The sequence below is a fragment of the Phyllopteryx taeniolatus genome, chromosome 6 (genome assembly GCF_024500385.1).
Source record: "Phyllopteryx taeniolatus isolate TA_2022b chromosome 6, UOR_Ptae_1.2, whole genome shotgun sequence".
NCBI lineage: Eukaryota > Metazoa > Chordata > Actinopteri > Syngnathiformes > Syngnathidae > Phyllopteryx > Phyllopteryx taeniolatus.
This window is the reverse complement of record NC_084507.1, coordinates 2224344-2368522: the sequence shown is the minus strand read 5'-3', so window position 1 is coordinate 2368522 and position 144179 is coordinate 2224344. Positions and strand designations below refer to the sequence as shown.

The window sequence follows — 144179 nt, the reverse complement described above, 5'->3', positions numbered from 1 at the left end:
GTTCGTCGTGTTCAAACCTTCGCAGGTTCACCTCCCAACTGGACAACAGATGGACTGTACCAAAGTCCAATAACACCTCCTGCTATCGTGTGTTTGTGTGTGCATGCTCGCTTGTTGTGTGTTGTTAGGTCAGCATGTGCGGAGATTGGAGTGTCATCCATAATATCTCGTGTTGACACGAATATTAGTCATTGTCCAAACATAGAAGGTCCAGTTGTAGTTGGTAGATGTTGCAAGTAGAATAAGCCCCAAACCTAACTACTCATCACCTTAATAATTTGTTGGAATGCTGAATCATGTAGCAAAGGAAGTCTTTTCAATACGCCTGTTGACCATATCCCATATGGTCTTGCAGTTAGGAATCTTGGTTTTCACCCAGGGGTTCAACTCTAAGCAGTTTTACAAATAACACTTATTTTATGTCATTCAAAAAAAAAAAGAAAAAGAAAAACAGTAAATTTGATGGTAACTGAGGGTGCCTTCTTGTGCTGTGTGACAGCCTACCAGTATTTCTTACACGGTTCACAACCTTGAAATGTCGTGGGTCATAATAAACTGAGGGTCCTTTCGAATTTGCATTATTACTGGAACCAGCATGTGGTAAACAATTTCTGGTTACTAGACTTAAGGGATTCTAGAGGGGTTCAAACTATTAGAACCCATACAGACAATAGACCGATCAGAGTAAGACGGCATACACATTGTACTTGTATTAATCATTGACAGCTTCCATGTGTATTGTTGACACACCTAATGGATGCTTTATTTTAACCAATGTGCAGAACTTAATAAGACAGCTTCTTATATGTAAACCATCCATCATGGTCACCTTCTGTTTACCGGCTTATTAAAATGTATAGGGCCTGATTTACTAAGATCACAAACAGCGGGCGCTAAATTGCATGTTCACTCGGCTAGACTGCGTGTTGGCGGGCGTGTTACAAGTGCTTTACTAAAATTGCGATATTTTACTGAGATCCCAAATAGCAAGCCCAAAATTGCGTTCACACACTCGAACAACCTGTTTCTTAACCTGGGTTTGATCAAACCCCAGGGATTCTGTGAGTCAGTGTCAGTGTTTCGGCAGAGGACAAGACACATCCAGTGTGTGAGTGCGTGCGTGCCACAGTATGTAAAAGCCTTTAGCAGGGTGCAGCGCTCCATTGACGAACCCATGAATTGTGTATGTGCTGCGAAGACGTGACGACGCAACATCGTGCTATGTAGCGATGTTCAAGGTGGGTGTTTGGAGTCGCAGCCCCGTACCTCAAGACACCGGGGTGTGGTTACTCTAAGGACTACCGGAAGTGACGTTGCAATTGCCAAACACAGCGCGCTACACTCTATACGCAATGGCGAGCAACGTGTTGCAACATGAGGAGGAGGAGGATTTTGACGTACAGGAGCACCCAACTGAACTTGGCAGGTCGGAACCTGACAGTGACGACGACGAGCAGCCAAGTAGCAGTTGTACAACAGAAAAAGAGAGTGGCCACTGGGTCGATGTGACGGTATGCCAAAAGCATGTCTTTTTCTATACAGTCATAGCTACAAATCATGGCACCCCAGGGCTGATAATATTTTTTTGCACGACTATGCGTATTATATATTCACATATGTTTCAGTGACACGGCACAAGGTTTTACATAGTATGCAGTATTCCTATATATTGTGTGCCCCTCGCTCGAGTAGTGTTATCACATGCCGCACAGAAAGTCTTTGCAGTGTCTGTTGGCTTGTCATATAGGCAAAAGTATTGACGACAGTACTGAAAAGTACTGCGTGGGTCTTTTTTTTCTACTGCCCAGTGCATAGTAACCATAATAGAGTCGTAGGTATATACAAGGAAATCCTCACCTTTTGTCTGCACCGCTTCACCGCTGCACCATGGCGGCTTTGAGATTTAGTTCTCTTGCTGGTGGTTGAGGTCCCGATGGCCGTAGAAAAAATGGCACCGCAGCTGGTTTCAGCCTCTGCCTAACTACTCCAATGTAGTATCCAATGCTTTCTGCTAAGTCTTTCTCAAAACACATTGGTTCGAAGTGATCAGCACAGAGCTTGGAATGCTTGCTAGGCACCCACACGTGACCACGTTTCTTCCCCTGTCGATTGACTTTCCCGATCCACTGGTCATGTATTCCTTTTTCACTTGGAAAGCCAAAAAAAACTCTTGCCACTGCCTGAACCATTTGTACAACCAAATGCCTCACAATAAACCATCGTGAAATTGCTAAATCATACGACAACAAATATACAAGGACGGGAACAACAGCATGGAACAATAGCACACAATGCCGAATGAACACGCTGCTCGGCTCGTGTGACGTCACAGCGCCGAAGACCGGAAGGCGCTAGATGCAAAATGCAGAAGGCGCATTCTGACATTACATCATCACAATCTCATCTAAAGGATGAATTGCCCTGTTGGCCAATTTGCTGCACACTGCTTTTGATTATTTTCATCATTTGATTCATTTGATCATTTTTGGTTCCTCTTAGGAGCCATTCTAATTTCGGAATGTTTAGCCCTTTGTTTCATTTTTTAGAAAAAGTTCCGTGCCTCGATATCGCACCTACTTTCATGATCATTCATAAAGAAGGCAGCGCTGCTGGTCGTATCTGGATTGGCTGAACGTGCGTAGGCGGAACTTCTGCTGAGCTAATGCATACTGGAGAGCTATTTTGATGTGATTACGCCAACATGAACTGTTCGTTTTAATTAAAGCCGCTACAATTCACAAACAAACACAAACGCTATTTGATTTGCGATTGGATGATCGAGCATGCAAAAGTGTAACAGATTTCCACCTACGCGCAGCGCAGACTAGTTTTCAGTTTATAGCATTGCATTATGTCATATTTCAACTAATAAGACTAATACCTGGGCATTTTTATACAAAAGAGTCAAGGTTTAGGTCACAAATTGCCCAATGATTTACACTGATAGCTGAGCAAGAAAATTTGGGTCGATGTGCAACATAAAAAGTAGCATAAAATGCTTAATCCTTATCTGATTCTTACAACTAGGGCTCATTTTATTTGTGTATCACTCCTCTATCCAACAGCACTAAGTTGATATGCAAATATTTTTTACATTTTGGTAACACCCATACAAACATCATGATGTCAATAAAGCACAGCCCGGTGTATGACTGGTTAGCACATCTGCTTCACAGTCCTGAGGACCCAGGTTCAAATCCAGCATCTGCGTGGAGTTTGCATGTTCTACCTGTGCCTGCGTGGGTTTTCTCCGGCTACTCCGGTTTCCTCCCACATCCAAAAACATACATGCCAAGTTTTTTGAAGACTCTACATTGCCCGTAGGTGTGAATGATCGTTTGTCTATATGTGCCCTGCAATTGGCCGGTGAGCGGTTCAGCGTGTACACCGCCTCTCCCCGAGAGTTAGCTGAGATAGGCGCCAGCACGCCTGCAACCTTAGTGCGGATAAGCAGTATGGAAAATGGATGAATGGCAATTTTTTTTAAAAATAAAATTTTTAGGGAGGGCCCTGGGCAGCCACCCATATGCGTATACCAGAAATTCCCACTGCGCATTTAAGGAATGTTCTGATTGATTTAACTTGTCCCGCGTGCACATCCTGTGTAACATTGTGTTTGAAACTACAGCACACGAGAAACATTTCTCTGGGAGAGGGCAGCACCATTTGTCACAGTGCCCTGAAATGACCCAGATGCAAGGAAATGCAGAGTTGAAAGCAGTTTTGTCAGAGGTGACAGGCTCCAAGTCAACCCTTAAATAATTCAGAAGCTCCAAAATCACATTGCTGAACAGACCTGTCACAATAAATTTGGTTTGGAGCATTTAAAAAATGTTTAAAAAATCTTTTCTCCCCGTCAGTTCTCATTTTTTCCTGTGCCTCCTCGTCAACTGGAATTTTCTGTCAAGATAAGACAGCTGCATAGAAGCCATGTTTTGCTTGATTTAACTTGTACCAAGTGCATGGCCACTATCCTGCATAAAATCGCGTTTCAAATTAAATTTTAAAATTAAATTCCAGGAGAGGCCATCACCAATTAACGCAGTGTGCTGTAATGACACCAACGGATTGAAATGCAGAGTTGAAAGTCGTTCTGTCATGGGCGGTATTGCATGACTCCTTCTTGTGACTGTCAGCCCTTGGATCTTGCAGAAGCTGTAAAATTCCATTGATGCACAGACAATATGTCACAATATTTCTTGCATTTCAAAAATGTTCACACAAGTGAAAAATTTCTCCATGGTGCCTATTATTTTCCCTTCACTTGAACCACTTTGCGTGCTAGTTTGCACCTACCTTTCAGACACGGTGGTATGCAAAATGAGCCATCACAATTTGTCTCAGGTTTGATGAATCACACATGCTAAATTCATCTATTTGTATATACTCCTCCCAGGACACGAAAAATGAACTGATCAGCAATTTTGCACGTTTGAAAGATGCAATCCTGGGTGTCGATCAGCTTCCACATCTGTTGATGTGAGTGATCCATTCTGCACCCGTTTTTTAGTAAATCAGGACCATAGTGATTACTGTATTACGAATGACCAAGGAAACCCCCTTTTCAACCTCTCAGTGCAAATAATAACTCAGGGGTCTTGTGGAATCTGCACAAATCACTCAATCGTGGAGATTTGTTGATTTTGCAAAATGTTTCGGATAGTTGTTACTGAAGATTTGTGTTCATAATCATCACTCAGCTGACGAAGACATGCATATGTTTATGGCAACAAATTAGGCAGTCCAAAAAACAACAAACGTTTAGCACCTCATCAGACAAAGCAACACCGTCTGCTTCAACTCCTGCTGTGAGGCTCTACTGTGCACAAGCTGCTCCAAGACTGCTTATGTGCGAGACATACAACCTGCAGACACACACTTAAGCAGACAATTATGTACTACATTCACAGTCATGCAAACACTCACACACTTACTGTTTTCCAACAAACGTGTTACTCTATCAACACTCCCTGACATCTGGCAGGGATGCTGTGACTTGAAGACAGGCCTGACTTTACCTGCTTAGTGTGTATAACCTGTGTGTGCGTTCGGGTGTGTGTGTGTTTAGGTGGATGTGTGTCTGTGTGGGTGGTAGAGTGGGTGTATGTGTGCTGGGTTATGTTCTCCCAACATTTGGAGTCAAGACTGAATGACTCTGAGCATGTGGGCAATTTCCCATTTAAATATCACACTTTGCTGACCGAAGTACTTAATTTTTTTTCTTACTTTCAAATGTATTTTAGCACAATATAAACAGAAAAACATACAACCCCAATTTCAATGAAGTTGGGACATTGTGTTAATCACAAATAAAAACAGAATACAATGATTTGCAAATCATGTTCAACCTATATATAATTGAATACACTACAAAGACAAATTGATAAACTTTATTGTTTTTAGCAAATAATCATTAACTTGGAATTTTATGGCTGCAACACGTTCCAAAAAAGCTGGGACAGGTGGCAAAAAAGACTGAGAAAGTTGAGGAATGCTCATCAAACACCTGTTTGGAACATCCCACAGGTGAACAGACTAATTGGGAACAGGTGGGTGCCATGATTGGGTATAAAAGGAGCTTCCCTGAATTGCTCAGTCATTCACAAGCAAAGATGGGGCGAACTTCACCTCTTTGTGAACAAGTGCGTGAGAAAATAGTTGAACAGCTTAAGGACAATCTTCCTCAATGTACAATTGCAAGGAATTTAGGGATTTCATCATCTACGTTCCATAGTATCACCAAAAGTTTAAGAGAATCTGGATAAATTACTGCATGTAAGCGGCATGGCCGAAAACCAACATTGAATGCCCGTGACCTTCGATCCCTCAGGCGGCACTGCATCAAAAGCCGACATCAATGTGTAAAGGATATCACCACATGGGATCAGGATCATTTCAGAAAACCAATGTCAGTAAATACAATTCATCGCTACATCTGTAAGTGCAACTTAAAACTCTGCTATGCAAAGCAAAAGCCATTTATCAACAACACCCAGCAACGCCGCCGGCTTCTCTGGGCCAGAGCTCATCTAAGATGGACTGATGAAAAGTGGAAAAGTGTTCTGTGGTCCGACGAGTCCACATTTAAAATTGGTTTGGGAAATTGTGGACGTCGTGGAAAGACGAAAATAACTCTTATGGATGCAAAGTTCAAAAGCCAGCATCTGTGATGGTATGGGGCTGTGTTAGTGCCAATGGCATGGGTAACTTACACATCTGTGAAGGCACCATTAATGCTGAAAGGTACCTACAGGTTTTGGAGAAACATATGCTGCCATCCAAGCAACGTCTTTTTCATGGACGCCCCTGCTTATTTCTGCAACGCAATGCCAAACCACATTCTGTACGTGTTACAACAGCGTGGCTTCGTAGTAAAAGAGTGCGGGTACTAGACTGGCCTGCCTGGAGTCCAGACCTGTCTCCCATTGAAAATGTGTGGCGCATTATGAAGCGTAAAATTCGACAACGGAGCTGAAGCTGTACATCAAGCAAGAATGGGAAGGAATTCCACCTACAAAGCTTCAACAATTAGTGTCCTCAGTTCCCAAACGTTTATTGGATGTTGTTAAAAGAAAAGGTGATGTAACACAGTGGTAAACATGACCCTGTCCCAGTTTTTTTGGAACATGTTGCAGCCATAAAATTCTAAATTCATGATTATTTGTTAAAACAATAAAGTTGATCAGTTTGAACATTAAATATCTTGTCTTTGTAGTTTATTCAATTAAATATAGGTTGAACATGATTTGCAAATCATTGTATTCTGTTTTAATTTTTTTATATTTATATTATGTTTAACACAACGTCCCAACTTCATTGGAATTGGGATTGTACATAGAGAAAGCAATCAAGATAAATAAATAATAAACCCAATGGTGACCAGGGGCCACGAGCCTCACTTATTAACACTGCATACGCACGAAATGGGGCCTGAAAGATACATATGCAAGTTCTTGTGCAAAGAGAGGAGAGGAAAGAGGAAGACCTATCTGTCAGTGGTCTCATTCCTTGTGTTCCCTTCAAGCACTTGAGTTAATTAAGCCTTTAATTACACCGTGCATTGTTTGTTTACACCTCCAAATATCAGGCTTAGACAAGTAATGTCATGGATACGAACTGAAATACCATTATATGAGCAGGGCAGCTGACATTTACCTTTTTAAAATTTTCATTTGCATTTTGAGATCAAACAGAGGGCCCGAGTAGCCTTTGATCAGTCTACTTAATAATTCAAGGAATCACGCATGTTAATTTCAAGTGAAAATTAGACTTGCTTCCTGAGGTAGTTCTGTGGTATAGAACTTCTGACCATGACTGGAACATGGTGCACTGTATTATGAATATGCAACTGCTTAAAATCATATATAAGTGAAATGGGGGGAAAAAAATCACTCTCAACAGCAATAAAATAATCACACCTTCGGGTTAAATACAAAGCCATTGTTTGTCAGGTATCTTATCATGCAACTTTGTTTTCCTTAAAGTGCCTTAAAATGTGCATTAAAGGAAAACCCTCACCTGTTCTAGAAATGACATTTTTGCACAGCCCCACTCCTCTGACATGTCCTTTTGTCATTTGAATCCTCATTGTGCATTTCCCTTTCTGTATGTATGCATATAAAAACTGTAATGTAATCTTGAAATTCCCCCAAACATCATTTGATTTTTGTATGACTGGCCAACAACTGGACATGGGAAGTGTTTACACATCTGTTCCTTAAATTTAAAAATAAATGCCAGTCAGTAAAGTTTTGCATTTTCAGATGTAGGACATTAGTTTAAAATGTACGTAAATGCCAAACAGTTTTTCAGAACACAGCAGCTCGCACCAAAGGACTGAATGGTATTGTTTTTAACTGACTAAACAAAAGATTAGCATTTTTATTTCCATGGGAACTATTTGCAAGAAGCAAAGGCACAGCAGTGAGGGAGGTCAGTGAGGAGGTAGTGTGTAGGCAGGCAGCAGGTGATGTGTCTACCATCTGAATGCCTCCACATGCTCCGTGTCCATGGATTTATGGCCTTGCCACCACTAGCCCGGATCTCCCACCAGTCTAGGGTCGAAGGATACCACAGCTCTGGTATGGCCGGCCAGCTGGTCCTGCTCAAGCCAGCCACACACCAGCTGAAAGCAAAAGTGTGTACAAAGGCACACAAAGACAGAACTGTTTTAGACACATCATCATGTACACACTTCTGGCCTGTCAACCAGCATGCAAGCCCATGCAGTACAACCACTTCAGCATTGATAAAAATCATGGATTTGTTTGAAAATGCAACAAATAGTTGAAATCTGAATGTTGTATTACACTGAAGTCAAACACAACCAGCCATTTGTACAGTAATTGATCCCAAACTATCAATGAGAGAAATCACTGCTAAATTCTAGAATACTCGACTGCCAAAATGCTCGCCTTTCTCTCCTGTTAGCCGTCCGGAAGTCGTTCTCCATGGCCTCACCGGAGTTTTTTGCCTTAGCAACCTACGTAGCCACATTCCGCTTGGCCTGCCAGTATCCAGTTTTCTCCAGAGTCCCACAGGGACCTCCCAGAGAGGTGTCATTCCACGTCCCTACAGCCAACTTATGAAGTTGTGGATCGGACCACCGAGGTCTTCGCCTTCGGCCAACACCCCCCTCACAATGCAAGCCCCTCCCACAGGTGGTAAGCCTGTGGGAAGAGGACCCATGTTGTTTCTCTGTGCTGAGCCCGGCTGGCTCCATGAGTGTAGGCCAAGCCACCAGGCACTCTCCATCGAGGTGACCTGCATCCGGGAAAGAGAAATCATGGTCGAATATTATTTGTCATATGGGATTCATAGGCAGCGGCTCGGGGGAAGACTGGTTAGCACATCTTCCTCACAGTTCTGAGAGCCAGGGTTCAAATCCCGGCCTTTTCATGTTCTTTCCGTGCCTGGGTGGTTTTTCTCTGGGTACTCCGGTTTCCTCCCACATCCCAAAAAACATGCATGGTAGGTTAATTGAAAGACTCTAAATTGCCCTGAGGTGTGAATGGTTGTTTGTTTATATGTGCCCTGCGATTGGCTGGTGACCAGTTCTGGGTGTACCCTGCCTCTCACCCAAAGTCAGCTCGGATAGGCTCCAGCGCGTAATAATGGAATATAGGCTACCTGTTCTGTATAACAACTTAAAACGGATATATATTGGTTTTGTTTTACCTTATGTTGTTTATTAGAGGGTCTGGTGTTTATCTAATTTTAGCTTATAATGTGCAGTGAACCTTTGTGATGCTTGGTGTGACTGGCACTAATTGGCAACATTACCTTTCTCATGTAATAGATAGACGCACACACACTGACTTGCCGCTTTTGCATTTTTTTCTTTTCTTGTGTGTCCTGATCGATACTTTCACTTAATTTTGTTCTGCTGAAGAAGTACACTGTATTTCCAACACACATGTGAATAGGTCTGTTTGGAGGTGTGTCGTTGATATGGACCAATATCACCCCCTCTGTCAGCGATAGGGGCCACAAGCCAGCTGTTAGAAAGGGGCCCCTTTGCGGGGGTTGCTTACAGCCACACGTTGTTGCGCTATTAAAGCAGTGCTTTTCTTTTATTGATATGGGCCAATGTCAACCGTCCTCCTTCCACCCCCTTCAGTTTAGGGCCCTTGGCAATTGCATGCATTGCCTGTTATGTTGCGACACCCCTGCACACGAGCTACCTTGAATATTTTGGTTACGGTACCTCAGCAAGCCCCTGGGAAGGTAAAAATAATAGGAGCCATATTTTTATTACTAGCCTATACTTGTTTCAGACATTTCCATGCACAAGTTGACCCAACAATCAACCTTGATGAGTATTACCCAGAGTAAGGCATTTACTTTTTGTATGCAAAATTTAAATCTACGCTCTCAATATTGGTATGAAATGAGCTCCGATGACACTCTCCAGATTTTAACCTTAATTCGACAGGGAATTATGCCATAGAAAACAGTGGCTTCCCATTATGCTGTCTATCTATCCATTTTCTACACCGCTTATCCACACTAGGGTCGGGGTACACCCAGAACTGGTCGCCAGCCAATCGCAGGGCACATATAAACAAACAACCATTCACACCGCAAGGCAATTTAGAGTCTTTCAATTAACCTACCATGCATGTTTTTGGGATGTTGGAGGAAACCGGAGTACCTGTAGAAAACCGAAAAATACGATGTGACCATTCAAATCTAGTCAAAATAACAGAAAATACGACTGGCTCGATGCGCGATCTCAAGCAATGGAACAGTATATGTGAGGCAACACTGGCTAGCCAGTCAAAGAAGCACAAAGTGAGAAACAGTTTGAAGGCTGTTAGAGCTAGCTCAGTTGTTCAAGAGCTGGTCCTTTGTCAGCACTCATTTTGTAGTATTCTATCAAGTCTGTGAGCAAGCTTTAACATCCTCTCCAGATGAATCAAGCGCCACTTAAGAAGAAAGTGTATGTAAATTAAGCTCCGACACAATCCGTGGGCAACTCTGCCAAACGCATGACCCTGTGGAAAGTATTGGGTTTCAAACCATGTGATGGAAGAATAAAGGATGCAGTACAAGCAATAGCGGGCCTGATAATTGACACTCTCAGGAAACGAGCAACCACTTCTCCTCTTCCTCTCGTCGCCTGAGTGGCATGCCGTTGCTGTTGTTATCGTGCCCCATTGTCATTCACAAAGGAGAGAGGAATGTTTGGCTGCCTCTCTTGGAAACGCCACTTCAGGGCCCACAGCTGTCATTGGCCGGGGCACATGAATTTTACCACAGAGAGTTCAATGCAGAGGAGCTGGCAGTGGGAGATGTGACTTTCAATTTAGCCTTGTACACAAAAAGATTTTTAACATCTTAACTGATATTTAGTGTGGTTTACCCGAGATGACCAACACAGCACACTAAACACTAGACAATATTTTCACTGACGATCAAGAGTTTCGTCCCCCAAACCAAAAGCTGGCATGGTGCCACAGACCATTCAGAGTGGTAGAAAATACACAGAAGAAAGTAGTAGAATAAACTAGGTTAAGTGTTAACATATATGAGACCATTGCGATGGCAATTTCTTCTAACCCTTCTCCTTTTCATTTATATTGTTTTTAATGACTTGGTCAATTCATAAACACATTTAGCTCAACCAATGACTCGGCTATTGTTCTGTTCAGCGTTGGGCATTAGGAGCATTACTAGTTTAACGACCTTTCTCAGTACTGTGGTCGTAATATAGTTGTTTTGGACATCAAATAGCACAAAACTTTAAACCACAGGTATGTAGGAGTGAAAAATATTGTATTGTACATTAAAATTAGATGTTTAACTTTTAACCTAGGAAATAGAACCATTCCATTTTCAACATGAGCGTAATAATTCTCAAAATTATCCTTAGTCCCCACCACCACAAATGTCTTTTTTCACTTTCAAATCACAAACAAGATGTGATTGTGATTCATATCACCCCAATTAAAGTCATTCCTGTACAACTATGCATTATTATTATACAACCCCAATTCCAATGAAGCTGGGACGTTGTGTTAAACATAAACATCATAAAAACAGAATACAATGAGTTGCAAATCATTTTCAACCTATATTGAATTGAATACACTACAAACACAATATATTTAATGTTCAAACTGATCAACTTGATTGTTTTTAGCAAATAATCATTAACTTGGAATTTTATGGCTGCAACACGTTCCAAAAAAAGAATGCATCTTGCTGAAATAAGCAGGGGCGTCCATGAAAAAGATTGCTTGGATGGCAGCATATGTTTCTCCAAAACCTGTATGTACCTTTCAGCATTAATGGTTCCTTCACAGATGTGTAAGTTACCCATGCCATTGGCACTAACACAGCCCCATACCATCACAGATGCTGGCTTTTGAACTTTGCATCCATAAGAGTTCGGAGGGTTCTTTTCGTCTTTCCACGACGTCCACAATTTCCCAAAACAATTTTAAATGTGGACTCGTCGGACCACAGAACACTTTTCCACTTTTCATCAGTCCATCTTAGATGAGCTCGGGCCCAGAGAAGCCGGCGGCGTTTCTGGGTGTTGCTGATAAATGGCTTTTGCTTTGCATAGTAGAGTTTTAAGTTGCACTTAAGGATGTACCGACAAACTGTATTTACTGACATTGGTTTTCTGAAGTGTTCCTGAGCCCATGTGGTAATATCCTTTACACATTGATGTTGTTTTTTGATGCAGTGCCGCCTGAGGGATCGAAGGTCACGGGCATTCAATGTTAGTTTTCGGCCTTGCCGCTTTCATGCAGTGATTTCTCCAGATTCTCTGAACCTTTTGTTGATATTATGGACTGTAGATGATGAAATCCCTAAATTCCTTGCAATTGTACATTGAGGAACATTGTCCTTAAACTGTTTATTATTACTATTTTCTCACGCACTTGTTCACAAAGAGATAAACCTCTCCCCATCTTTGCTTGTGAATGACTGAGCAATTCAGGGAAGCTCCTTTTCTACCCAATCATGGCACCCACCTGTTCCCAATTAGCCTGTTCACCTGTGGGATGTTCCAAACAGGTGTTTGATGAGCATTCCTCAACTTTCTCAGTCTTTTTTGCCACCTGTCACAGCTTTTTTGGAACGTGTTGCAGCCATAAAATTCTAAGTTAATGATAATTTGCTAAAAACAAGTTTATCAGTTTGTCTTTGTAGTGTATTCAATTTAATATAGGTTGAACATGATTTGCAAATCATTGTATTCTGTTTTTATTTATGTTTAACACAACGTCCCAACTTCACTGGAAATGGGGTTGTAAATGGAAAGGCCTCTACATTTTCTAAAAAGGAATTAGATGGTGTTGACTTCCATGATGAATAGAATTGATTTGTACCGCTTCTCCCTAGAGTGTTCTTTATCACTCTTATGTTGCACCTGAACCAAGGACTACTTCTATTTTTTTCAAGGAGAAAGGAAAATCCTGGTAGAATTGGGTTTAAACCATTTTGGTCACTTAGTAGTAAGCATCTGTGGAATATCCAATGTATACATAATTTCAAGATGGAGGAAATTAAAACATTTAAGAACATGATTGAAGCTAATGAATCAATGTCAAACATTCATGTACATTGTACAGCATCGTGTTTTCGGGTCATTTTTTTGTAACCAGAGCTTTGCCATGACAGTTTTTGCGCAAAAAATAACAGAACACTGAAGGTAAAGAGGAGTTTCATCTGTCACCATGAAGCCAAGAATTCATCCAAATTTCATATTTTGCAATGGTCTAGCCAGGACCCAGAAATTAATTTGTATAGAGAACCAGATAGGGCTATGCACAAGAGATGCGAAAATATTGCCAAGTCAAGATGGTGCTTGCTGATAAGACTACCTAAATGAATGCTGTAACATTATATTCTCAACTATATATTGCCCCACCCCCCAACTGATTTATTATACGGACCCGAGCAGGTAGACCTGCGACGTCCCTATTGTTTTTGTAGAAATTATTATTATTATTATTATTATAGTCATGACAAAAAAAGCCATTTTTGAGGCACTAAATGTGCACAAAAACTCACGAAATTTGGCACACACATCGGGCCTGGTGAAAATTTTTATAATTTCACGTATTTGGGCACGATTTCCTAAAAATGGCTCGACAACGCCACCTAAATGCAAGTGATTGAAATGTAACTGTAAATTCAATGCCCTTTCACTTCATTGGGTGATGGCATATTACAATGTGCTGCAGGCTTCACAACAAATACAGTTCACGTTGCCACATGTGTAATATATCGAAGTAGGGTTGAAATGAGAAGGTAATCTTCAGTGAAATATAAAGCCCTCAAGTACACCCTGAGGATTTTTTCTCCATCATTCACATGCACACATATTCACATTCAAAACAAAAACCACCAGCCTTCTCATGCAAGCGCTTGCATCTTTCTCTGACAAAAATGCTAATCTAATTTTGTTCACTTCCATTTCTCCGCTTGCACTCCCTTGACTCCCCCCCACACCTTCTTCCTCCTCCAGCTATTAGTGCTATTTGCATCTGACTGAGAGGCCATTAGAATAATAATCAGCATGACCCATCAGAGAGGGAAGGCTTACATCTCTACCACACCAGCCAGCACGAGCCTTAAAACATGCACAGACTTTAAAAGCAGTAAACTAATCTAATCGTTTGATGTACACAAACAAGGTTTTCTACGTCTACCTAATAGTTTGATTGTTTATTTGTGTTGTGATTGTGAAAAGCACGGAACCTTTTGGCAGTTCTTCAACTTAAAAAGAGACTAAATGTGCAAGGAGATCTCCCTATGTCCACAGGAGTCTGTAATGTTGCTTAGCTATTTAATACTGTCATATAGTATGTGGTTGGAACGTGCTTTTGGTAAACGGTACGAAAAATGGATAATGCATGCTTTTAGCAGATATGTGATAATGTGCACAATTAGGCTCATTACAATATCCATGTACATATCTCGTGGTCAGGGTGGTGATTATTCATAAGGAAGGCAAATATAATCACCAATTATTAGCTTTGTATAGTGATCATGGATGCCATGGCTGCAGCTGCTGCAATGTGGTGTTTCTTCCAAAATGTAAGCTGGGCACGTGGATGTGCTGCTGAGGCATGAATACATTTCAATTGCATTTCATTTCACCAACAGCTTCACATAACAAGGTGAATCTCATGTGTCCTTGTGAGTTTTTGGCTGGGGGATTGTCTGACCATGTGCCGCTTTAGTCACCATTTCCATGGCAACTGTTATGAGCACATTTTTTTAAATATTTAGCAGCTGCACTATTTTCATTTCAATATGTCTGCTCAGTAGAAGAGAGATTTAATAAATACTGCACCTCTCCAGTTTAAAACTGCAAACACATACAGAACAACCACACTGACAAAATGTTTAGTTTTGCTATTTATTTCATCATTTAAACGATGGTTTTGTGGTAGGTCTGACTGTTTTTTTTTTACCATGGAAAATTTGGAAGAAGTGCAAAATGAAGTTTGAAGTGATGGAATGGAACGCGTTAATGGAAGAGGCAAACGAATACATTGCTGAGCTAAAGAAAGTAAATTGATTGCTACAATAATTTTGGGGAAGCAAGTAACCACAAAAACGCATGTTGAATAGAATATATGTGAATAATTTTCATTGCGGCGGCACGGTGGCCGACTGGTTAGAGCGTCAGCCTCACAGTTCTGAGGTGTGGGGTTCAATCCCCGTCCCCGCCTGTGTGGAGTTTGCATGTTCTCCCCGTGCCTGCGTGGGTTTTCTCCGGGCACTCCGGTTTCCTCCCACATCCCAAAAACATGCATTAATTGGAGACTCTAAATTCCCCGTAGGCATGACTGTGAGTGTGAATGGTTGTTTGTTTCTATGTGTCCTGCGATTGGCTGGCAACCAGTTCAGGGTGTACCCCGCCCCTTGCCCGATGACAGCTGGGATAGGCTCCAGCACGCCTGCGACCCTAGTGAGGAGAAGCGGCTCAGAAAATGGATGGATGGATGGAATTTTCATTGCCGTTTCAAAAATGTTTACACGTAAATGAAGTATGACAGTCATAGAGGTGAAACAATGGCTTTTCCATTTTGGGACAATCACGCTAGCAATAAACAATGGACCAAGGAACCCTTTGTCCAAATAAAATAAGTGTTTCATCAGTCATTTTCTTCCATTGGCTAAGGCAGGGGTGTCAAACTCAAATTCAAGGTGGGCCAAAATAAAAAATTGGGACAACGTCGCGGGCCAAACTCAATATTTAATGAAAAATCACTGCGATGTGTATGTTTCCCTTTTCTGCAGAAATGTAGCGTTAAAGTTTATCATTGACAACAAACTTAAATTTTGCTTAAACACTGAATCTGGACTAAACAAACTTGAATATAATAAACACGAGAAATGGAATTTGCGATAAAAGACATCAGTGGTATTTGTTTGTTGCTTTGTATTTAAATCGATAACATGAATTCTTCTGTCTCTCTGTCTTCTATTTATTTATCTGCAACTACCTTTCTTTTTGATGTAAATCTTTTTTCAAAGGCCAACAGCAAAACAACTCCAAAAAATAAGAATGTTCTTTAATAAAAAATTCAAACCTCAAACTATTAACAGTCCCTGCCTAGAAGTTGATAAAGGGCATTAAAAAAACAATTCAATTATGTTATATTCTTTGTTACAGCCACGTTGCTCCGCACACGACAAAACAGGCCTGTCTTTTAGTTTAGTAAACAGATAATCTGCCTCCCACCTGTCTTGGAAGTTAATTGTTTTCCGTCTTTCGTTTGGCTATTTCTGGGACAAGGAAGTGTAAATTTGCTCGAGGAGACTGGTAGCATAGTTGCTAACCACTGCAAAAGAAAGGGAAGGGGCGCTTGCCGGTCTAGACTGATGGGCCAACACACTAGCAAAGCATTCTGGGATTTGTAATATTAGTGGCGCATGTACTATATTAGTGGTGCATGTGCGGGCCAGCTCTAATACACATTTAATATGGTCTTGCGGGCCAAATATAATTACATCGTGGGCCAAATTTGGCCCCCGGGCCTGAGTTTGACATATATGGTCTAAGGAATCAACCATGGTGCTAAAATACCCAATGCGGGCTGCTTCGGCAGTGGACAAGTATAGTCATGGCCAATTTGACTGATCTGCAGCTGCATAGCAACACATAACAATCATAATGCATTCAGAAAGAATAGAACACAATCTACTGTCACTAAGGTAGTCAGATATGTACAGTTGCTTGCCCTTACCTTTAAAATAAGGTTATTCGTTCAAGCAAGTGTACTCTTCCACTGAGTGTTGGTTATGATGAATTCTTGTGATGCCTATTGACATACGCTTCGAAGGATAATGAACATTAACAAAGTAAGGGAGGGACAATGGACATTGATAGAAAAAGAAAAATGTGTGCTAAGGTTGATGAAATACAAGTTTTGAGTAAATGAGGTTTAGATGTCTGGGATGTAAACAGGGAATGTGGTGGGAGTTTGTGTTTTAAATGTACTGGGGATACACCAGACCAAGAAAGTACCAAAACCGGGTCTAGTGGGCAGACACTCCATGATTAGATCACTTTTATTTCTGTAAATCACTCCACTGGCCAGCACGCAGCTACAGTATGTGGGAGGGGCGTACATTCACAAACAATTGTGCATTGGTGGAGATAAATATATGTAGTCCCGGGACATATTTAAAGGTCCCATATTTTACCAAACCAACTTTTTATAGTATTTGGGGTGTAATATTGTCTCTGTGGTGCTTCAGTAAACACATGAAATAAGAATTAAAATCGTTCATGCATCGTTGGAATTGGATCTAGTCATATTGTATATCTGTGAGCCGAAAATACGTCAGTCCCATTCTCTGCCTGCACTGCGCCACAGTGCCAGTAAACAGCAGCGGCCAATTCGGGAACTAACAGACTTTGTCAACAGCATTTTAAGTTGTTCAGTCCCGGCAGTCCATCTTATCCGATATCCATTATATCCCGATATATCCGGTTCATCGAGGTTCCGCTGTAGATCAAGTTGTCTTTTGCCACACTGGTCAAGTGACAATGCTCTAGCACAGATTGCTTTCTCCATGCAAGGGAGCAAACAAATGAAATAAGCCACTTTGATTGGCGGTGAATAAAGTCAGCAGTGTGTCCGCCCCCCGGCGTACACAACCCGTTTTGTAAAATACGGCAACTTCGGTCAACTTTAGATGTAATTTTAAGGTCATGTTACTTACTCATAAAATATTACACGGGTTAGAACCCTCTTACCTCGCTGACTTAGTTGTACCGTACAGTATGTTCCGTTTCGAAACCTATGCTCGCAAAATGCTGGTCTTTTGGTGACTCCGAGAGCCAGAAGTCCACAGGCTCTCGAGCATTTTCTATTTGGGCTCCAGTACTCTGGAATGTCCTATTAGAGCTGCTACCTCAGTAGAAATGTTTAAATCCCATTTTAAAATTGATTTATAATCTTTGGCATTTAGTAAAAGAACATGTACACTCGGCCTGTTTTACTAAACCAGAACCTGAAACAATGCTATTTGGTTATTAAACTACAGTTAACCAAACAATAGGCTTAATTCACCATATGGTTGACTTTGCATGTGTGTGCATACAACCTTAGCCCTCACTGAGTCTGCATCTTTTAACAAAGTATCTACTTTTACTATGCTAGCATGAATCCTGCCATATGGTTGTGTGTAAATGTAAGCCCGTGCTTTGCTGCCTGTGTGTGTGCAAACACACAAATATGAATTATACACAATTTTTTGCACTGACACGTGCGCCCATTTTAGCATCTGTATATGCAAATATCTAGTTTGAGCAATCTCTCTTGCACACGCGTTGTGTACTAGACTGTCGTAAGAGTGTGTGCGCGTGTGCACAGTTGCTGGAGGCAAGTTGAAGATTGTCTCCCCCCTGAGGGCCTCCTTCTCCCTGCAGCATGTGGAATTCATGGCCCATTGCCAGGATACAAGCCCCACGTCTGTACTGACAAGAAGACATGAAGAGCAAAGATTAATTATTTACAAGCAGACCCCTGTACACCGCGTCTGGCTTGGCTCTTCTCCTGCATTAAATGTCACTATCTATAAAGCCATCCATTTTATTGCTTATTCTGTTTAAGCACTGTGGAAGGTCTTGGTTGCATAGCACGGCAATATCCAGAACGATATTTCTAATCTTTGTAACACAACCCGTTTGGAGTTTAAAACTTAGCTGGAAAATGTTGCTGGAAAAGAAATATTTTGTCATGTTTTAAAAGCAAATATGCACTGACAGTTTCAGCTTTCAGCATTTTAGCAAACTGAGATCACCAGTGCCCTGTGAGTTGTCTTCTTCCTGACTTCATCTAATATTTATTGGGTCTATTCATTGCTGACTGACTGGCAGATATGCTCTTCTAGGGCAGAAAATATTCACACAACATAAAATGATTCATTTGGCATCTCATTCGTGGTCTCTTCAACCTCTGTCTCTTAAAATCAAACATTGAGTGATATAGTAAGCTGGGAGTTACCTGCTTTGCTGCCTACGCATCGGTGCAGCATGAAACTATATAATGCGCTATTTAGTATCAAAGGCAACAGCATCGTTCGTTGTGGTGCACTTCTATACATACATGATTTTGGTGTGGAAGTGAAGGCATCCATGCAGCCTCAACGTAGATTGGTCCTTTGTTCTCATATCCTTCTCTCTCTTGTGCGGCTGACTTGTCTGTCTGTGTAGCAGGCCAGAATGCATTTGCATTCTTCCAACACATCCATATTCATGATGGAAGAGGGTCACCCCACATGATGTATGTGTTTGTGTGCATGCGTGTGTGTGTGTGTGTGTGCGGTCGCGGGGGGGGAGGTCCTTCACACAGAGTCCCAGGTGGAGTGGGAGCATGGATCCTGCTGTGGAGAGCATTATGTTATTTCTATTGTTTCTTTCCTCCTCCTCCCTTACACAGCAACACTCCTGTGGAGACCGCCCAAAATGGCTTTTCATCAGGCATCTGATCCCACACTTTTTCTGCTCATATCTGACATGCTGCTTCCATAGACCACAGACTGGGAACAAAATAACATGATTTGTTTTGCTATGTGAATAAATCAAAAAGCACAGTACAATAGACGGACAATGGAATTACATTTATTTTGTTGAATTGGGATTTTCATCGTGACCTCAACTACTAGGGAAGGGGTGGGCAAACTTTTTGGCTCAGGGGCCACATTGACTTTTAAATTTTGACAGGCGGGCCAAGCCAGGACCCGATGCTTACATATAAAAAATAAACAAACAAAAAAAAAAGGCTTCAAAGTCTGGTGTTAGTTTTCCTGTGGCAATTCTCAGAACACATCTAAGGTGTTCATCACTCAGGTGGAATCTGTAGGATGTTTTGTTGGTGTTCATCACACTAAAAGTCTGTTCACACACATACAGTGGGTACGGAAAGTATTCAGACCCCCTTAAATTTTTCACTCTTTGTTATATTGCAGCCATTTGCTAAAATCATTTAAGTTCATTTCCCTTTATTAATGTACACACAGCACCCCATATGGACAGAAAAAAACGGAATTGTTGAAAATCTGGGTGATTTATTAAAAAAGAAAAACTGAAATAGTACAGACACACAGCCATTAGTATTCAGACCCTTTGCTATGACACTCATATATTTAACTCGGGTGCTGTCCATTTCTTCTGATTATCCTTGAGATTGTTTTACACCTTCATTGGAGTCCAACTGTATTTATACTGATTGGACTTGATTACGAAAGCCACACTCCTGTCAATATAAGACCTTACAGCTCACAGTGCATGTCAGAGAAAATGAGAATCATGAGGTTAAAGGAACTGCCTGAAGAGCTCAGAGACAGAATTGTGGCCAGGCACAGATCTGGTCAAGGTTACAGAAAAGTTTCTGCTGCACTTAAGGTTCCTAAGAGCACAGTGGCCTCCATAATCCTTAAATGGAAGATGATGGGATGACCAGAACCCTTCCTAGAGCTGGCCGTCCGGCCAAACTGAGAAATCTGCGGTGTAGAGCCTTGGTGAGAGAGGTAAAGAAGAACCCAAACATCATTGTGGCTGAGCTCCAGAGATGCAGTCGGGAGATGGGCAAAAGTCGGGGCTTTATGGCAGAGAAGCTCGACGGAAGCCTGTCCTCAGTGCAAGACACATGAAAGCCCCCCATGGAGTTTGGTTTCAAAAAACACCTGAAGTACTCCAAGATGGTGAGAAATAAGATTCTTTGGTCTGATGAGACCAAGGGAGAACTTTTTGGCCTTAATTCGAAGCGGTATGTGTGAAGAAAACCAGGCACTGCTCATCACCTGTCCAATACAGTCCCAATAGTGAAGTATGGCGGTGGCAGCATCATGCTGTGGGGGTGTTTTTTTAGCTGAAGGGACAGGACGACTGGTTGCAATCGAAGGAAAGATGAATGCGGCCAAGTACATGGATATCCTGGACGAAAACCTACTCGAAAGTGCTCACAACCTCAGACTGGGCCGAAGGTTTACCTTCCACCAAGACAATGTCCCAAAGCACACAGCTAAAATAACAAAGGAGTGGCTTCTCCGTGACTGTTCTTGAATGGCCCAGCCAGAGTCCTGACTTATACCCAATTGAGCATCTATGGAGAGACCTGAAAATGGCTCTCCACCAACGTTCACCATCCAACCTGACAGAACTGGAGAGGATCTGCAAGGAGGAATGGCAGAGGATCCCCAAATCCAGGTGTGAAGAACTTGTTGCATCATTATTATTATTATCATTATTATCATCATATTAGCTCAAAAGGGTGCTTCGATTAAATACTGAGCAAAGGCTCTGAATACTTATGGCTGTGTGATATTTCAGTTTTTCTTTTTTAATAAATCTGCAAAAATTTCAACAATTCCGTTTTTTTCTGTCAATGTGGGGTGCTGTGTGTACATTAATTAGGAAAAAAAATAACTGAAATGACTTTAGCAAATGGCTGCAATATAAAAAAGAGTGAAAAATGTAAGGGGGTCTGAATAATTCCGATACCCTCTGTATGTAGAGCCAAACACCACCAGCTCCTCTTTAAATTTCCAAAAATCCTCTTCCGGATTTTTGGAAATTGCATCCATCCATCCATCTTCTTCCACTTATCTGAGGTCGGGTCGCAGGGGCAGTAGCTTTAGCCACATCCTCCAGCTCTTCCTAGGGGATCCCGATGGGTTCCCAGGCAACGTCTCTCCGCCGTATCCTGGGTCGTCCCCGGGGTCTCCACGCCTTGGGACGTGCTCGGAACACCTCACCAGGGAGGCGTCCTGGAGGCATCCTAAACAGATGCCCGAGTCACCACATCTGGCTCCTCTCAATACTCTGAGCCCCTCCCGGATGACCGAGCTTCTCACCCTATCTCTAAGGGAGAGCCCGGACACCCTGCGGAGGAAACTAATTTTGGCCGCTTGTATCCGGGATCTTGTTCTTTCGGGTACGACCCACAGCTCTTGACAATAGGTGAGGGTAGGAACGTAGATCGACCGGTAAATCGAGAGAGTCGCCTTTCGGCTTAGCTCCTTCTTCACCACAACGGACCGATACAAAGCCTGCATCACCGCAGACGCTCCACCGATCTGCCTGTTGATCTCTCGTTCCATTCTTCCCTCACTCGTGAACAAGATCCCAAGATATTTGAACTCCTCCACTTGGGGAAGGATCTCATCCCCGACCTGGAGATGGCACTCCACCATTTTCTGACTGAGGACCGTGGTCTCAGATTTAGAGGTGTTGATTCCCATCCCAGCCGCTTCACACTCGGCTGCGAACCGCTCAGGTGAGTTGAAACTCCTTCTGACAGGGGATTCTGCCATACGTTCACAGCAGACCCTCACAATATGTTTGGGCCTGCCAGGTCAGACCGGCATCTTCCCCCCACCATCGGAGCCAACTCACCACCAGGTGGTGATCAGTTGACAGCTCCTCCCCTCTCTTCACCCGAGTGTCCAAGACATGCGGCCGCAAGTCCGATGACACGACCACAAAGGCGAACGGCAACCAAGGGTGTCCTGGTGCCAAGTGCATGTGTGGACACCTTTATGCTTGAACATGGTGTTCGTTATGGACAATCCATGGTGACCACAGAAGTCCAATAACAGAACACCACTCGTGTTCTGATCGGGGGGGCCGTACCTCCCAATCATGCCCTTCCAGATCTCACTGTCATTGCCCACGTGAGCATTGAAGCATTGAAGTTCTTCCAGCAGAACGATGGAGTCCCCAGCGGGAGCACTCTCCAGTACTCTGAACTGCTGTTTGGTGCATAGGCACAAACAACAGTCAGGACCCGTCCCCTCCATGGGTGCAGGCCCGGCCACCAGGCGCTCGCCTTCGAGCCCCACCTCCAGCCCTACCTCCAGGCCTGGCTCCTGACCCGCGTCAGGGCAAGGGAAACCTAGATCCATTTGATTCTTTCTTCATTGGGTTTTTTGGAGCCGTGCTTTGTCTGGTCCCTCAACTAGGAACTGTTTGCCATAGGTGACCCTAGCAGGGGCGTGAAGCCCCAGACAACTTAGCTCCTACGATCATTGGGACACACAAACCCCTCCACCACGATAAGGTGACGGTTCAAGGAGAGGTTTTTGGAAATTTGTCTGTGCTTAATAAAGCATACAACTCATCCAGTTTGAGAGTTGAACATCTCTTTTAAGACAGTATCACATTGGAGATCAATCAGTTCTATCTTCAGCTCCCATGGCGCCGTTCCAGGTTCTTGTGAGACTGAATCTTGGATGGCAGTTTGTCAGATAAAGGTGTTTTGCTGTGCCTGCAAGCTTGATTTTAACCGCTGAGCCGTAGCCATCAGTTCCTGCGTTGATTGGCTATTAGCATAATCAGCATGCTTGGTAGAAAACTGATGGCTGATGTTTTATTCCTCTAAAACCGCAATGGTTTCATAACAAAAGTAGACATTCAGTGAAAAAGTATTTAGTAGTCCATTCTATATTAAACACTCGGCACTCACTGTCGACTTTTCTTTTCTTTGGCCCACTCATGGTTAAGAACGCTTCAGAGCAGTAGCAGCGTAAAAACAGAACAGCCAAAGTCAAGTCCATGTATCACTGTACCTACTACTCTACCTGGTGGAACCTCTGGGCATTACAGGACAACCTGGTGGACCCACTGGGCATTACAGCGCAACCTGGTGGAACCACTCGGCATTACAGGACAAGGTCAAATGAATGTAGTCATGATTTGGATATGATTTGGGTGATTCTGTACCAATCTTTGGCGGGACGGATTGAAATAATCAACGGGCCGGATGTGGCCCGCGGGCCATAGTTTGCCCACCCGTGAACAAGGGTAATCATTTATTATTTTTCTGTCATGGAAGGAATGCAGGTCCTATAGATCTGAATGATTTATAGATTTTAATACAAAAATACCCACTTCGATTAAATATGGTACATTTAAATTACTATGAAAGCTAACTGAAAGAGGTCACATAAGAAAGGCATGTTTCACCAGAGCTTTGTGCAAGGACTTTTATTATAATCCGAAACATAATTGCACTGTGGCTGCTGAAGGACAGGGAATGAAGGGGAAAGGATCAGGCCCAGAGATATCATGTATGTGCAGAGCATTAATGCAGAGTCCAATTCTCTCTTTTATATATCCCTTCCAGTCCCTGTGACATCCTTACATGATGGTGCTATTGTTGCCCTCTAACCCCCTTGATGTTGTATGTCAGGAAACACAATCACTGCAGCAGCCTCCTTCCTCCTAAAATGTAAATGAGCATTAACACCAGGCTGGCATTGTATGGCAGAACAGAGGTCCCTCCCTCCCATGATAAATGCACACACAACATTAAAAAACACGTGTAAATCGCGGACATATTTGTGAATTTGGAAAACAGGTGCAAATAATTTGTGGATTTGAAAAACACACGTAAATCGTGGCTATATTTATGGATTTGAAAAACACGTCCAAATCATTTTCAGACATATCACTCCCCATAGCTCGACGTGTGCTGATCGATAAAGGTAAACAAAGTGAATTAAAAAAAAAAGAAGTACAGTACAACACTGATTCCTGAGAACTAAAGCAGACTGTAATGTACAGGAAGCGCAGACAGCGTATGGCCGGCCTGTTGTGTAACTATTTGTGTGATCGCTCACAAAGCTAGCGGCTAATGCTAACGAAAACAAGCATACGTGACTTCAGCCGCGCGTTTCCCACAATGCAATGTGGAATTTTTGTTGTTGTTGTCGCAATAATTAACGTCCGTATTGTTACATTAAATGTCATTGTCGTTTCTGTTTATGTTAACAGTCATTCTTGGAATGTATAGCTTATTTAGCTGTCACATTTATTGTTGATTTATGTTGTACTGTTTTTTTGTTTTTGAAACCATCACTTTCTCTAGTGTGTGAAAGAATGACCTCTTGGTGAATTTCTTGACCAGAGCGTACCCAACAGGTTGATTAACAATGATGGTGTGGGACACTTAGACTTAATAAATGATTGTAGACCTTCAGCATTTTGTCATCAGTTATCATATTTTCCTGTACTAAACCAGTAAGTTGCATATGTAGCTGGAGCAAAAGAAACATACAAAGTGTTGGTTTGTCAGTGCTTTGGTCAGAATAGCAAGTCATTTAACATATTGTCGAGTCATCAAATTCATGGCTCGAGTCCAAGTCATGTGACTCATGTCCACCCCTCTGGTTAAACCTAACCTTCCTCTTGTGTTAGCGTTCTGTTATCATCTCATTTGTATTAAATCATCTGTAAAATACACTAAAAACAGTAAGCTATCATCCAATTTGTTTCCCATCTCTTGGTTACCTTGTTAGGCTTCCTTATCCATGATAATGTTGGTTTTAATACTTTTGGTGTGGGCCTCTGGGCCTTTTTGTTGTCAGTATACCCTTTGATTTCAATTTTTTTTTTAAATGGTAAAATGAACTTCAAGAGAATCATATTAATAAATAAAATGTTGTGCTACCTGTCTATTACTGAGGGGTATAGAACACATCTCTTAAATAAATGTGTTTGATTTATTTTTCCATTTTAATATTAATACCTAAAGTAACATCTATTGTGTTACAGGTCAATTTCGACCCATATATATTTACATCAAGCAAAGGCAAAAAAAAAAAGTATTTTTTTTCAGCAATAGAATTATATTAAACAGAAAATAAATGAAAAGCAGAACAGGTTATGACACAAAATATAGATTTGCATGGTCAAACCACCCAATCAAGCAAATCAAACAAATAGAAATCAACTACTATTTCCAAAACTAATACAAAGCTAAATCAGAGTAAAAGCTTTTGTGCGCAGGAACATTCTTGTGTATGTGTAAACTTTGCGGAAAGTGGAGCTCTGCCATTCACCTGCAAGATTTTCAGCAGGCAACTCAGGTTTGTTTTTCTTCACTGTTCCCACCATGGTAAGTTTCCTCTTGAAAAGTTCTTGTCCGAGGTCATAGCTGGTAAAAAAAAAAAAAAAAAAAATTGTCACAAGTGATATTGTGACCCTGCAGTCATATCGAGGATCACACGTTTTCCTTGTTTTTTCTCAGGAATGCCACTCGCAACTTTGCCTGTGTAAAACTGAAGATTCCAGGCATAGCTGGTTTTGTGCATCACAGGCTGCCTGGCTATTTATTGCCGGAAGGGGCATTTTCCTTGGAAAGGAACAAGACTATCATCCACTGTCACCTCTGGCCCTGGGTTGAACATCAGCGGAAGGAGCTGCACCCATCTCTCCCAGACGCAAGCTTGTCAGATGTCACTCTGGTCTCTCTTTTGTCAACTCTGAGGACTCTTGATATCATTTGAAATGTCTGAAGTGACCTATTTCTGCCTGTCGATGCATCCAATAGACTATCAGTGGCCTCCTTGCAGGATCTGTACACTCCAGCAAGAAGACGAACACCAATGAAAGCATCCAGGTATTCCTCATTAATGTCTTTCCACGTCGTATGGACAGTGCATTTATGATTTCAGTTTTGGCTCGAAAAATTGCTTTATAATCGTATTATTATAACTGGGTCGAAACTGACCCTAACAACACAAAGGTCATCATTTCAACCAGAGCATTTTTTTGTAGAAATAGAGGTTCCTGACAAAGTCAAAAAGCCTTGATGGAATAAACAAATGTATGTGATTCTTTCATGCATTTAAAATTTAAAACGGGTCAGTGCCGACCCTAACACAAGAGGAAGGGGCTAAACAACAGCACATATGACCAGCTACCACAGTCGTCATAATTAAATGCAATGGTATCAATATCCACAAAACACTTGAGCGTTTAATTTATGAGATGAGATGTAACACCAGTAGCATCTCTCAAACTGAAAAAAACACCATGGTGGGTGCAGCTTAAGGGCTCAACTGACGGATGTGCATTGCCAACACACACACACGCACACAAGCACGCACAAAGACACAAACACATCAAACCGACTTTGAGTAGTGTGTGAACATCGCGTGAGACGGCGTCTCTCCGCACTGAACGTCCTCATCAACAATGCATCAATGCATCCTTCCCCTCAGATTGAAATTTGTGAGTGAGGTCCTCTTCAAAAACAAGCCAAATCAACTGGGCCTTGGGTATGGGCAGCATACGGCGCCGATGCTCTAAGGAAAAAGAGGTGTCACACATTGCTGCGTATCTCCTAAAGTTAGGCAAGGTTGGAGGCTGTGACAGCAGTCGTGGTAACTTGTAGCACACATTTGAATCCATTTCAATCCATTTTCCATCTTCGAGGGAAACAGGGCTGCAGCCGTTTTCTTCACTGGGAACTCCCGACAAGCCACAGTATATTCCAATGCATCCACATCGGTCCCAGCGGTTACCTTAAACGGGTCCAGCAAATTGTCTTCGCCCTCTCGGTCCAAAATAGAAGAAGCCAGCGCGCCAATGAAATCACCCATCTGTCTGCCGTCGGTTTAAAATCCTGTTTTGCAGAGCGCACTATTGATTGCTTTCAACCACTTGCGTATATCCATAATTAAAGATGATTAAAAATACAGACATGGCGAAAACTTGCAGATTCACTTCAAAAATTGTGCGGGACTGTTGTGCAGGCGCCGACATGACGTACATACGTCATATACACTGGCCCAACGTTTTCCCATCAATCAAAAATAATCACACCATAGTTTCTTTGTATTTTTAATGTCTTAGTGATAAAGAAATCAACATTAGTATTTCTTAACACAAACATAGACATGATGAGAAACTTTTTTCGAAACTTTTTTGTTAATACACACACACACATACATATACATATATATATATATATATATATATATATATATATATATACAGTGGGTACGGAAAGTTTTCAGACCCCCCTGAACTTTTTCACTGTTTGTTATATTACAGCCATTTGCTAAAATTATTTAAGTGATTTTTTTTCCTCATTAATGTAAAAACAGCACCCCATATTGACAGAAAAAAACTGAATTGTTGAAATTTTCATATACAATGTTGTATTTAACTCGGGTGCTGTCTATGCACTATTTCTGCTCATATCTGACATTGACCACAGACTGGGAACAAAATAACATCATTTGTTTTGATTTCTGAATAAATCAAAGCACAGTACAATAGACGGACAATGGAATTACATTTATTTTGTTGAATTGGGATTTTCATCGTGACCTCAACTACGAGGGCAGGGGTGGGCAAACGTTTTGGCTCAGGGGCCACATTGACTATTAAATTTTGACAGGGGGGCCAAGCCAGGACCAGATGCTTACCTATAAAAAATAAACGAACAAAAAAAGCCATTGTAGTGCTAATACTTAGATTTACTTTTAATGGGAACACTGTTGTTTTGTTGATCACCAATTTTTGCCAATGCATCAAAGTCTGGTGTTAGTTTTGTTGTGGCAATTCTCAGAACACATCTGAGGTGTTCATCACTCAGGTGGGATCTGTAGGATGTTTTGTTGGTGTTCATCACACTAAAAGTCTGTTCACACACATACAGTGGGTACGGAAAGTATTCAGACCCCCTTAAATTTTTCACTCTTTGCTAAAATTGCAGCCATTTGCTAAAATCATTTAAATAATTTTTTTCCCTCATTAATGTACACACAGCAGCCCATATGGACAGAAAAAAACGGAATTGTTGAAAATCTGGGTGATTTATTAAAAAAGAAAAACTGAAATTGTACAGCCACGCAGCCATAAGTATTCAGACCCATTGCTATGACACTCATATATTTAACTCAGGTGCTGTCCATTTCTTCTGATCATCCTTGAGATGGTTCTACACCTTCATTGGAGTCCAACTGTGTTTGATTATACTGATTGGACTTGATTACGAAAGCCACACACCTGTCGAAGACCTTACAGCTCACAGTGCATGTCAGAGCAAATGAGAATCATGAGGTCAAAGGAACTGCCTGAAGAGCTCAGAGACAGAATTGTGGCAAGGCACAGATCTGGTCAAGATTACAGAAAAATGTATGCTGCACTTAAGGTTCCTAAGAGCACAGTGGCCTCCATAATCCTTTAATGGAAGACGTTTGGGATGACCAGAACCATCCCGAGAGCTGGCCGTCCGGTCAAACTGAGCAATCGGGGGAGAAGAGCCTTAGTGAGAGAGGTAAAGAAGAACCCAAAGATAAATGTGGCTGAGCTCCAGAGATGTAGTCGGGAGATGGGAGAAAGTTCTAGAAAGTCAACCATCACTGCAGCCCTCCACCAGTCGGGACTTTATGGCAGAGTGGCCCGACGGAAGCCTCTGCTCAGTGCAAGACACATGAAAGCCTCCATGGAGTTTGCTTAAAAACACCTGAAGGACTCCAAAATAGTCAGAAATAAGATTCTCTGGTCTAATGAGACCAAGATAGAACCGTTTGGCCTTAATTCTAAGCGGTCTGTGTGGAGAAAAAAAAAAAAAAAAAACCTGTCCAATACAGTCTCAACAGTGAAGCATGGTGGTGGTAGCATCATGCTGTGGGGGTGTTTTTCAACTGCAGGGACAGGACGGCTGGTTGCAATCGAAGGAAAGATGAATGCGGCCAAGTACAAGGATATCCTGGACGAAAACCTTCTCTAGATTGCTCACAACCTCAGACTGGGCTGAAGGTTCACCTTCCAACAAGACAATGACCCGAAGTACACAGCTAAAATAACGAAGGAGTGGCTTCAGAACCAACTCCGTGAATGTTCTTGAATGGCCCAGCCAGAGCCCTGACTTAAACCCAATTGAGCATCTCTGGGGAGACCTGAAAATGGCTGACCACCAACATTCACCATCCAACCTGACAGAACTGAAGAGGATCTGCAAGGAGGAATGGCAGAGGATCCCCAAATGCAGGTGTGAAAAAATTGTTGCATCATTCCCAAAAAGACTATTAAGCTCAAAAGGGTGCTTCCTCTAAATACAAAGCAAAGGGTCTGAATACTTATGGCTGTGTGATATTTCATTTTTTCTTTTTTAATAAATCTGCAATAAATTCAACAATTCCGTTTTTTCTGTCAATATGGGGTGCTGTGTGTACATTGAGGGGAAAAAAATAACTTAAATGATTTTAGCAAATGGCTGCAATATAACAAAGTTATAAAATTTAAGGGGGTCTGAATACTTTCCCTTCCCACTGTGTATATATATATATATATATATATATGTATATGTATATATATATACATATATATATATATATATATATATATACATATATACATCCATCCATCCATCCATTTTCTGAGCCGCTTCTCCTCACTAGGGTCGCGGGCGTGCTGGAGCCTATCCCAGCTGTCATCGGGCAGGAGGCGGGGTACACCCTGAACTGGTTGCCAGCCAATCGCAGGGCACATACAAACAGACAACCATTCGCACTCACAGTCACACCTACGGGCAATTTAAAGTCTCCAATTTATGCATGTTTTTGGGATGTGGGAGGAAACCGGAGTCCCCGAAGAAAACCCACGCAGGCACGGGGAGAACATGCAAACTCCACACAGTCGGGGCCGGGGATGGAACCCGGGTCCTCAGAACTGTGAGGCTGACGCTATAACCAGTCGGCCACCGTGCCGCATATATATATATACACATACATATATATATATATATATAGAGAGAGAGAGAGAGAGAGAGAGAGAGAGAGAGAGAGAGAGAGAGAGAGAGAGAGAGAGAGAGGAGATGACAAAATGCTGATTAAGCCTGTCAGCTCCTCTAACATCTTGTTGTCTTCTTCAGCAGTTTATTTTTTTGTATTTAGTGAATGCCCGATTCATTTCCCGCGCTGGCCCAGTTGGTGGCGCAGCGAAAATGACGTTGAAGTAAATGACGCCACGGATATGAGGCAATTTGCCGAGTAATGGGTGGAGTGTAGTTGTAAAACGCTCACTAAAAATATTATGATGCGTTTCTGGAGCATAAAGTAGTCATACAATAATTACTCCTGTAAACGAAAACAATAATAAAAATTGCCGCAAACGAACAACATCTACCTCTTTTCGAGGAGCTGTTGGTTGCCAGCAGCTGTGTGGGTGGTCATGTGGTCACGACCCAGCACTCCTCTAGTCCTCAGTGATCTGTTTTTATTGCTTTCGTTGATCTCCTTTCTTTTAACGTGTGTGTGTAAGTTGACTTGCTAGTGACTCAGCAATGTGGTTTCCAAGAACTTTTATCCACTTGATTATAACTTTGAGCGTCGTAACATTGCTGCTGCTTCACCTACCTTCATGATGTGGAGAGGTTCCACCACCCGGCTGCCGCGACTTCCTGAATCTCCCTACGGACATCGATCGCCGGTGACATACAGCTGAGGACCGGAGAGGTGACACGAAAAGCTATGGTTAGCACACCTGACTCACTGGGATCTAAACGCCTGCAGGGACCACGTCTAAGTCCAGCGCAGTAGGTATTTTATTATTCTTATTTTCATCACTTTTATGTATTTTGAAACATCATCTGCTCGTGGAGGTCTGCTTGCAGGTCCGTATAAACGTACTTTGCGCTTCGACCTCCCGGACTCAAGCAAATCAGCTTCTTCTTGTGCCATGTCAAACACTGTCAGTGCACTGTCAGCGTGCTGCATTTAAAGGGAACGAGAGGAGCTGCTTTAATTGGACAGGATTGAAGTCGGCTGAGATCACCCCCACATCCTGGTCCACAAAACTCCCAACACCGGAGCTAATCCGCCTCTGCTCAGTTACGCCACACGTCGCGCCGGATTGATGGTACCCACAAAATTAGTGGGCACAATCTTGTCGATTGATGTTGATGTTAAAGAAACACATCACCCATATTTACTGTGTATTACATTTTCAACCTGTGTAATTTTGCCTGAATAAATATTGTCTTACAAAAAAAACTACACCAGAGCTGCTATACTTATATTTGTTATAATTTAACTTTAAAAATGTATCACCTGAGAATCTTTTGCACGTTGTTACATTAAATTAAATAAACAGGGTAACAGGAAATGATATTTGAAATCTCACATATTTTTCCAATAGCCCGAACTCCATCCATCCATCCATCCACCCATCTATTTTCCATACCGTTTATCCTCACCGTGCCGCCCCAAACTGCACACATTAATACAAAATTTGATTATTCAGCTTTCACATGAAATGTTCATTCAGTCTTCCAATAGTTTGTTTGATGGGGGGAGGAAATTATGAGAGATGATTATTGCGATGGGATTCTGAATTGCTTTTTAAAAAACAATTAACTCCTGAGAGCATAGAGGCTTTTCAACAAATGGTTAGTTAATGTACTGTTGAGAAACAATGTTGGGTGTGATAATTGGCATTCATTCTTAGCGGCCCTGGCAGACTGTTAGACGAGGGACTTGCTGAACAATCACTGACAGAAGGCTGAGTTGGCGTTTCTTTGGGCTTTTCTCCTTGTTGAGTTCTTACTTGCTACCATTTCTCAACGCTTATCTCCTCTTCTACACTGTGCACACAGATTTATAAACTGTCCGAAAGAATACTTTCAATGCAGTCGTCCCCGTAAGGGTACAATAGGTTCATGCCCATTCCTTATAGACACTGAACAGTTGTTTAATGCATTTCTTAGCAGGTTAAGGCGACCCTCTCATTGTCAGGCATTGGCAGGACTGCAGGTGTCAGCATTCTTGTCTGTCACTGTTTAATGAAAGGCAGTTTGATGCAATCTTCTCCCCCTACACATAAGCGAGGCGAGAGCAGCGTGTCAGCATACAATGTTACTGCTGATCGATGGAACAATCTGTGGATCTATCAATCTATAAGTACTGTTTTCCTTCTATTATTATTCACACAATCATTTTAAAACGTGTTCTTGTTGTGTCTGTACTAATCATGCTTTAATATAGACCGTGATGACGGTAATGTAGGCTTAATTCAAAATGAGACTATCCCAAATAGTAATAATTTGTGTGTGTGTGTGTCAGATGATGGGGGGCTGGGTTATTAAACACTCCTATATTCTTAATTCTTAAGTGAAGTCATGCCATGTGATCTGCAACAGCCGAGCAGAATACGTTTTCAAATAAATGTATTTATGTACTCTGTTGTAAGAAATTGTAAATATGAAGACTCATTAATGGAGAGGAAAGCAACTCATATTTTACTAAGATAAACAACTCAATTGTTTTCTTGCAGAAACTTCTCATCAAAGCTTTAATCAGTCAGAGTGACACAAATAAATCCTGATGGAGAAAGAAAGAAAAAAATCCCATTTCTGATTGACAGCTTTAATTAACAAAAGCAGCACAGGCCCTTTGCATTTCATGTTACAGACTCTGGGGGCCGAGCTGTGATAAACAGCGAAATGCCAGTAAACAGTACCTGACTTTGCAAACAAATGCTCTATTCTCTAAATGGTTGCCTTCATGAATGTTTATATCTGATTTTTAATTTAGATTTTCTGCAGACTGATTTAAAACCGACTGTAAAGTGCTTAAAATATTCACGAGGAAATCAGTGTGGATGGGTGTCATTTTAGAGATCGCATTGGAAGGAGCTAACCATATAATATAGAAAGGCTAAATTGGCACAGACTGCCATCAGGGTCAGACTAACCGAGACATCAGTCTTGAGTCATTTGATTGAAAAGTCACCTTGTGTTGTACCCAACAACACTTCCGTCTCCGAGGTTGCTCTTTCAATAAAGTTGTGGGATATGGGACTAGGTTGAAATGCCGCAGATTATAATAAATTGTTGGAGAGATGCTAGTCTGCATCAAAACACCATTCTTCACTCAAGTCATCACGTTCGCATCCCTCCTAACCTGTATCATTGCAGTCGTGTGGTTTGGTTCTCAGTGTGGTGTAATGCGTGCAACTAAATCTATACAACACAGTGAAAATGTCGTTTTCCTTCAGTAATTCAAAATAACCTGCTTTTAATAGTCAGTTAAACTGCGATTCCCTTTTTTGCCCCTTTATATATCACATTTTTAACCCCAGTATTTCAAATTATCTCAAGCATGTCAATTGAGTAAAACTTAACATCAGTGTTTAAGAACACATTACGATTATTAATACACTGTAGCTTGTCATATTATTCTGCAGTTCACTGCTTCTTTGCATCTGCTTTTCATCATTTCACGACAAAAGTTGTATCTAATCAAATTACATTTGCAGATATGTTTATTTAAAGAGTAACAATAGACAAAGCACACAGTAGTAGATTTGTAGATTAGGAATTTAACCAAACTCTATTGTTAATTATAATGTTCAGTTCTGGTGAAACAGCTCGCCAACCTCTTCCTCACTGCTACAACTGAATGCAGAGCAGCTCACAAATTGTAGCATAGTTCAATTATGCTCTTTCTAATTGAATTCACACAGGAATTCACACGTGGTGAATTGTTCCCTGCATCCTAGTCATTATATGCAGTGTTGGGAGGTGGCAAAGAGTTGCTGATTGTGGTGAGAGCGGAAACAGGCGATCTGGCATTATAGCATTGAACAGTACTAGTCCAAATTGTGCTTTCGACCCTTTTCATACAATTTGATTCTTATTAATACACGTATCCCAAGTGGTAATAATACTTTTTTTTAATTATTATTTCTACGTGGGCAACATGCTTTTTTTCACCTCCTTTATGAAACTGCTCTGAGCCACCACAGCGATGATAAGACAATACCTAATTCATTTCAACTTTTTAATTGGATTCTCCTTGTCCACTCTCTTTTAAAAAAAAAAAAAATGTGCACGTGAGCATGATTAATATTCAGACGAAACAGCCCTGTTCTCTCTGAAAGAATATGCTTTTTTTACAGTACCTTATTGCGGTGCTGAGACTTGTCGTGTTGAAATAAACAACGTGCAACGTAAAAGTAAATCAACACTCTGGACTTATCATCACTCAATCACACAGCTGCTTTAGACAACCATCCACATTCATATACTGGCAATCTAGAGTCTGCATTGAACCTAGCATACACTACATACTGTAGACGGTGGAAAGAAGCTGGAGTACAGCTGAGAGAATCTGCAAGCCAAAACATCCAACCTGAACATGATGGGGCTGTTGTGCGGTGAACAATACAGTGCAAATGATCGTCTTCTGATGTTAGGGGCTATACATCTGGAATCCTTTTGAATTAAACAGCTCCAAAGTGCACGAATCACATTTTTCCCTCATGAGCCAGTGCCATGTTAACATTCTCGTGTCACAACAGCTTTGAAAAAGTCATGAGTGTAGTCACCGTGAAGCCTTCATTGACTGTGACATCTCTGTGATTTAAATGGAAGACCTGTGTACCTCTGATGTTTACCAACATCAAATATAAAACAAAACAAAACCTCAATCCAAGCGAGACCATTTCCCCACTAAATATTTTAAAAAAGATTCCCTCTTTTTCCTCTTGCCAGCAATCAGGAAACAATCTTTCCTTGTCTGTCCCCGGCATCTTCAGGGACTCAGGGAACACAGTGTGAGAGAAGATGACTGCTCCAGATCCGATGGCAGAGGGACGGGGTTGGTGGAGGGAGTATAATTGGACATGTGGCTGCCTTCTATTGCTAAGGTGGAATTGGAATATGAGTGGCTCCCAGTGGCACAGTGCATCGCATAACCAGTGACCTAGAAAGAGAACACTGATCACTCCGTGGAGTTGACGGCAAAGGAGCCTTGCTCCTAATGAACATGCACGGCTGACGGCTTCTGCTGATCAGAGACGGCAGAGGCTTTGTGGGTATGCGGGATATGTGGCAGGTAATGTGACCCCCGGCTTACTGAGCTTCTGTGGGTTGAGAGACAAACATTCCTCCCAATTTTTTGATTCTAACTAAAGAACAAAACATTGGACGCTGTAGCCCTTTTCCAGTCAAGGCGCCATACTTGGTAACTTAACTACGTATTAACTACGTACAACTCCCAGCCACTCAAAAAAAAAAGAAAATATTGAAGATGAAAAAGAAGTGCAGACTATTGCAAACACGATATGTTTGGATTCATATTTGTATATGCACTACTGTATGTTATTTGTTTATGTACCGGTTCATCGAAATTTTCAACTAACGGAGTGAGCCCGAGAACTGTTAGAGAGGTGAATTGTTTCTTCAACCTTTGTGGAGGTAAAAGAGTCTTGATCAGTATTCCAAATGTTAGGAAGGAAGGAAGGAAGGAAGGAAGGAAGGAAAAACAGAGCAGGTTTGGAAGGGCGGTGAATCAGAAAGAAAGAAAGAAAGAAAGAGGCTCCCCATTTGGAATTGGGGGGTGACAGCCTCTTGTTTTCCCCCCCCCATCAATTAATGCTAGAGCCAATTCAGAGGAGCACCGCTGATGACTGAGAGAGCGCAGCAGCCTGTCACAAAGCAAGATACTGTATCGTCACAGTTTAACAGCATTTGGTCCTTTTTTTATATTTAAGTGAAATATGGTCCTGATAAGGTTAAAGTAAAAAATATTCCCGAATCCTGTCATCTTTTTCTTGTCAAAGAGATAAAGAAACCATTCCTATTCGTCCATTAGTCTCCGTTAGTTGATGTGCATCACAGCCTTCACATCAATCACCAGCCTGTCACTGTTTTCTCTCCTCCTCCTGTTCTCAATTTATTCACATTCCTCTCTTTCCCCCTTCCTTTACCGTGAATCACGCCTAATTAGGCGCACTCAACATCTGATTTTCATAAAAGGCTCGGGGGGGAGGGTACATTTCGTTATGACAATTATTTTTCATATGTGGAACAGGGACAATGGCTAAATGGTTACTAGTATTCGGAGCATTGAAAAGGAAGTCCCAAAGGACGCCCCTTTGATTCCAAAATTTCAACGATGGAGCACGTTTGAAAAGGACGCACAATGCCTTTGACCCATCACTGGCATGGAAACAATAATGAAATTTCTCAAGAAATATCGTTTATGGGAATAATATTCTATGAAATTAAAGCTGACTATTTTATTTAATGCACAACTGACTGTGCATCTATTCCATATTCTTGCACCTCTAACATTTTTTTGTTCCAATTAGTGGCTACTGGTGTTGCAACTAGAACCTTCATTTAACAAATAAATCACACTATAAAACAGTTATACTATATGCAATTTAGTGTTACTATATATATAATAGCCTGGGGGTGAATTCAGGATAATGAGAAAACATTGGTTTTAGGTTTGGAAGACCCAGCAACATCCCCTGTTATATTAACAATCCACATGCACACACTTCCACTTGCACTGACAATGTCTATTGCCATATTGAGTGGGCTCTATTGTTTACGGCCCCCTGGACAGGATATCCAGATGGCAGGGTGCCTATTACTGCGGCCCTGACTGTGAGGGCCCCACTGTGTGTGTGTGTGTGTGTGTGTGCATGTGTGTTTATCTCGCAACGTGTGAACATGCAAATATGGTTCGGCGCTCACCTCCGCAATTGTTTGCATTTCTCGTATGTCCGCAGGGCAGGCTGTGAGTCTGCGCGGGTGTGTGTGGCTCTGTGTGTGTGAAGTAAGGGCGAGCCCGAGACACCAGTGTGACATTCCTTCAAAGGCCTCATCAGAGCGTCGCCCTACAAAGGAGAGTGCAGCTCAAGGCTCGGGGGGATTAGATGGGCCTCGGTCATTAGGCCTCACCCAAACAACCCTGAGGAGAAGCTGCTGGATCTATAGCTTGAACACCCTCACAGACGTATGGTGGGCCCAGCTCATGAATATCATTACATAGTAATGGGGAGTAAGTACTGAGGAATAAAGCATCGTTATCACACAATGTGCTTGGCCATGCTTTCAGGGTGGAATTCAAGGCATGGAATAGGTTTTTAACTCCTTATTTAATTCACTCAAATGCTCAATGATGCCATATAGAGTATTTTGCACTGTTAGACATTTCTTCGGGGTTTAACAGTAACTTACAGGCAACACTGTTGGGTTCTGGAGTAATGCGTCACTTCATACAATGTGTCATTCGAAATCTAGCGCCATTTAGCTTCTTCTGCTTGAACCACAATACCCGTATTCTCGTTTGGCACCCGAATCAGACGATGTTCGTCTCAAACCTTCCCCAAGGTGATTGATTGAGTGACGGCAGGCACGGCTCCAGGATTTTCTCTCTCCTGGGGACCGATACGTGGGGTTGCTGAAAAAATTATTTTGTGAGGTATCATTTTTTGCTTCAATAAAAGTAGCTATGATACACACCACAAGCATGTTCGATATAAAAGTAGTTTTAACTGATTTTGGCCAACGAATTTTGGCAAAGTCCATGACAACTGACCGCAATGCTATGGCAAAAATGTTTCACATGCAAAGGTGACAGCACCAGACAGCGCCCATGCGCATGCCATTAAACAAACAATAAATCCAAACTGGGACAACAAGTGCATTTATTCTATATGCATAAACAATGAAGACTAACAACTATGCCTTGGAAATATTTTTGGGGGATCCCAACATTATGTATACAACTCATAATCGTGAAATTAATATAGGCTACAAAGTGCAAAGAGCTTGTTGTTATTTGTATCACAACTTCAGAAATGAAATTAATAATTACATGAATAACATATAGACTGTAGTGCACGCACGCTAATGATTTGGATTCCAACATCATTAGGTCAAAAAATGGCAATAATATACTATACAAATCCACAAGGGGAAGTGCAAACCACACGTGCCAGATGGGCACACACTTAAAGAGCGAAAAGGAAGTGGCTCATCACAATCTTTGTGATTATATTGCTACTGCAATCAAAAATACATGCCGTGTCCTGCTGTGCATTCATTACAGGACCTGGCTCATTTTGTGAACCTCCCTCATCTTAAATGAAACACTGTCCCTGCCAAACAACGAACACACAAGCAGGGATTGGATTCAAACAAAATGGCAATTTTGGAACATTGTAATTGTTTTTAACTTAAATGAATGGAAAATATTATATTTCAAAAAAAAAAAAAAAAAAACGCTGGAGGGGCTTAACCTGGGCTACACCGATTTCTCACGGGGCTATAGCACGCCGTAGCCCCAGTCTAGCGCCGTCCCTGAATGACGAGCACTCTGCAAATGACAATGAGAGAGGCACAAAGGCATGCTATGAACACCACATGTATATATTACAAGCATATACAACAATGCTTTTCTGCGACGGTGCCGTATTGTTAGACCCCTATCCCACTGGTCTGGAGACTAGTTGGCGACCTGATGGCGACCTCAGCCTCCGCTGGTTGCGGAGACGTCTCCGTGACGTCTCCTGGAGACGAGCCGGGTTGCCAGGGACTTGCAATGAAATCGCGGAGACCTTTTGGAGACTCCTCCATACGCTCACTATAGAGAAAAAGCTTAATGTAGCCTAATCTCACAAAGCTGCAACCAGTCGTCACAAAGATTTATGTGGACAACTCTACTAATGGCCACTTGATCCTCTGAAAATATCAGGACAATCACCCCGATATTTGGGATTTTATGGACGTTAAGCATTTTCCTCGATATGCTCACTGATAAAAAAAATATATATTTATTTATTATTATTGCTCAGCCCATACGTTAAAAGTATAAATGTTTCTGTCTGTATTGCGAGCTGTTATTAAGCCTGTGTGTCTGCATTAATGACACATGGAAACCTGTATTGTTGTCTATGGACAATCAATCAATCGTAACGTTCCATCTCCGTTTAAAAAATAAAAATAAAAACACACAATATATCAGTCTCGGGAGTGAGATAGCCCCTTTTGTGTTCAGTACTTCTACGTAATGGATTTTTAAGAATTTTCTCTTTCTTGGACAATCCTATTTTCTTGTATGTGTTTCTTGTCATTTACAAATCCTTAAACAGTGTGGAAACGTGAATGTTACAATGCACACTGGAAATGATGGGTACATTTCATTTTTCTTTTATCCGAGGAGTTTAAAGGCGTTTTAAATATAAATAATCTTTGTTCAGTGTTCATACTAGACATACATTAACATTCCTAACATGTTGTAAACCTTTATACACACACATACACACAGCGGTGCTAAATTGGCCACCCAACATCTGTAAAAATGAATAAAAATTCAAACTTAATCAAAGAATATGACAATACCAGAAATGATAACGCACACAAACTCACCTTTTTTTTGTGCACGCTGGGAAATCAAAATGCTCATTTCCACCATGCACATATTCAGGTGATGTTTCATACCCCTGTTATGATTGGTTTCAGCTGTTATGTGGATACCCAAAGCAGACACAACAACGACATTTATTTTATTCACAAACCGGGGAGCACGCAAGCGTGAAATACAAAACAAGGACAACATTTTTTTTTATTTATATATGTATATACCGTACACAAAAATGAACTATAGGTAGACAGAGCCAACACAGGGAGGAAGGACCCCCTTCAAACTAAATCAGCACTAATAACCTGTACTAGAAAGAACTAAAATGAGCGACCAAAAAAAAAAAAAAACACTGAACACACTTACCTACACAAGGAAGAGAGAAACAAAGTCAGAAAAACACAGCGGTACTTACTAAAAGGTGCGGACAGAAAGCAAGAGCACTGGCAGGAAACGGACAGATTAAATAACTTGTGGATTTTGTGGTGACAAGCAATCTGGAGTAAGAATCCTTCCTTCCACTGAGACCAAGTTTAAAAAAACCCATGGCACTAATTGCCAACAGGTGCAAAAGGGAAGCTCCGCCCACCACCAATTCTAAAGGTGACTGTGAAGGCAGAAAAAAAGTGAACAGGAGGCAGAAAAACGGACATAAGCCCTAGCGAAACACTCTTATGCCTGCATCAGACTACAAGACACCTCTGGTCTTTCACGATTGCACTATGCCGAACTATTGCCATAAAATCTTGCCGTATTTCCATCAGACAGTGGTAACACTACACGACATGTACTCCGATATCATCTTCATCTTACGATCACTTGGCTTTATTTTGTTAAGTCAAACACTGTTGGGGAGGCGCCTTTCACTGCAACCAGATACACCCGTTACCATGGCGACAACAATTTGGGGAAAAAAACAACAAAAAGAGGAACAAAATGTAAAGTTGTAGGGCTATCGTAGGGCCAAATCGTTGGTCGTGGATTATGTCACACTGCAAGACGTTTTGTCATTGGCGACAAAATATGTCGGGCCCGATGCGGGAAATCGGCCACAATAGGTTATCGGACCAATATCGGGGCTAAAATCCCGTAGTCTAATCTAGGCATTAGACCTTTCTGTAAATTTTACAGTTATATACCACATACCATCGAGTAAAATACTAAAAAGGGATTGTACAGCTGACACTGCTGATTATAAAGCTGATACAGATGTAAAATTACTTTACAGTATTTTACTCGATGGTATGTGGTAAATAACTGTAAAATGTACAGAAATGTATTTTACAGTGTGAGGTAATGTAATGTGTATCTCACATTGAGTTTCATAAAACACTACTCATCTTTTTCATTTTAGAGCAGGACTGGGCAAAGTACGCCCTGCGGGCCACATCTGGCAAGTCCAAATTCTGACCAGCCCTTGCAGTGTTCATGAAGTCAGAATAAAATGTAAAATATATTGGTTTTATTTTAAAAGCGGTGGGTTTGTTTTAATGTGTAAAGTTTTGATGATTGCAAGAGACTGGACAAGATTTACATTTTTGTTTTTTACTGTTTGTACTGAATTTGTTGACAGACCATTTCATTGTGATACAGAAAGTGAAAGACGGCACTGCGTAGCACAAAGAAAAACAAAAGTTAAAATGTGAACATAGGACAATTTCCTTGGGGAAAACTATGCCGTGCGGTAGGAATGACATTGCAGTCTTCCTGCACCTCAGGCCATAATTGAGAACTTGGTCTATGGCACTTATCGCATCAGGAATGTACGTTTGTCCTAGGCCTCTTCTGCTTCATCATGTTTTGCCTCACTGTTTTTCTTCTTCTTTCTTCTTCTCCTTTCCCCCCGCCCGTCCTCCTCCTCTCTGGCTGTTGACCCGTCCGAATTCTCGTCCTTCCTTTGTCACACTGTAACATTGTGTGGTGCGCTGGCTTGATATACTTGCCAGTTGCTGGATGAGATGCACTTTTGAGCTATTTCAGAAAACCACTTGATCATTCGTTGATCTAATACTTCACACACGTCCCTTCATTAGAAAAAGCCAAGATTTACCTGGGGAAAAGTCTGAGAGTCTGATGGATGTGGACAGACAAATTGACAACTTATTTTTGTGCATTTTCCATGTAAAGACTTGCAACTGATAATGTAGGCAACAGCAACAATTGTACATTATCATTTGCATGAATGTACACCAGTTGAATTAACAAGTTTTAAGAGAAATTGTATTGAGGTTGCATCAAGACAGCCACTCAGCCAATACTTTTCAATACTAGCTCACTAATGTGAGAGGAGGGATTGTTTGTAGATACTGTTAGTCAAATAATAAAAAGCTTCCCTTTTTTTTTTTTTTTCAATGAACAAAAATAAAGTTTGAAATATATTCTCACTGATATGGAAATGTATTTATGTAAATGTAAAGAACTCCTTGCAAAATGTATAAAAGGGAGTGTTCCTGCCCGTATTGTACAATGACAAGCATTGTTTTTTTGTTTTTTTTTTACAATTCCTTAAAAAGGCCATGATGATGTGTTTTAGTTGTACAGTAGAGCAAAGGTGGGCAGTTGAGAAAATGCATTAGCCACTTACAGGACATGCTGTGGTACTCTTTGTATACCACAGTGACGTGTTGACATTTGAACATAATGGTGCCAATAATGCATTCATCTGTTCTCCGTTTATGGATCAGCAGTCAGGAGTGACAGCAGTGATAACATAATTCAGACGCTACAACAATGCTTCTCCATTCAAGGGGAACATTTGTGTTGTAGCATTTGGATAGGCTTAAACTGCTAAGGAGAATTAGGGTTCAATATTCCTTATGGAAATTCAATATTTTACAATATTTCATTTAACAAGCAATGTTCTGCCTCCAAATAGTATATCTGTCTGGATGACACATTTTCTCATTCCATGAGGTAATTCTCGTTAAAAAAAAAATATTATTTAAAAAATTATTATTTTTTTTTTGGTCATGGTTCAAAAAGTATGCAGGAATACCACAGGTCTTTCCATCAGAGCTCCACTTCTCCACCACCGCCAGACCACTCCCTCCTGTTCCCCTTTACAGTCGGTGATGAATTATTTACACTGTGTATGCCTCTACAAGCTTTCAGGGCGTCGCAGTTGCTGAGCCACAATGCCCAGCGGTGGAGGAAGGAGTTAGTGAGGTTGTGTGTGTGTGTGTGGGGGGGGGGGCATTTCACAAAAGAGCAGGCAAGCGAGGCGAAAATGTAGCTCTCATCAAAGGTCACTGCAACCCAAAGGGTTTCTTGTGATATTTTTATTACTGAGTATGAGAATGCCCACTCGGCTTCACTCAGCTTACTGTGTATGCCCACCATCTTCAGGCTCACCGTAGCTATCTCTTGTGCAATTTGATATGCTTATGAATGTGAATGTATTTCAGAATGAGAAGAGATGTGCTATGGAGAGAACAAAGTATTAACACTGGGAAAATATTGTTGTGATTTGAGGAAGAACACGATTTGAATTGGAGATAAATATTGGAAAGAAAAGAAGGAGAAAATCAGCTTAAAGTGGTGAGAAGATGGGGATTAAAACAAAGGAGAGGAAAGAGGAGAAAGTAGCGACTTCATTACAAGGATGCGTCCTGGTAAAGCAGGAGAATCAGATAGGCTCTGATTGTTTTTTCTTAGATACACTTATCTCACTGATCTCCAAACAGTGCTGTAATTGGATTCCTCTGGGAAGATCAGAAAAAAAAAAAGCTTTATTAACTGCTGTCCTTTTGTCCCCAAACAACAGGGCCAGTAGTACAATGATAACCCAAAAAACAAATTGATCACATTTTTGTCATTATTGTTAGGTTAAATATATATATATATATGGATTATTTTTTAATGCAAACTGCCTGACACAGAAACACCTTTTAAGGTTATCTCTGAGAATGTCAATAAAAACAGATACAGAATTTATTAAATCTAGACTCACTGTTTTAACCAGTTGGAATTAGTGCAAATATTCCGTTGTCGTAGCAGCAGCATTAGATTTGTGGAGTGCTCTATCTTTTTTTTGTTGTTGTTGTTGAATGTGTGATCCTGCTGGTGCACGCACAAAGAGCTCACACAGGCGCACTTCATGCTAATTGTTCTTATTCTCTGCGCCGCCTTTTTTTTTTTTCCCCCCACTTGTCAATTACTCCCGTGCACTTTGCTGTACACTTAAGTCACATGATCCGTGATTACGACAGTACACAGGTCCTTTACTCTGGCTCTCCCACAAAGTGTTATCCTACACAAAAGGAATTTATCTCCACACCTGCTTTGTATGCCCTACAAATGTTCTGCCACTACTGATCTACGTTCTGTTCACGGAAGCCTTGGAGCCCTTTAAGCTCCGGGTATCACAGCATTAACATACCTTATTTGGGGCAGCAATGTTTTGTTTTTTTTCCCCACTGTGATTTTTCATTAAGAACATTTTTAGTTCTACTGGCATTTTCACTCGTTTCTTGTTGTAGACTATTTTTGACCAATGCATATTGCTTTCTGGTATGTCTTCTGAGCAGTTGCTGGATCCAACACGAATGGTCTTAGCATGTTTATGTTTGAAATAGAATGCTGAACTTTGTGTCTTATTTGATAGCAATTTCTTGTGAAAGGGGCAGTTTACACTACTGTTTGCATTTTTTCCTATCTTTGATTCTTTCATATTTGTGAACGTTTTGTGTCTAACCTTTAAACATTTTCTCGAACATTCAAAACTGTTCTACACGGATGCGTAAAGTGTAAGTCAGATGGATGTCACTACAACCCCATCTGCTAAAGATTCTGCAAGACCTGCATTCTTGAAGATTGTCAGATGAAGAATTTTCACTGGTGGAATGTGTTTGTGAAAATTCTGCCTTTTAAAAACACTCAAATCACTGTTTAAATTCTAAATTGGTTTTTGATGTGTTTCACTGTATAGTATCGTATCGTATTACTTACGTACTTCTCCACCATCTGTATTGTGTGACAATACTAGAAATAGTATACACAAATATTGTCCATGTACATTGTACGTGGACAATATTTGAAAATGACAATAATCATCTTTACCAGTATCACATCTTCACGAGAGACAAGATGAGAGGTAAATATTTGGCCCCAAAATCCTCAGTAAATTGGTCATAAAAGCAGCACTTCTACAACATCAAGACCCCCAGTGGAATAGATTCTCACTAATGTCATTTGGCTCTGTACAAAAAAAATAAAAAATTGTGAATGAACACATACATTGAAGATCATCACCAAGATCATTATTATTTATATTTAACAAGCTCAAGAGATACCATGAAAAGAGGACATTTATTTGAATATTAGACTTTACTGCAAAAATGTGTTTACCATCTGAATATAAATAAATAGAAAGTAGCTCCATCCAATCAATCAGCAATACATGTATGTGATATAGAAAACGGCTCAGTGGCAATTAGCTACAAGGATTATTGATTCTAGTCATATTGGACCCTTTAACAGAGTAATGCAATGTTGGCAACTTTGTAATTTTGTACTCTCCTGCCTGCCTCTCTGATCACCTTGGCTGCCGTGGTCCAGTGTTCTGGAAGCTCCTCCCGTCCACCGAGAGCCTGTCTCACCTCTTCCCGAAAAATGTCACGCAATCATCTTATTCACTAACAGTGCAAATTTGGGTCCATCATACAACCCCAATTCCAATGACGTTGGCACGTTGTCTTAAACATAAATAAAAACAGAATACAATGTTCGACCTATATTTAATTGAATGCATTACAAAGACAAGATATTTAATGTTCAAACTGACAAACTTTAGTGTTTTTAGCAAATAATCATTAACTTAGAATTTTATGGCTGCAACACGTTCCAAAAAAGCTGGGACAGGTGGCAAAAAAGAAAGTTGAGGAATGCTCATCAAACACCTGTTTGGAACATCCCACAGGTGAACAGGCTAATTGGGAACAGGTGGGTACCATGATTGGGTATAAAAGGAGCTTCCCTGAATTGCTCAGTCATTCACAAGCAAAGATGGGGCGAGGTTCACAAATGCGTGAGAAAATAGTCCAACAGTTTAAGGACAATGTTCCTCAACGTACAATTGCAAGGAATTTAGGGATTTCATCATCGACGGTGCATATCATCATCAAAAGGTTCAGAGAATATGGAGAAATCACTGCATGCAAGCGGCAAGGCCGAAAACCAACATTGAATGCCCGTGACCTTCGATCCCTCAGGCGGCACTGCATCAAAAATCGACATCAATGTGTAAATGATATCACCACATGGGCTCAGGAACACTGCAGAAAACCAATGTCAGTAAATACAGTATACATACAACAAAATACAAAAAATAAAACTACATTTTAATACAGACAATATTTAATTAATATGTATATATAATATACTGTATTTATATATTTTTTGAAAAATCCATATTTATAAAATTTGATACACAAGTGCATTGAACCTTTATAAGAAAACTAGGGAGCTGATCAAAATGTTTTCACCTTTGCCGATTGATGACTTTTCCTCACTTTATTTATGAAGTGATATTAAACCAACCTGTCACAAGAAAAAATTGCATCCAGTAGTGCTGCAATTAGTCATTGCATATTCTACTGACAATTCCATCCATTCATCCATCCATTTTCCTCCTCTTATCCCGTCGGGTCACGGGGGCACCAGGGAAGCCCAGACTTGCCTCTCCCCAGCCATCTCCTCCAGCTCTTCCGAGGGGATCCCGAGGCGTTCCCAGGCCAGCCGAAGGACGTAGTCTCTCCAGCGTGTCCTGGGTCATCCCTGTGGTGTCCTCCCGGTGGGACATACCTGGAACACCTCACCAGGGAGGCGTCCGGGAGGCATCCTAATCAGATGCCCGAGCCACCTCATCTGGCTCCTCTCAATGTGGAGGAGCAGCTGCTCGACTCTGAGATCTTCCCGAATGACCGAGCTTCTTACCCTCTCTCTAAGGGAGAGCCCGGACACCCTACGGAGGAAACTCATTCGGCCGCTTGAATCCGGGATCTTGTTCTTTCGGTCACGACCCGCAACTCGTGACCATTGGTGAGGGTAGGAATGTAGATCCACCGGTAAATCGAGCGCTTCGCCTTTCGGCTTAGCTCCTTCTTCACCACAACGTACACCACTACAAAGTCCGCATCACTGCAGACACTGCACCGATCTGCCTGTCGATCTCCCGTTCCATTCTTCCCTCACTCGTGAACAAGACCCCAAGATACTTGAACTCCTCCACTTGGGGCAGAATCTTATCCCCGACCCGGAGAGGGCACTCCAACCTTTTCCGACTGAGGACCATGGTCTCAGATTTGGAGGTGCTGATTCTGATCCCAGCCGCTTCACACTCGGCTGCGAACCGCTCCAGTGAGAGTTGGAGATCACGACTTGATGTAGCCAACAGAACTGCAAAAAGCAGAGATGCAATACTGAGGCCACCAAACCGGACCCCCTTTATGCCTTGGCTGCACCTAGAAATTCTGTCCATAAAAGTTATGAACAGAATCGGTGACAAAGGGCAGCCTTGGCGGAGTCCAACCCTCACCGGAAACGAGTCCGACTTACTGCCGTCAATGCGGACCAAACTTTGACACTGGTCGTACAGGGACCGAACAGCCCGTATCAGGGGGTTCGGCACCCCAAACTCTATTGAGCACTAAGCACTCCTGAGGCACTCTTTTTTTGTGTAATGGCAGGGAATTTTTTTCTTTTTATTGATGTATTCATTTATTTTAAACCTGTCCCGTTCAGCTGCATGGCCTATATGCCTTTTGTGATGGAACAGTTTTTCTGTGCAACAGGGGAGTTTGAAATACTCCCTCTGCTTATTTTTTAATTGTTCAGATTTTTATTGAAGATGCAGCTGGACAGAAAAGGGTTTTAGGGGACAGACAGAGGGATAGAGTGGACAAGGGGAATAGGGGTGCAAACCACAGCAGAACAATAGTGAGAGTATATTTGAACACAAGTAGCATGACAACAGTCAAATCATATTCTTTGTGGATGGGGGGGGGGGCACCAAGTGAGGGTTGAGGACATGCAATAACTAACGAAGAAAACAAATGAGAGAGGACAGAAAAATGGAGGACAGGCCAGGATATGGGAAATGAGCAAGGCAGCGCTACTGACGAGTGGTGCAGTGGGATTCTTTTTTAGTGTCTGAACACCTGTAAGTTGACGTGTTAGTATAACCTGTGTTGTTATTAGTGGTCCCAGCACAAGCAATTAAAGCCTATAGCGTCAACTGGTGTACAGAGTTGCTGAGACAGCACATTGAGGAAGGGTGGGCTTCCCCCCCCCTCCACCTACAAGGGGGGGGGGGGGGGGGCAAGCCAGCGAGCCCATCCAGCAGGGGACCCAACCAGGTGGATGCCACCGACCCCCCAGGACCCAGGGAGGTCCCCAGCCGAACTGAAGCGCCCCAACCAGTCCCAAACAGAGGGGCACGGGCACCGGACCACTGCCCCCCAACCACAATAGCCCCCCTCCCATCCCACACCGAGCACGCCCCACCACTGCCATCGCCCCCACCACTCCTGGAGAGCATGGGGGCCGCAGCTCGGAGGGGGGGTATCAGACCGGAAAATCAGCACAGATGTGCCAACACCCAGCCCAGTGCCCGCCCCATCATGCCTAGTGCCAGTCCCCTAGGGGACCCTGAATCTGATGTGAATGTGCATAGTATGTACAATGTGAGTACTAAAAATGTGCCGTGTGTGTGTGAAGTAAGAGGCTAGACTCCTGTGGGTCCGAAAGGGGGGGCAGCCCCTCCCTACCCTAAAGCTAATGACCCCCCCTCCCAAACCGACCATCGCCCAGTGACCAGAACAGGGCCCAGAAGGCAGGCCCGTCCAAGGCAGGAGGCGGTGACACCCTACTATAAGCCCCAAGTAAGCCGTGGACACCACACAGCCTGAGGGAGAGGGGGGGTGACGACCATGGCAGAGCGCCCTGGGGAGAGGGAAGAGGACACAGGTCCGGGATGCAGCAGCACGGCCCCCAATCCCCCACCAGCAGACCATAACGAGACACCCGGAGTGGGGCCAGCGGGCACCTCCCCGGCACCCAGGAACAGAGCAGCTACACAGACACAACCAGACCTAAGAGGAGGAGGGGGAAACAGGTCCAGCATTCCCAGAGGCCCACATCGCAGATCCAGCAGCATAGGGGATTAAGTACATGTAAGTGACCCTATGGCATGCACAGGGGTCTAAAATGAGAAGATATTATCTTAATGCTGTACAGAGTATTAAATCCCCATTCTTATTACCCTTGTTCCACTTAAAAAAATATTGTAATTTTGTTTCATAGGAACATCCATTTTTGTATCCATGCTTAATGTTAGTGTTGTCTCATCCATTCCTTTTTAAACTGTTTTACAGAATTTCCAGAAGTGAAATGATGCTGTAAATGCAATCTGATGTTGTTTTTCCACTGTCAGACAACACAGTATATGGTAGATGAATTACAACGGGACAGGCAACTGTCAAAAGACATTGTTGCTTCTTTGAATACCAAATAGGAGGATTCCTCATAACTCTTAAGCAATTACTGTCATGGGAGGTGTGTGAAATTGTGAAAAATTAAAAAAAATACTGAAGCTGACTGCAGATTAATTCTTCCTTTGAAATTGCATTTAAAAATCCCCTGAAAATACGAATCCTTAATTGCCAGCGTAAACTCTTTACATGGGAGGTAAGGAAGATATAAACCATGCCGAGCAAAACAGTTTTGCTGGAACAATTTCTTTTGGAAATCTTCCATCTGTTTTTTTCCATCGTCTGCTTTGGGGCAGAGAAGCAAATAAGTGAAGTGGATGATGTCGCCTGCGTGGCTTTTTTTCTTCTTCTTCTGAAGAGTTCTTGATGTTTTTTTCTTTGCCCCAAAAAGCTATGTTGATTTCTTTCATGGTATTGATCTTCTTGAGCTGGACCCACTCTCTCTTATTCTCTCTCTCTATATATATATATATATTCTCTCTGTATGCCTCACTATCTCAGCCAATAGGAGCACAACCATGTTTTTTTTTTGCTTTTTTCTTCTTGTGACTCTCACATCTCTGCTTCTGTTAGCATCACAGTTCACTGGCTGTCTACTTAGATTTTGCACACTTGTCTTCCACTACGCCTAGCATGTTAATCTTGTGTAGCCTCAGAATAATTCAATCCCAACTCATAAAATCAATTTCGTTGGATGATCTCAGCCAAACATAACAGTATTGTAAAATACATATATAGTTGCGATGCAGATCTCTATGTAGAAATAATCTTTCCCAATTCTGCAATGCAATAATCATTTTGGCATCACTTGACATTCTAATATGTTTTGTAATTCCAAAGATAAAAACTACATAAATAATATATTTTGATTGTTTTTTGTATTTGTATTATTGGATATAGTTTATAGACTTTGGAACCGGAGGATCATTGCTGGAGTCCCGCTGTAGACAAACAGTAAAATAGCAATTAGTTATTTTTGGGATGCTAATCTGTTTCCTGACTACTGTCGAGGTGCCCTTGAGTAAGGCACTGACCCCAACACCCCTCCAACTCAAGAGGTGCAGGACTGTTTGTGCACCTCTTCAAGTCTGACATCTCTCCTTGCATACCTGCATAGATGTGATCTGATCTGGTTCGCTGTGTGGTGTTCAACACTAAAATATATAGCTGCGTGCGAGTTAAATTTCCCCTTGAGGGAGTCTAATGAGTATAATCAATAAAAAAATTAATAAATTGGAAAATATTGTTTAGCAGCAAAATACAACTGCAGTCATAAACTGGAATGGCACACATTAAAATGCAGAGGACTCCACCAGGGCCGAACACCTGTGTTCTGTCGGGGGCAATGCCAGCCGTCTCCAGTCAGAGTTTTACTACTAATATATTATACATTGCATGTAACAATTGCCTTGCTTTGAGTGGCAACTAGTCCAGGGTTTACCCAGTCAGCTAAGATTGGCTCCAGTTCACCGGTGACCCGAATGAATCTAGAAAATTGATGGATGGGTGGTTAGTAACCAAATGTAATGAAATTGTTCTTTCTTGAGTCGAATAATTTTCCATGAATTTGACTTTGACTCAAACATATTTGTATTTAAGAAAATCCTTGAGTTGGCCAAAGAAATTGATGAATGCCACATTTTGGGGAGTCTGTCACTCTAGTATTCTAATTATCCCAATGCATAGAAGATTTGAGGCAAACAGTGGTCTTGCCAGAGAGTGACTGATCATTTTTGACTGCATATGAGCGTTTGAAAATGGGAGCAACTCCATTCCAATCACTGTCTTCCTTTTGACTCACCACCGTGATAACAGCAGTGGCCAAGGTTATTTGGCTAATGCCACAATGCACATTTGTTTGTCCGTGAGGATCCAAAGACGAAACTGCATTTTTAATGGACTCTAAGAGTCTTTTGAATTGCTGTAAAAGACAGCCAACAGTCTCTCTTTCCTCTTCCCTTCTCTGCTTTAGGAAATGTTGACAAAGAGCTCTCAGTGTATTTGCCATGTAAACTAATCAGATGCAACACAGCAGCAAACAAGATGGTTCCCCTTAAAAGCGCTAATAAATTGAAATAAATTTTAATCTCCAAATGGGACAAAATGTGATTTGTTGTACATATAATGCTTGGAAAGCTATTATTTACCTTGTAATGTGTTCATATGGCATGGCTCTACTGTTGACAATCAAAATGAGTAAAAGACAAGAAAATGTAATGAAGACCAACATGGTGCCCATGGTCACCCCCAAGGATCACGAGTAGCTGATTTGAAAATTAAACACTTGCAGAGATAGAAATAGTGTTGCGTTTTGATATTTATCCATTTCCTACCTTGTTATAGTAAATCATTTCTGATAATTATTGTGAGAAATCATCAACATGATCAGTGTCTTTACATAGATGAATATCATTATTTATTCATTATAATAAACAACCCCAATTCCAATGAAGTTGGGATGTTGTGTTAAACATAGATAAAAACAGAATTCAATGATTTGCAAATCATGTTCAACCTATTTTTAATTGAATACACTACAAAGTGTAGTTGCAGCCATAAAATTCTAAGTTAATGATTATTTGCTAAAAACAAGTTTATCAGTTTGAACATTAAATATCTTGTCTTTTTAGTGTATTCAATTAAATATAGGTTGAATATGATTTGCAAATCGTATTCTGTTTTTATTTATGTTTAACACAACGTCCCAACTTCATTGGAATTGGGGTTGTACAGACTCCAATTCCAATGAAGTTGGGACATTTTGTAAAATGTAAATAAAATAGGGATTTGTAAACCCTTGCCTTCACACAAGAAAACATGAAACAAAACAAAACACAACCAAAAGATAGAACATGACAATTCTTGCTTGATGTACAACTTTAGTTACTCAAAAGTCTCAGTAGTCATATTTTTCGCGTTATATTGCGACACACATTTTCAGTGGGAGACAGGTCTGGACTACTGGCAGGCCAGTCGAGTACTAGCACTCTTTTACTACAAAGCCACACGTGCAGAATGTGGCTTAGTATTGTCTTGCTGAAATCAACAGGGACATCCCTGAAAAAGATATTGCTTGGATGGCAGCATATGTTGGTCCAAAACCTGTATATACTGTACCTTTCAGCATTAATGGTGCCTTCACAGCCCCCCCATAATGTCACATATGCTGGCTTTTGAACTTTGTCGCTGAAAACAACCTGGATAATCTTTTCCTCTTTGAAAATGTTTTTTTATTATGGACTCATCAGACCGCAGCACACTTTTCCACTTTGCGTCAGTCCATCTCAGATGAGCTCAGGCCCAGGGAAGCCAGCGACATATGTCTGCTCCTACCTGTCTCTGTGCTGCAGCCCCGCTGCAGGAGAAGGGAGAGGGTGGGGGACGGGAAGGGTATTACTGAGTGTATTTAGCGTCCTCTCCCGACGAGCTAATTCGAGTTTTTTATTTGACAGGGAAGTTGTGTCAAAGCTGGAATGTAAATGTAAAAGAGATAAATTTAGGCCCCAGAAAATAGGGCAATTTTTCTGCAGAAAGAAAAAGGGCAAGGGGTTCAAACGCCCCCTTTGATGTCTGTGTGTGCACGTGCCTGATACACATCCCCAAAATCGACCCCAAAAATCAGGAAAACCCTTCTACCTATGTATAACACGCACCATGGATTTGCTGCTATCCATGCGCAAAACATGAAGTATTTTTAATAGCATATTGAAATAAAAAGATTCAATCAATCAAAATATGATACATTTTATTTTGTTTGTAGTAATTATCGTTAACAGCTCACTGTTTCGCTTTCTAAACACAAGTAAGTTGGTTCATTTGCAATTGTTTCATTGTGACTGATAGCAATAATAATACACATGAAAATGCATCTTGCCTAATATCAATGGATGAGTCTGTCCATCAGTTTTTATCATTCTGAACACACTGCAATTAATCAAATGTTGAAAGTTTAACATTTTTACAGTCATCCCACTTTATTGATAAATCAAGGCGCTATTGTCACTCAGAGGGGGCACGGTGGTTTTTGGATGCAGACCGCATCGCCTTTTTGCCGTCTTTCTTCTCTTGCATCCAACAATAAGCTCATTAGACTGCATGCAAACTGACATTTCAACCTGACTTCTCCCTCTCGCTCTTGTTTCACATCATTAAGTGGCAGCGTCAGGCTCAAAGGTAAGCAGGCTCACTCTTTGAGGGTGATGCTCCGCCTGGCAGGAGAGTATTTTGATGAGCTCGTCACTCCCTCACCCCAAACCTGCCTCATTAGTAGTTCATTCCAAACACCTATCTTCACCCCACCTCCCTCCCCCAAACCTCCATCACACACAGACAGGGTCTTTCTCATTCCATTTGTCCCTCCCTCCCATCTCCCTCTCTGCCCCCCCCCCCCCCCCTTCTGTTTTTAAGCACTAATTAGCTGGCTTCTCCTTCTTCTGTGCTTCCCCAGTCACATCTCAAAGGGAGATGGATATGATTTTTCCTTAACCCAAAGGCCAACTTAATCAGCTGAATTAATGACTTTATTACTAGTTAGGCTCCAGGCCATGCAAGCCCACTGCTCCTCCCTTAGTCTCTCACCCACTCCTTCCTTTACCCCCTGCAGCGTTTTTTTTACATTACAAAAATAGACAGAGAATAGAAAGCAATGCAAAGACGTGGCGGGTGGCAGAAAGATAGGAAGACATATAATAAATGACCTGATATGGAGTTACAGGTACAGCCTAATTATTAGTTGGGCAATTAGTTCCAAGTGGTATATAGCTCGTGGGGGTGTTTTGGAACTAATGCAGGTAAAATTCTGAATACTTTGTCACCATGACACAATAATACATTAATTCAGATGGTCTTCAATAAAAACGATAATATATATACACCTAAAGTCACCAAGATGTCATTTTCAAACCATTCCATTATGAGGTCAATAAATGTGGAAACTTTAAACATTAGTTTGAAAACAAAACCAAAACATTTGAATAAAATAAAAACGTTCTCATTCAAATGAAAAGTCACATAGCCTACAGTTTGTGTTGATGTGCAGGGTTACTGTCCATAGAGTCACCTGAAATTAATTACTTCATATAGGAGCAGAGGGTTGATTGGCTGTTGGTTAGTTCAAGTTAAATTCTCTTGAATTAAAGATTACTTAGTACTGATAAGCAGTAGCTAATTAGTCTTCTCATTTACTTGACTAAGCCAGACGAGCAGACTAGAGCTGAAAGCCAAGTAGATTTAGTTCAAAAAATAATGAGCTGGTCAAGCAACAGGGACGATCCAACCAACTAGAATCTTATTACTGCAGGCAAAAGGAACTGACACGTCCACAAACAACCATTTTTGTGTTAGAAAAAGATGGTTCTTATTCATCCATTTCAAGCTTGTCATCTTGTAAGGGGGATCCCTGCATCTGGGATCCCTTCTCAAGAGTTCTTCCTTTATTTTTCTCCCTAAATGGGATTTCTCAAGACCAGGCTGAGGTCGTTTTGTGAACCGTAAGCCTGTGAATCCATTTCAGACTCTTTTGTGCTTAAAGGCTTAAGGGATATTCTAGGTCAATTAATAAGCAAAACAACATGCAGGGTGGACCTTCTGTTGCAAGCAAGAAAAATCATGAGATCAGTGTTGTCAAGATGGAGTAGGGCGGATAGAAAATAAAAGCATTAAACCAAAATCTGTTTCACTTTGACAAATTTCCCAGAAAGTTGAATTTCACGGACAGGGAGTGATCTCTGCGCTATAGAATTTCTCAGCACTAATTAAAATATTTCATAATTGGAAATGAATAGAGGCAATTTTGGCAGGGATATTGAGCGCATTAGGTTTGCCTTTTCCTCTTTGAAATCTCCCAAGCGTTGCATTTATTATGACCCGGGGCATCCTAAATTCTTTATCTGCTAAGTGAAGAGGAGCATGAAAGTGCATTTTTCTCTGAAAGTGCAGTGTTCTCCCAAATTTTGTGAAATAAGTCTCATCCTCACTGAATGTCACTTCATTGTTGTACATTATACTGCAAGGCAAAATCAGCACAGCAATATACCAAAATGGCTATCATGCACATATACCGTAACAACTGATTATTTATGCTCCATGTACTCGAGGGCAACTCACGTGATGTAAAGTACTCATTAACAGCTGAAACACAAAAAAAGATCACATGTGTGGTATTTCAAACAGTGTCCCACATTCTATTTTGCTCTGCCAAAGCTATACGGACAAACTTATTGGTACTAGTGTTGGGAATAATAGTCACAATACTCATCTGCATATCGCAGCCGTCCTCAATAGATGGGTTCTGGTCCGTTCATTTCTAGTAGTAAATACAGACCCCAATTCCACGTTGTGTAAAACGTAAATAAAAACAACAAAATGATTTGCAAATCCTTTTCAAACTTTATTCAATTGAATACACTACAAAGACAAGATATTTAATGTTCAAACTGATGAATGTTATTGTTGTTGTTTTTGCATTTTGTTGGGTTTTTTTTTGCAAATACTCTCTCATTTTTAATTTGATGCCTGCGACACATTCCCAAAAAAGCTGGGACAGGCGCAGCAAAAGACTGGCAATGTTGGGGAATGTTTAAAAAAAAGAAAAACGAAAAAAAACTGTTTGGAATGTTCCATAGGTGAACTGGTGAGTGTCATGATTGGGTTAGGTGTTAAAAGGTCAGAAATTTTCAAATGGAGATGCATGATTTTCATAAGAACTATCAAAAAAGAATGGAGCAAGTCAAAATGGGTAAAATTACATAAACTTTATTTAATATGAAAAAATATTGATGAATCCAAGTTGGAATACCTTTTATTCGACAGTAAGTTGGCGAGGACAAAATATTCAGGACTAAATTACAATGCAGGCTATACATTAGAATGATGTGGCGCTTGGCTTGAGGAACTGGACCTTTTCACGTTTCAGTAAAAGGCCCCTGGCATATGGCCATTTTATAGTCATCACAAATGTGCATCAGAATTAAAGGTGGTGCTAACACACAGATGTCTCTCAGGAATGCAAGTGCTGCATGCCAGCAGCACTGTCAGGCGGCGAGTGATGGTTATGATAGGAACCTGCGTTCCCCCTACTTCCCATTTTAGCTGCTATCCCGCAGGCCCCATTAGTCAATTACACCTCAGCACTGCTGATTTATATGAGCTGAAAACAAACCTGCATTCCCAGCATCAAACACTTCCGGAGCTATATATTCTTCCTGTGGAGCTTAGGTGTGTTTGTGATTAATTCAGGAGAAGTCAAATTATTCATTAGCTCTCGTTTTCTCTCTTCCAGCCTCCCAACTGATCTTAGTGTTCAACAACTCTGGGGCAAAGGCAGAATTGCAAATTAGAAACTAGAAATTGGAAATTAATTGGGCACCCTGACAGTGCTGCTTATTGAAGTTTGACCTGGCTTGTCAGGAACTTCCCCTGAACATCAAACAGCACAGTGCAATGGAATCATGGAAAACAATGCAGCAGACCAACAAAATAAAAAATAAAAATAGTCAAAATAAAATTGGTGAGCCAGCTAATGAAGTATTTAATTGAAGACCAGACTTCATTGACAATAACACAATACTTAACCACAAAGCTTTCAATGCTTTATATTTTTTAAATATTTTAAACTCAAGTGAAGACATAAATTTTATTAAATATTTAATTTTAATAATTGTAGACTATTTAAATAACTACTTTTTCAAATAGGTGTGTGTGTTCTGCCTACCTATACACCTATACCTTTATATTTGTAAATTGCTCAGTCAGGTGTGACCCAGGGGGTTGATTACTCAAATAATCAGTTCATCCATTCATCAGTCATCACCATACCGCCATAATCAGTTCATTCATCAATTATTACTCATATCACATCCAAACATCTATAATATTGTTGACACTTGGATACCATTTTTAAGTACTTTGCCAAAAGACGAGCATTTAAACAATTTAAGATTTAAATCAAGCTTAATGAGGATAATAAATCTTAAGTTCATCCAGCTGAAGGTCAACTGGGTCATGGAGCCGATCCCAGTCAAGGCCAGCCAATTAGACATTTGTCTACGGAATAAATGTCGTGGTCTGGTGACGTGATAAAAGTGGCCTGACTTAGTGAAAGTACTATGAGCACCATTTATAGGTAAATACTGTAGCTGACTAGATACAGTATCAAGTTTATCCTCATACGCCATCTACTGTAGGAGACAGGTGTTACAATGCTCAGATTTGATCCGTCACTCAATAGTTACACATTCACAGTTATTTAATATTGGCTTCATGCAGAATTCACAGAGGATTTTGAATTTGGTAATTGCGTTTATGAAAGTCTGTTAGAAAATGTGTTTTTAAAAATCACTGTATATGATGGACATCATTTTCCTCATTAATTTAATGATTGCTCATCAATCATCTGTCTGCTCTTTACTTTAAAGTATAACAATTCAGCAGGCACACGAATTGTTGCACTGCTGTGAGTCTGCTTGTATTTTTATAATCAGTAGATTTCTGCAACAATTTTACATCTCAAACAAAGCACTAATATTCACAGGACGGACACTCTATGTGTAGATATAAATTTCGAACATATGTTTAAATGTATTTTATGGATATAAAGTATTGTTGTTGTTTTTTTAATAACACAGTGTATGTGAAAAGTGTGTGGCCCCTTCTCAAATTCTTATATTTTTGCTTTATTTAATATGATGAAACAAATGTAAATATCAGACCATATAACCAAAGTGAATTTAAAATGGTGTTTTTTTTGTTGTTGTTTTTTTTTGTTTTTTTAAATGGGGATTTCATTTATTAAGGGAGAAAAAAATATTCAAAGTTACTTGACCCTGTGTGAAAAAGTAATGCCCCGCTAAAACTAATAACTGGTTGGCCCATCCTCAGCAGCAACAACTGAAATCAAGTTTTCTATAACTGGCAGTGAGTGTTTCACATCGCTGTGGAGATATTTTAGCCCACTCTTCCTTGCAGAATTGTTTGAATTCAGAAAAAAATGAGGATTTTCGAGCATGAAGGGCCTTTTTAAGGATATGCCACTGCATTTCAATCGGATTCAAGGAGACTTTACACCGATATGATCGGCTTGATCGGTATCGGCCGATAATTATTATTTTATGCTGATCGGCTTTAATGTCATAATTCGCCGATCCGCTCAGCAAAAGACATTCACTCCACGTCGGTGTCGTATACAGTATATTTGAATCCAAAAGCTAGTATATTCTTCGCCTTGTCGTCATTTACCATCAGTGGGCTTTGTCAAATCAAACGCCACAGAATACACTCGTTACCACGGCCATGACAAGAACAATAGAGCGTGCGTGTATTCTGTTGGTCAAAAAAGAACAAAATGGGGTAAACCGTGTGGTGGTAGTGGTCACCGGTGCTCGGGAGAAGACATTCGTTCAAGGATTGCTTGAGGTATGTTAACGTACTTTTAATATGATAAGGCTCACCAGCAGCCAACAAAACGCTATGTAGCCCAGCAAGCTAGTGCTAGCACTAACGGTTGTACGTAAACATGCCGGCGTTATGTTGAATCATGCTCTAAAGTTTCGGTGTGTGTGAAGTAATTTAATTACAATAAAGTAATTTAATTACAGTAAGCACCCATTATTTCTGTCATGTTGTAATGTTGGTTTGATCTGACTGATTAGAATACATGACCTGACTAGAGAATATTTTTGAAGGTACTCAGTATACAGTACACAAGTATATACAGTAAATAAACAAGTCATTTAAATAGACAGATTGCTCCATCGAGTGATCGGTTATAATTATTTTTTTTAAACTCAATGATCGGTGATCTGCCCCAAAAATCCTGATCGTGTAAAGCCTAGATTCAAGTCTAGACTTTGACTCGGCCAATCCAAAACCTTCATTTTGTTTTTTTAAGCCATCCAAATGTTGGCTTGCTCTTGTCTTTTGGATCGTTATTCTGCTGCAGAACCCAAGTGCGCATCACCTTGAGGTCATAAATTAATGGCTGAACATTCTCCTCCAGGATTTTCTGTTAAAGAGCAGAATTCATGGTTCCATCAGTCCGAGCAAGTTGTCCAGGTCCTGAAGGAGCAGATGTAACGAGACACACACCTGCCAAAAAGCTCAACTTTCATCTCGTCAGTGCATACACAGTAATATTCTCTCAAAAGTATTGGGAATCATTCAGATGTTTTTTTGCAAAAGTAAGTCAAGTTCTTTTTGGCCAGCAGTGGTTTTCGCCTTGGAACTCTGCCATGGATGCCATTTTTGCCCAGTCTCTTCCTTATTGTCGTGTCATGAACACTGACGACCTTAAGTGTGGAAAGGGAGGCCTGCAGTTCTTTTGAAGTTCCTTGGTGGATGAGTCTTTGCTGGTCTCTTGGGGTAATCTTTGAAGGCCGACCATTCCTGGGAAGGTTCACCACTGTTCCATGTTTTCTTCATGTGAGGATAATGGCTCTCCTTATGGTTCGCCGGAATCCTAAAGCTTTAGAAATGGCTTCTGTAACCCTTTCCAGATTGATAAATATCAATTCCTTTATTTCTCGACTGTTCTGGAATTTCTTTGGATCGTGTCATTTTGTTACAGCTTCTTAGATCTTTTGTCCGACTTGATTTTGTCGGGACAGATTCTGTTTAAGTGATTTCTTGATTGAACAGGTCTGGAGGTTATCAGGCTTGGGTGTAATAAATGAAAATGTACCAAAAATTTGATTAGCCAAAATTATTTCAGAATTTAACAGGGAGAGTAATTACTTTTTTACACAGGGCCAGGTAACTTTGAATAGTTGTTTTCCTTAATAAATGAAATCTTTTAAAAACAGCATTTTAAGTTCACTAGGGTTATATTTGTCTGATATTTACATTTGTTTGATGATCTTAAACATTAAAGTGGGGAAACTGCAAAAATATAAGAATTTGAGAAGGGAGCCTATGCCTTTTCACAGTACTGTAATTGTGGTAAGTCATAAAAGGTTTCAAACAAATTCATTAAATGATATAAAGATTTATTTACATAAGTATATAAATAGTGAAAATGTGCAAGTCTCTGGGACTTTAATATAAGGAAAGCATTAAAAAGCAGAGACAGCCAGACAAAAACCTGTCTGTATGATCATAAAAACGTCATCAAACGTACCTGTTACTTTTTCAGTCATAATATTGTATATATTAAAACCTTAAGTCTAAATGTGCAATACGCAGTACTGTAAATTGATTAGTTTTGAGATCACAGCAGCTTGAGGCTGTCAGAGCACAGAGCGATACTTACAAGCAAACATGAACCACACGGCGCACACATTTTCTGGGTAAATAAAGACCCGAACACGTAGGGCCAGCCTCACATGGTCACCACGACAATACACTATCTCCTCACAGAATCGGGACCTGCACAACAACACAAGATACAGAACTGATTGTGAATCACTTCATAAAATAACATTAACACAATACGTTTTATACATTCACTAGTCACTCACAACATAGGTACACCTGCACAAGCTATATATGATCCGAAACAAGGGTTTTTGAGGTAATCCAATTAGAACCGTCAATTGTGTTTAAAGCACACAAAAGATCTCTGTACCAGGAGCGGACAATGGCTAAGAATACAATGTATTAACTCCCCAACATTGTCAATCAAAACTGGACATTGTCTTATCTTTATATATGATGGACACAAACACAGTGGTTCCCTTTATTGAGCCAAGGCACATGCAGACCCTTTCCAAAAAAAAATTATATCATGGAAAAGTTCATTTATTTCCAAAATTCCATTCAAAAAGTTGAACTTTGATAGTTATTCAGGTTCAAAAAGTTAAACTTTGATAGTTATTCAGGGCCCACAATTTAAACAATTTCAAGTATTTATTTATTTATTTTTACATAATTTGGGCTTCCAGCTCATAAAACCCACACACTCAGGAATAAAAAATAAATAAAAATAGACTACTGTGAAGAAATCAGTCCAAATTTTGCAGGCCATAAATGTTTTAAACTGAGTGTCACATACTAATCATCTACTAATCTCAAAGCACCTGCACAGGTTTCCCCAGGTGTCATTAAATTGCTTCAGTTGGATTCAATCGTCTCAGTTGGGTTCAATATGGGGACGACTGCAGACTTGACAACTGGACAGAAGAGCATGATTAACACCCTCTATAGGATGGGTAAGCCACAAAGGTTCATAGCTAAGGAGGCTGGCTGTTCACAGAGTGCTGTGTCCAAGCATATCAATGGAAAGTCTAGTGGAAGGACAAAAAGTGGCAGGAGAAGATGCGCCAGCAAAAGAGATGACTGTGGGCTTCAGCGGATTATCTAACAGAGAAGATTCAAGAAACTAGCAGAGATCCAGAAAGAGTGGAATGAGGCAGGAGTCACAGCTTCAAATACCACCACATTCAGACGCATCCGGGAGATGGAATACAACAGTCGGGTTCCTCGGGTCAAGCCACTTCTGAGCCTGAGCCAACGTAGGAAGAGTCTCAACTGGGCCAAGGTGAACTAGGAATGGACTGTTGGCCAGTGGTCCAAGGTCCTCTTTTCCGATGAAAGTAAAGTGTGCCTTTCATTCGGGGATCAAGATCCAAGGATTTGAAGGAAGACGGGTGAAGAACAGAACCCAACCTGCTTGAGGTCCAGTGTGAAATATCCACAGCCAGTCATGATTTGGGGTGCAATCTCCACTGCAGGTGTTGGTAACCTCTGCTTTCTTAAATCCAAGGTCACGGCAACCAGAATGTTTTAGAGGACTTCATGATTCCCTCTGCTAAGAATCTGTATGGAGATACAGATTTCATCTTCCAGCAGGACCTGGCCCCGGCCCATACCGCCAGAACCACCAAAACCTGGTTTGATGCCCATGTCATCACAGTGCTTGACTGGCCAGCCAACTCGCCGGATCTAAACACCATTGTGAATCTATGGGGTATTATCAAGAGGAAAACGAGGGGCACCAGACCCAAAAACAAAGAGGAACTGACAGCAAGCATCAAGGAAATCTGGGCTTCCATAACTCCCAGGGAATGCCACAGGCCGATTGCCTCAATGCGGCGGTGCATCGAGGCAGTGATTAAAGTAAAGCGATACACAACCAAGTCACTGATGGTGTAGTGGTACACTCGCCTGACTTTGGTGCAGGCAGCGTGGGTTCAATTCCCACTCAGTAACGTTGTGAATGTGAGTGTGAATGGTTGTCCGTGTCTATATGTGCCCTGCGACTGACTGGCGACCAGTTCAGGGTGTAGTCCGCCTTTCGCCCGAAGTCAGCTGGGATAGGCTCCAGCGTCCCGCGACCCTAACCAGGATAAGCGGTGTTGAAAATGGATGGATGGATACACAACCAAGTATTGAAGATTAAGGTATCATTTTGAAAGTACCATATTTTGATTGATTTAATGTGACCCTAATTTATTTTCCTTTTTTCTACAAACACTGAGGAGTAAATGATTTCTTCACAGTATTCAAAATTTTTGAATTCCTGATTTCGTGGGTTTTACGAGCTGGAAGCCCAAATTATGTAAAAAAATAAACAATACTTGAAATTGTTTAAATTGTGGTCCCTGAATCTATAATTTACGAAAGTTTAACTTTTTGAATGGAATTATGGAAAAATAAATTTGGGGGAAAGGGACTGTATTTTACATTCAAAAATTCTCATTGTACACCGCTAAACTAAAATGTCACAAAAAGTATATATACTGAAATAATGACGACTTTGTCTCAATTTACTCACAGATTTGTATCTACGCCTGTTTTGTCTAAGACAAAGCTACAGGTTTATTCCTTTGTATGAATGGGAACAGGCGGATACACAGGTTAAATGTACCTTCTGCGATTCATGGAAAAACATTTAATTGTTCTGCCTATCATAATTAGATGAACAACGATACAGTATATTCCTCAAAGTATTCGCTTACCTGCCTTGACTCAGATATGAATTTCAGTGACATCCCATTCTTAATCCATAGAGTTTAATATGACATGGATCCACCCTCTGCAATTGTAACATCTTAAACTCTTCTGGAAAGACTTTCCACAAGGTTTAGGGGTGATTTTATGAGAATTTATGACCACTTTTGCCGAAGTGCATTTTTGAGGTCAAACACCGATGTTGGACGAGAAGGCCTGGCTCTCAGTCTCCGCTCTAATTCAAAGTGTTCTATAGGCTTGGGGTCAGGATTGTCCAGGCCAGCAAAGTTCATCCACATCTAACTCTACCATCCGTGTCTTTATGAACCTTGATTTGTGCACTGATGCACAGTTATGTTGGAACAGGAAGGGGCCGTCTCCAAATTGTTCCCACAAAGTTGGAAATGTCCAATATTTTAGCCCCTGAGCTCCAGTGAAAGGAACTCTGAATGCTTCAGCATACCACATGATTTTGAACAGTCAAACAGTTTGGGGATTACCCCTTCCTGTTCTAACATGTCTGTGCAGAGGTGCACAAAGCAAGGTCCATAAAGACATGCATGTGTGAATTTGGTATGGATGAACTTGACTGGCCTGCACAAAGTCCCGACCTCAACCCGATGGAACACCGTTGGGTTGATTTTGAGTCGACAGTGAGCCAGACCTTCTCGTCCAACATCAGTGTATGACTTCACGAATATGCTCCTGGAAGAAAGGGCAAAAATTCCCATAAACTCACTCCTAAACCTTGTTGAAATCCTTCCCTCAAGAGTTGAAGCTGTTACACTGTAGCTGTAAAGGGTAGACCAACATCATATTGGACCACATGGATTTAGAACGCGATATGACTTCAAATTATACGTGAGACAACGCAGGTGAGCGAATACTTTGGGCAATATAGTGCACATTATTTGTAGTCAATAAATAGTAATTTTTGGACCAATTAATTGGATAAGTCCCCACAGCACACCTCTCAACAGCACACTAATGTACTGCGCCACACTGGTTGGGAATCACTGTACAAGCATTCAAAAGGTTTCTTCTCATTCAGTAGTACTGATACTATATTATGTACGATACAAGTAGAGATTAAAGTGGCCCGAAGGCTGTGTTTACACTATATTCCTGGCGGCCACGGCAACCCCATTTGCCCGAAACATAGTGGCTGCTTGGTGCACTACGGTTCGGCCTGCAGGCTACCACGGATGTGAGTACGTTCCCTCCTGGCCCATTACGTTTCTCATATTCTGTCAAAGCTTTCTACGGATGAAACATGGATGCCGGACAGCATTGGTGAACCTTTGTGGCCCCGGCAGTCGAATAAAACTCCACTGCCGGGCTTGGCTCCTACTAACTAATTCACTAATCCATCTTTTATTAAAAAATAAATAAATTTAAAAAAAGCAGCTGAGTAAACCTTATTATGCCGCATGACGACGTCTTCCTGTATGCCACTGCAGAAATCAGTCCCATTGCACGCCGTTTGTAACCTCGAAACGTTTCAAAATGTAGGTACAGTAGCATCGTAAACCGAGGACCTCTTGTAAATAGGAACATCATTTCCAACTCAAGTTTGGCTAGCTGCTAGAAAATTTGAGTTGGCTGTATTGAATAAAGTTCCAAGCTTACTTGAGGCATGTGGAAAAAGCTCTACGGGCATTGCGGTGCAGAAAATGGATGGGGAAGCCTTTAAAGGTGTGCCCTTCCGGGACAGCCCTCCTTACTGCATCCTGAAATTCCTCATTTCCACATGAGACCCCAGTGCAGCGCTCCATCTCATATGCTGACAAGGCTGAGGACAGCAGGTAGGACAAGTGGTCATCCCAGACGGTTGTCAGGTTCAAGTCCTGTAGGAGTGAGATATAGAACCACATGAGGCACATCATCAGCTCATCTGTGACTGTTTCATCATAACTTCAATGTGTAAGTAACTTTTAATATACAATAATAATCTGCAACATGGACTGTGTGGCTATTCGGGAGTTTTAATTTGCATTTTAGTGCAGAGAACAGAACCGTAAAAAATGTGTTCAAACTCCTAAATGTTAAGTGGACTCTATATGTTCAATGGCAGACTTTGTCGTACCTTCCTATGCTCGGAGATCAAGTATCTCATCTCCAGCTCTAGCTGATTGCTGACAGCAGCAGCATCGAGAGATGATGAGCTGAGTGGAGGAAGCGGGGGCAGAGAGCTGATGGAGCCAGAGTCACACACTGACTTCAGAGCCTCGTCACTCATTGCTTTCCACCGAGATTGATTCTAAAAGGAGGGAAATTATACATTTCTTTCAAGTGAAACTGGAAATACTAAACTAAAGGCTAGTTTATTTAGTTTTAGGCCAACCTGATCATTAGTATTAATGGCTGATTTTAAAGCACACTACGGAATAAACACCAACTGCTTTACCTGGAGGTCAAAGACACAAAGTTCCACAGCGTCAGAGGGCTGACAGTTGGCCAGGAAGCTCTGATGGTTGAAGACGCAGCCCACAGTGCGGTAGGGGTATGAGGGTTTGGGCTGGGGGGCCAGAGGTGGGGCATCTGGGTCTATGGCTTGATGAAGATATCTGACCAGACATTTGTAGCAATAAGCATGCTCAGTTTTATGACGAACATACTAACAGATCGATTGGCATGATAGAACACAGTAGATGCTGCCCAACTTAAAAAGAATATCATTCCAATGAACATTAACATAAACGCAGAATTCAATTTTTTGACACAAAACTTTAGGACCATTACATTTCAGCAGTATGGATCTTGATGAAACCCCTTTTTTAATTTTTTTTATGGTTTATGGTTCGGCCTTTGCAAAGAGCTGCTGTTCTCAGTCACTTTTGGTTCTGTTTTATTTTGACACCGTTACTATTGTTTTTCCTGTGCTGCCTGTCTTTGTTTTGTTTCAGGGCTGGGACGGTCAGGTGTGCTTAGCTCCCATTACTCATCACCCTCTGGATTTAACCTCCGTTCTGACTTCCACTCCTTGCCAGAACGTCCTCTTTACTTGCATGGCATTATTGGTCCATTTTGCCTTCTTGTTCACTTCCCTTCCCAGTTGCTCAAATTGCTTGCTTCAAGTTTCATTACCTCCCTTGGTTGAACTTTTGGTCTGGCTCCTTGTGTTCACTAGTGATTTTCAATTCATTATCTTGTTGGAATTTTGAGTTTTTCTCTGGCTTTTTCCCAGTGACTTTTGTTCGGACTGATTGCTTTCTTGTTGTTTTTTTCTGCCCCGCTGTGAAGAGAGCTCAGTTGTTGCCACGCCCAGTCCTCAGTCGTTTTGGTACTTTGCTTCTTAGTTTAATCGAAGTTTTATTTACTACTTTGGTGTCAGTTTTTGGATCTAACTCCTCCCTCAAACGTCACAAACTGCACTCAGAAATCAGTGCTGCAAAAATTATTATTATATTTTTTTTAAATCCAAATCATGCTGGCAAACAAATCTGATGAGAAAAATTAAGTTTCACCACATCACCGTATTCTCACAAAGAAGTGACGTTCATATTAAAAACTCTTTTAACAATTACGTGCTGTACATTTCTGCTCTGTTTTCACCTACTTGGTTATTTATTCTTACATGGATTACAAACCCCAATTCCAATGAAGCTGGCACACTGTGTGAAACGTGAACAACAACAGAATACAATGATTTACCAAAACATTTCAAACTATATTTAATAGGATCACCTGAAAAAATACTTGGCGCTTCAAGTACCACCATAATGACCTACATTAAAATAAAGCAGTGTAGTTGGTGTTCATCAAAATAAGATAGCTAATATTGTTCAGTTTGAACATTAACAATGTGCTTATAGAATAGTAAACTATATTTAAATGATGATTCAATAAAAAAAATTATTGCACATAAGTTAAATAAAGTTGTACATAAATAAATGTTTAAAAAACAGCTCTTTAAGAGTAAATGCAAACGTGTTGAACTTTAGAAGTTAAATACGACTGAATGTACTTAGGCTGTGATTGTTTCATTAACACTAGAGGGAGCTCATATACCACTAGTGGTATTAGCGCCACCCTTGAAGAATCACTGTTCTGTGGTGCATTTATACTGTACTTTCAAGCAAATAAGGTGGACAAACTGCAGGAATGCTGACTGGATCTGCTGCTTTCATTAATAAATTCCCAAATGTGCTCCAAATATCCTTGTATATATTTTGGACAACAGACTGTTTCCTTTCACAGATTACAAGACAAAAATATCTAAAATGTACTTTTTGTCTCCTTGTCTATTGTTGGGGGTACCGTCACTGCACATACAGTGCTATGAAAAAGTGTTGTGTTCTTATTTGCATGTTTGTCACACTTAAATGTTGCCCATCATCAAACAAATTTAAATATTAGTCAAACGCAACCCAAGTTAACACAAAACCCAGTTTTTAAATGAATGTTTTTAAAACTGTGGTTTATCATATCTGAGTTCAATTTCTCTAGCCACACCCAGGCCTGACACTGCCACAACTGTTCTCAATCAAGAAATCACTTAAATAGGAACTGCCTGACAAAGTGAAGTATACCAAAAGAGGCAAAGTTCCATGAAGAAAACCACTGCTGAGCAAAAAGAGCATCTTCTCAATTTTGCCAGAAGACATCTTGACGACTAGGGTTGGGCATCGTTTGAATTTGAGCGATTCCAGTCCCGGTTCCTCATTTCGATTCTGGTTCCAAACGATTCTCGATTCCGATTCTTTTAGGGGTTGGCTCAAAAACGTTTGCATGGTTTAAATAAGGGGTGTCCAAATCATGAGCATCCATTTCCTTAGCAGCCCACAACACAGACTAAAATGAACATTTGACTCAGGGTTCTTCACAACCAGTAACAATATCAAACCTATGAACTAAAAGGCAATGTGTGTGGAACTAACCCAACTGACAAAATATTCATTGTTTCAGCTAAAAGTTAAATACAGCATTTTTAAAATAATTATTCTCACACCAAATGGTTTATAATTTATGTGCAAGTTTTAACTTGACTTCCTGTTTTAAGCATGTAGCCTTCTATTTTGAAGGGTACGCACCGGAACTCAATGCATTTTGGCACAAAAGGTAACTTCACACGACACCTGTGAAAACAAAAGTAAAACGAGACGGCATGCAAAAGAGTAATGAATGGAACCAAATGCTTTGTAAAAAGTTGATTCCTTGACCTACGCAGCGATGAAGCACAAGCTTAGTGTTTGTGATACTGTGAGACAATGTTTATGTGAATTTTGTCCCAATTCATTGTGATGTAAAGTTGCTAGTTTGACCTTTGGTGAAGTTTTTGCTCAATGTTAAGTTTGTAATCCTACTGTTTCTACAAAACTGCGGGAATTGGAAGCAGCACTGTTATGAGGGGAGATTTTGATAGTATGTGAGTGGAAACAAACCTGTGTGCGGTCAGGCTCTCCCAGAAAGTTATACTTCCATCGGTACCTCGGGTCAGGACCCAAGTGTGAGGTATCCCCTTAGCTTTGGTGCCCACACACACATATGCGTCAAGGCCGAATCCCAGCAGGAGACTGCACAACAGGGTAGAGTGGTCCTCACAGTCCCCCTGTGGGTGACACCAATAAGGTTAAAATACATGATTAACATTCTGGTGGTAGTCTCTTAATATTAGTCTGGCAGTCTTTCGTTTCCACCATTAAGGTCCCAACCAAGCAACAATTTTAACGTAACGTGATCTGAACATGTTAAGTTGGACAGAAAATTATTCAATAAGATGGCGGCAAAGCAATACCGTACTTGTCTACATGAATCTCCTCAAATCACTTCAACATAGTTCACCCAAGATGTCGCAACTTGGCAGCAAAGCAGTACTGTTGTTTAAATTAAGCTCCTCAATACAGTGAATATAGTAGGTGAGTTTTTAAGTGCAAGACAGAGAAAAAGGTCTGAAGAAAATCCATAAAAAGGATAATTCACAAATCCTGCACCGCGTTCACTGTATACATTTGTCATCTGATTGTTGCCTGCTGCATTTCAGGGTGTTTGCTTTGTGACAGTGCCAGCAAGCAACTGTCTTTATCCTGGAACATGTTTTCCAGTAAAGAGATGTGACGAAAGCGTACTGCTGGTGCAGTATGCTGGCTCAAGCTCAGGACAATTTAGAATGATAGATGTACCCCAGTAGTAATAATATGGACGGCAGCGTCCGAAAAGGCTGGGGACAGATGAGTCAAAATTAATTTTCTCTGGAATGAAACTCATAAATCATAGTTGACAAGCGGCACTATGTGAAAGCTGTGTTGTGTCTGCCTTGCCAGGCACATCCAGCAGAGCAGCGGCGAACATTTATCCTGTGGTGGTCTGGGAAATCCACAAGAAAATGCATATTTGCATGAAATCTTCCTTCTCAGATATTCTATCATATGCTATGATAAAGGGAAAAAATATATAAAAATTGTAATTATTAGATTAGAATTTTGGGTGGAATAAAGCAAAACAAAATAACTTGCCATTTTAGTCGTGATGTGTCAAGTAAAATAGTTGCGGTACACCAATAGACCTCCACATTAGGGACACTATACAATATTTGATGATTTTGAAACAAAGGTATTTAATATTTTGGAATTATTTCTGTTACATGATGGGCAAAATATAAAAACGGATATAATAATAACATATTAGAACCACCATGTCAGTATGTAGTGCAATTCCTCCTTGTCAGTGTCAATCGATCACTTATATTCCCTTGCAAAGATGTATCTTTGTAAAGGTTTTTTTTTTTTAAGGATGTTGTGTTCGATATTAGTAAATAAAATGCATGTTATAAATGATGTGTGTGTATTTGGCTGTGTACAATGTCACTGGCAACTTGAATTAATTTTTTACTAAAGCAATAAAATACATCAACATTACCTTTCCTCGACACAGGAAAGCCAATAATGTGCACCACTGCTCATGCTTCTCTCCTCCTCCCACCAACGGGGCCTTCTCATGTGCCAGGAGGCTAACAAAGCGGGCCGCCCGACGAGGACTCTCCAGCAGCCGGCCGGCCCGGAGGATATGCACATAGGAACACACCGGTCTGTTGATTCCATTTTCATCCTGCAGATTAGACAGAAACCTAGCAAAGCTGTGATATATAATTGCGCTGCAAATGTTACTAGCATAAAATGAAAACATTTCAAGCAAACCTGTGCAAAGATTTTGACCATTTTGGACTGGTTTGTTGACCGGATTTCAAGAAACTCCCTCCACCATTGTTTGGCATAAACCAGGAAGATCCTCTCCCTCTCTGCTGTCCTCTGTCTTTCTAGAGATTGCTGAATACAAAAACAAGGTGTCACCAATATGCTTAAGCAGGCTCACACCAATGCTATCTGTATTAAAGAGATGAACAAATGGATTGGAAAAATACAGTATTTTAATCAGTGTTAAATTGGCTCCTGGTCTACTTGTGATGAAATTTTAAGGTCCTGGTACTCATAAAATATTACACGGGTTAGCACACTCTTATCTATGGGGAGAGATATGTCTCAAAATTGTTTGTCAAATCCCCAAATACTGTATATGCACGATTCACACAAGTGTTTTTCAAATCCACAAATATATCAGAGATTCACACGTGTTTTTCAAATCCACATATTATTTGCACGTTTTTCAGATCCACAAATATATCTGCAATTTTCTCATGTTTTTTTAATGTGTGTGAATTTATCATGACTTCCTTCCATCCATTTTCTGTGTGGATTTATCCTCACTTGGGTCGCGGGCGTGCTGGAGCTCATCCCAGCTATCTCCGGGCGGGAGGCGGGTGACACCCCGAACTGGTCGCCAGCCAATCGCAGACCACACATAAACAAACAACCATTTGCACTCACATTCACACCTACGGGCAATTTAGAGTGTTCAATTAACCTACCGTTCATGTTTTTGGGATGTGGGAGGAAACCGGAGTGCCCGGAGAAAACCCACGCAGGCACGGGGAGAACATGCAAACTCCACACAGGCAAGGCCAGGACCCAGTCCTCAGAACTGTGAGGCAGATGTGCTAACCAGTTGTCCACTGTGTTATGACTTCCATCCATTTTCTGTATCGCTTATCCTCACTAGGGTCACGGGCGTGCTGGGGCCTATCCCAGCTTTCTTCGGGTGAGAGGCGGGGTACACCCTGAACTGGTCGCCTCCCAATCACAGGGCAGTGTTATGACCTATCATTTGTAAATATTAAATTTTGCTTGTGAATTAGAAGATTTACACACGTGGGAAGGCCCTCCCTCCATCCGCTCGGTGGCAGTGTTGCTGTCTTCGTTGATGACTTGACATTTTTATAGGAATCCAACAGTCTATGGTCCGAACCTGCTAAAATCTCCGGTAAATTGACCATAGCTGAACAAGGTGGATAACCAGCAGCCCCATCATTAGTAAGTCAAATATAAAGAAATTGCCTTCATCATCTGTCAGCAAGATACAAACCAGTTTATTATTACAGTGTTTCAAAAATAGTGGCTAGCTCTCGAACATCTATATATACTGTAGTCTATGCTCTGAACGGAGACAGCAACACTGCCGCTTAGCGGATGGAGAGAGGGCCATCCCACACGTGTGAATATTCTTAACTTGAAACTGCATTACGTTTGTCTGAAAAATAAATGTGCGTGCCCGCTGATCCACAAACGCACCAACAATCAACAAACAGAATTGAGTACCGTATTTTAACGACCATAAGACGCACTTAAAAGTCTTACATTTTCTCCAAAATGGCCAGGGCGCCTTATAGTGCGTCGCGCCTTGTGTGTGTCCCGAGTTCCAAAATGTGTAAATGTTGTTGTGTGACTTTAATGAGCACTCCGCTTAACTGACTGGGAGCATTTCCTGCCGACACGCTGCTTATATAGAGGAAGGCGGACGTGACTGAGGACAGCATGTGGACATTAAAGGGGGAAGGGTGGTCGTAACAGAGGAGGCTAAAGACACGCCCCCAGTAGGTATATAGTTCCGGTATGTGCATCGGTTTGGCTAAGGACCCCCGAAAATGGCACCTACGAAGAGACACGCTTACGAAGCACAGTTTAAACTGCAAGCTATTAGGGTGGGGGATCGAGCAGCCACAGCCGCGAGAGAATTCAAGATCAACGAATCCATGGTTCGCAAATGGAGGGAGCAGGAAAACGAGCTTCGCCAAGTCAAGGAGACAAAGCTGAGTTTCCGCGGAAACAAGGCGAGGTGGCACTAGTTGGAAGACCAAATCGAGCAATGGATTAATGAGCAAAGAACAGCCGGGAGAAGCGTCTCGACAGTCACCATTCGACTGAGTGCAATAACTCGGAGCTTGCCATCATTCCGGGAGGCTTGACGAAGAAACTCCAACCGCTGGACATCGGAGTAAACAGGGCGTTCAAAGTAAAGTTGCGAGCGGCGTGGGAGCCATGAATGACAGACGGCGAACACAGCTTTACTAAGACTAGGAGGCAGCGCCGGGCGAGTTACGCCACAATTTGTGAATGGATTGTGGATGCTTGGGCTAACGTGTCTGCTTGCACTGTTGTTCGAAAGAAGTCTGCAGGCTGTCAAGCATTTTCTATTCGGGCTCCAGTACTCTGTAATGCTCTGCAGGCTGATATTAGCGCTGCTACCTCAGTAAAAATGTTTAAATACCGACTTAAGCCTTACAGTGGGTAGAGAAAGTATTCAGACCCCCTGAAATTTTCACTCTTTGTTATATTGCAGCCATTTGCTAAAATAATTTAAGTTCTTTTTTTTTTTTTTTCAAAAAATGTACACGCAGCACCCCATATTGACAGAAAAAAACGCAATTGTTGAAATTTTTGCTGATATATTAAAAAAGAAAAACTGAAATATCACACAGCCATAAATATTCAGACCCTTTGCTTAGTATTTAGTAGAAGCACCCTTTTGAGCTTAATACAGCCATGAGGCTTTTTGGGAATGATGGTTTTTCACACCTGATTTAGGATCCTCTGCCATTCCTCCTTGCAGATCCTCTCCAGTTCTCTCAGGTTGGATGGTGAACGTTGGTTGACAGCCATTTTCAGGTTTCTCCAGAGATGCTCAATTGGGTTTAAGTCAGGGCTCTGGCTGGGCCAATGAAGAACAGTCACAGAGTTGTTCTGAAGCCACTCCTTTGTTATTTTAGCTGTGTGCTTAGGGTAATTGTCTTGTTGGAAGGTGAACCTTCGCCCCAGTCTGAGGTCCTGAGCACTCTGGAGAAGGTTTTGTCCAGGATATGCCTGTACTTGGCCGCATTCATCTTTCCTTCGATTGGAACCAGTCGTCCTGTCCCTGCAGCTGAAAAACACCCCACAGCATGATGCTGCCACCACCATGGTTCACTGTTGGGACTGTATTGGACAGGTGATGAGCTGTGCCTGGTTTTCTCCACACATACCGCTAAGAATTAAGGCCAAAAAGTTCTACCTTGGTCTCATCTTATTTCTCACCATCTTTGAGTCCTTCAGGTGTTTTTTTAGCAAGTTTTTTCATGTGTCTTGCACTGAGGAGAGGCTTCCGTCGGGTCACTCTGCCATAAGGCCCCCGACTGGTGGAGAGCTGCAGTAATGGTTGACTTACTAGGACTTTCTCCCATATCCTGACTGCATCTCAGCCACAGTGATCTTTGGGTGCTTCTTTACCTCTCTCACCAAGGCTCTTCTCCCCCGATTGCTCAGTTTGGCCGGACAGCCAGCTCTAGGAATGGTTCTGGTCGTCCCAAATGTCTTCCATTTAAGGATTATGGAGGCCACTGTGCTCTTAGGAACCTTAAGTGCAGCAGACCTCATGATTCTCGTTTGCTCTGACATGCACTGTAAGCTGTAAGGTCTTACTGTATATAGACAGGTGTGTGGCTTTCCTAATCAAGTCCAATCAGTATAATCAAACATAGCTGGACTGCAATGAAGGTGTAGAACCATCTCAAGGATGATCAGAAGAAATGGACAGCACCCAAGTTAAATATATGAGTATCACAGCAGAGGGTCTGAATACTTATGGCTGTTTGATATTTCAGTTTTTCTTTTTTAATAAATCTGCAAAAATTTCAACAATACCGTTTTTTCTGTCAATATGGGGTGCTGTGTGTACATTAATGAGGGGGAAAAAAGATTTTAAATTATTTTAGCAAAGGGCTGCAATATAACAAAGAGTGAAAAATTTAAGGGGGTCTGAATACTTTTCGTCTCACTGTATTTCTACTCTTTGGCATTTAGTTAAAGTACATGTAGGCTTCTTTTACTCGTCCTGTCTCTTCCCCCTTGTCTCTTCCTCGGAGAGAGGTTTAGGTGATGTTGATGGAATTTGAGGCTGCTGCTGTTTGGGTCCTGCACTGACCAATTGGGATAAGATCTAAGGTGGACCACTTCCCCCGGAGTCGTTGGCATGGAGGATTCTGCTCTGACCGACTGGGCCAGGTCCTGAGGCAGAAACACCGAAGGCGTCTACCGTGTGGCGCCTTTTATCATTAAATTGACTCTTATGCCATTTTGATGAACATTGTACAGCTTCTTGTCATCGTAATGAACATTGTGCAGCACCAGAATGTGATAAATGTTGCCCACTCAACATCCATTGCACCCTGGTCATCCCAGAAGGGGGATCCCCCCCATCTTTGGTCCCTTCTCAAAGTTTGTTTTTCCCCAAATGGGGTTTTGAGTTTTTCCTTGCCCGATTGGGGGGCTTAGATTAGGGGATGTTGTAAAACATTGCCAACTATGGGTCTGGGAAGCCCTTTGAGATTATTCTGTGATTAAGGGCTTTACAAAGATTTTACTTATTGGAATAATTTAATTTATTGGAATAATTTACCTGTGTGCTGATGATGTCAGTGCTCAGTGTCTCTGTGAGTGGAGGATAGAATTCGAGACTGACTGTCAAAACACCAGCCGGCAACTTGCATTCACTTCCTGGTGACACAAAATAACGAGTTGATATGAGGCAAAAAAAAAAAAAAAAAAAAACATACTGTATGTGTTTACTTTTTTTTTATTACTGTGGTTATAGTTTGCAGTGGCAAAGAAATGCACGACTACTATCAAACTGAGGGTTGTTTCTAATACAAACCCCAATTCAAATGAAGGGGCGTTGAGTAGAACGTAAATAAAAACAGAATACAATGATATGCAAAACCTTTTCCACCTATATTGAATTGAATACACTATAAAGACAAGATCATGCTAAAACTGAGGAATGTTATTGTTTTTTTGCAAATGTTCTCTCATTTTGAATTTGATGCCTGCAACACATTCCAAAACCGCTGAGACTGAGGCATGTTTACCACTGTATCACATCACCTTTCCTTTTAACAACACTCAATAAGCGTTTGGGAACTGAGGACACTAACTGTTGATGCATTGTCAGTGGAATTTTTTCCCCATTCTTGCTTGATGTACAACTTCCATTGCTCAACAGCCTGAGTCTCCGTTATCATATTTGCGCGTCATAATACACCACACATTTTCAGTGGGGACTGGCCTGATGGCATTTTTTTACTTCAAAGCCACGCTATTGTAAGACATGCAGAATGTGGCTTGGCATCATTGTCTTGCTGAAATTTATCAGGGACTTCCCTGAAGAAAGACATTGCTTGGATGGCAGCATATGTTGCTCCAAAACCTGTATGTACCTTTCAGCATTAATGGTGCCTTCACAGATGTGCAAGTTTCCCATGCCATGGGCACTAACACCCCCCCATACCATTACGGATGCCGGCTTTTGAACCTTTTCGCTGATAACAACACAGATGATACTCTTCCTCTTTGACTCGGCGAACACGACCTCCATAGGGGCTTTTCCACCGCAAGAACCTTTGCAGGAACTTCCCTAGCTACCCTTGTAGTTTGCGTTCCGCCTCTGTCCCCACCGGAAAAAACTATCAGGGTACAGAAGGCCCTGGATTATGTAGTTCCTCCTGGCGGGCAGGGTCTTCCTAAAGCTACCAGGAACTCTGTGAGGGGGCGCGCTGTGCTGACAAACGTTGATTGGTTGACAGACCTCTATAGGCATTTACTTTTTCATTCACAGACCCGCCATTACTGGATGCGGCATTAGACAAGGTTCGAAATAAGAGGATTAAAATACACTGAAAAGCAAATCTTTAAATCACCGATCAAGTGTGCATCTTCCTCAGCCGGGGATGAGGGGCGTGAGGCCGGCCGGCGGGGACCTTCTGATGGTCCAATCCAATCAGTCGCGGTGAGAAAAAAAATAAAAACCCTTCACAGGCAAGAGCCTGTGGAAAACTGCCGTGTTTGCCATTGTCCAAGACAAGGAAATAAAGCCTGGCTTTTTGTCTGTGTTTGTACGTGCACAAATAAAGATTTGCAATGTACAATGTTTTTTTTTTTTTTTTTTCCATGCAAACACATTTACAGATACTAAATACTTCACACTGCTATATTTAAAAACTCACTAAGAGCTGTCTATGAAGTCATGCATTTTTTATTTATTCATTGAACCTTATCCAAGTAACGTATTTGCAATGCCGACCTGGCTGCAGACAGCAGAGTAAAACAAAGCAAAATAGAAGCAAATACATATACAAACTGTACAATCTGATATAGTTACCTATTACATTACATCATAGCACATGGAGAATAAAATGTCCATGTGCATGTGAACCGATGTTTTCTAAAGCTGGAGAACTAACTGGAGAAAAAACTTTAATCGCCTGAATGCCAAGACATTAGAAGGAGTTCTTTTTGAATGAACAAACAAACAAACAAACAAAAGAAAGAAAGAAAGAAATACATAAATAAACACGTGGAAGCCTGCAGATGACAATAGATTTATTGCTCTCAAATTTGTAGTGAAACTGTGTGAGGCTTCAGGCTAATGTCCTGCTCATTTTCCAACTAATAAAGCACATCTAAAGTCATCTTCAGGCTTCTGTTGCACAATCTATTTCGGTGTTATGTCAATAAATTACAATAAATATATTGTATCATCTCAAAAAATTTGAATAAACGACCAGTTCAGGGTGTACCCCGCTTCTTGCCCAGAGTCAGCTGGAACAGGCTCCAGCATGGCCGCGACACTAGTGAGGATAAGCGGTACGGAAAATGGATGGATGGATGGATATTCTAATTTATTGACATGTACCTGTAATAAAACTCCCTGCCTCAAAGACTGTCTGCAGGTTGGCATTTCAAATGCGAATCAGTTCTCAATTGCCTCACCTAGATGAATAAAGGGTTAGGTTTTAAAGTTCTCAAAATATTTTAAAACTAGATTAATATATTGTAACGGACATGCCATTAAAGATGACACCCAGCAACCCCCAATCTCGTGCTGTTCCTCATAGCTGCCTCGGCTGCCCCGCTGAGCCCGTCTACGTACACAACACATCTAAGGAAAGCCTGGTCCACTTATCAAAGGAGAAGCACGGTAGACATAACTTCGCACACGGATGCTAAATGAATTACCAGCCACTCCAAAGGAGATCATGAAAACTGAGACACGGACATTGGTTTCTCACTCGGACGCTAAGTTAATTAACTTTCAACCCCACCCAGGCTGAAGAGTCTCACCAACAAAGACTTCTTTTTTCGGTACACTGGCTTGATGACCAAGAAGGTGAGAAACCTTCTGTTCGGAGGCTCCCCATGAAGCCACAGTGACATTTGTTCCTTCTGTCTGGGACAATGGATGGAGCACTAGTGACACCCACAGGCGGTGGAAACTCCAACTCCGGAGGAACTAATCACAATCTTCACCGAATTTGAATATTGCAAGATATAAGAACTTTGTATGTGTATCATCACAACAGCGCCATTAGTGATTGTATTTCTGCAAATTTGAATGTCTGATGTCAAATCTGTTTGTCAACTGAACCGATGAGATGTTTCACCCCACACAACACAAATGCCACATTGCAAATATTACAGTGTTGTCAACAACCACATACAATTGAAACATTCATTACAAGGATTAAAGAGGATGTGCGCGTGACACTGCAAGGCTGGAAACTGGTTTCGCCAGATTAGAGCCAATAATTAATATTTTATCCCACTGGTTTTCTTCGTTTCCTTTCGGCTTGTCCCGTTAGGGGTCGCCACAGCGTGTCATCCTTTTTCAAGGAGTCACCACAACGCGTCATCCTTTTCCATGTAAGCCTATTTCCTGCATCCTCCTCTCCAACACCAACTGCCCTCATGTCTTCCCTCACAACATCCATCAACCTTCTCTTTGGTCTTCCTCTAGCTCTCTTGCCTGGCAACTTCATCCTCATCACCCTTCTACCAATATACTCACTCTCTCTCCTCTGGACGTGTCTGAACCATCGAAGTCTGCTCTCTCTAAACTTTGTCTCCAAAACATCTAACCTTGGCTCTCCCTCTGATGAGCTCATTTCTAATTTTATCCAACCTGGTCACTCCTAGAGCGAACCTCAACATCTTCATTTCCGCCACCTCCAGCTCTGCTTCCTGTTGTCTCTTCATTGCCACTGTCTCAATCCGTACATCATGGCTGGCCTCACCACTGTGTTATAAACTTTGCCCTTCATCCTAGCAGAGACTCTTCTGTCGAATAACACACCTGACACCTTCCTCCACCCGTCCCAACCTGCTTGGACCCGTTTCTTCACTTCCTGACCACACTCACCATTGCTCTGGACTGTTGACCCCAAGTATTTAAAGTCCTCCACCCTTGCTAGCTCTTCTCCCTGTAGCCTCACACTTCCCCCTCCACCCCTCTCATTCATGCACGTATATACTTTCTTACTTCGGGTAATCTTCATTCCTCTCCTTGCCAGTGCATGCCTCTATCTTTCTAACACTTCCTCCACCTGCTCCTTGCTTTCACTGCAGATCATAATGTCATCTGCAAACATCATGGTCCACAGGGATTCAAGACTAACCTCATCTGTCAGCCTATCCATCACCACTGCAAACAGGAAGGGGCTCAGGGCTGATCCCTGATGCAGTCCCACCTCCACCTTAAATTCCTATGTCACACCGACAGCACAACTTACCACTGTTCTGCTGCCCTCGTACATGTCCTGTATTATTCTTGACGCCGTCAACACTTTTGCTCTATTCGATCACTGCTTCTACGCACATTTTCAAACACCTTTAAAGGGATGATAAACCCTCGCACCATAAATTGCGAACACTATTTAATTGTTTAACGATTAATTACATCGCTTATATTGTGCCTCTATTCCAAGTTAGACACACGGCTTAAACAAGTTTACATTACAAACAATTCAGCTGCGTACCGCGTACAGCGACTGCAGATGCAACGCAGTCATGGCGGAACTTTCAGAAAGTCCTAGTCAATACGACAATCTTGACACTCTGGAAGAGCTCCTCAGTAACTTAACCAGTGAGCTTGTCCCAGACTATGCAGACTCTGTCAAAGATGCTAGCCTTGAAGTCCTCAATAACAACATCGCACAACTTATGAGTGACGCCAAGCACAAAACCTTAAAAGATAAAAATCTCGCTCGAAGGTTTGGTTTCATGGTGCTGAACTTGGTGTCCCAACTCAAATGGAGCGACCTAGAGGACGCTCGGGTGAAGCGCACACTGGAACCTGAACAGCATAAACAAGTCCAGTTAACTGTACAATTGACAGAAAGCACCGCGCATTTAAACTTGGCTGAAGCCTGCCTCCTTGATGTTGAAATGCAACGTGATGATGCGGAGGCTCGGAGAGCCGACCTAACAGCTGACGTCTAAAGACGGCGGCGAATTAAACTGTGGCAATGATAAATCAACCCAGGACCCTATCTCGAGCGAACTAACTTCCGGAGTTCAACAAAAACAGCTACAAGAGGTTTATGCCGAGATTGCCCACTTAAAAGCTAAATTGGTAAGAGTTAGCCGACCGATCGTCGAATGACCAAGTGCTTGAATTACGGGCCGAACATCAGCAAGCAACTCTTCTGCAGCCTCAAGCTTCTGGTGACATCCAGCGGCTCACCGAAGAGATGGAACAGTCCTACGAGCTCAAGACACAGATGGTAGTCCTGGAGACGGAGCTGTCCCGCTTCCAGCAACAGCTCCGGGACCAAGAGGATGAGTTAGCCCATGTGAGGCGTGAGCTAAAATTAGCTTGACAGCTGTCCGCCGACTCTCTGACTCATCCCATCGCTCCTGCCCCTGCTACTGACACTCGGGGGCCCTCCCTCTCCAGAAGTGCCACAGAGCCCTACAAAACATCTCCAACCTTTGGGCCGGAACCAAAGGTTGTCCAGTGCCCAACTGCGTGAACTGGCTGCCAAAGGTTTCGCTAAACAAAAACACCCTCCCTCTAAAGCACAAGACTCGGGTGTCTTCTTCACAAACGAACTACTGCAGATGGAATTAGAAGGAGCTACATGCAACACGCGTGCGACTGACACACAACGTTCTAGCGATGTTAAACCCGACAACGTAAAGAAGTCGTTCAATCCAAATAACCAATCTTGGCGCGCGTACAACAATGGTCCTCGTAACACCAATCCAATGATAAACCAAAATCATGGAATGACCGTAACTCCAATTCACGCCAAACTTACATGTCGAAACAGGGGACACGCAACGACCAGCCTAAATCTGACTCGTCTAACCGAGACCCTAAAACGACAAGTGACAACCGGGAAAAGGGCTCCCGAACTAACAGCTCCAAAAGGGAATTTAGTGCCGTGGCAGAAGAATTACTTGAGGTGCTCCGCAGCCTGTTCAAAGACAAAAAACGGGACACATCATTATGGCTAGGCCTGACTGAGTCGAACAGGGCCACAGAGGACATGATAGGTCAACCAGGTAACTTCCATTGTTCCCCTAATGACCTGCCAAGTGCCTCTGTGACCCCAATCGACTCCACAACGACCTCACCTCGCCGTAACCTTCACGGACCACTTTCTGACGACCAATCCCTCGACCCCTCTCGTGCCGTCCTAATCGTCCAACTAGACCCAGGTAGTAACTGCGAGACTGATTTTTTTGGGGTGTCAGTGGATATAAATAAGTCTACACACCCCTGCTCAAATGCCATTTTGTTCCGATAAAAAATGAGTCCAAGACAAATTATTTCAAAACGTTTTCCACCAGTCAGTTTGCACAAAGCCTTCAGGCTTCTGCTAGAAACGTGTCCAAAACAGCCTACGAAAACAGCTATACTATTTGGAGTTAATCAGACGCACTTTAAATGGTGGCAGCTGTGTCTGACTCCCATTTAAGATGAGTTCAAATGTGATTGGTCACTTCTGACAACAGCCACATCTCCAGGTATAAGAGGATGTTGCACACTATTTAAACACATCTCAGTTGTGTATTTTTACTTCCCCTCTCAAAAAGATGTTTTTTCTATTGATTTGTACAGTTTACACATCCCTTCAATAGTGGAAAAAGCTTTTTAACTATTCATCTTGATGTCATTTTTCTATATCACAAAAAGCTGCCACTTGAACAGAGGCGTGTAGACGTTTTATAGCCATTGTACAATAACTGTTGGCTTTATGCTTTAAAACACTTATAAAAGAAAAAAAAACTGAAGAATTTTTCTCTTACCCACTCCCATCAGTTCCACAGCCAAGCATGTCTTCCCACTAGGTGAACTAAGGACTGTCCTCCAGTCCAGGAAGTAGGATGAGACCAACGTCGTCTCACTGGAGGTGTCAGTCTTGATCAGCACCAAGTGAACTGGATCGTAAATGGACAGCATAGTAGTTGCATCTGCCATCTTACTTCCCTCTCCTGCGGAATCAAAAGAAATATTGTCACATTTACAGCATTCATTGTAGGTCATATTTCGAACACAGCAGACTGCAACATGTAACAATGCCACAATAACAGTTGTCATTTCCATGTACCTGTGCCATCTATGTGGATCTGGAACAGGAAGCCCTCCTGCAAGTCAGGGTCACAGGCACAGGGCACTGGCTTGGAGTGAAATCTCTGATTTCGGAAGTGCAGGAATAACTTGAATGTTGGGCACACCTGACCAGGTAAAGGCTCAGGCTCCTGAAGGTGCTCCAAGAAGGCCTTACCACCAAGTACTTGCAAATACAGGTAACGTCTGGATGGGTCAATATTGGCTGCAACATCAAAAAACAGCTATAGTATTTAATAACAAGTTCTCAGCTATTAAGCTGATTTTGACTTATTTTCTAGTAATATTTAGTACTTTTTGTCAGCCGAATGTTTTCTTCGTCAATCAACTGGGGGGTGGATTTTGGAGGAGATCGTGTTTCCATATGGCTAGGTGCTACCTAGCAAAGCAAAATGTGTGGGGGGAAAAAAAGTGGAATTTTATTCTAACAGATTGATCCATATACAGTTGATTAACAGAATAAAAAGACTTGCTTCATTGCAAGAAAATATCACAGTAGGAAAGTGGAGCAACCTGAGAAAAGTGTAGGTCCTTCATCACGTCATCTATGATGCCCCTGCGCTGCAGTGCATGGAGGAAGTCTGCCTCAGATAACACTTGATGTGCAGTACCTTGATCATTCCTCAAAGTCTCAGACAGCACCTCTCGGATCTTCCCATGAATATCCATCTAATGCGGAGACAATGGAAAAGGGAAAAAGGTCGCATTGCCTATTCGTTTTTAATTTATGTCAACAACAAAAAAGAATCTACTGTCACCAATCAAATATGGACTTCTATAAACAAACATCCACTTGCTTTGGACAGTCCTCCTAATTTCACAAACCAGACAAATTTGGCCATCAGAAACAAACCACAACAACAAAAAAGCCTGCCAATCGCTGGGTGGAAAAGTGATGCATGATATTTAAATGACTTTTTCCCAAAATAAGCATGACAAAATATTTGACTCGATTCACACATACATTGATTCGACGTCATTTTAGGGGTCAATGTTGTCGAATGATGGCTAGAGCAAATGAAACAAGCCCAGTCATAGTCAAAGTGGCTCTAGGATCTCGACTTCAGTTTATTTTCCATGTGTTTAGTCAATAGATGAGGTGGATCGATACTGAAATACCGATACCTCCGGTACCAGATTTTCATGCTTTTAAATCAATTCTCAAATCAAAATATTGATACTTTTGATCCTTCAGTCATTTGAGCAATAACGTACAGTACAGGATGCAATGATAATAAAGAATTGCTGTATTGTATTTACTTTTCGTGTGAGCGACTCGTCGCGACAAAGGTGTTAGCCAATAATTGGACTCTTTGATTTGAAATAGTGTATGGAACACATGTTCCACAATCACTGGAAATAGTTTCTCACATGGCTGAGGTATTACCATATATTGCACTTACAGCAATACATTAACTATTGCTCTTGAAGAAGCGGTTATAAAAGTGCTACACAGTTTGCGTCCGTGTTAAAGAGGACAGAAGCACATCACTTGTCATTCCAAGCGTCCATAACCGATTAAGTTACAGGATCTTCTTCACCTTGATCAGATGGCTGTGAATGATTTGTTTCAGCTCGGAGGCTTTCTCTGGACGAAGAGCCATTACAGCAACTTCCCACAGGGCAGCTTTAAATACGTTAACGGGAGTCCACTTTTGGGTAAATGTATATTCAACTATATTTTCAGCTTGATCGCAATCGGGATCCACGTAAACAACACTCACAACAAAATGCTCTGCCTGCAGCGGTAAGCGAGCGGGAATGTGTCTTTGCAGATGCCTGACAAAACCAGAATATAGTATTGGAATTTTAATAATACATAGATTAAGTGTGAACATGAAAGCAAACAATATAAAAATGTTAATACACTTATGGTTAAAAATATATTTTCTATAAATGTATTGTAAAGAGTTAGTTATTCGGGGATCGGGTACGTCATGCTCTGCGACGTGAGTTTAAAAAAGACCCTTCAGGCGTCAGTCAAAATCATAGACCTATCGATAAATGGCCTCTTGTGCACGGAAATGTACGTCGACGTAGACGCCATTTTGTATGTGGCAGAGCGGAGCGATCAGGTGAAGATGCTCTTAGTTGATGCTCGGAGAAGTGTTGGACTCCTATTTTTGCTCCTCTCTGTGTGTCCTAAAAGAAGTAATAATGTTAATGGCTTCCAGTCAGTAAGCTATTAAGTAGCACCTTGCTTTAAATATTATCACATGTACGTGACACAAACAACAACCTTCTCTCATTCCACGTCAGACAGACAGTGGTACTGTCTGACAACCTGAATCGTTTCCTAGCCAAGTCAGCTAACTCCTCCTTAAACACAAAAACAGAGAGCTAATTAAGACAGGTAGTAATAATAGTGTGTTGGTATTAAGTGGCACCACCGAGCACTATCACACCACCGACTTCTGCGTTAACCATCCGCGAACAGGATGTGAGACGCATCTTCCAACAACAAAAGATTAACAGAGCAGCAGGCCCAGACCATGTGTCCCCATCCTGCCTCAAAGTCCGCGCGGACCAGCTCGCTCCAGTCTTCACACACATCTTCAATAGATCTCTGGAACTGTACGAAGTACCATCCTGTTTCAAACGCTTCACCATCATTCCAGTCCCCAAGAAACCTACAATCTTGAGTCTAAATGACTACAGGCCTGTCGCCTTGACATCTGTGGTCATGAAGTCCTTTGAACGTCTCGTGCTGGACCACCTCAAGAGCGTCACAGGTCCCCTGCTGGACCCCCTGCAGTTTGCCTACCGAGCGAACAGGTCTGCGGATGATGCAGTCAACATGGGACTGCACTTCATCCTAGAACACCTCGACAGTGCAGGGACCTACGTGAGGATCCTGTTCGTGGACTTCAGCTCAGCATTCAACACCATCATCCCTGAACTCCTTTCCTCCAAGTTTCTCCAACTCAGCGTCTCGTCTGCCATCTGCCAGTGGATTTACAGCTTTCTGACGGGCAGGACACAGCAGGTCAGGCTGGGGGAGGCTTGACCTGCTGTGGAGGAACCGTCGAGACCTTCAAGTTCCTGGGAATTAAAGTCTCTCAAGACCTGAAGTGGGCGACCAACATCAACTCCGTCCTCAGAAATGCCCAGCAGAGGATGCCACAGGAGCTGCTGAGGCAGTTCTACACAGCGGTCATCGAATCAGTCCTGTGTTCTTCCATCACAGTCTGGTTTGGTGCTGCTACAAAAATGGACAAACTCCGACTGCAACGGACAAGCAAAACTGCTGAAAGGATTGTCGGTACCCCCCTACCTACCCTTGAGGACTTGCACACTGGCAGAACTAAGAAAAGAGCGTGCAAAATCCTCTCGGACCCTCCACATCCCGGTCACCGGCTCTTCCAGCTCCTTCCCTCAGGTAGGCGCTACCGATCAATGCAAACTAGAACTAGTAGACATTCCAACAGCTTCTTCTCTCTTGCAATCAACTTCTTAAACACCTAACCAACAATTCCACTTCAACATGCTGGCAATTTTTTGACTTGAGTTTGTTGTCACATTTCTGTGGGGCCAATTATGTATTACTCGTGCACTCACTGTAGTAGTCTCGCCACGCTGCACTATTTGCATATCTGTTGTTGACCAATACTGGCCACTCATGCCAGAGTAGCATCTGCATCACTTGCACACTGACTGAAGAGTATCTGCAACATTTGCACAATCAACATTGTCCCAGATTATCGCACTACTCGTCACTTTAAACCGCATACACTCCTTGAAGTCTCGGCGCCCTTTGCACAATGGTCATTGCACCGGACTATTGCAATATTAGTCTTTCGAACTGCTCTAAGTGCTAGAGGACTATGCATCTTTTGCACAATTGTCAAAAAAAATAATAATAATAATTGTACCGGCATTAGCATATAACTAACAACCCCTTATTGCTCAGTGACTGTTTTTTGTCAATGTCTTTATGTCTCCAAAGTGTTCTCTGTCTATTGACTGTCTGTTGTCGTACGAGAGCGGCTCCAACGACCGGAGACAAATTCCTTTTGTGTTTTTTGGATATACTTGGCAACATAAAGATGATTCTGATTCTGATATCTTGGTTTAAGCCAGGTACCGTGACTTCCCGACTGTGTTCTTGTTCTCCCTCACAGGAGACTGAACTCGAGCCGCATTTCACATTCACGCCTGCTATATGCAATTTCGATTCTTCAAAGGACCTAACAAGGATGTTTTGGGAATGTGGATGGAAAAGCCCAGGTCTTGGCCGGCCAAGGATCGTGTGAGGTCCATTGTAATATCGCAATGTACCAGAAGGTGGCGTTAACACGCCCAATGTACGCTTACCGAGCGCTAATATGATTAGAAGAAGCAGTCACAAGAGACGAAGAAGAAATCGGCTTTTGTTGACGGATGTTGAGTGCTCTGTTTAACTCTAGCAGTTCATAATCAGATTTATTGATATGTTTACGGACGAAGCCCAAGTGCCAGTGAGTATCCAGTCTTCCTGGAGAAAATCTCAGCAGACGGCGCAGGAGTCGGTACGTTTGAGCGACGACGTAGGATTTGAATATAGAATCTCCTCTGCATCTTCTGCTCGAATTGAAGTCTTTGCTCATCACATTCATAAATCATCTCTTTGGTCTTCCTCTCTGCCTTTTTTACCTGGCAGCACCATTTCCAGCATCCTTCATCAGTACATCAATTCCCTTCTGTGCACGTCCACACCATCTCAATCTGTCCTCTCTGGGTTTGTCCCTAAACTATTTATTGATCATTCCTGACGATGTCCTTTCTCGTCACTTCCTAAGAGAATCTCAGCATCTTTAACTCCGCCACGTCCATCTCTGTGCTCCTGTCTTCTGGTCATTGCATCTGTCTCCAAACCATACAACATGGCTGGTCTCACTTGTCCTATAAACCTTTTTTTTTTTCCAATTTAGCTGGCTTTCTTCTGTCACAGATGATTTTAGATTCGGAGACAGATTATTCCTCCTGGCCAATAAGACTGTTGAAGACCCATATACAACAATAATCTTCGTCTATGGAGTGTAACAGCCCCACAACCGCCACTACCCACTCTCCAACGAGATCCCCACTGGACTATAGTTTCATCTATTATGAAATAATGCTGCTATGTTGACAGTACAATAGAGCACATTCACTAGGTTACCTTATTCTTCTATTTCTTTATATTTTTTTGCACCTAGTTATGCGAATGGTGAGCACATCCCTTTCACAGTTCTGAGGACCCGGGTTCAAATCCGGCCCCGCCTGTGTGGAGTTTGCATGTTCACCCCGTGCCTGTGTGGGTTTTCTCTGGGTACTCCGGTTTCCTCCCACATCACAAAAACATGCACGGTCGGTTAATTGAAAAGTAAACCCTTTAAAATTGTCCGTAGGTATGGATGTGTGCGTGAATGGTTGTTTGTTTATGTGTGCCCTGCGATTGACTGGCAACCAGTTCAGGGTGTACCCCGCCTCCTGCCCGCAGTTAACTGGGATAGGCTCCAGCATACCCGCGACCCTAGTGAGGATAAGCGATGTAGAAAATGGATGGATGTGCACTGGCGGTGTGTTTATTGAATGACAGTAAAGAAAACAGAAACAGAAAAGAAAAAAATAAATTTTATAGAGAGCAGCCGTTCTTTAACATGCAGAAAACAGTGTGAGATAAATTCAAATGACCAATGAAATACATAAACAATGAACATCAATTTACCTTTATTGAACGTAATATTGAAATTTAAGACAATGCAAGTCATGGTTTTACGGTTGTATGACCATGTTATAGTCTCTTACTACCCTCTATTGGTAAAAAGCTTATATTGGAGCCAAGCAGTGAATTATGTAGTTCGCTCAGTAAGCGATTGGCCGTATGCCCTGCAGAAGCTTCACTCAAGCCGCTGTTTACTACTGTCGTTGTCTGTCCAGTAATTCCTGTCCTCGGATGCATGAAACATCACATTGAAGATTCTTGATGGTCTATAAAAGCTGGCAAAGAGAGTATAGGGAAGAGGAAAAGAAATCTGACATTGTCGTGCTTTCCTTTGCCTTTTTCTTTAATTCTATGGTGTTTCTTGTCTACTTTAACACATGCAACTTCCTTTGGCCCCATGGTGGCTCGTTGAACAATTGCACCCAATAATGAAGAATAAAAACCTTCGTAATGCGTTGGATGAACAGTGGCCGAGTCGCAACAAAAACTGGGATAAAATGAATCTTTAATTAGTCTTTAATCACCCTAACCTGCTGCAAATCCTTCCTTGCATGAGCCCTCTGCCTCGCCAATCTGTACAACTATGTTTGTCTTCCTTTGTGTCCAACTAGTTGTACAATTATCAGATCAGAATGCTCTCTGTTTTGTTTGTTTTTTATTCAAATTGGGTACAAAACCTGCCCGGGACAGAGTCATCAGATGTCACAGCAGCCAAACACTTATGAGCAACCAATAAAGCATAAACAAAAGGAAATTACTTAAATGTCTTTGAAAAATCATTTCCTCCATTCTGTCCTTGTTTGGATGTGTGTATATTTGTACATGTCTCAGAGAGGTTGTCAAACCAGAGCCATTCACAGTGCTGAAGCAGGAGTACAGACTCGTTCCAGTGTCATCAGCAGTACACAGACAGAGCTCCAGGATCATGTAACGACCCAATTTCTCCAGGACCCCCAAAATGTGTTGCATTTGTCCGGCTTGAAGGACTTCCTACATCAGGTTGAAGTCCCAGTCATCCGAGAGCTGGTCAGAAATTCCAAGAGTCATGCTTTTGATGGCTTTCAGGTGAACTGGGAAGAACACAATAAGATGGTAAGCAGTAAATTGATTGATCATAAAATATTAGACACAAGATTATTCTCTGTTTATTGCCAGTTCTGCCATTTTTATAGGTTTTGTGTCTTCACCAACTTCAACATCCTAGGGCACTCGAGCGAGATCTTCATGTAACAAGCGTGTCCTGGAGTTGTACTGGTGCAGTAATAGCCTGTGCTTATGGCAGGTATGAAATCATTCAAAAGCTTGACTTCTCCTACCTTTCTGAAAACACAAACCTGGTTGAAAAGCTTTCCTGCAGTGAGCCTCTCTCAAGCATGTGTAATTCATTTGGTGAGGAAGGCAATATGTCTGTGTGATTGGAAGGATGGCAGAAGGTGATTGGAGTAATGACAAGTCATATGTTTGCACATGGAACCTAGACCATGGAGGTCTGAACACCAAACAAGCTGATCTGGTCATTGATGTTCCTACTGCAGTGACATCTCTCTGTTGTCACCCCAAGCACCCCGCTCTCATGGCAGGTATAGAACTCATTATCCTTAGGTGAGTGACATGTGTGAACAAGGTGCGTCTGTGCTGCTGTGCCTGCAGGTGGTCTGCACAGTGGGGAAGTGGTGATCTGGGACACCAGTCAGTCTACAGATCCAGTACTGGCACAAACTGGCATGTCTGCAGACAGCCACAGAGAGCCTGTTTGTCAGGTGAGTGAGTCCACAGGAGATGGCATTTAAGAATTTACCAATAATCTTTCCTTTTTTCCCTTTTGTAGAGAGAGAAAGCTACCAATAATTTTAATAAACCTTCCAATAATTTCTGGACATTTCCATATATACAAGTTTCTTCATATACACTATACGCTACAGTGAAGCCCCAAGGGATAGGTTCCAGACCCATCAACCATCGGTGACAAGCCCCGATATAGAAAGATTATATAAAAACTGTTTTTAATAGTGTTAACCCTCTCTTACGCTGAAGTTATTAAAACACACTTTTTAAAGTATTCCTTTGCACCAGTGCTCCCTCTCACGCTTAAAAGTTCTGTATTTAAACACTAGTGTTCAACCAAACCATGTTATTTTGTCTAACGAAAGTCCACTAGGTTAATGCTAACCAGAGGTGGGTAGAGTAGCCTAATATTGTACTCAAGTAAGAGTACTGTTACTTTTGAATAATATCCATCCATTTTCTGTACCACTTATCCTCACTACGGTCGCAGGCGTGCTGGAGCCTATCCCAGTTATCTTCGGGCAAGAGGCGGGACACTCCCTGAACTGGTCGCCAGCCAATCGCAGAGCACCTTTTGAATAATATGACTCAAGTAAAAGTTAAAAGTAGTCCTCCAAATAATTACGTGCGTGAGAGTAAGAAGATACTAAAGTAACTGGTGAGTAACATCAGTAAAGACTTCGGACGTTCCGCGGCCATGCGCTTCACGGAGACCTGGCTTTGCGATGCTGTACCCGATGGCGCCGTCATGCTTCCCGGCTTCCACATTCATCGAGCGGATCGCGACATGGAATCATCGGGGAAAACAAAGGGCGGCGGGATATGCCTCTATATCAACGACAAATGGTGTACGGACGTCACGGTGCTCAGCGCACACTGCAGCCCGCATTTGGAGTCGCTATTCTTAAACTGTAAACCATTCTACTCGCCATGTGAGTTCGCATCATTCATACTGGCTGGAGTCTACATACCGCCTCAAGCTAACACGAACGCCGCATTGCTAACGCTCGCCGAACAAGTCAACAAAATTGAAAAAAAACACCCGGACTCACCCCTCATTATTCACGGGGACTTTAACAAAGCTAAACTCAACCACGAACTCCCTAAATACAAGCACAACTTCGACTGTCCTACCACGGAAAATAATACTTTAGACCACTGCTACACTACGGTAAAAAACGCTTACCGTGCTATACCTCGTGCAGCCCTGGGCTCGTCTGATCACTGCTTAATTCACTTAATACCGACGTACAGGCAAGAACTTAAATGTGCGAAGCCTACAGTGAAAACAGTCAAAAAGTGGACCAATGAAGCCAAAATGTTACTTCAAAGCTGTTTAGACTGCACAGACTGGAGTGTCTTTGAAAATTCACCTGGCAGCCTGGATGAATATACGGATACTGTCACATCCTATATCAGTTTCTGTGAAGAGGTTTGTGTACCAACAAAATCATTTCGCACATTCAACAACAACAAGCCGTGGTTCACTGCTAAACTTAAGCAGCTTCGCCAAGCTAAGGAGGACGCATATCAGAGCGGGGACAGGGCCCTGTATAATCGAGCTAGAAACCAGCTGACTAAAGAAATTAACATTGCAAAGAGGAACTATGCAGCAAAGTTGGAAAAACAGTTTAGCGCAAACGACTCTAAATCAGTCTGGCATGCATTCCAATCGCTGACTAATTACAAGCGACGATCCCCCCAAGCTGAGAACAATAGCACACTAGCCAACGACTTGAATACCTTCTACTGCAGATTTGAAAAGTTCAGTTTCACACCACACACCCACCCGGCCGCACCCGCGACCACAATCACACCTCTGACTTCTGCGTTAACCATCCATGAACAGGATGTGAGACGCATCTTCAAACAACAGAAGACTAACAAAGTGGCACGCCCGGACCATGTGTCCCCATCCTGCCTCAAAGTCTGTGCGGACCAGCTCGCTCCAGTCTTCACTCAGATCTTCAACAGATCTCTGGAACTGTCCGAAGTTCCATCCTGTTTCAAACGCTCCACCATCATCCCAGTCCCCAAGAAACCTGCAATCTCGGGTCTGAATGACTACAGGCCTGTCGCTTTGACATCTCCATTCATCGAAGCTTCTCCAGCTCAGCGTCTCACTTGCCATCTGCCAGTGGATTTACAGCTTTCTGACGGGCAGGACACAGCAGGTCAGGCTGGGGGAGGCCACCTCATCCACACGCAGCATCAGCACTGGGGCGCCCCAAGGTTGTGTCCTCTCTCCGCTGCTCTTCTCTCTCTACACGAACGACTGCACCTCAGCGAACCCGACTGTCAAACTCCTGAAGTTTGCAGATGACACCACTGTCATCGGCCTCATCAAGGACGGTGACGAGTCTGCATATCGACAGGAAGCGGAGTGGCTGGAGCTGTGGTGTGGCCGACACAACCTGGAGCTGAACACGCTCAAGACTGTAGAGATGATCGTGGACTTCAGGAGGCATCCTTCGCCACAGCTGCCCCTCACGTTGTCCAGCTGCCTTGTGTCAACCGTCGAGACCTTCAAGTTCCTGGGAATTACAATCTCTCAGAACCTGAAGTGGGCGACCAACATCAACTCCGTCCTCAAAAAGGCCCAGCAGAGGATGTACTTCCTGCGGCTTCTGAGAAAGCACGGCCTGCCACCGGAGCTGCTGAGACAGTTCTACACAGCGGTCATCGAATCAGTCCTGTGTTCTTCCATCACAGTCTGGTTTGGTGCTGCTACAAAAAAGGACAAACTCCGACTGCAACGGACAATCAAAACTGCTGAAAGGATTGTCGGTACCCCCCTACCCACCATTGAGGACTTGCACGCTGCCAGAACTAAGACAAGGGCGTGCAAAATCCTCTCTGACCCTCCGCACCCCGGTCACCAGCTCTTCCAGCTCCTTCCCTCAGGTAGGCGCTACCGATCAATGCAAACTAGAACTAGTAGACATTCCAACAGCTTCTTCCCTCTTGCGATCAACTTCTTAAACACCTAACCTATAATTCCATTACAACAAGCTGGCAATTTTTTGACTTGAGTTCATTGTCACATTTCTGTGGGGCCAATTATGTATTACTCGTGCACTCACTGTAGTTGTCTCACCATGCTCCACTATTTGCATATACTGGCCACTCATGCCAGAGTAGCATCTGCTCCATTTGCACACTGATTGAAGAGTATCTGTAACATTTGCACAACCAACATTGTCCCAGATTATCGCACTACTCGTCACTTTAAACCACATACACTCCTTGAAGTCTCGGCGCCCTTTGCACAATGGTCATTGCACCGGACTATTGCAATATTAGTCATTTGAACTGCTCTAAGTACTAGAGGACTCTGCATCTTTTTGCACAATTGTTTTTTGTCAATGTCTTTATGTCTCCAAAGTGTTCTGTAAATTGACTGTCTGTTGTACTAGAGCGGCTCCAACTACCGGAGACAAATTCCTTGTGTGTTTTGGACATACTTGGCAAATAAAGATGATTCTGATTCTGATTTATTTGTTTAAATCATTGAGTATGAATTTCAAATAAATAAAAATAACAAAATATGAATGTGCAAATTTAGATATTGCTGAACAATATTACTTACTGTATTTTCACGACCATAAGACGCACTTAAGTCTTAAATTTTCTCAAAAATGGACGGGGAGCGTTATAATGCGGCGCGCCTTATGTGTGCACCGAGTTCTATCCATCCATTTTCTGACACGCTTATTGTTGCGGGCGTGCTGGAGCCAATCCCAGCTATCATCGGGCAGGAGGCGGGGTACACCCTCAACTGGTTGCCAGCCAATCGCAGGGCACATACAAACAAACAACCATTCACACTCACATCCACACCTACGGGCAATTTAGAGTAGTCAATTAACCTACCATGCATGTTTTTGGGATGATTGAGGAAACCGGAGTGGCTGGAGAAAACCCACGCAGGCAAGGGGAGAACATGCAAACTCCACACAGGCGGGGCCGGGGATTGAACCCCGGTCCTCAGAACTGTGAGGCAGACGCTCTAACCAGTCGTTCACCGTGCCGCCTACATTATAAATGCAAATATCAATTTTACTTTCACTGACCCCATAACATCTTTGTCCTCTTTAATGATTTCTTGATTGAACACGTCTGGAGTTAATCAGGCTTGGGTTTGATCAGTGAAAATGAACCAAAAGTTGTAATCAGCCACAATTAATTTATGATTTAACAAGGGGGGGTGGGAAATACTTTTTCACACAGGGCCAGGTAACTTTTTTTTTTTCTTACTTAATGAAATTACCATTTAAAAACAGCATTTTAAGTTCGCTTGGGTTATATTTGTCTATTTACATTTGTGGGGAAATTCTGCAAAAATGTAAGAATTTGAGAAGGGGCCCAATACTCATTCGCGGCACTGTATCTATTGTACATGGTTGAAACTAGCTCTGCTGCGAAGTGAGATTGAATGTATTCGTTTGGGGTTCATGAGAGTGAGTTTGTTTCTTTATTTCGCGGCGATTGGCTGACTAACTAATGATTAGCTATCGTTAAAGTGGGTGTAAAAGACCCGTCTATCTACAGCACTCTGTACAGAAAAATTGTTCTTTGTGACTCTGCTGCTGAATATACACAAACAGTAAGACTAGTGGGGCTCTCCTGTAAAATATAAATAAAATAAACTTTGTCAGATTATTTTTTTTTTTTGCTGCATAATTTTTGACTCCATGCTTCAATTACATTGTACATGATGGTAATTCCATTATTTTTCTATGATTATTATTATTTTTTTTCTTCATGATTGGAAAGCAATCCTTTTTTGTAAAGCTCTTGTTCTCATTAGGATTGGGGGTAAGCGCAAATCTATCCCAGTTGACTCTATTGTGGTGGTAAAGGAGAACTCATAAGAAAAGATTTGAGAGTCAGTCTGGACCTGCAGCTCTATGTTTTGCTTGTGAATATTACTGCTGGATAGGAGGATGATAAAACGTAGCTGTATGTTTGTGTCTTGTCCTGTCTACATACTGTAGGTGACTTGGGTGGCCCTGCAGAATAAAAGAGACTTTGGTGTTCTAAGTGCATGCTCGGGAGGAAGGATTCTGCTGTGGACAGTGAGCTCGGAGCAAGGAAAACTTGTCCTGAAAGCAGCCTTTGCACTCGTGCAACAGCAGGTTCTTTCGAGCAGGACCAGCTTCAAGGTAAGGCTCGGACACAGGAATACTTTGGAATGTAATGTTTTACCTCCATGTTGTGCAAATCTTCTTTGTCTGTGAAATGACAGAAGTGGAGCTTTGTGGTCTTGTTCATCTACCAGCACTGACATTTTGGATTCTGTACCCCTATTGTTGTATTGCTATGACTGTATATAATATATATATACACACACACTGAATCTACCAAATGAAAGAATAGACTTCCTTCTTTCACCAACAAGTTTTGTTTCTACCCTTTTGTTTAGTCATCAGCAGTAGAATATAGGTAGGTTTTATTTCATTTGTCCGTTTCTCCCAGAAACCGGAGAAAATGTTGGTTTCTTTCAATTTTATTTGAAACCAAAAAAATATGAAGCGTGCAATACATAATTTTTTTCCCCCGTGATGTCCTTAACAACTAATCATTGGGTTTATTTCATGAACCGTTTAAAACGAACATTTAGGAATAGCTTTTGATATCAAAATAATAATGTATGTAGCGATATGGGAGCGTTTGCCGTGTCGTCACCAAATGGTCCCGTGGTGTCTCGGTTGGCAGAAAGCCTTTCGAAGTCAATGGCCGCCCGGGAGTCATAGAGTTATTCACACTTATTTTTTTCTCAGGGCACTCCGGTTTCCTCCCACATCACATAAACAGGCAACATTTTGTTGTATGAATGAATGTATGGACAAAAGTACAGAGACCAGAAATAGATGTTTGAAGTGTCTTTGGTAGATCATTAGCTCATAAGTTAACTCAACCCTAATTTGGAGGAAGACAACTCATTTTGATACTGCAGCACCTCTACATACGCATTAATAGTATGCTTTTCTTTCTGGAATAGACCAGCCTCCTCTTGTGTGGATCAAAAATTTACTTCGGACTTTTGATTTTTTTACACTACACAACATAAAAGATGAATCAAAATTGAGTTTTGTGAATATTTTGAATACTAATATGTGAACCACTCTCTCTCACTCTGTCCTAAGAGAAGTAAAAATGTTAATGGATAATATATGAAAATAAAATAAAATATGAAATCATTTTACATAGGGTTGCGCAATATATCGAAAAAAATATCAGCGTTACGTGCAATATGTGTATATGTGTGCAGCCCTAGTTTTACACATAATTCTATAATACGGTACTATGTTGGATGCAAACTGAGAGAATTCACAGCATCATAAAACAACAGGAAGAAGAAAAAAATGGTTTTATTTAACATCCATAAAGTCTGGCCTCCGTTTTGCCGCAGCATTACAGCCTCCGTGGGATCATTCTCCCTGGCACGTGTGCTTCTGTTTAACTTTTCATAAATGAACAGCTTTAAAGGACTTTCAAGCAGCTTAGAGGTTGAATCATCGGGCTGTCGATTTCATTTGTTTCTTAGGAGTTTGGTTTTGCATGGTAAAATCATGCTGTGCTGATTGTTGTATTATGAGATTATCTGAATCGTTGTAGCTTGTACTGTCAAACCTGATTAAATTGTTTGGTTGTAGGTGCTGGGCGAGCTGGCAAAAAAAAAAAAAAAAAATCATGATTCATTTTTTTCATATCGCCCGATATTATTATCACAATGTTTTTTATTGTTTTTAAACTTTTTAAAATAGCCAGTTTTAAAGCATCCATACTGAAAACTGAAGAAGCTATAGAGAGTAATTCAACATTTTACTGGCACCTTTTGTAAACAATACTCCTCAAAGTCAATCATTAATACATTAACCCTAACATGATATTAGCATAATTACTATCCATCCATCAAATCAATTTTCTGTATCGCTTATGCTCACTCGGGCCGCGGGCATGCTGAAGCCTATCCCAGCTATTGTTGGGCGAGCATACTTACTAAGCAAATAAAATACATGTAGAACAATATAAAAACACTTCACTGAATGTAGAAAAATATAACTTGAAGTCCTGAGTCTTTTTGGAGGTACAGAATACAAATAAAATAAAGATAATGAAGATACCTTGAATTGTAAACATAAGAAATAATAGTAAGATGAAAGTATGCTCATGAAGCAAACTTTCTGCAACAACCATAATGTTCACATCCTGATAGGATGACATACTGACATCATTTTATCTGCTTTTTTTTTTTGGTCTTTAATTGGTCAATAGGAGTTTATTTTAATGCTCAGTTAAATAAACAGATATAGTGGTTGTTTTGTTATATTTTGTTTTTAGGGCCAAGGCACCAGCACTGTGGGTGTCACCTCCTTGGATCTGTCTCCATGGGACCCAGACACATTCTTAGTAGGCTCCGAGGGTGGCCTTCTGCTTAGGTGTTCCCTCTCCTCACAGACACCAGCCGCAGTCTCATCTGAATATCACAGTGTGCCACTGAGAGCCCCGGCCGTCTTCTCCTTTAGGCCTGGCAGCGGCCCCGTCCACTCCATACACTGCTCACCTTTTCACAGGTACAGATTTAAGGCCTTCGCAGTGAGTAAATGAGTCTAAATATAACTGGTGACTCATAAGCGACTGATGTGTTTTCTTTAGGAACCTGTTTTTGAGTGCGGGAACTGATGGCCTGGCTCATCTTCATTCCCTGCTGCAGACCAACCCACTGCGCTCACTTCGAGTGTCGGACACTTATGTTTTTAAGGTGCAGTGGTCTCCGACCAGGCCGCTGCTTTTTGCCGCAGCCACGGAACAAGGTAGTGTCAAAGTGGAGGAAATCTCACTCAGTCAGGAAAAATTGTTTGACGGTAGCATTCGGGAGAAAGAAAACATGCAATGACATTCTATAAGTCCCATCCACCTCAAACATCTTAAATATAATCTATTCCATATTTTAAATTGATGTCAAGAACATTACCACAGTACATTGTCATAGGATAAAAATAATTCTGCACAACGTAATCATTACTCTGTAATTGTAATTGTTAGTAAACTACGGCTTCACTCTTTATTTTAATGTATGTATTGTATCAACCTTGTAATGGCGGTCGCAGTTGCAGGCAAATGTCTCTTTCAAGCAATTTTTGTATTTCTTGTATCCGCTGTTACTGCTGAAACAATGGAAATTCCCCCAATTGTGGGACTAATGCAGGTAATTTAATTTATAAATATTTGTTATATTAATGTGCTTTTAACCTTATAGGCCCATTTTCTCAAGTGATGTAGCGGTGGCACACGAATTCATTTCCGGTACTGGTGACTGTGTAGCATCGAGACACTTATTAATTTGCCTGCTATTTTGCTCTTCAAAGCTGTTTACGCTCCGCAATAACACGGTTCCAACCCGACCTATGTGACAAGTGTACTGTATCACCCAGTCACTTGATAGTTTAGTAATTAGCATTGCGTCGCCATCTTTCCCCTTTTCTCCTCTTTTTTGATAACGATACTTGTCAGAAGTATACTGTAGGTTATTCGCTGCCATTGATGTGATGATTCGTGACTTATGCCGCGTTGACAACGTTCGCCTCGGCATTGTTTTTGGTCACGTTAGCTGTACCTCATAGGTAGCTGGGGCGGCGTCTAATATGGAACAAGCATTTCCCTTAGTAGCCGAACAGTGGAAAGCATCGAGGTTGGGCGACTGAAATTTCGGTCCATCCCTACTTTCCACTGCATGAGCTACACTACCTTGAATGGCTGCAGGATCAAAAGTATTGATATTTTGATTGAGGATTCAATTCTTGACCATAAAGATCAGGTATCAGAGGTATCAATATTTCAGTATCGATCCAGTTATCAATAGTGCAGTGTGGAAAAGTATGTAAACCCACTAGGCCAGGGGTGGGCAATTAATTTTCCAAAGGGGCCATGTGAGAAACTGGAAGTTGTCAAGGGTCACACCAACATCCATCCACTCTCCGTACCGCTTATCCTCACTAGGATCGCGGGTGTGCTGGCGCCTACGTCAGCTGACTTTGGGCGAGAGGTGGCGTACACCTTGAACTGGTTGCCAGCCTATCACAGGGCACATATAAACAAACAACTATTCGCACTTACTGTAGATTCATGCATACGGACAATTTAGAGCCTTCAATTAATTTACCATCCATGTTTTCTGGAAGTTGGACAAAGCTGAGAAAACCCACGCAGGCACGGGGAGATCATGCAAACTCCACACAGGCAAGGCCGGATTTGAATCCGGGTCCTCAGAACTGTGAGGCAGCTATGCTAACTAGTCGTCCATGACGCAGCCTCACACCAACATGCGAACCTCAATTGTGTTCCAAAGAAATGTTATGTATTTATATAAAGCAAAGGTTCTCAAACTTCTACACCAAGTATAATATCAAAAAATACTTGGCTTTTCCAAGTATCACCAACATGAAAATACAGTTGTGTAGCAGGCCCAAGTGTTAGCGTGTTAAGTATTTCATGTTTGGAAGGCACTGTAATATCATGCACAGTTTGAACATTAGCATTGTGCTTGAATATAAGAAAATGATTTTTACTTAACTAATGATTCAATTGAAATGTATTGCACATATATGATGATTAAAATCAAAAATCTAACAATAAATGTGTGGAAACAAACATTTCCAAAAGATTAAGTACAAATCTATTGGACTTAAAATCAAATCATCGGCAACTTTCTGAAATGTGTTCGCTGAGAAATGGATGAAAAGCTTGCTTTGCAAAAGATGTATTCGTTTATGTTGAGCACTCTTCTTTCCACCAGGTGAGGTGAAAATATTCGATCTGAGTCGCAGATCCCTGAGACCAGCAGCCACAATTGACCCGGGAGGCGTTGGCCACGCTGCAACCTGTTTGGCCTTCAACTGTCAAAACACTGGCCTCCTTGCAGTGGGTAAAACAGACGGGACAGTTGGTGTTTGGAAGCTCAGCACTGATTTGACAGAGCAGATCCCCACAGAAAGCCATCTCCTGGAGCAGATAGCCAATCAAGTAGCAGAATGACACGATGGGATGGATGGAGACTGCTGCAATGGACTATTAGGAGTGCCGGTTTCAGTTGCAGCCATGTGTCTTGTGGGTTTGGAGTTTCACAAGGCAAGTCAAAAGCTAGTGGACCAAATACAGCTCAGAAGGTGTTTTACATGAACATAGACTATTCTATACTCGGTCATCTCACCTCGGACCAAACTGAGCTGCTTTTCTCTTATTGAAGACGTAATAGTGATGCCATTGTCGTTCCTGTACATGCATTTGCAAAATGTTGCTGGCAAAATTAGTTCCACTGTAAGATTGGTCATCACAGGCGGATGAAAATTGTCAGTGGTTTTGAGTGAATATGTGCAAAAACTGCAGCAAAATATGGGCTCTGCTCTGGCAAACAAAACAAAAAAAGAGCAAGAGAGACTTGCACTAATCACTGTCCATTTCTTGGGCTACAACCTGTACCGCACTGGCTCCACATGCTCCCCTCTCATTTCATATTGCGTATAATATAAATCAGTCTGAGTCTAAACTGAGACAGACAAGTTAAAAAAAAACAACACTACAGGAGTTACAGCAGTAGGATTTGATTAAAAAAAAAAAGTTAACACATCAAGTCAGTAAGATTCTCAGTCTATATAATGTTAAATTTAAAAGTAAATATACAGTACTTTATTTTAGAGGATAAAATTACAACAAATTGTAATTCACTTAATTTTGACCATAAACGTGATGATAGATCACAGATTGCGTAGTGGTTCATTCAACTAATTGGTGCCAGCAATATGGGTTCAGTTCCCACTCAGTGAGGAAAAGTGGTTATAGAAAATGGATGGATGGGCAAATGATGACACTATTTTGTATGCAGTATGATTGTTTTATTTTTGTCCTCTTTATATTGTTTGCGAGGCTTGTTCGAATCAGGGGAGTTGCTATGATTGAACAGGAAAAACCAATAAATTCTGATGTCACATTCCTTGCAGGTTTTAGGAAATGTACCTGTATAGCGCTGGATGTTTGTAGTTTCATCAGTGGTAGTACCATTGCAAATATTGCCTTCATGTATATCATTAAAAGTGCTCCTAATTTGTGAATTGATTCTCGTTTTTTTTTTTTTTTTCCTATTAAGAGTTTTAGGTGATTTTTTTTTATTTTCCTATTAGTTCCGTGTAAACTATATAGCCTAAAAACACTTTTTTACACTACTGCTGTGCATCTGTAAGAGCACACTGATTCATTAAGTTAAAACTGTCGAAAGATTAAGTTTTGCATTGATGCGTGTTTTGATGCATGTCAGGTTTAACGTCAATCCACGAGCTCATTCATGCATGCTGTACAGATTTCCCGTGACGTAGCGGCCCAGCGGACACGGCTCCCATGCTGGAGGTCGACGCATTGTTTTTTTCATCCGGTACTTATTTAGCGTTTGAATAGAAAAAATTGAGACCCAACTTAAAAAGATTGTGACATCACTGTGCGGTGTTTGGGTGCAACAATACAGGTGGTAGGCATAAAGTCATTTCAGCGTTTACCGGCACCAATTTGGCATCAGGGTGACAAGACTGAACATTTGTCAAGGAAAAGATGGAGAATGTGGCTTTCACGAATCAGCAGGGCTGATCTTTCTCAGGCCGGACACCCAGACCATACATCTCTGTTTGTTCTCCACACTTTGTTGAGGTTCAACACTGAACAATGTTAGAAAATGCATGTTAAATACTGTATATAAAGGACATTTAGAAGATTTAAATTAATCAATTTGCATTTTTAGTACCCGGAGAAAAACCCATGCAAGTACGGGGAGAACATGCAAACTCCACACAGGAAGGCCCGAGCCTGGATTGAAAGCAACGACCTCTGAGCTGTGAGGTGGCTATGCTAATCACTCATCTACCATGCCAACTATTAAGTTGATAGAAATTACTGGCTGCATGCTGACACAACACTGTATACAATTGTTTAATACATCCCATTTCAGATACACACCCAGATATCCTTATGAGCATATAATTGCATTACACTTAGTTGCACGGACACAACAAACGCACAACATATCAACATAGGGTGCGTTGGGAAGTTCACTCTGGGCGCGCACCCCGGAACCTTCGGTAACTCAGAGCGTTGATAGCGTGTGTGCGCCACTAAATACAAGTAAAACTGACACATTCTTCTTTTCCTTTCGGCTTGTCCCGTTAGGGTTCGCCGCAGCGTGTCATCCTTTTCCATGTGAACCTATCTCCTGCATCCTCCTCTCTAACACCAACTGCCCTCATGTCTTTCCTCTCTATATCCATCAACCTTATCGTTGGTCTTCTTCGAGCTCTCTTGCCTGGCAGCTCCATCCTCATCACCCTTCTACCAATATACTCACTCTCTCTCCTTTGGACGTGTCCAAACCACACACTTCGATGTGCTCTCTCTAACTTTGCCTCCAAAATATCTAACCTTGGCTGGCCCTCTGATGAGCTCATTTCTAATCCTATCCAACCTGGTCACTCCTAGAACGAACGTCAACATTTTCATTTCCGCCACCTCCAGCTCTGCTTCCTGTTGTCTCTTCAGTGCCGCTGTCTCTAATCCGTACATCATGGCTGGCCTCACCACTGTTCTATAAACCTTGCCCTTCATCCTAGCAGAGACTCTTCTGTCACATAACACACCCGACACCTTCCTCCACCCGTTCCAACCTGCTTGGATTTGTTTCTTCACATTCTTACCACCGTTGACCCCAAGTACTTAAAGTCCTCCACCGTCTCTCTCTCTCTTCTCCCTGTAGCCTCACTCTTCCCCCTCCACCCCTCCCATTCATGCATATATATTCTCTAACTTCGGCTAATCTTCATTCCTCTCCTTTTCAGTACATGCCTCCACCTTTCTAACTGTTCCTCCACCTGCTCCCTGGTATCACTGCAGATCACAATGTCATTTGCGAACATCATGCTCCACGGGACTCCAGTCTAGCCTCATCTGTCAACCTATCCATAACCACTGCAAATAGGAAGGGGTTTAGGGCTAATCCCTGACGCAGTCCCACCTCCACCTTAAACTCCTCTGTCACACCGACAGCACACCTCACCATTGTTCTGCTGCTCTCATACATGTCCTGTACAATTCTAACATACTTCTGCCACTCCAGACGTCCACATGGAGTACCACAGTTCCTCTCAGGGTACTCTCTCATAGGCTTTCTCTAGAGCTACAAAGACACAATGTAGCTCTTTTTGACCTTCTCTGTACTTCAACACCCTCAAGGCAAATAATGCATCTGTGGTACTCTTTCTAGGCATGAAACCATACTGTTGCTCGCAAATACTCACTTCTGTCCTGAGTCTAGCCTCCACTACTCTTTCCCATAAGGTCATTGTGTGCCTCATCAACTTTATTCATCTATAGTTCCCACAGCTCTGCACATCTGTTCATCTGTTCTTAAAAATGGGCACCAGGACACTTTTCCTCCATCCTCAGGCATCTTCTCACCCGCTAGAATTCTGTTGAACAAGCTGGTCAAAAACTCCACAGCCACCTCTCCTCGATGCTCCCATACTTCCACAGTAATGTCATCAGGAACAACTGCCTTTCCATTTTTCATCCTCTTTAGTGCCTTTCTAACTTCCACCTGACTAATCATTGCTACTTCCTGGTCCACTACACTTGGTTCTTCTACTCTTCTTTCTCTCTGATGTTCCTCATTCATCAACTCCTCAAAGTATTCTTTCCATCTATCCAGCACACTGCTGGCACCAATCAACACATTTCCATCTCTATCCTTAATCACCCTAATCTGATGCATATCCTTCCCATCTCTATCCCTACGTCTGGCCAACCTGTATAGATCTTTTTTTCCTTCTTTAGTGTCCAACCTGGCATACATGTGATCATTTGCCTCGTTTAGTCTTTGCCACCTCTACCTTGGCCCTACGTCGCATCTACATGTATTCCTTTCTCCTCTCCTCATTCCGCTCAGTCTCCCACTTCTTAGCTAACCTCTTTCCTTGTATGATTTCCTGTACTTTGAGGTTCCACCACCAAGTCTCCGTCTCCATTTTCCTGCCAGAAGATACACCAAGCACTCTCCTGCCTCTTTATCTGATCACCTTGGCTGTAGTAGTTCAGTCTTCTGGAAGCTCCTCCTGTTGACCAAGAGCCTGTCTCACCTCTTCCCGAAAAGCCACACAACTCTCTTCCTTTCTCAGCTCCCACCACATGGTTCGCTGCTCTGCTTTTGTCTTCTCAATCTTCCTCCCCACCACCAGTCATCTTACACACCACCATCCTATGCTGTCCAGCCACACTCTCCCCTACCACTACCTTACAATCAGTAAACTTCAGATTACATTGTCTGCACAAGATGTAATCCACCTGCATGCTTCTACCTCCACTCTTGTAGGTCACCCTATGTTGCTGCCTCTTCTGGACGAAAGTGTTCACCAAAGCCATGTCCATCCTTTTTGCAAAGTCTACCACCATCTGTCGTTCGAGGTTCCTTATCTGGATGCCGAACTTACCCATCACTTCTTCATCACCCCCGTTTCCTTCACCAACATGTCCATTACAATCTGCACCAATCACGACTCTCTCTCTGTCTGGGATGCTCAGAACTACTTCGTCTAGCTCCTTCCAGAATTTCTCTTTCACCTCTTGGTCACATCCTACCTGTGGGGCATAGCCACTAATCACATTACACATAACACCCTCAATTTCCAGTTTCAGCCTCATCACTCAATTTGACACTCTTTTCACCTCCAAGACATTCTTAGCTAACTCTTCTTTAAAATCACCACTACTCCATTTCTTTTCCCATCTACACCATAGTAAAATAATTTGAACCCTGCCCCTAAGCATCTAGCCTTACCGCCTGGTCTCCTGGACACACAGTATATCAACCTTTCTCCTAATCATCATGCCGAGTTTTTCCTGTCATAGTCCCCAAATTCAATTCTTGGCTATGTGCTTTCCTCTTCTCTTTCTGCCAAAGAACCCGGTTTTCACCTCTCATTCGTCTTCGACCCACAGTAGCTGAATCTCCACGGCCGCCCTGTTGGTTAACTGTGCAGGTGGCGGACGTTGTTAACCCGGGCCACGACTAATTCGGTATGGAATTCTTTTGGATGAATGCTCATATTTGTTTGGCAAAGTTTTAAGCCGGATGCCCTTCCTGACGCAACCCTCTGCATTTATCCGGGCTTGGGACCGGCCTACAGTTTGCACTGGCTTGTGCCCCCCATAGGGCTGCATTAAGTAAAACTGACACATTCAATATGGCAGATGCACTGACATATCCCTAGCAATAGCCAACATGTTCATTAGTAAAGATAGAAAGTGGAGCAGGCTCTGTCTACGGGTGCCGCGGTCTCTGGGCGCGTCGGACTGAATTTCCGAACAGACCTCAAACACTGAGGCGAAAATAGGATTGGTCCGAGACTGCATGACGTCGTGACGGGAAGCAGTTTTGGCCGTAAAACAAGCAGGCTGAAACTTGGACGGGGCTCTTCTCCATGGGCCTTGTTCTGAACCAAGTGGGGGAGAGCCCAGCGCTGAACCTTTTCCAACCTTATTGTTTGACTTTATATTTTCGAATAAATTGTTAAAACTTTTTATCTGGCCTCATCATTGAAATATTACCTCGACCAGAATAAAAGAACTGGGCAAAAGTTTGTACGGCCGGCAGGTTATACCTGGGCCGCGACTTTTCTTTTTTCCTAACCTCTAACAAAGTTAGATTTTTAAAATGTATATATCTTGCGTTGGATATTGGTGGATTGCTGCCTTGTTATTATATGAAATGTACATACATGTAAGAAATGTACGATTCTTTGATTAACGGAATGGCAGCTGACTCTCACCATGCTAACTGCTATCTTGCCTAACTTAACCTAGCTAAAGTACGTCAAGCTGTCAACTATTCCAGATCATTAAGTAAAAGTCTCCATTTTATTTCCAATTGTATTCACACCATATGCGCCATTTATTGGGGGGGACATGAGAAACATGTCCCTTGCACTTTTTCAGAGGGCTGTTTTTGTCCCCTGCAGTTTTTTACCGTCTACGAGCAATGTTACACGAGAATAAATGGAGACGTGACAAACACTAGGACCACACGGAGAACGGCAGCATTGGGCAAGATGGTGACCGAGACGGACGAAATTTTTCGTGGCTTGGCAATGTCTTACATTTCTATCCCTTACCATCCCTTTTTGACTCTACACAAGATACCATAAATGTACGCCTCCCATGAAGTAACAATCTCAATGTACTTTACACTCCGGTTTTCTAGCTAAAATCAACCACTCTCTTTTTACGGACCGGAAGGTAGCCAACTTTACAGAGCTAAGCTAAAAATAGCTACGCTGCTAACTGTGATTGTGGGGCGTCACTTTACAACTGCATGATGCCAACCGAACAAGGTAAAAAACAAAAAGATAAAAAAAAGATAAAGTAATTCCTAGCGGCAAAGAAGGTATGATTTTTGGAGCACCCTTAAATGCCGAAATGACGCAAGAGAGCTGCTCAGTTACTATTTCAATGGCCGTTACCGCTGCGGATCACAATTATGCAGTCTCTGGGTCTGATACTTGCTCAGCCGAAATGCCGACCATATGCTACATTCTGCTCCTGACACCCCGGTGAAACCAAAAGAGAAAAAAAAAAAAAAAAAAAAAAAAAAAAAAAACAGAAAGCTGAGATGTCCTTAACAGATTTACAGAGTAACATTCTTGCTGCAATTAATGAGCGAGCTGACAACTTGCAGGGCATGTTCACCAGAAATGCAGTGGGTATTGAGGCCCTGAAGAAGTCTATTGATTTTGCCCTTGTAGAGGTTGAGTTATTAAAGACTGCTATGAAAGTGGTCAAAACTACCAATGAAAAACATGACAAACAAATTGCAGATTTGTAGCTCAAGCTTAATGAAGCCGAAAGGTATGGACGAAGATGGAACCTCAGACTACATGGTGTCCTTGAAGGAAATTTAGAAGATATTAAATCCAAGGTTGTCAAGCTCTGCTGCGCTATGGTACCTACCTATCACACAAAAAAATAAAAAATGATATTGATATAGTCCACCGCCTTGGAACATACCAAGAGGCTTCAAAGATGCCCAGGATGACTATTCTTTGCTTTACAAACAGATCTACAAGAGAGGTTCGCCGAAGATTTGACTTCCGATGACAAAGCAATATGAAATAAGCTATGGCCCTGTAATTGAAGCTGCAAGGCAAGATGGAAAGAAGGCACACTTTGCAGGCACTCGTGTCATCACTGAGAGAAAAGAGATCGCTCCTTAATTCGACCCAGATAGTCACATCATCTGCTGGAGCTGCTTCCCACTACTGAAAATCCTCTAAGGTGACAAGCTGATGCCCTTGCAACAACGTATCCTTTGAGATCATTCTGACACAATATAATCTTTGGCAATTGCAGCTTGAATAAAGATAGAGATTCTTTTGCAAATGAAGATTTAAAAGAAAATATACTCTTGTTATTAAGTGACAGAAATTGTATAGTTCGGTACTTCGTTGCTTGTTCTTTGTTACTTCTCGTTTCCAAAATGTTTGAACTGTTTAATGTGGACAAATTAATCAAAGTCCTTGCACTCCACTGAACATTTCCATGCCTTCCAATGAGAGGACAACTAAGGTTTGATAAAGGCACTACTGAGTTCGGGACACTTACAGACTGTGGTTTACAATGATGTGATGGCGGAAAATAACAGTCAATATGAGCCAGTACTTCTCTTACCTTGAATCAGGTCCTGGAATCCATGGGGAGAGCACTGCCAGTCTGCCAAGAATGTTTTTGTTTGTTTTTTCAAAACAAGTTTTGTCACTGTGACTTGAAAGTGCGAAACTTAAAACATTGAATCTGGAAAGCAAAAATAAATGGAGTGCCATGAATAAAAATGTTTATGGGTTCAATGAAAAACGGATAAAAGCCAGACAGTGAACTAGTCAGTCAACATCAAGACATCCAAGCGAAATCACACCATACTTATGACAGAATTGACAAAACCCTTGGTCAGTTAGCACACTGCAAATATCTTTTTTTGTTAAAGGAGGGGGGGGGGGGGGGGTCAAATCTCACATGAACTTTGATGTTGAGCTTGCAGGAAACCTGGTAGCACACATTTGTTCCATTTAAAATCACATGAAGGCACATCCTCAAATAGCAAACACAGACTTGCATTTGCTCACAGAAGAATAAGCCGCCATGCAGTCAGTCAACACCAAGACATCCAAATCAAATCAGACCATACTTATGACAGAATTGACAAAACCCTTGGTCAGTTAGGACACTGCAAATATCTTTTTTGTTAAGGGGGTATAAAATCTCACGTGAACGATGTTGAGCTTGCAGGAAACCTGTTAGCACAGTTCCATTTAAAATCACATGAAGGCACATCCTCAAAATAGCAAACACACAGACTCTTGCATTTCCTCACAGAATAATATTCCACCATGCACTTCCAACTAATACAGCTTGGTCCCACTCAGTTGCAAACCAATGCGGTTACATGCAACACCAAGGTGCAACTAGGAATAGGAGTCAGTTGTATCAGAGCTCCGACATATATACATTCCACCTAATAGGAGTTTAAAAAAAATAAAATAAAAAATAAAAAAGATCGAGAAAATAAACAGGTTTGCTTTGGTTTTCTTAAAGAGTAATAAGTGGGATAACGTGTAATGACACAAAAATGAACCCATCCAGTGGGTCAGTATGTGCACCATGAGGTGAAGGACCTGACTGTTTGTCAGATCCGAATAAAGGACATGAAAGCTAACCGTTCACTCATATAATTGAACAAAACTTTTTCCTCAAATGAAAACAGAAGCAAGGAAGCTTTCAGAGTGTCCAGTCATCTAAAAAATATAGACTCAATCTATTTTGGGATGCCCTGCTGAATGTGAATGGAAGAACAAGTGGTGCATTTCACAAATAACGCATTAATGAAATTCAACAGGGGGTGGGGGAGTGGAAAGAAAGTCCCACACTCAAGTATCAAATTCCTGGAAAGCAGTTTTGAATTTATAAATGTAAAGATGTGACTAAGGATGGGTTGCACACATCTGACCATTGTAAATAAAGAATGAAAAAAGTAAAAAAAAATTCTTTTGTACTGCACATTTCATACCAATTTTCCATGAAATGATACAGTACATTCATAGACAAGGAAAGGAAATCCTCATGCTGGCACCAAGATCCTGAGATGTTACTAATTTTGTTTAGATTTATTAAAAATATACAGAGTCATTTGATCTCGCGCTCCCGCATTGTGACCTTAAGAAATAAATACCCTCTAAATCTACTTTGAAAGTACCTAATCTCAGGTACTGGTGCAAAATAAGAGTCAGTTCGAAGTGACTGAGAGAGGCTCACTGGGAGGAATACATCCAGCACACCAGCAGACCAAAAGCCATTGCGGCACCAGCACCGACATTAAGCAGAATGGGTCTCCAGTACTGCCACTTCTCTTTTTTTCTCTCCGAGTCGGTCAGTCTCTGTTTCATCTGCTGGACCTTCTGTGAGGTGCTGGCAATCCTCTCTTCGCGGTGTCGCTTCTTCACACTGCGAGAGCAAGTCAAGGAATGTGTCGTCAACAAACCAAATGTTTACGTCATGAGTCTAGCCTAAAATTAGAATGGAATAACAAATGCAACAGAGAAGATTAAGAAGCCAGAAGTAGGTATTCTTTGAGTGAGAAAAGTTACCACAAACATGTATAAATCCACAGGGAAACTGCAGCTCCACACAGAAACATAATTACACGACATGGACACAAGTTCAGTAGTGACATATTGTATCCCAATCAATCAACAAAGAATTGAGATCAAACTCTTGACACACTAAATTTTATATTTGAATGGTTTAGACAAGTCGATATTTACAAATTTGTATTAACTTTTGGGAAAGAACCTTTTCTGTCACCAGAAACACTCTGTCTATTTTTTTTTAAAATATACTTAACTTCCCTTACTGGATTAACTAAGTCTTTATGCATCCATCTTTTTTCTTAATTACATTTCAAGTCAATGAGATTCAAAAGCCAGTTTTCTTACTGTCCAGTGCTCTCTGCCTCGCTGTGGTCTTGGTTGTGAGGCTTCTCTACCAGCAACGGCATGTGGTCTTTTAAGGTAGGCTGGGACTCCTGGCAAGGTCTGCTGTTGTTTAAGTGCAGTCTGGGTGGAGGTGGAGGTGGAGGCAGATCTGGCTCCAAATAATCTCTGGTCCTCACTCCCAGTTTGACCTGATACAAGGAAGAAAAAAAATTGTAAAAAATGATACAACAATTAAGCTCATAAGGAGAACTGTGTTCTATCACATGGAAAGGAGTTTATTATTTTGGGACAGTAGCAAAGGTTGTGGCTTGTTCTATGGAAAAGCTATATTAATTATGTATTAAAACTGAGGCTTAAGGAATTTCACTTGTTGGCAGCAAGCAACAGAAGGTGCAATTAAATCTCACTGCACATCAATGATTAAAAAATTTTTGTGGTAAATATTGCAATGACGTATGCTGTTTGCAAACTTGAAACTCGTATATCGGGACCATTGTAAATCCCTTTGTATTTGTATTTAGGAAAAGAGTCACACACCACATCCATCCATTTTCTACACAGCTTATCCTCACTAGGGTCGTGGGTATAATGGAGCCTATCCCAGCTAAGTGCGAGCAGGAGGCGGGGTACACCCTGAACTGGTTGCCAGCCAATCGCAGGGCACATATAAACAAACAACCATTCACGCTCACATTCATATCTATGGGCAATTTAGAGTCTTCAGTTAGTTAATTTGTTTTTGGGATGTGGCACGAAATCTGAGTACCCGGAGAAAACCCACGTAGGCACGGGGAGAACATGCAAACTCCACACAGGCGAGGCCGGATTTAAAGCCGGGTCCTCAGAACTGTGATGCGGATGTGCTAACCAGTCGTACACCGTGCCGCCACACTGCTTTCTTTTGTTAAAAAATAATGTAATGTTTTGTTGTTGAAATAAAATGTATTCTTTAAATAAATCCCTTATATAATTTTCTTCCATTTGAAATTACCGGTAATATGAAAAATAGCAATATTTCATGAATCACTTTAACCTGATACATTTTTTGATTACATTTATTAAAGTGTATTCAAATAATCATCCTTGCTGTCGCCTCCAGTCAAAGAGCTACCTGTGATGAACTGTTGGTCCCAAGGAGTTTGGCTCCCTCGATGACGGCCATGTACGAGAAGCGCAGTTGGTCAGGAGTCTGGATCAGGCCCATGCGGTAATCCCTCATGTCCAGAAGAACCTTCTGTATGTCCACTGAGGCTGGATTATTCCTCCGGTCCATCTGTAAAACACATTTTTCTTATTTGATAAGAAGGAACAGGTAAATCTATGCTTTTGAAAACAGTTGACATATTTGCCTTGTTATTCACTTTGAGTAAAACCTGAATCTTGGATTGCGGTATATTGACTAAGACTAGGAAAAAGGTTACAACCAGTCTTGCCACCCAGTTTAATGATGATGATCTTTACTCTCATCCTTCTGACACTGCAAGTGCATTTAACAACTTCTTCTTTTCCTTTCGGCTTGTCCCGTTAGGGGTCGCCACAGCGCGTCATCCTTTTCCATGAGAGCCTATCTCCTGCATCCTCCTCTCGAACACCAACTGCCATCATGTCTTCCCTCACGACATCCATCAACCTTCTCTTTGGTCTTCCTCTAGCTCTCTTGCCTGGCAGCTCCATCCTCATCATCCTTCTACCAATATACTCACTCTCTCTCCTCTGGACGTGTCCAAACCATTGAAGTCTGCTCTCTCTAACTTTGTCTCCAAAACATCGAACCTTGGCTGTCCCTCTGATGAGCTCATTTCTAATTTTATCCAACCTGGTCACTCCGAGAGCGAACCTCAACATCTTCATTTCCGCCACCTCCAGCTCTGCTTCCTGTTTTCTCTTCAGTGCCACTGTCTCTAATCCATACATCATGGCTGGCCTCACCACTGTTTTATAAACTTTGCCCTTCATCCTAGCAGAGACTCTTCTGTCACATAACACACCTGACACCTTCCTCCACCCGTTCCAACCTGCTTGGACCCGTTTCTTCACTTCCTGACCACACTCACCATTGCTCTGGACGGTTGACCCCAAGTATTTAAAGTCCTCTACCCTTGCCATCTCTTCTCCCTGTAGCCTCATTCTTCCCCCACCACCCCTCTCATTCATGCACATATATTCTGTTTTACTTCAGCTAATCTTCATTCCTCTTCTTTCCAGTGCATGCCTCCATCTTTCTAACTGTCCCTCCAGCTGCTCCCTGCTTTCACTGCAGATCACAATGTCATCTGCAAACATCATGGTCCACGGGGATTCCAGTCTAACCTCATCTGTCAGCCTATCCATCACCACTGCAAAAAGGAAGGGGCTCAGGGCTGATCCCTGATGCAGTCCCACGTCCACCTTAAATTCTTCTGTCACACCGACAGCACACCTCACCGCTGTTCTGCTACCCTCGTACATGTCCTGTATTATTCTAACATACTTCTCTGCCACTCCAGACCTCCGCATGCAGTACCACAGTTCCTCTCTGGGTACTCTGTCATAGGCTTTCTCTAGATCTACAAAGACACAATGTAGCTCCTTCTGACCTTCTCTGTACTTTTCCATCAACATCCTCAAGGCAAATAATGCATCTGTGGTACTCTTTCTAGGCATGAAACCATACTGTTGCTCGCAAATACTCACTTCTGTCCTGAGTCTAGCCTCCACTACTCTTTCCCATAACTTCATTGTGTGGCTCATCAACTTTATTCCTCTATAGTTGCCACAGCTCTGCACATCACCTTTGTTCTTAAAAATGGGCACCAGTACACTTTTCCTCCATTCCTCAGGCATCTTCTCACGCACTAGAATTCTATTGAACAAGCTGGTCAAAAACTCCACAGCCACCTCTCCTAGATGCTTCCATACCTCCACAGGAATGTCATCAGGACCAACTGCCTTTCCATTTTTCATTCTCTTTAATGCCTTTCTAACTTCCCCCTTACTAATCATTGCCACTTCCTGGTCCACCACACTTGCCTCTTCTACTCTCCCTTCTCTATCATTTTCCTCATTCATCAACTCCTCGAAGTATTCTTTCCATCTACCTAGCACACTGCTGGCACCAGTCAACATATTTCCATCTCTATCCTTAATCACCCTAACCTGCTGCACATCCTTCCATCTCTATCCCTCTCTCTGGCCAGCCTGTATAGATCCTTTTCTCCTTCTTTAGTGTCCAACCTGCCATACATGTCATCATATGCCTCTTGTTTTGCCTTTGCCACCTCTACCTTTGCCCTGTGTCGCATCTCAATGTATTCCTTTTGCCTCTCCTCGGTCCTCTCAGTGTCCCACTTCTTCTTAGCTAACCGTTTTCCTTGTATGATTTCCTGTACTGTGAGGTTCCACCACCAAGTCTCCTTCTCTCCTTTCCTGCCAGAAGCTACACCAAGTACTCTCCTGCCTGCTTCTCTGATCACCTTGGCTGCAGTGGTCCAGTCTTCTGGAAGCTCTTCCCGTCCACCGAGAGCCTGTATCACCTCTTCCCGAAAAGCTGCACAACACTCGTCCTGTCTCAGCTTCCACCACATGGTTCTCTTCTCTGCCTTTGTCTTCCTAATTTTCCTCCCCACCACCAGAGTCATCTTACACACCACCATCCTATGCTGTCTAGCCACACTCTCCCCTACCACTACCTTACAGTTGGTAACCTCCTTCAGATTACATCGTCTGCACAAGATGTAATCCACCTGTGTGCTTCTACCTCCGCTCTTGTAGGTCACCCTATGTTCGTGCCTCTTCTGGAAAAAAGTGTTCACTACAGCCATTTGCATCCTTGTTGCAAAGTCTACCACCATCTGTCCCTCCAAGTTCCTTTAACTGGATACCGTACTTACCCATCACTTCTTCATCACCCTTATTACCTTCACCAACATGTCCATTACAATCTGCACCAATTACGACTCTCTCTCTGTCTGGGATGCTCAGAACTACATCATCTAGCTCCTTCCAGAATTTCTCTTTCACCTCTAGGTCACATCCTACCTGTGGGGCATAGCCACTAATCACATTACACATAACACCCTCAATTTCAAATTTCAGCCTCATCACTCGATCTGATACTCTTTTCACCTCCAAGACATTCTTAGCCAACTCTTCTTTTAAAATAACCCCGACTCCATTTCTCTTCCCATCTACACCATGGTAAAATAATTTAAACCCTGCCCCTAAACTTCTAGCCTTACTGCCTTTCCACCTGGTCTCCTGGACACACAATATATCAACCTTTCTCCTAATCATCATGTCAACCAACTCCCGAGATTTTCCTGTCATAGTCCCAACATTCAAAGTCCCCACATTCAGTTCTAGGCTCTGTGTTTTCCTCTTCTCTTTCTGCCGAAGAACCCGCTTTCCACCTCTTCTTCTTCTTCTTTGACTTCGACTTCGACCCACAGTAGCTGAATTTCCAACAGCGCCCTGCAGGTTGACGGCGCCGGTGGCGGACGTTGTTAACCCGGGCCACGACCGATCCGGTATGGAATTCTTTGGATGAACGCTCATATTTGTTTGGCAAGGTTTTAAGCCGGATGCCCTTCCTGACGCAACCCTCTGCATTTATCCGGGCTTGGGACCGGCCTACAGTTTGCACTGACTTGTGCCCCCCATAGGGCTAACAACTATTTTTTTTTAAATTATTGTTACAATACAGTTCTATCAGAGCAGATAAGTCAAATTGTTGAGTGGCCATCTGAGTCTAATTGGCGTTTTGACAAGTCTACTGAGTAGGCAATTGTGGAAATAAGCAACACATTATCTCAGTCAGCTGCACTGAATTTTACATTTTGGTTCAGGACATTTTTGCTGCATCGGATGCACTTTTTTATTTAAACTTCTGAATTCCTTTACTTTCATTGTTTACCTACATCTTATTTTTGTATGGACAGTAAATTTATTTGTACCTGTAAATGCATAATGAGGTGAGATTAATTTTATAAAGCCCACCTGGTTTTCTGATCTCACCAGCATTCGGTTATTTGAACATATTGATTTTGTTGTACTGTATTGCGCAACTAAATTTGAAAATATTATATATACATACATACAGTGCCGTGAAAAAGTATTAGCCCCCTTCTCAAATTCTTGCATTTTGCATAGTTTCTCACTTTAATGTTGAAGATCATCAAACAAATATAAATATCACAAATACAACCCAAGTGAACTTAAAATGCTGATTTTCTTTCCCCTTAATAGATCGAAATCTAAGTTACCTGGTTCTGTGTGAAAAAGTAATTCCCCCCTTGTTAAATCATGAATTAATTGTGGCTAATCACAATTTTTGTTTAACTTTCACCGATCGCACCCAAGCCTGATTACCTCCTGACCTGTTCAATCAAGAAATCACTTAAACAGAACCTGTCTGACAAAATGAAGTCGGACAAAAGATTTATAAAAAAAAAAAAAAAAAAAAAGCAACAACAAAATGACACGAACCAATCATCTATCAGTCTGCTCATTTCTAAAGCTTTAGGATTCCAGCCGAACATAGAGAGAGAGAGAGCCATTATCCTCACATGGAAAAAACAAGGAACGGTGGTGAACCTTCCCGGGAGTGGCCGGCCCACAACAATTACCCCAAGAGAACAGCAATGACTCATCCAGCAGGCCACAAAGGAACTCAGGACAACTTCTAAAGAACTGCAGGCCTCCCTTGTTTCAGTTAAAGTCAGTGTTCATGACTCGACAATAAGGAAGAGACTGGGAATAAATGGCATCCTTGGCAGAGTTCCAAGGTGAAAACGACTGCTGACCAAAAAGAACATGACGGCTTGTCTAACTTTTCCATTAAAAATAAATCTGATTGATTCCCAAGACTTTTGGGACAATATTTGGACTGACAAGATGAAAGTGGAACTTTTTGGAAGGTGTGTATCTCGTTACATCTGGTGTAAATGAAGCACAGCATTTCAGAAAAAGAACAGCCAACCAACAGTCAAACATCATGGTGGTAGTGTGATGGTCTTGGCCTGATTTATTCCTTCAGGACTTGGACAACTTGCTTTGATTAATGGGACCATGAATACTGCTCTTTAACAGAAAATCATGAAGAAGAATGTTCAGCCATCAGTTTGTGACCTCAAGGTAAAGCGCTCTTGGGATCTGCAGCAGGATAACGATCCAAAACACACCAGCAAGTCAACTTCGGAATGGTTTAAAAAAACAAAATGAAGGTTTTGGAGTGGCCTTTTCACAGTCCGGATTGAAATAAGATTGAAAGGCAGTGGCATGCCCCTAAAAAGGCCGTGAATGCTCGAAAACCCTCCATTTTTGCTGAATTCAAACAAATCTGCAAGAAAGAGTTGGCTAAAATATCTGCACAGAGATATGAAAGACTTATTGCCAGTTACAGAAAACACTTGGATTTCAGTTGTTGCTGGTGAGGATGGTCCAACGAGTTATTGGTTTCGGGGGCCATCACCTTTTCACACCGGGCCAGGTGACTTTGAATAGTTTTGTTTTTTTCCTTAATAAATTAAATAATTTCAAAACTGCATTTTTAAGTTGGGTTATATTTGTCTGATATCTACATTTGTTTGATAATCTTTAACATTAAAGTGGGGAAACTATGCAAAAATCTAAGAATTTGAGAAGGGGGCCAATACTTTTTCACGGCACTGTGTACACACACACCTATGTAAAAATATGTCGTGGAATATGTAAAGACAAAGGTAATTTAGCAACGTTCTTGGTTAGTTTCTTTATTTAGCATTTCAAAATGCCATCATGAAAACAACATTCATTTTCATTTAATTCATGGGAATACAGGAATATGGAAGACTTAAATTATTTACTTAAAATTCCAAAATGTCCATGCTATTTGGTCCTGCTAATATGCAAGTCAAGTTTGGTTGAATTTATGACTCTTTGGCCATGTTCACACTGCAGGTCAATTGCGATTGTTTTGCCCAACGTGACATTTATCTGATTTTTTCATGTCAACGTGAACAGTACAAGTCTGATTTTTTCATATTCGATCCAGGCCTCTTTCATATGTGGGTCTAAATAGGATATGTGTAAGACACGAGTGCAATATGGATGCTCACGGGGAGCTCATCCAACCTAAACGTCATCAAAAGGCGACAAACATCACAATTGTTCAACAAAACAGACGCGTGACAAAAGCAAACTGCGGACGAAGCAGGAAAAGAGTGATGGAAATAAGATACTTTTGAACTCGAAGTAAATGTTGGCTCCGATTGCATAAAATCCTTGAAACTGCCACAAACGCGTCATGACGAGACCGCCGTGAGGGGGTCACATTTACTTCCGTAAACACACCGCCTTGCAGTTGCGCGCATGCGTGTGACGTCACGGACGCATTCCATCTACATTAGAGGTTGCATTTGTTTTTGTAATGTGGATGACTACATGAAAAGATCAACTTGAATAAACAATCCGAATTGAGCATCATGCCTTGCAGTGTGAAAGTAGCCTTTGTCAACCCATGTCAATCCTTAGCAACAGGTACTATCCACAATGGCCAATTTTGAGACAATCTCTGTTCTTACCAAGACCAGGCAGGTGTCCACTAAGGCAAAGGTCCCAGAACGCCCAATCCCAGCACTGCAGTGCACAACTGAGGGCCCATGCTCCATGTCCAGTGAACCAGACTCCCGAACCTTGAAAAGGAAGTTGAGGAAGGAGGCGGGAGATTCTGGAACACCAAAATCCGGCCATGCAGTGTAGTGAAAGTGATAAATTGATCTCCACTCCCCTGTCTACAACAGACAATGTGTGACATTAATCGTGACATGAGGACTGTGTAAACAGAGTTGAACGGGCTGATTTTTCATTGGGGAACTATTACAAGAAACAAAACCCAGCATTTCAATTTTCCTGCAGGATTTGACAACTCATGAAAATAAATATTTAGAAGCTGCAGCTAACAAAATTTCATCACATCTCTGATCGAAACAGAGAAATCCTCCTTTATGAAGACTTACCTTTATGTTTTGTAATTTTAGCACTCTGATTGTGAAATAGGAATGGTCCTCCTCTGAAAGTAGCCTGACAACAAAACCCGTGTCTGTGAAAGACATTTGTAGTTCCTCCGTAGTTGGCCAGTATTGCGCACATTTTTCCTGAAAAAAATCAAAAAGGAATTAACTCAGTATGGTATAAAAGACAAAGGGGCCTAGTTAATTTAAGGTTTATACATGCAAAAAGAGGCACAAACTTGACTGTGCATGCAAACAGATGTGGAAGCTGAGATACTAACGGGGCGCAAACAGGATTACATCTGCAAATTGTCGCACCGTTCATTTTGCCCCTTATGGGACGAATACGTGCAAATGAAAATGAATTTTGTACATGCATGTGATTTCTCAAACCTGTGATGACTTGCCCTGGCTGATTTTGCATCTTTAAAGACCTTCTAAAGTGATTTTATTTTTTTCCATTATCCTCACTAGGGTCACGGGTGTGCTGGAGCCTATCTCAGGTAACTCTGAGCGAGAGGCGCTACACCCTGAACTGGTCGCCAGCCAATCGCAGGGCACTATAGAGAAACAACAATTCACACCAATGGTACATTTTTAGTCTTCAATTAACCTACCAGGCATGTTTTGGCAATGTGGGAAGAAGATAGAGTAGCCGGAGAAAACCCCCAGATGCACGGGGGGAACATGCAAACACCACACAGGAAGGCCCGTTTGAACCTGGGACCTCAGAACTGAGGTAGATGTGCTAACCGCAGAATAGTTCAGCTTAATAGCACGAAACCGAATCCCATTCATTTCTAATAGTAGTGCTAAACGACTACGGATGCCATATTTTTTCTGACCACTACGTCCGGTTGTGGCGCTTCAAACATGTTTCGGACAGGAATCAGGAAATTTGAAAAAGCCCTAAACCATTACAATTTACTTACATTGCAGTGCCACTTCTTGGCAGCTGTGCAGCAATCAGAGTTTTCGGCTCAAGCAGCTACGTTTTAAGCGATTTCATGGTCAGGTTTGTCATAAATCATGACCGTTTTTGTGTAGTCACATCGTGCATGAGCTATTTTAAACACGGAAACTTTGATCAGAATCAGAATCAGAACGTTTTTGTGTAGTCACATCGTGCATGAGCTATTTTAAACACGGAAACTTTGATCAGAATCAGAATCATCTTTATTTGCCAAGTATGTCCAAAAACACAAGGAATTTGTCTCCGGTAGTTGGAGCCGCTCTCGTACGACAACAGACAGTCAATTTACAGAACACGTTGGAGACAGAAAGATATTGACAAAAAAAAAAAAAAAAACAGTCATTGAGCAGTAAAGGGTTGCTAGTTATCTGATAATGCCGGTACATTTTTTTCTCTTTTCTTTTGACAATTGTGCAAAAAGATGCAGAGTCCTCTCGCACTTAGAGCAGTTCGAATGACTAATATTGCAACAGTCCGTTGCAATGACCATTGTGCAAAGGGCGCCGAGACTTCAAGGAGTGTATGCGGTTTAAAGTGACGAGTAGTGCGGTAGTCTGGGACAATCAGACAATTCCCTACGAGGCGATTTGAATGAAAATCTCACATATTTACGTTCTAATTTTGTGCTTAAATGCTCATATTTTTTGTGTCTTATGATGCATTTTGTTTTGTCTCTTTATAGTCGGATGCTTTTGCATTTTTTGGCCATTTGTGTGGCGATTTTGTTAGATTGCATTGAACATCAGAATCATCTTTATTTGCCAAGTATGTCAAAAACACAAGGAATTTGTCTCCGGTAGTTGGAGCTGCTCTGGTACGACAGAGAATACTTAAAAAATAAAAACACAGTCACATGTGAATGAATGGGGTAGTGCTTAAAATAGTGTGCTGAAATGCTCATATTCCTAATGTCTTATAATGAAATTTGATTTACTTCCATTTTTAAATCGTACGCTTTGCATTTTTGGCATCTTTTGGGAGAGCTACCTCTTCATTCAAATGAATGAGGTTGGTTAATGGCTGTCAAACAACTTGTCAAAGGACATCAAGTGATTCCTTGACTACCTTAAAAACTGGCTACAAAACATCACTTTGTTACACAATTTTAGTCATATTTTTATTTATTTTAATGGTTTAATTTTGGATGATCTTAAGTTGTTAATATGTACAGTATGTGTATATTGCCCTGCTGCTGCCATTACCCTGTTTTTCAGGTTTCTGCACCATAAAAGAAAATGTGATTACTAATATATACTAGTGTACATACTGTAACTTTATTCCCTCGGCCTTAATTGTGTTTTTATCCTTGGTGATCATGCTTGACTATGTCGGGAAGTGCTAATGTGCCCTTTTTTGTACTATCACCAAATGAAATCAAATCAAAGAGCTGCCAGTGAAGGGGAATCAGAAGAGAGTGGCTGTAGACTGAAAGTGTACAAATTATTTACTTATTTTAGGTTTTTTTTTCCTAAACAAGGATATTGTGTGTGTTAATTTCCAGTTTAAATGTGAAAGTGTAAGATATGCTTGGCGGTGAATAACATGTCTGGAAAACCAGGTAACAACATGCTCTCAACACCAGGAGATGTGGATGAAGGCAGAGCTGCAGGATCTGGGCTATGGCCAGGATCTCACCCGGTGCACCGAGTGGGAAACGCCATCACTTGAGACGCAGCTCTTATAGCACTCTTCGATCGAGGGCTGCCAGATGGCCAGCGTTCTAGTGGTAAAAATGGAGTCGGTCGTCATCAACCCGCCCGTGCTACCACAATCTAATCTAATCTAAATTATGGCCTCAACAGGCTGAGAAGAAGCGAAGGGAAGAGACTCCGCAGAGTGGTCGGTCGTGTGTCGTTTCTGCAGGCACGTGCTGAAACGTGGACCTGACAAGACCTCACTTTCACACAGCCTTCACGGGGCAAGCAGGCAAGTACATTTACTGCCCAACCAAAGTTTACGCTCTGTACAAGGATAAGGGCATAGACAGGGAGATGACCTGGTTAAAATTTCTGGCATCCCCTATGACACAGCGTCAGAGATAAATGACGTAAATGACTGTGTGCTTGTGTGCAATGTGTGAACATATTGTAAAATTGTGTGTGTATGCACACAATACTGTAAATTCTGTATGGGTGTAATGTTATTTATGTTCATTGTATTTTTTTTTTCTTGTTTAATGTGGTTCTTGTTAATTTGTGTTTCGTGTGATGGTGTCATCTTTGTATAACAGAAGAATGCCATTTCATGTTTTATTTTTAAAAAACTTTTTTATGTACTTTGTGTATCATTATATTTATTATTTGTATATACAGGTATGTGCCAAAAAAAAATTATATTGTGGGAAAGTCAATTTATTTCAATAATTTGTTTCAAAAAGTGAAACTTGTTTGTTACATTAGTTCACCACACACACAGTGAAATATTTCAAGACTGTTTCAATTTTGATTATGGCAGAAAGACAAAAAAAAAAAAAAACAGATCCAGTATTTCACAAAATTTTAATATTTCATGTGACCAACAAAAAAGGATCTTAAACACAGAAATGTTGGCCAAACATAGAAATGTTGGCCTTCTGAAAAGTGTATTAAAGTAATATGCCCTCAGTACTTTGTTGGGGCTCCTTTTGCATTAATTATAGCATCAAGGTGGCGTGGCATGGAGGTGATCAGCCTTTGGCACAGTTCAGGTGTTATTGTAGCCCAAGTTGCTTTGATATTGGCCTTTAGATCGTCTGCATTTCGGAATTTCTGTTCCCTCCTCTTCCTCTTGACAATACCCCATACATTTTCAATGGGGTTCAAGTTAGGCGAATTTGCTGGCCAATCAAGTACTGTTATTCCATGGTTATTAAACCAGGTATTGGTAGTTTTGGCTTTGTGGGCAGGTGCCAAATCCTGCTGGAAAATAAAATCAGTCTCCAAAAAGCTCGTCGGCAGCGGGAAACATGAAGCGCTCTAAAATTTCCCGGTAGACAGCGGTGTTGACGGTGGACTCACACCAGCAAATGACATGGCTCCCCAAACCATTACTGACTGTGGAAACTTCACAATGGACTTTAAGTAACTTGACTTTTGTGCTTCTCCAGTTTTCCTCCAGACTGTGGGACCTTGATTTCCAAATGAAATGCAAAATTTAATTTAATCTGAAAAGAGGACCAGTACTTTTTCCTTAGCCCAGCACAGATGCTTCTGACTTTTTGGTTCAGGAATGGCTTGACACATGAAATTCTACAGCTGTAGCCCATGTCATGCAGACGTCTGTATGTGGTGGTTCTTGACGCACTGACACTAGCCTCAGTCCACTCCTTATGAAGCTCGCCCAGATTTCTGAATCGCCGTTGCTTGACAATCATCTCAATGCTGCGGTCATTCCTGTCACTTGTGCACCTTTTCCAGCTACATTTTCCCTTTCCTCCTAACACTCTGTTAATGTACTTTGATACAGCGCTCTATGAGCATCCAGATTCTTTTGCAATTTCTTTTTGAGACCTTTTCTCATTATACAGGGTGTCAATGTTTATTTTCTGTCAAGTCAGCAGTCTTCCAAATGATTCTGAAGTCTACTAAGCCGGACTGAGACCATTTAAAGGCTGAGGAAAACCTCTGCAGGTGTTTTATTTTAATTAGCTGAAAAGATTGGGACACAGGCAGCCTACAATGTTGAACTTTGTCATGATATTCTAATTTTGTAAAATACTGCATTTGTTAATGTTTTTTTTGTCTTTCTGCCATAATCTTCAAAATTGAAACGAATAAATGCTTGAAATATTCCACTTTGTGTGTGGTGAACTAATATAACATAAGTTTCACTTTTTGAAATAAATGGGAGAAGAGTTGGCAAAGTGGATGTCCTGTGTGAATACAAATCTTTGTTTAAACTTGAATTGGAATCTGTTCCCTTTTTTCAGTTATAAGTTAACATGAAATACAATAAAGCCTAACATAAATGTTATTAATTACAATAAAGCCGAGATAGAAGAAAGGCTATTAAGTACACTGAAGCCTGGAATAAAAGTCACTAAATTCAATTGGAAAAAAAATAATTATTGTATTGCTAGAAAATTCTAACAATAGAATGGTAAATATGATTAAAATGACTCATTTTCACACAGTATTGGATTTATATCGTAGTTTCAAACTCTTTTGACTAGATAGAAATCTTAGAAAATATCAGGTATAAACAAATCCCTTTTGTCATTTCAAGCCTTCAATTTCTTATTAAATTTGAACTTACAATGCTCAATATTCAACATTTGAAAAGGCACTTATAAATGACATTTATTTACAGTTTCTTCGGGAATCAAATCTCATCCTCTCATAGTGCAATTCCTCTCGTGAGATACTCGTTTTTTGCGATAGTTCAGGTGCTACAACTATCCATGGTGAGTCAGCCACTGATTTGTTTTAGAATTCAATAAATATTTTTGAAGATAAATGCTGAAACCGTGCAAAGATAACTATTTAGTATACAGTTGAGGAGATGTTTGTTTTTTACCATTTCAGTATTTTTTGGGGGGAGTGGCTGCAACGGTGAAACACTCCGGTATCCGGCATGAATTCCCCCTCCACCTTTATATAAGAACTGACTGCCTTTGTTCGCATCGGCTGCTATCTGGCACAATTACTTATAGTTTCTACCATTGGCGGCACGGTGCATGACTGGTTAGAGCGTCTGCCTCACAGTTCAGAGGACCGGGGTTCAATCCCCGGCCCCGCCTGTGTGGAGTTTGCATGTTCTTCCCGTGTTGTGGGTATACAAATGTCTGTCATGTAGTGTGAGCCACAGGCTGAATAACATCTGCGGCCGTGTTTAAATGACTTTACTCAAGTGTGTCCGTTATGTGGACCTACACAATGACACAAAACCAAGGAAAAAGGCGACGCAGCAGACGAGCCCACCACCAGTCCGCGGCGTACGGAAGCGTTTTAGCTCACAAGCTAGCTAGTGGCTAGCACCCGTCGTCAGTGTGTCGGTGAGATATATTCCAGCCATCGTCACCTTTATGTGGATATATTTTTGCATCGTATATATGTAGGGATTTTAGGCATAAGGAAGATGCTATACCGGTAGTTGTCAAGGCTAGTATAGTCATCACTACCATGTCATTGTACTCTTATAATTGAACTCTCAAGTTGATATTTAGTACTTTGGGGGGAAAGTACTGCTAATGTGAGGCTGTTCTAGAAACATGGCTCGAGACCGCTAATTAAGAAGGTTGCCTGCTTAATTTGTCTGTCGTTTTCATTTCACTCATTATAACAAACACAGTCATGTGCAAAGGTTTTAATAACTTTGTTATGAAGCTAGCAAACCTAACAAATCTCTCTCTGTCTGTCTATATATCCATGTCTAAACCCTGTTTATAGCATAAACACATGAAGATACTGTATATGCAAAGTTAAAAAGCCCAGACTCCTCTAAAGAGTATTCTATCGGAAAACAAACTATTATTAAAATAAAGTGCAATAATTGCAGTAGTAATGATTTATTCTGTTCTGTTTGGGACTGATTTTAAATCGGTAAACTGTTTTGTTCGGTTTGTAAATAATTTGAAAAATACAGTGAATAATAAAATATTATTCAGACCCCCTTAAATTTTTCACTCTTTGTTATTTTGCAGCCATTTGCTAAAATCATTTAAGGTCATTTCCCCCCCACATTAATGTACACACAGCACCCCATGTTGACAGAAAAAAAGGGAATTGTTGAAATTTTTGCAGATCTAGTAAAAAGGGAAAACTGAAATATCATACAGTATTCAGACCTATTGCTCAGTATTTAGTAGAAGCACCCTTTTGAGCTAATACAGCCATGAGTCTTTTTGGGAATGATGCAACAAGTTTTTCACACCTGGATTTGGGGATTGTCTGACATTCCTCCTTGCAGATCCTCTCCAGTTCTGTCAGGTTGGATGATGAACATTGGTGGGCAGCCATTTTCAGGTCTTTCCAGAGATGCTCAATTGGGTTTAAGTCAGGGCTCTGGCTGGGCCATTCAAAAATAGTCACGGAGTTGTTCTGAAGCCACTCCTTCGCTATTTTAGCTGTGTGCTTAGGGTCATTGTCTTTTTTCAAGGTGAACCTTCAGCTCAGTCTGAGGTCCTGAGCAATCTGGAGAAGGTTTTCGTCCATGATATCCCTGTACTTGGCGGTATTCATCTTTCCTTTGATTGCAACCAGTCGTCCTTTCCCTGCAGCTGAAAAACACCCCACAGCATGATGCTGCCACCACCATGGTTCACTGTTGGGACTGTATTGGACAGGTGATGAGCTGTGCCTGGTTTTCTCCACACATACCGCTAAGAATTAAGGCCAAAAAGTTCTACCTTGGTCTCATCAGACCAGAGAATCTTATTTCTCACCATCTTGGTGTCCTTCAGGTGTTTTTTAGCAAGCTCCATGCAGGCTTTCATGCGTCTTGCACTGAGAAGAGGCTTCTGTCGGGCCACTCTGCCATAAAGCCGAATGGTGAGGGCTGCAGTGATGGTTGACTTTCTAGAATTTTCTCCCATCTCCCGACTGCATCTCTGGAGCTCAGCCACAGTGATCTTTGGGTTCTTCTTTACCTCTCTCACCATGGCTCTTCTCCCCCAATTGCTCAGTTTGGCCAGACGGCCAGCTCTAGGAAGGGTTCTGATCGTCCCAAACATCTTCCATTTCAGGATTATGGAGGCCACTGTGCTTTTAGGAACCTCAAGTGCAGCAGAATCTTTTTTGTAACCTTGGCTAGATGTGTGCCTTGCGACAATTCTGTCTCTGATCTCTTCAGGCAGTTCATTTGACCTCATGATTCTCATTTGCTCTGACACGCACTGTGAGCTGTAAGGTCTTATCTAGACAGGGGTGTGGCTTTCCTAATCCAACCAGTGTAATCAAACACAGCTGGACTCCAATGAAGGTGTAGAATCATTTTAAGGATGATCAGAAGAAATGGACAGCACCAGAGTTGAATATGTGAGTGTCACAGAAAAGGGTCTGAATAATTATGGCTGTGTGATATTTCAGTTTTTCATCAGCCAAAAATTCAACAATTCCGTTTTTTTTTCTGTCAATATGGAGTGCTATGTGTACATTAATGAGGAAAGAATTAACTTAAATTATTTTAACAAATGGCTGCAATATAACAGAGTGAAAAATTTAAGAGGGTCTGAAAACTTTCCGTACCCACGTATGTCAATCATATGGTTGTGGTAATGGTTAAAATTAAGTGGTTTTCCCAGTTAAAGACAGTTAGGAGCCCTCATAATAGGAACTGGCCCCTCAGAGTCGAACAAATTATCAAATAAAAGTGAAGCCTTTGCTTTTTTTTTCCAATTTAATTGACCTGTTTTGTCTGTTACGGCTTGTTGCGGACAAAATTCTTGTTCACAGTAACAGTTTTCAAATACATCTCGAGTCACTGTCAATTTTTTCTGTATACGAAGCTATGGTATGCCACGGTGATGCTGTACCGCCTCAAAAAATGGTGCCGCCAAATCATGTGCTGCTGCGACCAACTGAAAAAGTTGGCCGCACCAGTGCTACCAGTGCAAAAGTTAGTGTACAGCCCGAGAAATCTCGATAGCTTAGGCCATTTCGAAGAATTAGTAAAGCTCTGTTCGGGATGGAATTTTTTTTTTTTTTGTATTTCAAGTGTTCACAGTTGTGAAGCACATACTACATTGTGAGACTCCACAAAAAAAGTGGAACTAGACATAAAACAGTCATTTGAGTTGACCAACAGAGAATTGTCATGACAACAAGAATAGAATGGAACACAAACCACTCCATTTTTTAAACAAAACATGTCATCTTAAAACAAACTGTCATGCCATGAAGTAGTTTAGTTTTAAGTCAGCACAGGACTGCAGCCTGGCAAAATACAACCACAAAAGTAACTACCTGAGCTTCATAACAAACCAGGGCTTTATCATATTATTTTATTCATCAGATTGTAAACACTTCAGACTCAAAAAATGCTATACATTACTTAACATTGTAATGTTTAACAATATTGTTTATATTAAATCTCTTTCGGCGTCTCTTAAACTACCAAAACTGATAATCAAAACACGGCGTCGCATTTTGGTGATATATGGGTGAAGCAATGTCTTTGCTGTTGGAGAACAAAAAGGTTTTGTAATGTCCCGACTGCGCCTTTCACCACATTGAAGGTGAACGGTTACTTTTAATAACAACTGTTCCAGCCATCAAAAGGTGCACTTTCCAGGTTTGGTTCAGGTAAAACGCTCGTTCTGCGATAATGCCACCAGTATAATAGAGTGTTCAGGCTAACATCTGAAGTTCTGAACCATGGTGCACACAAACTCCACTTGAAGAGGTGGTACCTGGCCTCTTTGCAAGTGAGGTTTGGTGCTGTTAGGTTTAGCTGTGACTGCCGCATGGACCCACAGAAAAAAAACATGCAAATCACAAACATACACACATGGACAAAATTGTTGGTGCCCTCTGTTAATGAAAGAAAAACACAAAGTGGTCAAAGAAATAACTTGAAGCCGACAAAAGTAGTAATACAAATCTAATGAAAATTAACTAATCACAATCAGGCACTACTTTTGAATTGTGGATCAACAGAATTATTTTTAAAAACAAACTCATGAAACAGGCCTTGACAAAAATTATGGTACTCTTAATATTTTGTTGCACAACCTTTTGAGGCAATATTTTGCTCTTAGCCATTCTTGGGTGTTTTTAGCTGTGTTTTGAGTCATTACCCTGTTGCAAGACACTTGACCGGCGACTGAGACCAAGTTGCTTTCTGACACTGGGCAGCACATTTTTTTCTAAAATACCTTGATAGTCTTGAGATTTCATGACACAGACTCAAGACACCCTATGCCAGATGTAGCAAAGCAGTCACAGAACAAAACAGAGCCTCCTCCATGTTTCACAGTAGAGAAAGTGTTCTTTTTTTGGTATGCCTCACTTTGCGTCTATGAACATAGAGCTCATGTGCCTTGCCAAAAAATTCCAGTTTTGTCTCATCTGTCCATTGGACATTTTCCCAGAAACTTTGTGGCTTGTCAACATGCAGTTTGGCAAATTACAGTCTCACATTTTTATGATCTATTTTCAACAGATGTGTCCTCCTTGGTTAGCTCCCATTAAGTTCACTTAAACTAACAACGACGGCTAGTGAGATCTGACACTGATGTACCCTGACGTTGTGAGTTCACATTTAATTTCTTTGGAGGTCTGGGCTCTTTTGTTACCATTCGTATTATCCATCTCTTCAATTTGTCATCAATTTTCCTCCTGCAGCCACGTTCATGTAGGTTGGCTACAGCCTGTGGATCTTAAAATTATGAATAATATGTGCAGCTGCAGGGTGGCACGGTGGGCGACTGATTAATACAGCTGTCTCACAGTTCTGAGGTCCTGGTTTCAGATCAAGCCTCCCTGTGTGGAGTTTGCATGTTCTCCCTGTGCCTGTGCACCTACCAGGTAATCTGTTTTCATCCCACATTTCAAAAACATCCATGGTAGGATTATTGAAGGCTCTAAATTGTCCGTATGTGTGATTGTGACTGTGAATGGTTCTTTGTCTGTATGGGCCCTGTTCTCCTTGGTTCAAGTTAAAAGGAACTCTCAATGATTCAGCATGCAAAGAGTTTTTGAACAATTCACTGCTCCCACCTTTGTGGGAACAGTTTGGGGATGGCCTCTTTCCTGTTCCAACCTGGGTGTGCACCAACACACAAAGCAAGGTCCATAAAGACATGGATGACAGAGTTTGGTGTGGATGGACTTGACTGGCCTGCACAGTGTCCTGACATCAGTCTCATAGAATACCCATTGGTGTGATCGGATGAATTACATTGCAGACTGAGAGCCAGGCCTTCTCGTCCAATATCACTGTGTGACCTCACAAAGGCGCTTCTGGAAGAACGGTCAAAAATTCCCTACACATACTCCTGAACCTTGTGGAAAGCTTTTTTAGTAGAGTTAAAGCTGTTATAGCTGTAAAAAAGTGGACCAATGTCATATTAAACCCTATTGAACGGGAAGAAGGGGATGTCACTTCAAATCATATATGAGTCACGGCAATTGACCAAATACTTTTGGCAATATAGTGCCTGTGCCTTGGCTCACTAAATGTTGGGAAACACTGGACTACAGTACCAAAACCAGAAGGGAGAAAACAATGGATATAAATCATTTCAAAACTATTTTTACTATTGATGTGACCTGGAACCTGTACTACTCATTTGAAGAAAAAAGAAAATACTTTCGAGAGGGGGTGTCATCATAAACAACTGCAATAATGTGGTTGCATATCCTGGGTTTGAACCAACTAGTCTACGCATCAACTTTACCACTGTGCAATGATGTTTAATTGTTCGAAGCCGATTAATCAGTATTCATCTGTTTCGTAATTCACAGCATGAGTGCCTTGCTGAAATCAACAGGGGGTGGTCAGCACAGAAAACTAGCAGTGGTGCTTCAAGTTTTTCCTCAAATAAAACAAAAGCACAAGCGCTGTGAACACCCATCTTAAAAGGCACTCACTAACGCTAGTTGATGTACACCTTATATCCTCACATCAGCCATCAGCAAATTCACCAAACACCCTCCTATAACAGTAAAAAATACTGTATACTGTAGTGTCTGCTAAGACAACAAAACGAAGACAAGCGGGATTCGATCAATAACCTCTTTATCAAAATGAACAGTTGTCAAAAAAACAACATCCAACTGTTTTTTTTACTCAAGCCTTTATCCTTCAGATACACACTTCTCCCTCCTTCCAGTTGCCACACCCCCCGACTCACTTATCCAATCACAAATCAAACTCAAACAACCTGATGGTCTCAAAGACGGTCGGATCTTATAAAACTCGCCTAACAATCCACGTAACAACTGTAGGTTTGCTACAATACATTCTTGCAAAGAATTCCTTGCACCTGTAATTTCTTTTCAAATTATATACTACTACGTCCTACAGCAAGAAGCAACCCTGCTGGGGTGTACGTGATTTGGTCTTACGAGTTTTACAGGTTCCGACTGTCTGCGAGGCCATGAAGGTATCTCAATATGACTGGAAGAGCGAGTGTCAGAATGTGATCGGCTGAAAGAGGTGTGGGGTGGGGCCAAGTGCAACTGAGGACAGCAGGTAGCGTGAGTGAGCAAGCAAGCTTGTGTTTGGAGGCAAAAGCGAGCAAAGCAAGCTGACGACTGAAAAAAATAAAAATAATCAATTAATGAACGTGCATTCAACTATCAACTTAACGTGACTTGAAAAAAAAAAAATAAATAAATCTAATGTTGTTCTAGTGTGCACACCATCTTATAACTGGGGATGTGGCTAGTGTTGTGCTCAAGACCACATTATCCAAGACCAAGACCAAGACCAGAGCCTAATGAGACCAAGACAAGACCAAGACCTTTGGGGGTTGAGACCGAGACAAGACCAAGACAAGCAGAGACTGTGACAAGACCAAAACCATAAAAATCTATTTTAAAAACCATGACAAGATTGAACAATTAATACAATTTTCTTTTAAATACATTTGACAGCCAAAAACACAGTTGTCTGCAACTCTTGCAACACACAACATGCAAAAATCTCAAATATAAAAAAAAAAAAAAACTGACTAGGAATAAGACAAATATTCTTTGCACTACTACAAGTTTTAGAAATGTTCAATTTGCTCAAACTAAACTGAAGAAACCTTGATAGAGAAAAATATTTCCTTTATCTCCCTTGACCAAACCCCTCCTCTGTTTGGGTACAAGATAATGATCCATGTTACCTCTCTGGCCACATTTGGCACATTTATCACATACTTGACTCAAAGTTGTGCCACTTACATCACATTGGCCATATGTCACACAGTGACTACACTGAGCAAAAAGCACACTGTACCTACCGTCATGGCTGCCTTATACTTTGCTTGTCACGGTGAATAAAAAAAATAATTAAAAAACAAGCCACACGGTAGTAAAGTAGACTAACATTAACCTCACTGATTTGCGCTATGTTTAACTTCACTTCTGTCTCTCAGGTCCCCCGACGCGGCGTCATACTCGGCGAACTGAAAGGTCCTGGTTACAACGATCAGGTGCTCTCCTTGCGTTTCACTATAAAATGCTACCACACTTTCGTCATGTCTTTTTTCCTCTCTCTTCTCAATTCGGCATCGCATTTTGCAACCGCTGTTTCCCCGCTCCTCTATCGAATCGCTTCACTTCCGCATACCCACATCAGTGACAATGATCACGGCCTGCTTCCGTCTTCACACCGTCTCAAGTGTTAAACCTGATTTGCAGTTTTTTGATGCACAAAATGCAAATTTTGACCCGCAGTCTGCGATGAGAGACCACTTGCACACATACTGTACATAGGTAAGCAATGTTGTGCGCCACTGGACGCAGAGTCTCCATGCTTTATGCATTCTTGATCATTTTTGTGCGTCTAGGATGTGGGACGCACATCAAACAAGATCCCTGCTATAAGTGATGCGTTGCAGTGGCAGAATCATGGCTTTGGTGCATTTTTTCTTCAGCTGGAACCAGGGCCTTGGTCAAGGTGGAGGGAATTACAAACAGTTCAAAATACCAGTCAGTGGCAACACAAAACCTTGAGGCTTCTGCTAAATCTCAGGATTTGACAACACCAAATGGAACATCTGACCTTTATTAGGGGTTAATCAGAGGAACTTCAAATGAATGTTCATTCATTCATTCATTCATTCATCTTCCGTTCCGCTTATCCTCACTAGCGTCGCAGGCGTGCTGGAACCTATCCCAGCAATCTTCGGGCGAGAGGCGGGGTACACCCTGAACTAGTCGCCAGCCAATCGCAGGGCACATATAAACAACCATTCACACCTAAGGACAATTTAGAGTCTTCAATTAACCTACCATGCATGTTTTTGAGATGTGGGAGGAAACCGGAGTACCCGGAGAAAACCCATGCAGGTACAGGGAGAACATGCAAACTCCACACAGGCGGGCCAGGATTTGAACCCCGGTCCACAGAACTGTGAAGCAGATGTCGACCGTATCGCCAGAAATTAATAAATTAATGATTGGTTAATTATGAACACAACCAACTTCCGAGTTATAAGAGGGTGCGCACATTTGTGGAACCACCACATAAGTAAGTAAGTAACAGTTTATTTTTCTTGCCCTCTCTAAAATGTTTTTTTTTTCCAATTGAGTTAAGTTATAGGTTAGAATGAGGGTGGGAAGTGTTTTAAAAATATTTATCTTGGACTCATTTTTATTTTTATACCACCAAAAGCTTGAACAGGTGTGTGTCGACTAAGTCCACTATGTTTAGTTATTTGAACATTTGAAACAGGTCTGAAGTATTGTTAACAAATTTAAAATGTAAATACGGCATCTAGCATTTTACTATCCTTTCAACTTGTCCGTAGCCATTTCTGAACACAACCTGAAGGAATATTGGGTAAAAACAAAACAAAACACTGCAAGTAAACCCATGTCTACATTGTAAAAAAAATATAATAATCTATAGCCCAGTGTGCAGATTTGTCTCTTGAAAAGACAATGAGGGTTGCAGGTGATGAACTGATATGTACTTACAGATCCCTTTTCAATTATTCTGTTCAGCATTATAACAGCTTTGGAACACTGCTCCCAAATCATCAGCCAGAAGTGACCACAAGTGTTCCTTAAAGGTCCCTGTAAATCCCAGTGAAAATGAATTAGGCACTGTCGTCACAAAGAGATTTAAATCCATTGTGTTCTCCAAATAAGCCTAGCCAATTAATTCAATCGTCTATTGTCAAACTTTTAAGAGTGAATTAAGTATTGTAAACAAGACTTGCTAGTTCGCACCTCACCTGAGAAAGAATGTAAGCTCTATGGGCTTCTTCCACCGTTACTAAACTTGCATTGATGTAGTCATTTTCAGAGTTTTCAAGTTTTACCCGGCTGTGATCATCTAAAATCAGGAGAGACAGAAAAATGTTACAAAGACATTACCGACTCCAATTGAGGATGCATATTTGAAGAAAGGTCAATGATTTAGATATTTCAACAATTCTCGTATCAATGAACATCAACAGCCTTGTTAATTGGAAAAATTGTGCAACCGAGCTCAACAGCTTTAAATTTAAATGCACAAGCCAACTTCAAAACAAAATAACTTGAGTTAACCGATTCCTGCTGTAAGTTATCCACGTCAAAGCAGCCTAATAACAGAACCTCGCTCACTTTTCCAGCATTCATTGTTGTAGGTTCATACAGTAATTACATATCACATTTACAACTTTTTGTCATCATTTTTGTTTTTAAATGACACTAACTTTTGCTCTCCTTGTTTACGCTGTTTTTACTTGAACACAACATTACCTTTCCAATTGTTACACATCATGCCCACCTCAACATACGAGTCTGTTATGAGACTTACATGGACTAACATCTCTGTAGCGATTCAAATTCCGATTCACAGGAAGTTTTGCCACATTGTAGGGATATTCATTGGCTTGGTTACGGATTTCCTGGAGGAGCAGACAAAACACAAACAATGTTAGCTTTGCTTTGAAATGATTACTTGTTGGGAAATCGTAATCCACCTGGGTAAAGTTGTGCTCTATTTAGCCTGGCCCTCACTGGACAATAATTATTCTTTCATTTTTGTTTTGAGCCGCACATGTAACTATTAACCTAATCTGTAAAATCAGTATTGTCCACCAAGATGACCGAGCTATTTTTGCTGGACAAACTGCAAGCTTTTAGCCCTGCTAATATGCAATCTTGCAGTGCATGCTGAATTTCTTTCAGTTGTTATTTGGTTCTGGCATCCTGCTTGACTTGTCTTTAGTAATAAAGGCTGTTTCATTGCATCGCTGTCTTCACATGCTTAAGCAAAAACACTCCGTGACCATTGTTTATATGCTATACAAATACTTAATTTCCAAGGCGGAGATTATTACAGTAGGAATGCCACCTCAGTATATGCAAATTAGAATTTAAGCTTCAGTGATACAATAATACCGTCAGTTTCAAACTGTCATCCACACTGAAATAAATTGTAATCTATCCCATACAGTCGTGGCCAAACATTTTGGCAGCAACTCAACTCAATAACAGCTGCTTAAGTTATAAAGGAGAAAATGCATCTTTTCTCAGTTTAAACAGTTCCCAGGTGTCTTAACATACTTTCGTAATAATAGCCTAAGAATCAAGTTTTACAGGTGACTTTACACCCTCTTTTTAAGCCTACTGAACTCAGGCCGTTTTGAGGGGCAGTCCTGTCACATGCAATAATGCGGTTAAGTATGCCTTTAATTACCATGACAACCGGAGACATAGCTAGGGTGTTGCAACGAGGCAAGTAGCGCCTAAAGAGGGCAGCGTTCTTTGAGAGCTCCGCTGTTTGCGCTTTGTTTTTTGTCATTTAGTGTTGTTTGTCACTTGTGTGGACCGGTCCGTGGTGGACTGTTTACAGCGGCAGCGGGACATTCATTGGAGGAGAATGTCAGTGCTTGCGCCCGGTTGCGCCCTTTCAGCAGCAGGCTTACAGCAGCACCGTTTCTGATGAAGAGAATTTCAGGGATGTTTGAGTGTTGCCGATTGTTGCTTTCGCAACTTGATAGGCAGCACTTTTGCAACAGTCACGCAAATGTTGTAGCTAGTGGACTGCCTTTGATGGTGCCCTACAACCGGAAGTTGGCGGGGGGTAGCCGAGCGAAGAACGTCAGCAAAGTGGTCCCGAAGAGTTTAGTGATCCGGAGCTTGATGGGACTGGAGAATGGAAACATTCTTTCTGTATGTGTATTGTGTGTGTTACTCGACATTGGACGCTATAGTTGCTTGTTAACTTTGAACTTTGCTTTTGGCTGCAGATCTCCTCTTTCCTCTATAACCACTTTATAAACCAAAGAGCATGAATAAATGTTTTATGTCTTGCTTTTTTTTTTTGCATTGTTTTTGTGACAGTGGCCCTCTTCAAAAGCAATTTCAGCCCTCTTCTTTGTTCCACTTATAGCATAAATTCCAGAGTCCGAAGAAAAAAGTGACCACCCATAAAAACAATATGTGGCGCATGTAGCGTCACACAAAATGTCATAGATTTTTACTCTCACTGTTAGAGCACATTCATTCCTTCATTTTCCATACCGCTTATCCTTACTAGGATCGCGGGCATGCTGGAGGCTAACCCAGCTATCTTCGGACAAGAGGCGGGGTACATAAACAACCATTCGCACTCACATTCACACCTACGGGCAATTTGGAGTTTTCAATGAACCTACCATGCATGTTTTTGGGATGTGGGAAGAAACCAGAGTACCCGGAGAAAACCCATGCAGGCATGGGGAGAACATGCAAATTCCACACAGGGGAGGCCGGATTTGAACCCGGATCCTCAGAACTGTGAGGCAGATGTGCTAACCAGCTACACTGTTAGAGCACAATCCTGCAAAATTTAGAACGACAACATTTTCGTAAAGAGGCAGCTCACAAAATATTTACTTGTTTGTGAAATTTAACGTGATGGGTGGGCAGGCACTCTGGAGGCCTAAATATCTGTATACAGTACTGGCAATTGAAGTCAAATGCTCCATAATATGCCCCCTTTAACGTTTTATTATTTTTTTTGTACTGAACAGCTCAGGTTAGTTAAAAAAATGCCTGGGCAAATATATGAGTTTTATTTTATATTTGCAAAACAAATCTTTGCAACGTATATCCTGCAATATATAATAGAACAGTATATTAGGGCTGCAACTAATGATTATTTAAAAATTTGTTTAATCTGTCAATTCTTTTTCCAATTAATCAATGAACCTGATAAAAAAAATGCATCCCTGAGTCAAAAAGAGGACATTTTTAATAAATGTACAGTGCAGAAGACGCACAAACATTGATAATGATTAAGTTACTGGTTTTGTCTGTAATGTCAGAAAGTAGGAAAAAATGTTGATCATTCTTTTCCTAAGGAAAAGCAGATGTTCGCAAAGGTCAGTCTGCTTTCATGGAGGACTACTGAAATCCAAGAATATGTACTGTTGCGAGGCCAAAATTCCGAGGATTTGGACAATTTTATGCGAAACAAAGTCTCAAAACGATCAATCGAATCTCAAAATAGTTGTCAATTAGTTGTTTACTAATTGATTAACTGTTGCACCTCTACAATATATAACAGAAAGATACACACAATTGGAGGTGCAACAATCTATATTTTCATAGTTAAAAACTTTGTAAAATGCTGAAGTAGCAAAATGGAAAAGAGAAACATGAACGACTGAACCAAATTTTAAAAAATACAATAAAATCACTGCCAAAACCTCTGACAACTATTTACTATTACATTATTAGGAGTATACGCCTCTACAATAGCGCTCATTGCACACATTTGTCTCTACAATACTGCCTGCATACCTATGAAACAACTTCCACCTGCTGTTTTCTCGGTAACATTTTTGTTTTCATCGTCAGCCCTTATGTTGTCCTTGTTGTAACGTATATGACGCGTCTGTTTGAGAGTGTTGTTTTTGAGGGACTTTTCATGTGACATGGTCACAGCAGGCTGGTTAAACCGGAACCGAAGAGTGCTAATGTGAACGCACGTCTCCCTTGGAGATGGCGGTCGAACACGTGCCTTTTTCTTGGGAAGTCGTGCTGATGACGACTTCTCAGAAACTGACTGACGCGGCGAGCGTCTGCTGTTGCCGTCAAATAGCATTAGCTAACCGAGCTCAACTTGGAAACACTGCATTTGCACGTTTTCTTGCTACGGAAGTCGAGGGGTACTAGCACGCAAAGCTAGTTCTCCTTAGTCTGTCCTTAAAAATGTGGGTAGTTTAATTGAGTCTCATTCGCATAAACAGATTACATTTCCCCATGCCTATTAGACCGGTCGCTCGGAAAAGTAGCTGAAGTCTAGCAAGCACAGAAATGTCTTAAAATCCTAGCAATACAATTAGCTTGCTAGTTAAATTAGCAAACGAGCGGCATGAAAACACGAGAGGCCTACAGTAGATAGCGACCAACTTACGTTGTAAATGTTTTGCCATCCCCTGGAATAATCAATGGCTTCAAATTCTTGCTCCATTGTAATATGAATAGCTGCCCGGACACTTTGTGGCTGACTAAAGTAATGTTTGCAGCTCCGTTCCCTAAGTTACTCCTCTCTGGCAGCCATCTACACTGTCGTCTATCTATTTGACCGTGGGGATCCCTGGGGGAGGCTGTGTGTCTTGTCTTGTCTTGTCTGTCTGTCTGTCTGTCTGCTACTTCTGCACTCCACTACGCTTCACGCTGATAATGTTTCCTTGCCAGCTCGACTCTATCCCCCGCCCCTCTTGACTCTCCTTTGGGGATATCTTCACATTTTAAACACACATTGTTCTTGGCGTTGAACTTGTTTTAAATGCCACCACCCCCATAAATTAACCTGTCTTCAATAGTACAAAACTATTTAAATCCTTTCTCAGACAATTGATTATTTTATTTTTTTTAAAGAACATTTGAATACACTCTTTGTATAATACAGGAGACCCTCGCTATTCACAGGGGATAGGGCCAACCGTGAATAGCGAAAACCTGCAAATAATTGACTCCCATTATAATTTCTACTCATTTATTTACAAAAAAAAAAAAAAAATGTGGCTAAGCGGGACAATAGTGCCAATAAGCGCTTTCTGCAAAAAAAAACTTGGGTAGGGTTGAGAATCTGCTCCCCAAAGTTATTTTTTCCCCAGAAAAAAAAGTATAAATAAGCCCCCTGGGTCGGTTTACCCCCCCCCCCCCAACCCTAAATTTAACCTTTTTTGGGTGGGGAGGGTCCACGAATAGGTGAATCCGCAGGTGCCGAACCACAAATATGCGGGGTCCACTGTACTTAATTTAATTTGACACAAACCTAAAACCTCCACATCGAGAGGAGCCAGATGAGGTGGCTGGGGCATCTGATTTGGATGCCTCCCGGACGCCTCCCTGGTGAGGTGTTCCGGGCATGTCCCACCGGGGACGACCCAGGACACGCTGGAGAGACTACGTCCTTCGGCTGGGCTGGGAACGCCTCGGGATCCTCCCGGAAGAGCTGGATAAAATGGCTGGGGGGAGGGAAGTTTGGGCGTCCCTGCTAAAGCTACTGCCCCCGCGACCCGACCCGGATAAGCGGTAGAAAATGGATGGATGGACAAACCTAAAACCTTCAAGTTAAATTGTATTTTCTATCCAATCTAACTGAGGAAGCAGGAGAGGAATGATGTAGTTCAGCTATGTCTGTACAGTACTGATGCGTGTCAGAGAAGATTATGAAGTGCAAAAATATAACAGAGAGCAGCAAACTGAAGAGAAGAATAATGGATACAAAAAGAACTATAGCAAGGTAAAATAAGATATCATGATTGTGTGTAAGATAAACTTTTAGAATTTTAATGAAGTGAATGCAACGTGCACACATACAGGGGAAGGAGTGGTAGGAAACCGGGTTTCCGGGAGAAAACCCACGCAGGCAGGGGGAGAACAAAATCAAGGCCAGATTAGAGCCCAGGTCCTCAGAACTGTGAGGCAGATGCGCTAACCAGTCACCACCGTGCCGCTCGGCCAAATCTACTTAACCGAAATGGACAGTCTATCCAGATGCATATATGCTAGCTTTCAAAAGCTTCTAAACTATCTTCCAAATTAACTTCATTTGGAGGAATAAGCCACATTACATGAAAAAAAGTCACACGGTTAAAGTAATAGGAGATGGTGGCCTCAAAGAAATAGATTTTGACTGCCTCAATGGCACTTCGAAACTATGCATCCATTCATCCATTTTCTGTAGCGCTTCTCCTCACAGGGGTTGTGGGCGTGCTGGAGCCTATCCCAGCTATCTTCGGGCGAGCGGCGGGGTACACCCTGAACTGGTCGCCAACCAATCGCACGGCACATAGAGTGGGTACGGAAAGTATTCAGACCCCCTTAAATTTTTCACTCTTTGTTATATTGCAGCCATTTGCTAAAATCATTTCAGTTCATTTTTTCCTCATTAATGCACACACAGCACCCCGTCTTGACAGAAAAAAATGGAATTGTTTACATTTTTGCAGGTTTATTAAAAAAGACAAATTGAAATATCACACAGCCATGAGTATTCAGACCCTTTGCTCAATATTTAGTAGAAGCACCCTTTTGAGCTAATACGGCCATGAGTCTTTTTGGGAATGATTCAACAAGTTTTTCACACCTGGATTTGGGGATCCTCTGCCATTCCTCCTTGCAGATCCTCTCCAGTTCTGTCAGGTTGGATGGTGAACGTTGGTCGACAGCCATTTTCAGGCCTCTCCAGAGGTGCTCAATTGAGTTTAAGTCAGGGCTCTGGCTGGGCCATTCAAGAACAGTCACGGAGTTGTTCTGAAGCCACTCCTTCGCTATTTTAGCTGTGTGCTTAGGGTCATTGTCTTGTTGGAAGGTGAACCTTCAGCCCAGTCTGAGGTCCTGAGCACTCTGGAGATGGTTTTCGTCCAGGATATCCCTGTACTTGGCCACATTCATCTTTCCTTCAATTGCAACCAGTCCTGTCCCTGCAGCCGAAAAACACCCCACAGCATGATGCTGCCACCACCATACTTCACTGTTGAGACTGTATTGGACAGGTGATGAGCAGAATCACCTTAGAATTAAGGCAAAAAAGTTCTATCTTGGTCTCATCAGACCAGAGAATCTTATTTCTCACCATCTTGTAGTCCTTCAGGTGTTTTTTATGAAACTCCATGCGGGCTTTCATGTGTCTTGCACTGAGGAGAGGCTTCCGTCGGGTCACTCTGCCATCAAGCCCCGACTGGGTGGTTGAGTTTTCTAGAACTTTCTCCCCTCTCCCGACTGCATCTTTGGAGCTCAGCCACAGTGAACTTTGGGTTCTTCTTTACCTCTTTCACCATCTCGTGCCGCACTTTGAAAGTAAATTGGGTAAAATTGTGGCTGTCTAATAGCGACTCATTGGTACTATCCCAAACTACATATTTAACAAACTTGGAGGCATAAAGTTTCTGCTTGTTAGCGAATTTAATATTGATGAACTACCGATTATCAGAGTTTTATTACTGTTGATGTACTTACTGTATATATTTATTTAATTTACTTATCTGTATTTATTTATTTATTATTATTATTATTATTATTACTTTATTTTACTTGTCAGTTTTATCTCTATTGTAATATGGGCATGCTACCTTGGCAGTTATGTCATGATGTTGTAAAAACTTGTTGCCATGTTTGTATTTTCTAAATGTTTAAAATAAAAATTATAACCAAAAAAAACTTGAGATGAAGACAAAGACGACGAAGAAGACGAAGAAGAAGAAGAAGAAGAAGAAGAAGAAGAAGAAGAAGAAGAAGAACTGAGGTTAGTTTAAATACCATTTAATGTTTTATGCTGAAGTCAGACACTACATAAAGCAACATAAATGTGGTGATTTATAACCACTGTCGCATGGGCGCATTTTACCAATTTTCTTTAATTTCTCTTGTAACAAGAGGATTTTTATTTTTTATTTTTTTTAAACTCCTAAAATGCGCCCCGCTGTGGTCATTCTTAGTAATCACATCACTTGTGGTCATTGCGCCAACAAATGCTCACGTAATGACAGGCCTGTTAGCTTGAGGAGTGCATTGTGTCCTCGTTGTACTTTACCTGTATTTGCAAACATGTTTGTTGCCCGCAGCATTGCAGCGGATCATAAAGATCTAATTCATGATGTGTCGTATGATTTTCACGGCCGGAGAATGGCGACTTGTTCCAGTGACCAAAGTGTCAAAGTAAGTTAACTCGTGTTAGCTTCAGTAGCCTCACTTGGCTGTACCATACCCACATTTCCAACACATAGCGCGGACTTTTGAATTAATGGTGTTGCATTTGATAAGTTGTCGGCAGACGTAAACAACTACATTTTTTTTTGTGTGCTGCAAGGTCTGGCGTTTAAGGGTGGCTCCATCGTAGCTAACTAGTGGTTTGGCTTACGTAGGATACAAAATGAAGATAAGTTACGTTGTATAGCCTACACAAGTAAACGCACTTTCTTACATACATTTCTTAAATGCATTGTGTACAACCCCAATTTATGAGAAAACTGACAAGCTTAAATGTAGTCTATCCCCTCTTATAGTCGTGTTTGATTTCAATGGAAAAATAGGCATATTGATTGCCTGGAGACTGTAACAGTTACTTTTGTAAGGTTTTACTTTTCAGGTGTGGGACAAAAGTGAGAATGGAGTGTGGCACTGCACCGCCAGTTGGAAGGTAAGATTCCGAAATTGAACATTGGAAACTATTTCTGCAGAAAGTCACACTGAATGTGCATGCTTAATACTGAAATCCACAACTATTTCTTTGTTTAAAAAAAAAAGTTTATTTTGGCCCAAGCCATTACTAGAGGAGATGACAAAATGCTGACTGTTTGTCAGCTCCTCTAACATCTTTTCAATATTAAATTTTATAATATTTAGTGACTAGGCTTTACACGATCACGATTTTTGGGGCCGTTCACAGAGTTTAAAAAAACGATAACCGATCACCGATCCGATTACAAGATGGAGGAATGTGTCTATTTAAATGACCTGTTCATTTACTGTATATACTTGTGTGCTTAATTGCTCCAAAAATTATATTTACAATAAATAATATATCTTTGTTCCTTTATTTATGCCAGTGAGGCATAGTGACAGACAGAACAAATGCATGGTCTTCTATAAGATGGCAGGAAGTAAATACAGTAATTAATGTATCCACTTTTTGTGACATTTTTGTTTGTTGGTGTGCCGTGCGATTTTTCAATTGTAAAATATGTGCCTTGGCTCCATAAAGGTTGGAAATTACTGCTCTAGTCAGATCGTGTATTCTAATCAGTCAGGTCAAACCAATATTACATGACAGAAATAATGGGTGCTAACTTACTGTAGTTAAATTACTTTATTTTTAATTAAATTACTTCACCCACTCCGAATCTTTAGAGCATTATTTGACAGAACGGCGGCATGTTTACGTACAACCGTTCATGATACCACTAGCTTGCTAGGCTACATAACATTTTATTGCCTGCTTGTGAGCCGTATCGTATTAAAAGTATGTGAACATACCTCAAGCAAGCCTTAAACGAACATCCTCTCCTGTCCTGAGCACCGGTGACCACCAACACACCTTTTTCCCCATTTTGTCCTTATAATACAGTCGGCTCGCTCCACTCTTGTTGTCGTCGCCACGGTAACGAGTGTATCCGGTCGCATTTGAGTTGACAAGATAAAGCCCAATGATCGTAAAAAAACGTGATGCGGTGGTATCGGAATACAATATTTTATTGCAGTAGTCTGACAGTGCAATCGTGAAAGTGCAAATTTGTCTTGTAGTTTGATCCGGGCATTACGTGTTGTCCGTCTCAGAAGTGTTGCCTGTTCCACACCGCCGACATGTATTTTTTATTTATTTATTAAAAAAACCAAAAAATTTATTGGCCATCAGATATTTCCAATATACTCATTAAAAATATTGTTTTTCTTTGGCATAAAATAGTATAAAATAATTACTGTGTGAACAAAAAACAATAATAAAAATTGCGGCAAACGGACATCTACATCTTTTCATGAGCCTTTTGCTGGTAGCAGCTGTGTGGGTGGTCACGTGGATACTACCCAGCACTCCTCTCGTCCTTACTGATCGTTTATTTATTTCTTTTGTTGATCTCATTTCTTTTAATGTGTGTGTGTGTAAGGTAACTTGCAAGTGACCCAGCAATGTGGTTTGCGAGAACGTTTATCCACTTTGAGCATCGTAACACTGGTGCTGCTTCACCACCTGTTATGACTTTGAGAGGTTCTCACTGCGCGCTGCCGCAACTTCCTTAATGTCCCTACGGACGTCGATCGCCGGTGACATACAGCTGAGGTCCGGAGACTTGACATGAAAAGCATGATCGTTATGGGAAGAGAGAAAGAAGAGCTGGACGACGGGCGAAAACTGTCTTCCGTGTCCGCAAATGCATTTCTAGTGGGGATACGGTTGACAAGCTCTTCTCTCTGCCCACAGACACATAGTGGATCAGTGTGGAGAGTGACCTGGGCTCATCCAGAATTTGGACAAGTGCTTGCATCATGCTCCTTTGACAGGACAGCGGCTGTCTGGGAGGAGATTGTCGGAGAATCAAATGACAAACAGAGGGGATTGAGCCACTGGGTCAGTACAATGCCAGATTATTTTTTCCCTCTTGCATGAATAACATCTGACGGGGAAGCTAATATTTAATATGGTATCCGCTACATCCTCATTCACTCGAGAGATTCAATGTTGCAAACAAATCCATATGGGCCTAAAATCAATTCTAAAACTCAGGTAACCAGTGAAGGGCAGCAAGGACTGGTATGATGGAGTCTCTTCTCTTAGTACCTGTTAAAAACATGGCAGCAGCATTTTGGACTAACTGCAGTCTTTGGATATTGCAGCAGTAACCTTTTCTATGTCTGTGGGGGAGAGGAATGGTTTCTTGATAATTTTTCTGATGAGAAGGTTTGGTTACCTCGTTGTCAAATGATAAGTTGGATTTGAAAGTGCAGAGCCACATCACTGATGCAACATTGTTTTTCAGACAGTTGATCAAGACATCATGGTCAACAATGTCAAATGCTGAGCTGAGGTCAAGGAGTATGAAAATAGAATATTGGCCCATTTAAACTGCAAGCAGCAAATCATTAGCGGCCTTGACCAACGGAGTGTCAATGCTGTGAAGCGAGCGGAAACCAAACAGAAATGTTTGGAAGTCGTGCGCTTTACAGGCTCGCATACTTTTTTCCATGATAGAGAATTTTCAGTGACTGGATTGAAAGATTATATTTTAATAAAGTATCAGATATTTAAAAAGAAAAGAGGCGACGTCTCACAAGAATAACCTACGGCGGAGTGTCAACATCTGGCCATGAAGAATAGAACATTAGATGCTGTGTTCACACTTTAAAATTAATGTGATCATCTAGTCCAAACAAAGCAGAAAATTGCAGTTTCCTCTGCTTTGTTTCATACGCTTACTGGATTTCTGTATTATTATGAAGCTTTTTCTGAGCTGCAGTGTTTAGATCTCAAGAAAACAATGGCTGTTTCTTAACAGCGTGCGCGCACACACACACACGGAAGAAGCAGAAATGCCTTTATCTAATTTAATAATTTCATATCAAACGTCCCTTGAAAAGGTGGTTTACACATTTACATCATTTAATTTTTGGTTATTATAATATCTTTTACCTGTACAGGTGATGTTTTAACATATCCATCATAAGAGTAAATGTAAGTTAACCTCTGTAAATAAGACATTGAAATAATGTTTACCCACTGATCTTTGACATATGATCATATTGTGTTGAGCAGCCTGGAGCCCTATACAGTGGACATTTACATTTTTATTAAAGTATTTTAAGCATTTTATGTGTTTACTGCTTTCCCATGTTGCATGTCAATTTCTGGTTCTGTGGTGTTATATTTCTCCTCTTTGTAGTCACTGGAACACACTGTATCATGATGTCAGGTAAAATAAACAATACAAATTCCATCCTTTAGCCAGGGGTGTCAAGCTCATTTTCACCAAGGATCATATTGGCCAGTTCGAAGACAGTAAATGTAACTAAATGTAATGTAAAATAAATGTAACTATACTCTTTAACA

The 144179-nt window shown here is 41.5% G+C and overlaps 4 protein-coding genes and 1 long non-coding RNA gene across 7 annotated transcripts in view; 2 read left to right on the top strand and 3 right to left on the bottom strand.

Moving 5' to 3' along the window:
- Positions 1–39044: 39044 nt before the first annotated feature.
- On the bottom strand, positions 39045–40436 carry LOC133479591 (uncharacterized). Its single transcript, XR_009789015.1, has 3 exons — positions 40358–40436; positions 39951–40043; positions 39045–39165 (listed from the first exon to the last, which is right to left on the bottom strand). It is a non-coding gene; the product is annotated as an uncharacterized LOC133479591 (long non-coding RNA).
- Positions 40437–56167: 15731 nt separating this feature from the next.
- cep76 (centrosomal protein 76) lies at positions 56168–84005 on the bottom strand. 2 transcript variants are annotated; one of them, XM_061777145.1, is made up of 13 exons: positions 83627–84005; positions 82599–82754; positions 82380–82464; positions 82066–82290; positions 81764–81949; positions 75075–75172; positions 70448–70576; positions 70170–70358; positions 68696–68862; positions 65719–65878; positions 65398–65571; positions 64941–65158; positions 56168–60788 (listed from the first exon to the last, which is right to left on the bottom strand). In XM_061777145.1, the coding sequence occupies exons 1-13, from the start codon at positions 83921–83923 to the stop codon at positions 60650–60652; spliced, it is 2223 nt and encodes a 740-aa protein (XP_061633129.1). In that variant the 5' UTR covers positions 83924–84005; the 3' UTR covers positions 56168–60649. The 2 variants fall into 2 exon arrangements, with proteins under 2 accessions (XP_061633129.1, XP_061633130.1); XM_061777146.1 differs by lacking the exon at positions 83627–84005 and adding an exon at positions 83489–83568.
- A 2427-nt stretch (positions 84006–86432) lies between these two features.
- On the top strand, positions 86433–100670 carry dync2i2 (dynein 2 intermediate chain 2). 2 transcript variants are annotated; one of them, XM_061777089.1, is made up of 9 exons: positions 86433–86593; positions 88603–88863; positions 88944–89053; positions 89194–89351; positions 89422–89531; positions 94554–94721; positions 97021–97136; positions 97219–97376; positions 99359–100670. In XM_061777089.1, exons 1-9 carry the CDS (start codon positions 86516–86518, stop codon positions 99595–99597), a joined length of 1398 nt encoding a protein of 465 aa, XP_061633073.1. In that variant the 5' UTR covers positions 86433–86515; the 3' UTR covers positions 99598–100670. The 2 variants fall into 2 exon arrangements, with proteins under 2 accessions (XP_061633073.1, XP_061633072.1); XM_061777088.1 differs by having other exon boundaries at positions 96904–97136.
- A 6789-nt stretch (positions 100671–107459) lies between these two features.
- On the bottom strand, positions 107460–136870 carry ptpn2a (protein tyrosine phosphatase non-receptor type 2a). The gene is made up of 9 exons (XM_061776056.1): positions 136542–136870; positions 132951–133041; positions 132382–132482; positions 132122–132220; positions 117605–117742; positions 117170–117379; positions 110743–110904; positions 109632–109819; positions 107460–109140 (listed from the first exon to the last, which is right to left on the bottom strand). Exons 1-9 carry the CDS (start codon positions 136596–136598, stop codon positions 108948–108950), a joined length of 1239 nt encoding a protein of 412 aa, XP_061632040.1. The 5' UTR covers positions 136599–136870; the 3' UTR covers positions 107460–108947.
- Positions 136871–140071: 3201 nt separating this feature from the next.
- seh1l (SEH1-like (S. cerevisiae)) overlaps positions 140072–144179 on the top strand; it is a 21686-nt gene continuing 17578 nt past the window's right edge. The window contains exons 1-3 of the mRNA XM_061776055.1: positions 140072–140296; positions 140727–140777; positions 142557–142703. Coding sequence (XP_061632039.1) covers positions 140186–140296; positions 140727–140777; positions 142557–142703 — 309 coding nt within the window. The 5' untranslated portion in view covers positions 140072–140185. The remainder of the gene's footprint in view (positions 140297–140726; positions 140778–142556; positions 142704–144179) is intronic.

Excerpts from the sequence above, each read along its gene's own strand:
- cep76 (XM_061777145.1), bottom strand. The coding sequence starts at position 83,923 with ATGTTCACACTTAATCTATGTATTATTAAAATTCCAATACTATATTCT. Across the intron at positions 82,465-82,598 it reads AGGACCTACACTTTTCTCAG|GTAGCACCTAGCCATATGGA; the intron begins GTTGCTCCACTT and ends TTGCTTTGCTAG. Across the intron at positions 65,159-65,397 it reads TGATCTCCGAGCATAGGAAG|GACTTGAACCTGACAACCGT; the intron begins GTACGACAAAGT and ends TCACTCCTACAG.
- dync2i2 (XM_061777088.1), top strand. The coding sequence starts at position 86,516 with ATGTTTACGGACGAAGCCCAAGTGCCAGTGAGTATCCAGTCTTCCTGG. Across the intron at positions 86,594-88,602 it reads AGCAGACGGCGCAGGAGTCG|AGAGGTTGTCAAACCAGAGC; the intron begins GTACGTTTGAGC and ends TACATGTCTCAG. Across the intron at positions 89,054-89,193 it reads ATAGCCTGTGCTTATGGCAG|GATGGCAGAAGGTGATTGGA; the intron begins GTATGAAATCAT and ends TGTGATTGGAAG.
- ptpn2a (XM_061776056.1), bottom strand. The coding sequence starts at position 136,598 with ATGGAGCAAGAATTTGAAGCCATTGATTATTCCAGGGGATGGCAAAAC. Across the intron at positions 132,483-132,950 it reads CTACAGAGATGTTAGTCCAT|ATGATCACAGCCGGGTAAAA; the intron begins GTAAGTCTCATA and ends TCCTGATTTTAG. Across the intron at positions 132,221-132,381 it reads GAGCTTACATTCTTTCTCAG|GGACCTTTAAGGAACACTTG; the intron begins GTGAGGTGCGAA and ends TGGGATTTACAG.